This window comes from Apodemus sylvaticus, chromosome 11, assembly GCF_947179515.1.
Source record: "Apodemus sylvaticus chromosome 11, mApoSyl1.1, whole genome shotgun sequence".
Lineage (NCBI taxonomy): Eukaryota > Metazoa > Chordata > Mammalia > Rodentia > Muridae > Apodemus > Apodemus sylvaticus.
The window spans coordinates 58,385,296-58,529,474 of record NC_067482.1 but is presented as its reverse complement, the minus strand read 5'-3'; the positions used below and the strand labels follow the sequence as shown (position 1 = coordinate 58,529,474).

At 42.6% G+C, this 144,179-nt stretch overlaps 1 protein-coding gene across 1 annotated transcript; it reads right to left on the bottom strand.

Moving 5' to 3' along the window:
• Positions 1-82,602: 82,602 nt before the first annotated feature.
• On the bottom strand, positions 82,603-123,189 carry Dhx15 (DEAH-box helicase 15). Its single transcript, XM_052198158.1, has 14 exons — positions 122,956-123,189; positions 116,754-117,189; positions 112,692-112,885; positions 103,311-103,470; positions 102,005-102,223; positions 99,006-99,173; positions 94,036-94,122; positions 93,039-93,188; positions 92,356-92,464; positions 91,432-91,623; positions 88,602-88,724; positions 85,392-85,582; positions 84,194-84,363; positions 82,603-83,166 (listed from the first exon to the last, which is right to left on the bottom strand). The coding sequence occupies exons 1-14, from the start codon at positions 123,024-123,026 to the stop codon at positions 83,049-83,051; spliced, it is 2,388 nt and encodes a 795-aa protein (XP_052054118.1). The 5' UTR covers positions 123,027-123,189; the 3' UTR covers positions 82,603-83,048.
• Between the last annotated feature and the right edge of the window lie 20,990 nt (positions 123,190-144,179).

The window sequence follows — 144,179 nt, the reverse complement described above, 5'->3', positions numbered from 1 at the left end:
ATAGGACCAAAATGGCTCCTAATAGCCATAATGTATAGTTCTGTGGTCATTACCAGCCAGTTAATAACCGGTAGTGACCTTAAAACCCTGCATTACGGGTAAGTATGGCCTATCGTGCACTGCAGATGTGGGGGCTTCCAAACAGCCCATGCAATCCTGCTGTAAGGGCTCAAACCACACCACGTCTGGCTCACATGCATGGATTTTTCTTCCTCTACTGTTATCACACCAGGCATCTTATAATGTTCAGAAAAATATGTACCTTCGGGTAATACAGCTATCCTGAAAAGATAAAGACCCAGACAATGTGTTTGAAAACATATACAAGAAGACAGACTGCACTCAGGCAAGCAGACCCTGAGGGACATCTTGTCCATTTTAAGCCTCAGGTTGCTCAGAAAGCTGAAAGAACCTTAGGTAATATGTTCTACACCTTTGGGAAATGATACATCAATATTCCCATTTTACAGGTCAAACCAGTAAAGTACACATACACCAAACTGCCTGCTAGGAAGGAAGCGAGGTGGTGTTACCAAGAATTAACTGTTTTGTGGATACAACTCGAAGTCTCGAGTGAAGACATTTTTTTTTTTTTTGCAAACGATGAGTATTTAAGAAAATAAATATGGTCAGCCTGACAGAAGCAGGATGGGAAGGAGAGCTCTGACATGATGTCTTCTGGACACAGCTGTGGGAACCTTCACAAAGTCCTGACACAGAGAGATGATCTTAAGGCCCCAGTCCTAACAAATGAGCTCATGGGGGAAGGAGAATGATTTCTCTTTGAGGATGAGGTCTCTGGTAGGTTTCCATGCTGCGTGCATGTATAGGCAGCAGAAACTAGACTTGGTGGGTTGTCAAGAAAAGAAAAAAGACATGAAACTGGCAGGCATTATTTTAGAGGGGCATGTGGGGATCAGAAGGGGAAGGGGGTACATACAATCATATTTTATTTTATTTTATGCATCCGAAATTCTCAAAAATAAAGAAAAAGTTAGCAAGATGTGAAATGATAAAGCAGGATTTGATGGTTTGGCTAAGATGCACCCCATAGTCTCAGACATATAAATACTGGATCTCCAGTTGGTGGCACTGTTTGGGAAGGGTGAGGGGGTGTGGCCTTGTTGGAGGAGGTGTGTCACTAGAAGCTGGCATGATTCATGGTATTTTCGAGTGCACTCTCTCTGCTTTCTGCTTATGTTTCAAGTCATAAGCTCTCAGTGTGCTGCTTTAGCAACCATGCCTGCTGCTTCCCCATGATGGTGACTAATTCTTATCACTCTAGAACCATAAATCCATCCTATTGTTAGTTGCCTTGGTCAAATATCATCATAGCAATAGAAAATTAAGTAATATAGGGGACCACAAGAAAAGGGAATAAAGTACATGACACATATGTATTAAAATATCACGATGAAGCTGATTACTCAATTAATAAGCCCTAATAAAATTGGGACAAATATTTTTTTAAAAAAAAAATTCAAATGGCACCCCAGGAAGATGCTCAATTTTCACGTGTCCATTTAAAGCATAGTAATTTTCAACTATTTTTCAAATGTGCCAAAAAATGATGCATACATTTTCTTCTTTGAAATTCTGCTGAACAAATAGGAATACTATTTGTTACATGAAATAATCTTTGCAAGCAGGTCTGAATATTTTTTTTAAAGCCTACAGTCTAGAAGCAGTGTTTGATGGGAAATTTTATTGGACATTTCAAATCTTGAGAAAATAATTACCAGGATTTGGAGTAAGACCACTAGTTGTTTCTCGACAAAGCAATAGAGGGAGAACACAGAAAACTGGGCATTTCCAAGAAGATAAACAAAATCCTTGATTGCGAGGTTATTTGGCAAGTAAATCACAAAAGTAGACCAAGGTTGGTATAAATCTCCCTCTATTTATGCCTATGAATCCATTACCCAGAACATTCCTGCCCTGATATTCTTTGAGCCCGATCAAAGCCACATCCCTAAAGCTGGCAGCAGGTTTGAATAAACTTGGGTTTTGCCACTGGAGGTTTTGTTTGATTATTTGGTTGTGTGGGTAGATCAGGTAGTTTTGACATTTTTTTTAAAGAAAGGGTCTATATTAGTTACTTATCTGTTGCTGTGACAAAACACCATGACCGAGACAACTTACAAGAGAAAGACTTTTCTTCAGCTTATGACTTCAGAGGGTGAGAGTCCACAATGGCAGAGCAGAGGCACCTGGCAGGCCTGGTGGATGGAGCAGGGTTGAGAGCTTAGGTCTCAAGCCATAAACACAGAACAGAAAGAGGGCAAGCACTGGAAATGGCACAAGGATTTGAAGCCTGAAAGCCAGCCCTCAGGAGCTTACTTCCTCCAACATGGCCACGCCTCCCAGGCCTCCCCGAGGATCAAGTCCATGAGCTTATGGGGGACATTTCTCACTCAACCACCAAACAGCCTCACTTATCAGAGGTTGGTTTGAAACCCCTTTATATAGCCAAAGATATATATGAATTCATCATCCACCTGCCTCTACCTCCTGATACTAGGATTATAGGTGCACATGCCTGGGCAGTTGACAGTTTTCATAATACCAGACTTCTCATTGTCTGTTTGCCTATCTGAGGAGTGATGTCATTTATCTGGGTTTGGTAGGGTCTTTAGCTAAAGGCACTAGAAGAGCATTTTTTCAAACTGCTGTTTGGGTGGTGGTCCACCTGACACTATCAGCTCTTCCTCCACAGCTCTGGTGTGCTCTGTCTGACAGAGTGCTACTCCATAGTGTGATTTTTGTCTCCAGGGGACACTGAGAAATGACTAGACACATTTGGAGTACCTAACATTAGTCACAACTAACAGAATGAAACAGGGGTAGCTACTCGTATCCAAGAGGAATGCATGGAACAGCCCCCTGTGGCAAAGAATCATCAGACCCTAAACACCAGACTTCTCATTGTCTGTCACCTGTGCCATGCTGACAAAATTACCCATAATGACCCTGTTCCCCTTTACTTCTTGCCTCCACTGTCTTTCACCTCTTCATTTTTACCACACCCCATTTCCCTGCCCCATGGTGTTCTGCTTTCTAGACTTTCTCTTTTCCTTGAAATATCACATTTAAAGTATGTCAAAGGTCCAGAGTTGCTTAATCCATGTGATTGTCAACACTCCTACAAGAACAATTGCCTGCCCTTTACTCTCAGAAAACAAAAACAAAGGTCATAGATAGAAGTATCTTGTTAAAGCCACCAACTTCCAAAGCGGTTCAGATGAAACTGGGTTTGTGGACCAAGTGTTTGTTGACAGTAAAGGATGTCCATGGATGTTTGGTCTCCCTGCAAGGAGGTAGCAAACATGTCCTGAAACACATTCAGAGATGCCCACAAGCAGCTAATCTATGCTATTCGTCTACTCCCATCTTTCCTAGACACATCTTGTAAGTTACATCCATTCAGAAAGCAAAGAAAATATGTATTCCTCATCCTTAGGTATACAAATGCCTTATTCCAACAGACTGGGGCCACGGCATAGTCAGCCCCCAGATTTATGAAGACATGGACCCAATGCCACCATCCACTGCCCTCCATAAGTGATGAGAGACCCAAGACAAGGACAGAGACAGGTGTCACACTGATGCTGTCACCTAAGAAAATGCTTGCACAATTTCACTGAAGTCTGCATCTCATTAACTTGAAACTGTGAATTCTAGCCTCATGCTCAGTATCTAGCCTGAGATATAGAGGACAAGGTAGTAAATACCACAAGGTACCCAAGGAACTCAATGTTAGTAGGTTATGCAAATACACTTATCACTGCCATGACAATAATACACACCTTCCTATATCACACATGCTCTTATGTGTGTGTATGTGTGAGCACCCCTATACACACACTCATGCACACACATGCATGCAAACATACATGCATAATTTCCAATGATTCCAAAATTCTATGTCCCAATCCTAAAGGTAGAAAGATAAATTGACTTCACATTCTAATCTCTGCATGGCCTAATGAGAGAGAGAAAAAGACCTATCAAGGTGTATCACTTCCAATAAGGCCAACAATGATGGAAGATGAGATCTTGTGCACACACAAGAGGGAAAAAAATAGAAATAACCTGGGCCCAGGGAGAAGGTCAGGGTATGAACACTGATGCTGAGATGGGGAAAATAAAGAATTTGCCTACAGAAGAGAAAACCAGTCCAGAGACAGGAAGGACAAAGTCACAGAGAAAGAACATTCAGACATGCTTGGGGACGGAAGAGTCGATGTTCATGTAACCTGAGAAGAGATGTCTTATAGTAGAGGGATATGTAGAACCCTAAAGAGGACAAAGACGATGACAGAACTGAGACATATCCCCGATGGCCCATGAAGGAGTCCATTGCAGACTCACAGAATCAGCACTTGGGAGGCTTTCCAGATGCCACCTCCCAACCTCCTACATCTCCACGTGTCTATAACAGAAACTGAACGTGCATAAAGCAACCCTTCCCCTTCGTATGTGAAACTTCACCTGAATGATGTCTATCTCACATTTCAGAATGTGGTAAGTCACAGCTCGGCATTCTCATAAAAACTTCTCACAAGCCACCACTCAGTGTATAGCCTACAGTTCCTCACATGATATTATGGGCTACAAAGAGGCAAGGGGGTCTTATAAAACTGAGCAGTGACAGACATAGGGAGATATCTAGTAGTTACAGTGTTTGCCACGCAAGTGTGAGGAGCAGAATTCAAATGCACAGAACTCACACAACTCTCAAATGAGCATGGCGGCACAACTGTAATTCCAGCCTCAGGAAATGAAGACAAGGGATGCCTGGGACAAGCTGAAAGGTGATATGAGCCATGCCAGTGAGCTCTAAAGCAAATGCTCAATTAAGGCAATCAAGGATGATTCCCAACATCAACCTCATGTTTCCACATGTATGCACACACATGTACATGTGTACCCATACACACATATGGAAAAAATGGGGGAAGTGGGAAATTACAAAATCAGGTATCCACAGGGTTTGGGTATCAAGGTGAAAGGAAGCCTGGAGTGGAGACTCCCATAGTTAGAGAAGCAGCGAGAGGCCAAACATCTGTTCAAGGCAGGAGTCTAATCTGAGGAATAAATCCTGAAACTAAAGGAGGAAAAAGGGCCAAGACCTAGGGCCTTTAAGATGCAGAATCAACTGCATCAACTTAGAACTATTACAGTATAGATGGGGGTCAAGTTTTATATCAAGAGACCACTGTCTGTAACCATGGCAATGAACATGGATGAAAAATAGACTTGGGTGATAGGAAGTTCCCCTCTAAACTTGGCAAATTTGAAGACATTCCAATGGATATGTCCAGTAAGTGACTGGAAGAAAAGAATCAAGTTTAGTAGACACAACTACAATGAAATGACAAGGGCATATGCAGTGAGAGAGCTTTCTTAGAGAGACTGTGACAAAGAATATCGAAGAACAAGATGGAAGAATATCCAGAGATATTGCCAAAGGCATTGGAAAAGGCAATGTTGTCCAGCCATGGAAGGTGCTTCTCAGCCACATCATTCATTAACATCATCTTTCTCCTCATCTCTGTAGTATTCAGTACCTGCTTTTTCACTAGAGTGCATTATACGACTGTGTCTCCAGGTGTGTCTCTAGGATGTGCCCCCTAGCACTTAATATGGAGCAATAAATATGAAGTACATGAAGAAACAAAACAAAACCAATGAAGGAAAGGCTTTCAAAATAGAGGAGCTGTTTTAAAGAATCAGCAAAGAAGGAAAGATTGAAAATGGGTCATTAAATTTGAAAATTAGGTCACCAGTGATCTTAGCCAGAGTCATTGCAATATGTTGGTAGAAAAGTTAAATCACTATGGCTTTGAAGAAAGTGAAGGTAGGACTGTGGATCAAGGGACTAGAAGATTAATTTTGGGGAAGATAGATGGAAGCAATCTGAGATCAAATTGTAGATTTCAGCAAATCATCCAGAAAATGAGAGTTAAGCCAGAAGTGAAGGACATGCCTTGGGTGAAAGAGACACATAGCCCAGAGGAAGACTGAGAAGACGACCTGATGATGTTTGGGAGAAAAGCTCTGCTGGGCTACAGCAAACGTTTAGGTATTCAGAAGGGAAATGCAGCCGTCCTCAAAGGATGTAACCCCAGTCCTCTCTGTGGAAGATGAGGGTGATGGAACCTCCTTTTGAGCGGCTCTAATGAGATCCCAAAGGAGGGTAATCAAAGAGGCTGAGCCGGAAATTATGGCATTCCATGGTACCAGCTAGCACCATCACACTTGAAAGAGACACAGAGCCTCAGAGAGAATAGCAAGAAACCAGAACTCAGCAGTGAAAATTGTTCTGACTTAGAAAACCCAGGTTTGGTTTGTTGGTTGGTTGGTTGGTTGGTTGGTTGGTTCATTTCTTCTCTGCTGCTCAGAACAATGACGCTTAGCCCCACCTACATAGGTCGGATACCACGGTCTTGAGATGGTACCATTCTTCTGCAAGGTTATCTATAATCATGAGTTGTGATGTGTCTCTAATGGTGAGGAGAATGGCTCAGTGGTAGAGTACTTGCCTAGCATGTAAGAGGACCAGCATTCCATCCCAATGAGACTGCTACACACAGAGAGACAGACAGACAGACAGACAGACAGACAGACAGACAACGAGAGCGTGTTGTGTTCTTGTCTCACTAATCAGACAAGATGGCTATTTTGACAGCTCCTGCACCCTATATGTTGCTTTTTCAGAGACTCCCTGTGGTATAGTATCTCTACCATCTTTCATAACACGGTTCCCTGAGCACACAGGCAGCCTCCACACGGCCCATGCCATCTCCTCTTTCCCGTGGTTTCTGGACCTGGGATTCACAATTTTGACCTATAAAATAAGAAAATTTTACAGCAACCCTAAACTCGTTCCCTGTCTATTTAAATTACTTCCCCGTGAAGAGAAGTCCCGCCAACTCGATGCCTTGGAGATGCCACTGGAGAGGGAGAAATTTGCTTTTGTTAGCAGACTCCATAATTACATGGCGATATGTCCACCTGGGTAATAACTAATGGGATTTTTTAAAACTTTTCTATATAAATATTTCAGTTTCTTCGCTTGCTAGATTGACTTTTCCCTCGGTGTTAATTGCCTCCATGGTCTTCACCTGTGACAACATTTCTAACCAGTGTCTCTGCACATTTTTATTTCTTTCTCAGGAGCCTGCTCCTGGATGACTTCATTTAAAAATGTTAATACTGTGAATAAATATTAACTTACTTTGCTCAAGGTGGGGGGAGGGGATGATTGACTCTCTGGGGGGTGGTTGGCCAGCCCTGCAGCATTTACTTCATGGACTGGGTCACCAGGTTTCAGTTTGGCCTACATGTTTCATAAACCAGACTACGTCTCCTTTAACATTATCCTTTAGCATTATCTGCTGAGTGGTCCGGGGAACCCCCACCTCTCATGTCCCTCTATAGAGGCTTCAGGTTGGCAAACGGGGTCACTTGGCAGGCTTTCACATAGCAATGCACCCATTCACTGATCCCCTGTATACTTGGGATACTAAACACGCCATAGGAACTCCCATTTGCACCTTGTTCCAGTTGTCTGTTTCTTTGTTTCAGTAGTTTTGAGTCAGGCTCTCAGTCTGGTGCCCTGGCTAGCCTGCAACTCATGGCAATCCTTCTGCCTCATCCTCCGAAGTGTTGGAATTACAGGTTTACTACATCTGCCACCAATCCAACTGGCTTTTTTGTTTTGATTTTGTTTTTTGTTTTGTTTTGTTTTCTTCTGTTTTGTTTTGTTTTCATTCCCTATTCTTAGAGTAAGCGCTCAGACCTCATAATCTATCTCTCCCCTCTGTAAATCACAGACCACAGGCAATGGGGTAACCTGGGATACAACCTGAGATAACTCTGGGATATAGCCAGAGTTATACCTTTTGCATCCTTGCTGATGGTACTGAGAGACCCACGATCTGTCTTCTTACAAATGTAAGGATTCTCGTATCTTTGCCCTCTTCTCTTTCACCATTCCACTGGCTGCATGTCACACAAGTGATCCACCAGTGAGCCACCTCCTGCCCCTCCACCCCTCCCCCTTTTGTCAACTGAGCCCTACTCTTCACCGCTCCTGAGCATATACTCTGGCCCCCATTTTCACTGCAGAAACTCAAGAAGCTTGAAGTGTCCTCAGCCTGGCAGGGGCCCAGGGCCAGATGGTACACTCCTGCTTCTCATAAAACCTTGACTCACAAATGCCTCCAAGCCCACTGGCCTCCAAAATAGCTGCTTCCCCCTCCTCCCGCCCCCATCGCCCTCCAAAGCCATGGATGGCAGGACAACTTATTGATTGGCTCTTTTGCCATCGCTGTCAACACCTTGTGACCTCTGAATGGCACACAGATCTTCACTTGTGTCCCCCATGATCCCTGGAAGGCGACTGATGAAAAGGACCTCCTCTCCCCGAAGGAAAGAAGGAACTCAGGCTGAGAGACATTAACAACAGGCGACAGAGGAGTTCAGCTGTGAACCTGCCACCTCTCAGATGGGACTTTTCCCAGCCTGGCGGTGACGAGCCTCCTCAGGAAAGCTGGAACTGTTAATTGCCAAGCTGCCATCATGGGGCTTGGCTGGCGGATTGGCTGGATCCGATGCAGCTTTCCTCCTGAGCTGATGGGCATGGGGCATTCTCTGGGTGACTGGAGAGCAGAGGGACTTCATGATGACACCAGGCTTTCTCAGCTCTCCATCTCTGGCTTAGATGCAAGAGCCAAGACCTTCTAGTGGATTCCACATGAGTATCTAGGCTGTATCAGCTGCACAAATGCCATTTGCGCGACCCACAAGATAGCATGGCAGGACTTGGAAGCGCACACTTTCTCAGGTCATGCCACGGGGCTAAGGAACAGAATCCGTGGCCCTTCTCTACCTGTCCTGTGACCTCTAGGGAAAAGGGTTCTGCCAACATCAAATATTGCTGCAATGCAAATTTCCTTTTCACTGCATTGAGATTACATTTACAGTTCAACAGTTTTGTTATTCCTGGCTTTTAATTTTCATCCATTCCTGACAAAACAATGAAAACATATTACCAGTTACCAGGTAAAATCTTTGTGGTAACCCCTAGCTCTCCTGCCTCATGGGCAAATGGCTACTCTCCATGAAAGCTGCCTGTACATTTTAGTTCGCAAATATTCACACACTAGGGAATTTCCCCCAACTCTGGAGCTCCCTCCACAGCTTGGGATCTTTTCTTGCCAAACACTTGAGTTATTTCTGGAAAATAACTTTTATTTCCCAAGGGAAAAAAAATGGCAGGTGACACAGAAACGTCCCTTCTTGTTTACTCTCTGTCCATCATAAGGTTGGCTTTTCTGAGTGAACCCTTTGCCCTCCTTCTTCACTCCATAGGGTTTCTTCTGCCTCTTTCTGGAAACTTCTCACGTAGTTCCATCCCCCAGAACTCAGGGCTTAGAGTTGAAAGCTAAGTCAACCAGGGAAGCTTCTAGAATTTGTGCTCATATACCACCCAGGGCCCAGCAGAGAGACTGGTGGTGGGAAACTGGCATCACAAATGAACACTTGCACTCCTTTTTATTTCCTCCATCCTTTCCTACCTGCTGTGACCACTGGGATCCTGGCTTCCCCAAGAGACCCTCCCCTGCCTTCTCACAGCACAGAAACTTACAATGAGCACACAGAACCCAAAAGCACATCTGAACCAGAAAGATTTCCATTGCCCCTTCTACCCAAAGGCTTCAGGAGATTGGGGTAAGGACAATTCTTCCTTACTACCTTCTTACCTCTGAATCCCAGAACTACATGAAAAACCTGCACACCATGGGCACTCTGTAGACAGGCATGGGATGAACCAAGTGTCTCATTAATGTTCCCCACAACTCAACACAGATGCTCTTGTAGCCCTCCATTTGACTAACAGAGACTTGAGGACCCCAGGAGGATTCAACCTTGCCTCAGAATATACAACAAGATGGCAAAAGCTAAACCTGAGCCTGAAGCCCAAAGACCCCCAAACTCTGTTCTTTCCATTGTGTTAAAACCTGCTGATGGACCTCAGCCAATATTGGATGATTTAATAAAAATAATACCCCTGTTCTCAGCTCTGATCTGAGCTCTTTGTGTCAGCAGGGTGGGATGGGAAACTGAGTTGCATCCATACTGCCACAACCTGTGACCCCCATCAAGCATTCCCCTCAGTTAAAATAACCTCTCTGGATCCTGAGATGCCCTCATATCTGGATCAACATGGTTCTGAGACACAGTGGAGTAGGTGAGGCATTTGTCTTAGATTCCAAACTTAAAGTCACCAGAATTTCAATAAGCAAAAAAGTGATCCAATTCATGTCAGTTTAAAAACTGACTGGGGAGCTGGGGAGACAGCTTGCCCAGTGAAGTGCTTGCTGTGTGGACATGAAGACTGAGGTTTGTATCCCCAGGACCCATATCAAAAGCTGGGTACGACAGCACCCATCTGTAATACAAGCACCAAGGAGACAGAGACAGGTGAAATCCTGAAGCTCTCGTGGCAGCTGGGACAGCCAAGTTGGTGAGCTCCAGGTGTAGTAACAGAGCCTGTCTCAAAAACTAAGAGGAAGAGAAACTGAGGAAGATGTCCTGTGTTGACCTCTCACCTCCACCTGCACATGCACACATGTGCATATACACACCTGCACATATATGTGCACATATATACCATACACACACACACACACCTGACATCAGTGGTTAGAGACAATCCTCAGTGATATATTAAGGATATCATTAAGGAGTCAGAGAGAGGGAGCTAGAGAGATGGCTCAGTGGTTAAGGGCACTTGGTGACCCACCTTCATTTTCCAGCACCAACCAATTTAACAACTCACAACCATCTGAAAATCCAGTCCCAGGGTATCACATGTCCTCTTCTGACCTCTATGGGCACCAGAGATGCACATGGTACACAAACATACGTGCAGATAAAATACTCATATACACAAAATAAATCTTTTTTTTTAAGTGGGGAAGACGGAGAGGGGAAGAGAAAGACAAAAGTTTGATAATAAGCAAAATGTCTACATTTTGCAGGAAAGGCAGAGTGGACAAACTGATCTTTGCCCAGCCTTGGGCTCCAAGGCGACTGAATGAGGCTCTGCTCTGAGTTCTGGAGCTCTCAGCGGGAAGCAGAGGTGGCAGACAGCTTGGCATCCACCAGACACCTCAGCCCAGACCCATGGCAGGTTAGGAACATCTGTCTGGCCTGCTCCGTGAAGAGCCCAGAGGAGCATCCACAGACATGAGCGTTTTGTTTGTTGAGCGTGATGATGCCTGTCCTAATTAGAAGTGGAGCTGTAAGGCTGAAATCCACAAACGGCGGAGGACTGCTTCCTGAAAGGGTTTCAAGGGCATCTGGACCACCCTATGTTCTAGGAGAAATGTTAGCCCTGGAGACCCAGAGGCCACAGCTCTAGGGAGATGGGCAACAGGATTAAAAGCCCCCGGGGGCTACTTTAGCAAAGATAGGTGCTGGTATGAAAAGGGACTAATAGCTGTAGCCTTGATGGATGGACACGAATCGGCATTAAGCTGAGGGGACCGGAGTATCCTGGGGTTGACGTGGGCTGGTATCCAAGCTTCCAAAGTGAAATAGTGACTGAGGAAGAAAAGCACATGGGTTTGAAGAGCAGTCACGGAGTCTAGATCTGATTTTATAAGGAAGAGGAAGCCCCAGGCAGGTTATTGCTGAAGAAGGCCTTACCCAGAGACCACATAGTAGTAATAACTGTTCAGTCTACTGACGGGAACACACAGGATAGAATAGGGCAGTGGAAAGCATCACAGCGGTTCGTTGTGCCAGGAGCTACCATATGATGTGGGGAAGGAGTGACTGACTCCAGACACAGTCCAGGGGTGAAGCAGCAGGGCTTCTCCAGAGGTTCAATGTGGAGAGACAGAGAGAGGTAGGCTGCCTTGTAATGGGGCAGAGTTGGAGAGGTGATAAATGACTTAAAGCACAGGAGATGTGAAATTCAGGTTGGAGTGAGGGGTTGTCATCACAGTCTCTGGCCAAGGTATGATACTGGAGAACAGGATACGCATCTACTGCAATGCCCTGACCCCAGCTGAAAACAATCACCCCGAACGGCTGTGTCCGTCAGCCCCTCCTGTTTGCGTCTTACAGCAATGAAGTTTATTCCCAATGATACTGCCATGATTATTTATTTTGCCATCCTTGTGTTTTAGAATTACCATAGCTGTGAAATTTATATTCAACAGCATTATTACAATTTTCAGCTACTAATGAAATTATTGTTTCTGTTTGTGATGTGTTTGGGAGCTATAATGATAAACATTTCCTTTCAAAAATACCACTGCAATGTTTATGTCCTCAAAACCTGCCATAAATGACAAATAGCCAAGGGCCCCTAAGCAGTTAAACTCTCTTCTTGGGAAGACTGAGCTTCTCGCTTTTACCATAGTGGGAATTAGATCCTGGAGTGGATAGGATTTGCAGTACCAAAGGCTGACATTTATAATCTAGGACTGTGTGGTCTCCAGATATTTTTGATACTATAGCTCATCAACAACAACAACAACAAAATTTAAGTTTGGTACATACTCCTAAAATATATTGCTGTTCAATTTATTATATTACATAATGTAATTTAGCTGTGAATATTTTCCACTGAGCTAATTAATATACAATGCATATGATGATCCACATACCAGAAAGAACTTCAGGAAACAGAGTCTCACAGACCTGCTGCCTCCATCCCTCTCCCCACTGTGGCGAACTCACCTAGAGAATCTCCCTGTGATATGGAGAGCCCTGGCCTAGAACATTGTCTTCCCACATTCTCCATCTTTCTCATCCTTTAAGAGTAGAACTGATATGATATTGGATTCCCAAGCCCCAGGGCTAAACACAGAACCCTGAAAGAAGGCTTGGTGGGGAGACGGAAGCACCATTTTCATCTGTTTTAAATTTGAGGGTTTTGAGTGAGAAATTCTGCTGAGCACTGGGCTTTGTAGTTAATAAGATCAGGTCTAAAAATCCACGGCTCTCTGGAGCAGTGAGGTCTCCTGATGCATGCTGGGAAGAAGTTGCCTGCTTGCTCCCTTCCGCACTTTGCTATACCCCCTTGCTATACTTTGCCCCCAGGCTTTTCTTTCAGGTCCAAGGCAGTCCCCGTGTCTCCTTACAATGTATAACTGGTACTGGGCAGACTCTTATACCCAGGGGCAATACAGCCACCATCTGGGTTCCAAGAGCAACTGCTTTTACCTTAAAACGTTTTTTTTTTCTTAGAAAAATTTTTAAAATTCCATGCCACCTCTAACTAGCATACATGAGAATCCTGAAGTGGCATGGAATGACTTTGTCATAACTATTCTCAGCCCTGGACATCAAAGGTTCAAGACTCAGCTAATAAAGTGAGCAGTAGACGGTTACACACAGCAAGTCCTAAGGCCCTAGTTTTCCTTGCTGTTACTTCCTGTGTATGCCTCTGCAAGGCCCTTACCTCTCAGTGCAGCTTCTCCAGAAGGAATGTCCCCAAAAGAGAAGCTACCCAAGGCCCTCACTCCAAACTACCTTTTCTTTATCTTCTCTATCTCGGATAATATGCCTGCTCCTTTGGTTCATGGAAATCCTTCAACCTATGAAGGCCAAAGAGAGGTCTCCCTCCTTCCCCAGAGTTCCTGTAACAAGGAACTATAACAACGTTCCTGTAACAATGTCATCTATGTCAGTCACTTGCCATTGGATCCTGAGGCCTATAACATATTATTTCAGTCTAATGGTGGGAACATTTGCAGATATCCCTCCATCACTCTGAGGTTGACCAGAAGTATCTACACAACAGAAACCCTTATGCATTTTCCTGCACAAGTGGGTATCAGGGGACATTTGTTGAATTTGAAGACCCTTCCAAGGTGCTTCTCAATTTCTTCCTTTAGTTCCTATCAAGGAGAATAGCAATCCCAGCCTAGGAGTGAGGAAGAAGGGAGGAAAATATATCACGGGTGATGCTCAGTACCTAAAACCTCATGCCTTAAACCAAGCCATAACCTGTGACCCTGGATACATTCATGCACACCCCACCACAACATACTTATTTGGTAATTCTCACATTTTTGTGTTTTTATTTGGTTGTCAACATTTAAAAGCCAGCAGACCCACAACACAACAAGCACCTAGGTAAAACTTGGATATCCACTTAGGCTGAAGAAGCCAAACCTGCGGGCCAATGATGGGCTAAGAAACGTTGCTTTCTCTCCAGATGTGGAGGCTCTTTTTGGTTTACAAGGCCCTCATATTGCCTAGAAATCTAGAGCAGCATGAAGCTAAGATCTGAGATCGTGTCAACTTCACGTTCCTTTGAACAGCCTGTCACTTACTGGCCAGAGATATTGGCGACTGTAGCAAAGGACAAACATGCTCTAGTCACCACACAGCCAGGCGCTGGTAGTCCTGGGAGGGTTCTACCTGCACTATTGGCTTAGCAACAGTTCCTGACCCACTTCCCCTATCCTGACACTCCTCTCCCTGTTTGATTTATTCCCACTATAATTATCTAATTTCTTCTGTGTCCTTTCACTTCCTGTTCCGATTAGTATTCCCCTGCCCTGTTCCTGCCATGGGATCCTGTTGGCAGGACATCTGAACCAGACCTTACCTCATTCTCAAAGTCTAGCCTACTGCAGCCTTGCTTCTGAAGCAAGTCAATGAGGAGCAGGGGCAGGACCACAGGCGGGGGCTACGGGCCAGGCCAAGGGCAGGGCCAACAGCAGCAAAATTCATTCCTAAGGCTGGCTAGGCCTGGCAGAATGGGGCAAGCACAGTCTCAGGCCCTGAAGGCACAGGAGGTAGAAGGGCCAATGCCCAGAAAGTGCAGCTTGCTGGCACAGGCCAAGGCCAGCCTCACATCTGTCATCCCCTCTGACCAGGCTATTTGCCAAGAGAGGAAACGGAAATATAGAGGAAGAGGTAGAAAAGGGGACGTGGGGGTGGGGGTGGGGAGAATAGGAAGAGCAGCAGCAAAGGGGAAGGTTGGGAGGGAAACGGAAGGAGAGGAGAGCGGAGGAGAACCCCTGAGATGCATCAGGCTCCTCACAGAATGCGTCCCTACCCAGAAGCACACAGCACCACCCGATTTAAGCAACGCGAGGAATGTGAAGTACGATTTGTCCTTAAAATTCAACAGCACAAGAATGAAAAGAAAAGGCTCCGCCGAGTTGTGACATTTAAGTGGTCATGCATTTTTCAACATATCGGCTATGCAAAGATGTTTATATTCGTCTCCTCAGCAGTCATGTTTCATTTAAATAGGGTGAAAAACACCTTCAAAAAGTTTAATTAAATAAAATAGGAACATGGAAATCAAAGTTAACTGCAAAAGACTTTAAAGGTATTCTTCTTAAAGAGAGAAGTATAAATTCCCTAAATAATAAGGGAAGCAAATAACAAAAGAAAAAGCCAAGGAGTAAACTAAATAAATATTCTTGTTATCTCTACTCCTTGCCGTCTCAAATCTGAGTGTATTTTTATCTTGTATTATATTTCTAAAAATCTAGAAGGAAAAATGTCAGGAGATGACAACACGCAGAGGTTCATGGTTGCTGAGTTCATCTAAAACCTTTAGCAAGAAAGAAGAAAAAAAAGCATCTTCATTTAAAGAAGCAGTTTCTAAAAATAAAGAACAACAAAAAAAAAAAAAAAAAAAAAAAAACAAGAAAAAAAAAAACAACAAAATAACCCTGAAGGGCCACATGGATAGATTTAATTCATCGTCTTGCAAGCATACACAATGAAGTTCGCAGAGGTCTAATAGCGGCCCCAGCTAGATTCTGGCCCATCCATCTTGGCCCTCTGTTCATACACGCCAGCTTTAACACACACCATAATGACAGCAACAATAATGACCTTAACTTGGGTAATCCATTTGTTGACAGCAGGTGATAATTCGGCCATCCCGATAGTAATCTGTTTTTTTGGCAAACGGGAGAGAAGGCTATTTGCCACGTACATTTATTTTTATGGGGATGACATGTTTTATAAAGCTGGATGCGGGACAGTACAGGTGTGGAATTAATTGTCCAAGTTGCAAAATATGTTCGTGATGGTATGTTAAATCTATGGCACACAGTGGCCCTGACACGATTAAACACGCGCTTCCATTAAGTAACCGCAAGCCTGGCTTTCCAGTTACAGCGCTGCTTTTCTGCTGAGTAGATAGCTCGAGGGCTTCCTTTTGCTGCTAGTTTATGATCTGAGCTCTTTAATTTCCCCAGTTCAACTCTTAGGGCCACAAAGACAAGCCGCCTGACTTTTAAATAATATATTCCCCCTTTTAAATTTCTGCCTCCTACCATTTCCTAGGAGTACCATTTCCTGTCACGATAATTACAATAATTTGTATGTAGTTCCTGGGATCACATTCCTAATTGAGTCCTAAATTGGTTAGCCTCATGAAGTTATTAATATGCTTTTTTAACCTGCACAAAATATCTATTTTATTTTTTTTCTGGCTGGGCAAACAATCTTCACTGTTTCAGATATTCCTTACCTCTGTTCCTTTTGTTTTAATATCACTATTTTAGTTCAAAAAAAAAAAAGAAACATTTTTAAACAGAAGCATTAGAACTGAAGGGGAATATTTGGTCAGAGAGACCTTTGAGAGCCAAGACTCAGTGGCCTGAGACCTTTGTCACACATCAACACCAAAACAGAACTCCCGATCAGTTCAGCACCAGGGAAGGAACATGCGAAGCAATAAGTGATGCCACAAAGCTGGCATGTGACCAAGGAACCAGGCCAGAGTCCAGGATGGCCTAGACCTTTGTAGGTAGCCCAGGCTACTCTGGTGTTCTCCATCCTCTTGTCTGAGCCCTTGGACTTACAGATGTGGAGTCACTCTGCCCACTCAGTGAAAGTATTTTTTTAAAGGGATTATCACAGCCAGACTTCTGGTTTAGAAACACTGATTTTAGGCAGTTCAAATTAATAGTCTATAGAACTTGTCTAAGCTAAAAATACATAAATGCAAACACATAGACTAAAGTTAGAGCAAAGAGGGAAAAAATGGGATTGGGGAATTTTCACCTGCGGGGAAGCGCCTATTCAACTAGAAGATGAAACTAATTCAATAAAACAGAACAGCTGGACATGATGGTACACACCTATAATCTCAGTGCTCAGAACTCTGAGCACGAGGCTTTTGAGTTCAAGACCACCCTGAGCTACATAGCGATGCCTTGTCTAGATGAATAAATAACAGAGAATAATACAAAGTTGCTATGGTCTGAAACCACTTATCCTTTAAACACATATGAAATTGTAATCGCTATTATAAAATATTAAGAGGCAGGGAAAGAGGACTTTGCCTTAGGGAATGGATTCAGCCATCTATAAAGGAAGTGAATCAATGGTAAATGGGACCTCTCATGAGTGAACTAGTCTGGTTAGCTCTTTTGCCACATGATGCCCCAGCACCACTGTGGGACTCTACAGCAAAAAGGTTGTCCCAAAACATGGTATCTTGACTGTGAGTCAGATCCATGGCTAGCTTCATGCCTTACCAGGAAACACTGGCCTGAGCACGTATGTAATGAACAACTAAATCTCTCATCTGCCTGGAAGAAAGAATAAGGATGGGTCTTTGGATAACCTCACCCCAGACCTGGCAGTGCAGCCATACTTCAGACTGCAAGGCCTGAAGTCAGCTCAGGGAATCTTCCACTGAGACCTTCACCCAGTGTTAGGCCACTGGAAAGTCAGGTCTACCGCAAGCACACACCCATGTTCGATCACTACATCACTCAGAATCCAGACTCTGTGGTCAGTGGCGTCCAGAGGTGTGACCATTGAATAAGATCTCAAGACAGATCGTCTTGCTCTATTGAAGGCACATAATCCCTGACTGCTTTTTCATTTGAGCATTTTCTAAATCATGTGTCTGTGAGGCTGTGTTGAGAAAAAATCAATACACTGACAATTCCTCTTTGTCTCTTCTGACGACAAACCAGGCTGTCAGGGCCGTATCCTGCTACTTCACACGGGCTCCTTTCAAAGGATCAGGGATGGGGTTTGCTATAATTATACAATGGTAATGATTTCACGTGCGGAGGGTGAAATGTGGTGTTGGCTCAGCCATGGGTTTAAAGCATTTCAGTCGTCCGGAGCACACAATTCTTAGCACGTTGGAAGTTCTCGGGTCTGAGTAGGGCAGGAGAGATGTGTGAAAACAATCTGAAGAATCTCCCTGTAAGCCATTCCCATGTTTATGGGCAAATGCATACATTCTGAGGGCACAGAGAACATTTCTGGGAAACAGGTGTTCATTCGACGCCACTGAAATGGGCTTCTAATTCCCAACAGCACCTGGCTCTGAAACCTGGCATGCATCAAAGCCAGGACCAGAAAGCAGACAGAACACTCTCTCCACGTCCTCGCTGACAGTTACTGCTACTGGTTCTCGGGTTTAGTGTTTTTATATAGTTTTTATATAATTATTTTATAGTAAATATATATATATACATATATAATAGCTTATAGTATCTTGTTTTTATATCACACAGAGATGTGGTGATATCAGTGTGCTTTTGATTGGCATTTCCTTGCTATTTTAGTGACTGAGCATCCTCTCGTACCTGCCATGAACTTCCGTGCCTCTTCTGGTGAGAAATGTATTCGGGTCTCTGGCCTACATTTTTAAGGTAGTTTTTTTGTTTTTTGTTTTTTTTTTTAAGGTAGTATACAGAGTAGTTGATCTCATCACAGCATCTTCATGTGTGTTTCCTCATACTTTATTCTCCTTTGTTTCCTCCCCATCTGCCCTCACTGGTGTCTCCTCCCCTCTGGCCCGTTCCCCTTCCCCATCCTCCTCCCCCAGCCTGTTCCCCTCCCCTCCCTCCGTTAGCCCCACCCTGCCTTTTCCTTTCTTTTCACATAAGTCCCACAATGCTTTCTGTTTCCACTCCTGAAAGATCTCTTCCTTCAGAGCTGGAGAGGTGGCTCAGTGGTTAAGAGTGCATCCTTCTCTTGCAGAGGACCCAAGTTTGAGTCCCAGCTCCCACACAGAGCAGCTCCCAGTGACCTGTAACTCCCGCTAGCCACAGGGGGATGGGACTCCTTCAGCCTCTGTGAGCTGGCGCTCATATGCTCATTCCCATGTACAAATGCACATAAGTAAAAGTAATAAAACAAATCCTTTTTAAAAATCTCTGCTCCTCTCATGATCCCACTTCTAGCTTCATGTTGTACAAATTTACACACATACACACACACACACACACACGCACGCACGCACATACGCACGCACGCACACACGCACATAGTGTTTAAGCCCCACATGGCAGAGAAAACATGTGGTATTTGTTTTTATTCCGAGTCTGCTTTAACCCATTTGGATTTACACTATCGAGTGCAGAAACTCTTCACATATTTTAATCCATCAAGAAAAGGAAAGAGATACAGACTCTGTGTACTAACATGGAAGATGCCAGAGAAAGGTCTGGTTTTCACAGCAGAGAGTGTGGGAAACCAAATCTTCTAGAGAACTGTCATATCCTTGCCTCTTCTTAGAAATCTGCCTGCAAACTGCACATACACGTACACACACACACACACACACACACACCTTTCCAGTGATGTCCTTGTGCCCTGCTTGCCTCCTTCAATCACCTGACTGCTGCCCCTTCTCCCCTGTATTCCTCCAGACATCCCTTAGAGAGGCTGTGCGGTTCTCCCCAGGCCAGGCCAGCTAGAGAACACCAGCAGAGAGTGACCAAAACTGTTCTCTGTCCTCCGTGTCCTGGCACATAACAGCCAGGCTTTAGAGAAGCGGAAGACGGTTCTTCAGCAGACAGTAGTGCACGTCCGATAACACCTACCCAGCTCCACTGACATGCTGCCCAACCGGAGGGCCCCAGGCTCCTTTAACTAATGAGGATGAGGCCTGTGAGCCCAAAGGCTGACCACAAAGCACTAACTGCCCTCTTTAAAACTGGGACAAGTGAAGCAGAGATGGGCAGTGAAGTGCTCCAAAGAGATGGCTCTGATCCTGAGACAGAAAGGGTATGGGATCAGAACACGCCGGCAGCTCTTTGCCGACTCAAGCCCGGGTGAGTCAGAACAGAACCGGGCTCTCAGAACCTCATAGCCTTATGTCGCAGCCTCACTTCACTCTGGACCGTGGACTTCAAGGTACACCACAGTCCTCCCGGGGTATCTGCTACGCTATCCATTCCTACAAACCGAAGAGCCAAGCAAAACAAAGAATAAACACCAGGTTCCCAGGTTCTACTGTGTCCCTGGTCTGTTCCTCCCTCTCTACATATATTCTTAACCTATTTACCTTAACCTCTCTAACTCATTTAGGTTCCCTTCAACATTAGGGGAAAAAAAAAAAAAAACATTGGCTTGAAACAGTCCCAAGAGACATTCTTTTCTATGGGACAATGGCAGCCTATGACTCACATCTCCCAGAAATGTCATTCTGGCTTATTCCTTCCAAGTGGGCAGCTCTTCTGCTCCCTAACCAACAGAACAGCTGTCTGCTTTTTTTTAAGCATCCAAAGCATTCCAGTGTTTAAAACTCTACCGAGTGCCTAGAACCTGTCTCCATCCTCATCAGCCATGGAAACCCAACTCATGGGGAAAACCGCGGACACCCACCCACCCTTAGCTTCTGCCACACTAAATTCCCTAGTCTCTCCCTCGAATAAAGATTGTTTCCTTACATATGCAGATGGAACATTCTCAGAACTTTACAAAGACCCAGCTGCCTGAGCTGAAGGCTCAGCACACCTCGGGTGTGGACGGTTCGTCTGCTGTCCAACGCCTGAGGGGCTGACTTCGAATTCCTACGCTCTTCTTACCAAGCATGCCCATTAGCCTGGCATGCCGCTGGCAAGCAGAAGCAGCTGCACAAATGCTTTTTGGTTTAAATTAGTGTCTTAGCTTCTTCTCCTGTTGTTGTGATAAAAGACCCTAATGAAAGCAATTCAAGGGAGGAGGGGTTTAATCTGGCTTACCATCCCACATAAGTAAGCTGGTGGCTGCAGGCCCTCAAGGGAACTGGTCACCATGCATCTGCACTCAAAAAGCAGAACACTGTAAATGCTGGCTTCCACGTACTCCGCTTGTTTCCTCCATGTGGACAATCCAGGGTGGCCGCCAGGGAATGGTACCGCCCACAGTGGGCACACCTTCCCACTTCAATAAATGCAATCAAGATAATCCCCACAGGCATACCCAGAGATTATTCCCATGTCAGTTTAGACTCGATGGAGTTGACAATTAACACCATGCACCATAGTTAGCAATTCCCTTCTTTAATCCCCACCAGAGCCACCTCTCACCTGTCTCACACGATAGCCTCCAACTGACCTCATTCTTACCCTTTCTCTGTTACGGAGCCAGACTTCCGAAAGCATCAATCAGGCCTAGTCCTTCCTCTGCTGACAACATTCTCAGTGGTTTCCAACGTCACTGAAATTAGTTCTAGATTCCTCATGTGACCTGGGGTCCAGCATGACCTGGGCTATGTGACCCCTGACCTATACCCTCTCTATTCCCCAACCACAGTTTGCTGAGTGGAGATTGCTTCCCCTGGAGCCTGCCCTGATGGTGAGCTCAACCAAGACCTCCCCAGGACACTCCAGCCTGGACACTTCACATCTCATGCAGTATTACCCATTTTTGCCACAGGTTACTCTCTGTCCAGTCATGTCACCCATTTTTATAACAGTCACAGACATTTTCAGATAGTATCGTGTGTTGATGCCACTCTATCTGGTGTTCTTGGGCTGATTATTTTGTTCTTGCTCTTTGTGCCCAAGTCCTCAATCATGGCTGCTCTGCCACAGGCACTCCCAAAGCATTATTCCATTATTCAGAAGGACAGCCTCCTAGCTTGTGCTCAAAAGAATGGGTGTTTTTGAGACACTTTTGTTCATAAGACATTCCCCCATTTCTAAGCCCAGAGTACTAATTTCCACCTTGATATTACTTTCTCCCCCAATAATAGAAATAATAGCCACCATTTGGCTTTGAAATACCACTCTATATTAAATACCTTGACAATCTGCATTTATTATAGGTCAACCAAAAAAGAACTGGATATTACCTGTCTTCTATAATTGGATTGTATTTTCTGAAGAATCATGTTATTCTAGAGTTTTGCCTTCTAATTTTCTTTGGTATTATATGTTTTTATTCCTTGCAAATAAATGGGCAAATTGTTCCATTTTTGCATGCAGAAATCAGGAGGGAAATATTAAAATCTTAATCAGACTACAAACCTCCTAGAAATGACCTGACTCGTGTATATTTGAGCATAAGGCTTCTGAATAAAGCAATAAACAAGTGCATTCTTAGAAAATACTGTACTGAAACTGGACTCTCCATCATCATGATCTCTGGGAATAAATCCAGCATGGGTTAGCCCAACCAAATAGACTATGGTTTCTCAAAATGGCCTCTTGTATATCTAATTAACATCATTTAATATACCATCTCTCTGTCTTTCATTCTTAATGCTTTATTAATATATGTAAATTATGCATAATAATGGGTTATTATGACATTTTTAATACACGTATATAATGTATTCTATCACATCCCTTCCTTATCCTCTCTGGTCCCCATCCCTACCCCCATCCCCATTAACTTTCTTCTTTCTCCCAACTGATCTGTCTTTTGTTTCCACTCATGGTGTGTGTGTGTATGTGTGTGTGTGTGTGTGTGTGTGTGTGTGTGTGTGTGTGTGTTGTGTGTGTGTGTGTTGTTATTGTGTATCCCATTTAGGTTTCATTAGTGTTGTTTGTAGTAGTTTGTTTGAGAGAGTTTGTTTACAGGAGAACATTGCCTTACTGATGGCTATACCACTGAAGAAAATGTCCCATCATCCCCACCAATCATTATCTGCAAATAACTGGAAGGGTGGTACCCCAAAAGCTCTTTCCGTCTCTTTGACAGGGTGCTGACGGGCCTAATCTTCTGCAGAGCTTGTGCAGGTTCTCCCAGCTTCTCTTACTTCAGGGGTACCACAGCCACGCCGTGTCCTCTGTAAACATTCCACACCACTCCTCCTCCTCCAGGTCTTACATTCTTTGTGTCCCTTCTTCCACACTGTTCTCTGAGCCTTGGGGTTGATACCGCTATCCCACTTATGTCTGAGCATTCAAGTCGATTGTTCTCTCTACTTTGACCAGTCTGTCTCTCAGTATAAAGCTGACATCACCACTTGCTCCCTACAGGCCAAACATGTTCCTAGACTCATCGAGCCTATAACCTCATTTAACTCCTAAAATGGGAGAGTAGATGTTGAAGTTCCATTTCACAGATCAGAAGACAGGGTTAGTGATGTGCAAAACCAACTGTGAAGCTTAAGACCTTCACTGTCACAACTCATCACGCTCCCTCTGGAACATTCCCATGGGAGGATTCCACGGTAGGGAAGACTACAGCAAACGTTAAAGCAAGGCAGAGTTCTAGCAGAGCCTGCCTAGGAAGACAGAAATGTTTCCAGGAGTCCTCCTGGTAAAAGTGAAGGAATGACACTCAGTAGAAAAAATGATGGCAGCATTATTAACAGTCTTGTTGAATTTATCACTACAAGTAACCTTTCTCTTGCGCCTTGATTTTATAAACACTGCATATTAAATCTGGGCCAGGTGCCTACAGTCATCTTGGAAGAGAGTATTTCATCATCAGAATATCTGGACCTTTGAAGAAAAGAGTTTGTCCCAAGTTCTACCTGTGTTTTCACGGCCCTACAGTAATGCAGGGACCGGTCCCTTCCTGCCTCATGAATGGCCACCCACAGACACTACTCCTGCTATGAAAGGATTTTCTCAGAAACTGAAAACTGTCTAAGAAAACAGTGGTTTCTTCTCTGAACTCCTCGGCATTTGCTCAAAACCTGGAAGCATCGGACTTTTGATGAAAGTCACAGACGGAGTAGATTCTGGGGTTGGGGGGTAGGGTGGTGGAGGGGGAGGGGGAGCTGACAGGCTGTCAGGACTTGAGCCTGCCCTCCTAATCAAATACCTTCATGTTTTTCACTGTTTTACCACTCCAAGCACACACCATAAACTTTGATTTCATGTTTGCATAAAAATGAATACTGTTTCTATATTTCTGTTGTACCTTATTGACCAGAATTTAATTAACCCTCAAATAAGAATGTTAAAGTTTCCTTAAATATGCAGGCCTTTTCCTATCGTCAACAGTAGTTACCCTAAAGCCCTCCACTATGTATCTTTAAACGACTGAGTATGCTCTTAAACATTGACTGATATATAACTCAGGCAGTATCCTAATGATGTCTTCAAGGTCCTTCACTTCTACCCATGTATGCAAATCAGTGGCTAAATTATTTTTATACATTCTTGCCTACAATATGACCACTACACTCTCTGCTATGGGATCATCAAACATGGACTGTGTGATATGGTTCACAGTATGGGTCCACTGACTGGGCCACAATGCCCAAAGGTTTGACCAGACATTATTCTGAATGTTTTGGTGGTGGTGTTTAAATGGGATGATCAACATTTAAATGAATGGATTTGAGAAAAGCAGATTACCCTCTCTGGGGTAGGTAAAGCTCGTCCAGTCTGCTGAAGGCTGAGTGACATTTCCTAGTCAGGTAAGCCTTGGCTTTTCCCTGCATCTCAAGCCTGACAGCTTACCCTGCATATTTTGAACTTTCCAGGTCTCTAGAGCAGCATGAGCCAATTAATTGCAGACAGATCCAGTAGATGAGAGATTTATAGATAGATGAAGATAGATGATAGATAGATAGATAGATAGATAGATAGATAGATAGATAGATAGATAGATGATACTCTTGTCTGTTTCTTTAGAAAATCCTGAATAATACAGACTGATTCAGACAATTTTAACATCGTTATCACTGGCAAGGTGTCCCATTTCTTTAGTTAACAGCACGTATGCTAATGACACAGCAGGTCAGGTAAGTCCCTCTCTGTCAATCTTCTATAATCCTGTACTGGTCAGAATCCTGTTGCGAATGACGAAGACCAGAATCTTGTCACTTCCATGTCAATGGTCAGCCTAAAAGCATAGAATCTGCGTTCATCGCTCTGCTTTACCTTATAAATCTTCAGTGGGCATGCCTCTTGCAAACCATGTCCTCACAGTAGCTAATTTTACTTCTTTTTCTATAAGCAGAAAAAGTTTGCAGTTTTTGTTCAAGGTAGTCACTATGTATCAAGGGACCTACTCTTTCATGACTTAGAAGACATGAAGGCAAATATCCTACCTTCAAAGAGCTTTAAGTCTAGAATAGTAGATAAAAATGATGATAACCCTTGACATTAGCCATCCTAGCAAAGGACCAGAGATCTCAGCCTCATCCCTAGAACACATTGTTCTATGTGTGTCCACATTCACGTTTGTGGATGTGTTTGCAGCACAGGCACACCCTGGCATGGATGTGGAGGTCAGAGGACAGCCTTCTAGGTTATTTAAGGCAGGGTCTCTTGTTAGCAGCTAGGTACACCTGGGTAGCTGTCCAAAAGCTTCTAGAGATTGTCCTGCCTCTGCCTCTGCCTCCCTTCACCCTACAGGAAGATAGAGATTACAGACATGTGCTACCAAGTCCAATTTTATGTAGATGCCCACTGAGCCATCTCCTCAACCAACAGTGGAGTGAAACTGAAAAATAGCTGATAGAATATTATACTAACAGTGTTACTTTGGTTAAGTTCAGAACGTGGTTGGGATGGAAGAAAGAGTCCTTGCAGGTATAAATATATGCATGGGGCAAAATTACAGTCTCCCTCATCCAACACGGCCAGCCCTTATAAGAATAGGAATCATGGGCAGAGATGCATAGAACAGGAGTCTATGAGACACAGGGAAGAGGTGGCCATCTTCAAGGAAAGGATCCAAACTGCCAGTATCACAGACCTCAAGCCTACAGACTACAATCTGGTAACTATCAGTGGATCAAGACACCCAGTTTCTGGTTGTTTTGCTATACTGGCCTTAGAAAACTAATGCAGACAGCAAGTGTGAGACACATGTTGGGCATCAGGTGAAGATGTAGGTAAGTGGGAGAGCCACCGTCAAGACAATATTATCTAGATCTAATGGCTGGTCATAAGTAAAAGAACACATGGTGTGAGTCAGATCGGGTTACAGACATAGTAAGGTAAGAGGTGGCCACTCGCTTTACCACACATGCATGGAACCTCCTTATGGAAACTTCCTTATGGTATGTTTTTAAAGACTCTCTGAAAGATGAACTCTCCTATCAAGAGCTAATGTGTCTTCCTCTTCTCTCTGAATGTGGGCTCCCTGTGGTTTGCTCTGACCAATAGGATGATTGATCTAGAAGTGATCTCTTGTGAGCTCCAATCCAGGCCCCCTGAGACCTCACTCTTCTTGTTCTTCCTAGGAATCCTGTGATCACTAGTATTGGGCCAGTTAGAGCTAACTTCGGAATGATGGGGACCTGAGCTCACAACTCAAGTAGCCTATTCCCCTGTCAGGGGCCGTCATCTGCCACCATAGGCAAAATTACCCAGCTGCTGGCTGGCTGCAGACACAAGCGATCTAACAATAGACTCCAGCAGAAGAACTTCCCAGCTGACCTCAAAACTTGTCCTTGATGCATATTGTATACTTACTGATGGATGCTGTTTTAGACCAAAGTCTTGGGGTGACTTCTAGTATACTGCAAAAAAAGTAACAGCAATTATATATATATATATATATATATATATATATATATATATATATATACACATATACATATACATATACATATACATATACATATACATATACATATACATATGTGTGTGTGTGTGGAGAGAGATAGACTAGTAACAGTAGCATATATATATATATATATATATATATATATGTATGTATATATATTGACTATTGTTGCCTTCTACCCAGATAAGCAAATCAAAAGCAAAGCAATCTGGATGGAAATTCTCTTTTCAACATTCTGTGTTACAAATGTCTATGAGATTGTTGAGTATCTTGCTGGTTACATAATCCTGAAACACACAGGAGAGAGGGCTTATCTGAAATACAAATCTGAAACACAGTGAGATGGCTGATTTCCATGCGTGGGGAGATTCCTCTAAAAAAAAAAAAAAAGAAATAAGGACAGAATGAAGAGGAAACAGATTCATTGTGAGACCTCAGAATCAACATTGAAGGTTAGACAAAGCAAGAAAGTCAAGAAGGGGGGGAGAGGGGACAAGATGATAGATAATAGAAGGACCACAGAAGAAAAGGGCAGCACTTAGCAGAATCAAATCAATGATCCATCGATAGATAGATAGATAGATAGATAGATAGATAGATAGATAGATAGATAAAGGATAGACAGTGGATAGACAGATAGATGATAGATAGATAGATAGATAGATAGATAGATAGATAGATAGATAGATGATAGGCAGATAGATGATAGATAAATAGATAGATAGATAAATAGATAGATAGATGAGAGAGAGAGAGAGAGAGAGAGAACGGTACAGAGGTAGAGGACATTAAATTTTCAATGTCATTCTTTGGAATAACTGGTCTTTATCCAGCCCCATGGCTTGTACGAAGAAGCAAACAGGACAGTCGGACTGATGGAAGACTGTTTTATTTTGTGGCTAGATGTAGGAGGGTAAGAGATTGTAGTCTTTGCATCTTGGGTCAGATAGTAGTTTAAGCCATGGAGGCTGAGTTTCGTCACTCATTACCAGAGAATGGGAACAGCGGGTGCTTGAAGGTTAGAAAGAAGCGAGGCTGCCGTCCATCTGTCCGGTGTGGAGACGGAGGGTCGGGAAGCACAGGCATTCCAAAGGACCAGGATAGGGTGGTGAGACTGGGCTGCCCAAAGAGTTGCAACCAAGAAAGTAAGTTAGTTACCAGATAGTCCTCCACATGCGGATGCTCAAGACCACCACAGAGGCGGAAGCTGAGGTAATGGAGGAAACAAGACAAGTAAGTAGTTGAGCTCTCAGGAGCAGGGGAAGCATCCAGGAGATGAGAAAACTAGCTGGGAAGAGAGTAAGCCATGGCATGTCTATGGGGGTAGCCATATAACTTTTTGTCCTGGAACCCATGCACATAGATCTTTTAGGCTAGCCATTCTCAACCAGTGGGGTACGATCCCTTTGGGGTCATATATCAGATATCCTGCATATCAGATCTTTGTTACTACTCATACCAGTAGCAAAATTGCAGTTATCAAGTAGCAACAAAATAATGTTATTTATGGTTGGAGGGGGGGTGGGTGTCACCACAACATGAGGAACTGTGCTAAAGAAATGCAGCATTGAGAAAGTTGAGAAGCTGCACTAGGCCTAAAGGGTGTGGACAAATGAGCAGCCCCTGCCCTTCCTCCCCCCTCCCCCCGTCCTTTCTTAAGAAAGAATCAGATTGTAGCAACGGAGAGATGTGGAGAAGAGGAGTTCTCTTTGAAAAGACAAGATCCAACAGAGCTGTAACTGTCAACTGATGACTGGAGAGCAAGCGAGACCATGTCTGTGCCCCGGGGACACATTTCATTTTGTTTAAAAATTTTACTTTCACAGAACTATTAATGGTTTGCCATGGTTGGGTCCAGTCTACACCAGAAACATGATACATTCCTGTATTCTACAAGGGTGATCTTAGAATTAGCTGGGATGGCATAAGAACTTGACTGGAAGCCCAGGCTTCTTGTTCCCAGTGTAAGAAGCTCGGTGACTAGAAAGACATTTTCTGTATGTCTCAGCGGAACTAAGCTGGGAAGTATGTCGGAGCTACAGAAAAGGAGAGAATCAAGGACCTGCCTGATAACCACGGTCAAAACCCCACGCCACTGGCTTGAATGCCAGGCCAGACATTTTAGTCCAATAGCTGAGTTTGCAGAATCTATCTATGGTAGAGAAAGATCTTTTCTGGAACGAATGTGACTCTTGGACTGATATGACAACTAAAAAAGGTTTGTATTTGAGTTTTCAATAGATAGAGAATATTCTGGAAAAAGAGAGTTCATTTTAAAACAGCCACCATTTGGTACCCTGGCACATAGCTGCAGGAGTAAGCTGATTGTTCAGGGAGAGGTATCAATCACAAAGTCTTGAAGTTATGCATGCTCTTTATCCAAGACTTTCTATTACTGTGCATTGTCCTAAAGAAGGAATTGCGATGTGCATTATCCAGTATTAATTTGTGACACCAAATACCTAATGTCACAGGAAGATTAAGCAAATGGTACTATAATTGTGCAATATAATATCTAACAGGCACATATGACACAGAAAGATATGGAAAATGGGCTAAAAACTCAAGTTATAAAAACATTTACAGGTAATGCCTAGAGAAAAAAAATGGGGATGGTGAAAAAAGTTGTCTTCTATCAGCCACACACTCAAATACATTATCCACACACATCTACACATCACAGAAATAAAGACAGACTGGAAAGATATGCGTTGAAATGTGGTCTGTAACTCTCTTTAAGTGTTCGATTAAGGGTAGTTTTGACTTTCTTGTATTCTGATTTTTTTCTCTAAGAAAAATACAAACAAGAAGGTTATCACAAGATACATATGTATAAAAACAAAAAAAAATGTCTTCAATCATTTCTCCAGATATAGGTTCCAACATTGGTACTCTGGGAAACAAAGTTTAAATATATGTTTAAGTTAGCCAGTAAAAATATCGAGGCATATTCTCTATAAATTAGAATGGAGAGAGAGTGAGAAACTCCACTCTTCAGAAAATGTCCTTATGTGAAGGTACTTTACAGAATCTTCCTCGCCCTCTAGCTCCTGGTCTTCTTAATTCATAATTGTGTGACTATGAGATGATCATGTCTCTAGGTTGGTAGAGCAAGTTCCAGGTTACTTCTCTCATAAATGACCAGTAGAATATGAGTGCCTATCCCATTTTGCTGTATTTAATGTTGCAAATGATATGTGATGTCAAAGCAGAGACACACCAAAATACACATGCATGCACACACACGCACACACAGCAATATAAAAATAATTAAGACATTTATACATCAGTTGACAAAAATCTGTAGCTATTTTTACTCTAAGTATAGAGGATATAAAAAAGCTAGTAACAAGTCACATTCAAACACTGCTTAATATTTATACACTGTTGGGTTTTTTATTGCATTTTTGAGATAAGGTCTTGATGAAGAGCCCTAGCTGGCCTGGAACTTGCTATTAGATCAGGTCCTTCAAACTTGTAGTGATCCTCCTGCCTCAGCTTCCCAACTCCTGGGATTTCAAGTTTGATCCATCACACCTTGGTTCGATACTTTCTTAAATATGATCTATTCCTACATACAAGATAAAAAAAAATTCCCAAAATTCTCTAGGAAAGGAATATTTGAATATTTTCAACCAATCTCACATTACAGAGCAATCTCTAATTACTTTATTTAAGCAACTAACTGATGCTTGGGGAAGACTCTTTAGCCTGTGGTGACCTCAATAAAAGCTACAGGAGGGGCTCCTTAGAGAGGTCGTAACTGGTGATACAGACAATGAAGAAATTTAATAAGGCTGACTCCCAGGCCCCACGTGACTCCCAGGCCCCAGGCCCCACAATGCAAGTGCTAAATGTCACTGTAAACACGCACTCTAGCATGACTCCCTGGGTTCTTAACACTTCTTCAGTTCCCGGGTCAGGATCGGGGCTACCAGACCTCCTTTTCGTAGGCATATTCTTCTTCTATCATGAGAATGACCAAGACCATTACATTTCACAAACATGCCCCCAAACAATCTTCACACTGGATTATACTGGTATAGCAAAAGGATAAACAAGACCAAGTTTTTCTGAAAAATAAATATTTATTTGTAATACATGTAAACAATGCTCTTTAAGACCGGTTAAATCAGGGGGGAAATAATTTTTAAATTATCTTTAATGCAACTATTACTATCAGGGTCAGAAAAATCAATTAGCAATGGAGTCTTACTTCTTAAACCTATAAGGCTTTGACAAGTATTGTGGAGATGACTCGATTCCTAGTTGTGATGTTTTGGACTCTTTTCTTCAAAGCCCTGTAACCCTTTTAGGTTGACATCATGCAAAGCAAGGCGTCAAGGATTTCATTAGCACGGCTGCACAGGCCTCAGAGTGTGTCCCCGACTTCTGATACTATTTCACTCTCTAGCTTGGGTGACTAATTTTAATCTCATAAAAAGTTTAGCAATCCACTGAAGTGCAACAAAACCTCAAAATAAAACTTTACATTTGACTTCCTAATTAAACTGTTCTTTTAACGTTGTCAACCAAGCAGGTTTCGATGATGCGAAGGTCTTAAGTTTCACCCAAGTTTGAAGGCTTATTTGCTTGCTGGCTGGTGTGAGAAAGGACAATGTGAAAAGAACTCCCCAGTCTGGCTCACGAGATCCCAACTGTGCCATCTCCTTCCCTTTGCTAAGTAAGAGTTCAATAGGGGTCTACGGATAAAGAACTCAATCAGCCCAAAGAAGGCTCAAGTTCACACTGAAGAGTGCCTCCCTGAACATTTCCATTTAAAAGTTTATAATGACCAGATGAGAGATAATTAGATCATGGGTACTTATATAGATAGGTAGATATATGACAGACAGATGACAGCCGGGTGTATAGATATACATGAATAAATGATAAACAAAAGAAGACAACATATGTATGTATTATATATGGACAGATATGTCTATATGCTTTATATATAGACATATGTAATGCAGATGGCATTTATCTATCTATGCATCTATCTTGTATATAAATGATATAGGCAAATGAGTGTGTGTGTGTGTGTGTGTGTGTGTGTGTGTGTACATCCTACTAAATTATATATCCTGGTAAACAAACATAACGCAAGTATAAGGAAAGTGTAAGATTTATTTTATCAAGTAGAAAATTTTACCAAGTAACTACCTACGCTGAGACGCGCCCCTCTTGTGCTTTCCTTCTGACTGGAACGCTCCCTCTTGTCCCGTTTGCACCCCTCTTCTCTCTGCCTATATTTTCTATCCTTCCAAGTCCATGGCCTATAGCATGATCTTCTGAAACTCTGCAGTGCCTCCAGCAAGCAGGGAGGTGCGTCCTCCATATTGCATTAGTGATGGTCCTTTCTTTGAGCCGCAGTCACTTTCAAATCACTCTGACCACAGCTGAGGGTCCCCATGCTGTACACATTCTTCCTTTACCTTCAACGCTCCTCTGACCATTCACCCAGCTCATGGTAGCTGGAGGTAGCCTTCGTGAGAGCTCAAACATCAACTTGAAAAAGAAGCATGCTTAGCTACAAATCCTGGCTCTCCCACTTTCCAGCTGTGTGATCGTGGTTAGGCCACTCCACTTCTCTGTTCCTCGGCTACTTCATCTATAATATGCCATACTGGTGAGAGTGCCCACCCCATAGGACCGCTTTGAAGAGTCAATAACGGAAATCACTCTAATGGGTTCCCACTGTTACAGTAAATACCCAATATATGGACCTTGCTGTGAAAGGCCAGCACAATGAGAATCTACTGTGTCCTAAACTCTCCCCTCGTAGGTATCCCATCAAAAACAGAATGGGTCATCATGCCCTAAAGAGTCTTCAACACAGGTCTTCGGGGTCCATAGTCTCTCTGAACCCTCACCAACTGTGCTGAGGTTGAGCGTTGTCTCCTCCGCTCTGCCCTGCATACCACAAGCTTGGGGAGTGAGCCGTGTTCACCTCACAAGCCCTCCAACTTCTAGAGACTTTCTTCCGACTCCCTCCTGCAGCTCCCTCGGCTTCGCACGAAGCGTCTTCCCCAGCATCTGCTCACTCCGTCATTAGATACATTCTTGTGTGTGTATAATGCACCACTGATTTGTTTCAGACTAAATCGTGGGATCTAAAAATAAAGAGATGTTGAACATATTTCTTTGCATATTAACTTTAAAGAAATGGATTAATCTTTTAGAAATAATCAAAAATGAATGATCCACTCGGTGTGTAGCAGTTGCCAAAGAGCGTGGAGATGGAACCCTGCGCCCCCAATTCTCACTTATACCCTCACACTTTCTGAGTGTATTAAGCATAGACTTTATACTTTTTCATTTTAGAAATTAAGAAGTACGAGTGAGCCTATGGTAACCCAACCATGCTCTTCCCTGGGGACAAGTTAATAGAAACAGAATTCATTTGTTCCCCAAGTCAGATTCCTATTTTCAAAAATGACATCGCAGAATTGCCTTCATCTTCCCAAGCAATGGAACACAGAGATATAAAGTAGCATACATAAAGGAGAAAAAAGCTTGTTTTCTGATATCTCAGCCATGTCTCCAGCACATGATGCTGCCTGCTGCAGGCTGGGCTGGTGAGGGATCAGGAACATGGAAAGCCATGGTTTTCACTCCAAAGAAGCTTCCTTGGTAGAACGCGCCATGACAGGGACACATAAGGAGTTACAATCAAGAGAGAAAAAGGTAAGGGAGAAAGTGGAGGGGCTGAGAAACGTAAATCAGAACATGACTGGCCTGTGTGATAGGCCACATAAGAGGGTCGTCCTTCAGTCTGTGATCACCCGTCTTCACTATGCTCACCTCCTCCCTCCCCTGCCACAACCTGAAAATGCCCCAGTCACCAGCCAGCCCTTGGACAGTCAGCTGTCCTCAAAGCTTGGTGACACAATTCATTGTTTTCCTATTATGCGGGACCCTTTCTGAATAAAAGTAAAAGGAAGTATATATTTCTGGGTGTACCATGCAATAACGAGGCATAAAGCAGCTTATGAAATGCTGTCCTCCCCTGCCAGTTCCATCTCAGCAGAGGGAGCACTACAGCCAACTGGGTGGGAACAATTACCAAATTGTCAATGGAATTCAATAAACGTTGTTTTAAAAAAACTAATTATTTGTTACAATAACCAGCTACTCGTGCCACTTTGTATTTGGAGGTTTGTAAACTACTTCCATTTGAAACGTAATTGATACCATTTTTATCATTTGTTCAAGTTTATGTGGTTGTTCTCCTCCTAAGAGATGATAACATCTATTTTCAGCAAATTATACATTATAATTCCTCATTCAAAAGCTGTAACGGAAAACAAAATGCTAATTTATGCTGTAAACGAAACTACGGAATCATAATCACTCATTGTTAACATTAGGGACAAACCGCTACTGGAAATAATAAATTGGAATAAAATGTGGCTAAGGTTGCTGTTGGGTCTCCTTCCTTTTCCTTCCTGACTCTCTAAGGCTCTTTCTTGGGTGTCTTGTCGTCTTCTGGTATAAACCAGACATTCCCTTTATCTTTAGCTATTACCTGCAGCTCGATTTCAGATGTACAGGAAGATGAGCTCACAAAGCAATCAGAAGTATGCTCTACAGAGGGAAGCATATTAGAGCCACACACCTGCTTCTCCACGTTTCATTAAGTCTCCGTTCCTACATCTCCCTACACATCAGCCATCTTCCCCCTGCCTCACCCCAGGTTCCCTCTGTACTAGGGTCCCTCTAAAGTCCCTCCTGGCCAAGGGGAGCCTTCCCTCAATGCAAGCTCCCCTTCTGTTTAAGTAAATACACCAAAGAAATAAATAATTACACAGTCCCACTTACATCCCATAAATCACATTGATTCTTATTAACAAAAAATTGGAGAATGAGGGATAGATCTGGCACCATATTCCAGAAAGGCACTGGGCTTTGTTTAAATAAGCATCTTTGGGAGAAAAGATTGTAACATGGGGTAATGGCATTTTCCTCGTTTCTTCATTTTTAAAACGTATCATAGTGCAAACGAAATGGAAAGATTTAAATACAAGTATTATATCAAAAATGTGAATTCTTTGAAGGGACCAAAAAGTCACACCGTCTCGGAGAGTGAGTCACGTCTCTGCTGCCCTTTGATTTAATGCCATCTGCTGCACACAGTTACCTCTTTGCTGGCAAGGTGTGATCATTGATTTCCTATGGTCTCTTGGAAGGAAGTTCTGCTTCCTTGATGAGGACTACAAAGGGGAGGTGACCCCATTCTCATTCCAATGCAAACCCTGCACTTTTATGTTTCCGCTAGGGCCACAGAACAGTGAGGCCAGCAAGAAACATCCTCTCCGTATTGCTACTGACATCAAATGTCGTTTCTCCCCTTCCCACAACTACAGTGTGGAAGAACATGATATAAGGGCCCAACCACCACGAAAAGGCATGGAAAGTTCATGATGGACAGGAATGTTAAGTGCCTAACTCCTTACAGAAGACTACTGGAAAAATATGGGGTGATGAGAAAAGCAAGTTTCAGTCTGAATTGAAAACAAAAACAAACTGATAGGAATTCATATATAAAAGGGACGTGAATGCATGTCTAAATGTGTGTGCACAAAGTGTGTGTGTGTGTGTGTGTGAGAGAGAGAGAGAGAGAGAGAGAGAGAGAGAGAGAGAGAGAGAGAGAGAGAGAGAGAGAGTTTTTAATGTATCTGAGTAATTGTAAAATTATTCTATTTGATTCAGGAATTTGACCAATCTAAAGATTGTCTGTTTTTCTGACCAGATCAACTATCCAAGTCAAATAAAATAATAAACTCAAGTATCTAGCAAGGTCCCTCACCAAGGGGGAAAAAGCATCAGGTGGTTACGGTTGACTCTACCAAAACAGACAACTTCACCCCAAAGAATTCTATGTATAATAGAAACAAAAAGAGGGCTGTGGGGTGGGGCATGGACCAGTCAGAAATGTCAATGATGAGCTGTTGAAGCAGCACCCTCAGCATTTATATAAAAATCTCCAGCTGGGAGGCAGCACCAGGAGGAAGGATCCCTGGGGCTTGCTGGCTAGGCTGAATTGGCGAGCTCTGGTTCAGTGGGTGACCGGACTCCAAAGAATAAGGCGAGAGCAGTTGAGGAAAACACTTGGCATCGACCTCTGGCCTCCCCCATGCATGTGTGCATACCTGCACATACATTTGGGTAAACGCACATGAACATACATGTATGTGTGCATACCACACACAAGAAAGTGAAAAGAGAGAGAGAGGTGTGAAGATTTGGGCAAGCAAAAGGAGGTGTTCGTAAAGGCAAATTAATAGCATCATCAGAGACCTGCAAGGAAGAGATGGATGTGTGGCCTCACAGCGCCTTTGTGCTCCAGAAGAGGAATGGGTAAAGCGGAGACAGTAAGAGGCTGCCAAACCAGTCCCTACTACTTGCTCCTAACTAGCGCTTAATTCTGTCTTATTTGCATTCTCTGTATAATGGGAATAACAAGACAAGTCTCTACCCCATGTTGTTATGGAGACTAAAAGAGCCATACGTGTGTAAAGTGTTTGAAAAAAAAACATTAAAAAAATAGTAGCCACCATCAAAATTCTTCGATCCTACATTTATAGAAATTTATAAAAGGTGCAGGATATTTTCAAACCAAAGCTACCAGAAAGAAGCTCATCTTACAGGAAGACCACAACAATCTCAATGTATGTAAGTCTTTCTTTCGTTACTGTGTATTGTGTCATGTATGTGTAAACAGACATCCATCATACATGGATGGGTATGCACATGTGTGCATGTAGAGGCTAAAAGACAGCCTTGGGCATCACACTCACAAGCACCTTCATCATCACGGTCAGCACCGTTCCAGAGTTCACTAAGCTGAACTGAGTCGCAGGCATCTTCCTGTCTCAGCATCCCCAGGATGTCGCTGTGCCTGCGCTGTGCCTGCGATGTTTATGTGGGTGCTAGAGATGAAAGTAGACTCCTCCCAGTTGCAAGTCCTGTGTGCATCTCTATGGATCTAAACACTGTCATCACTTTAAGAACTGTGGAATAGCCAGAAAGAAAACATACGTATATATTCAATTCTACCTGGTGTTTCCTGCTTGTCTATTTCTATTCCTGGAACTAGTGCCAAGCTGCTCCTACTCCTCCTACCCAAACCAAAAGGCAGACGGACGTGTTCAGCAACTTACCTACCTATCTCCTGCAATGAGCCTGTACTAAAACCTCCACCTTGCTAGAGAAAAGAGTGCAAATAACCACAAGTAGTGAGTAGCAAAAACTATAGAGCTGAATCCAATGGGAAACCTGCCTGCTCTGCAAAGGTGCATCTGGGTTGTCCTTCCAAGGAGGCCATTTTATATTGAAAGCCTAGAGCTTGATGGTGCAGGAGGCAAAAGAAAGTTAAAACACATAGTCACACCAGATAGTGCTGCAGCTTTCACAAACTTGGGGTTAGGCTACCGGGGAACCAAAGAACTGGCCCATCAGGTGAGGAAAGTCAGATGTCAGGCTTCTGGGACACCCACGCAATCAGCTAATTGGCTTCATTTTTCCCTTTCAACTGATTGATTCTGTATCATACGGACCTGGCCTGCTTCGATCTGGGCTTACATAGTGACAACTAATAAGGTGACCCAGGTCCTAAATGCAAGCAGGGAATGGCCACTGGCGGCAGAGGAGGGAGCCTCAATGCTTAAACAACTCCAGGGGAGAAGCCCAGGCTGAAAGGCAAAACATAAAAAGAGAAACCTGAGTGTTGGAAGCTTGCTCCTACTGCCATCCCTAGGCGTGAAACTGTAAATTAAAGAACGGGCTGCCGTCTGCTGCACTGAGCCAAAGCAGACACATCTCACAGATACACTTTAATTGGGGGTTTCATTCTAGCTGAAGCAGGTTCCTCCTCAGCAGATGCTCCCCCCACACACACTCCACTGCTGCCCACACACACACTTGTGGTTCGTTTTGCACATTGGAAAGCCCATGCAAAATACCTGCAGCATGGTCTCAGAAACAGGATGGAATCTCCCAGTTTTTAAATGGTAACAGATGTAGTTTCGGCTCTAATACACATTAGACTCTTTCTCTCTCTCTCTCTCTCTCTCTCAAAAAAAAAAAATCAACAAGCCACCCCCCCCCAGCTTCAATAAATGTCACAGAATAACTAAAATCCTTCCCTTCCACAATGATCTGGAGATGGAGTATTTTTAATGACTGTTTATTTGCTTGTTTTTGTTTGCCTGGTTTTTTAGAAGTGAATAAATGACTTGCTACTTTCCAGATTTTCCATCTTGTCCTATTTTTCAATCCCTTGTTTATAATGAACGGTGTCATAATCGTGCTTCTTGTGAAAACGAAAGAAATCAAACCTCCTCGTGATTCCAGGAAAGGAGGTTCTTAGTAGACATGTCTGCCTGCTATTGATGTTGTAAAAAGGTTCCTTTTACATGGTATTAGATGTTGAAAGCACATCATATTGATCTAGAAATAAAATGCTTGATTTTTTTTTTAGTACAGTCAACCCTTACCTTCATAAGCACTTTATAACACTAAGGAGAGGGTTTTATTTTTAATTGAGGTAAACAAATTATACTTGAAGAACGTTGCTATTTTTAGGGAATGAAGGGTTTGTAAGCTTTTTGGCAGCAATTCAGGTAAAAATCATGAATAAGTCTCACTCTTTCAAATTTGGCCCAGGCCTCTCTCCCGATGTCAGCGCTGCCTGAATCCTGGGATAAGATTTTAAACTATTGCCTTTTGTTTCCTCCTTGTTCTCCGTAGGAACGGTTGCAAGCAGTTTTCAGAGCCCTTTGCCCGCACTCAGATGCTGAAAGGGCAAACTGGAGCTCAGCAAGGCCTAATGCATATGCTGGGTAATTCTCCTTCCTTGAAAATGGTGCTGGGTGCTGAGCCGGAAGCCGCAAGTCCGGGTAAGGCACAGCTCGCCAGCTCTTCCCACCGGACAGGCAGAGCTTGGGTAGTGACCGCCCCTTCCTCCAACAATGCCCGTCTTTCGTTTGTTTCTGCACTTTATCTTAAAGTTCATACCGTATCACTGGTGGAAGAAATCAATACTTCAAATCATCTGCTTTCCCCGCCACCATCCAATTTCTCAGCACTCAGGTTAGCTCGCTCCTCAGTACCAGTCTGTGAGCTAATCACCCTCCACAGAGCAGTACCAGCTGCTTTTTCAGAAATTCTCTCCATTTTCTAAGCAACGCGAGTGCCCTTTTCTAGAAGAAAGATGTTGTCTTTGGGGGAGATGCTGTTTACTAATCAAGTTAAACTAACTTTACCCAAAGAGAAGCCAATAGTTTGCCTCTTTCGAAAAGGACCCCTCTTCAAGGTTCTCATCTTTTCCGGGTCTCCCAACCTAACCCCTACAAACCTGCCGGGCACCCTACCCCCATCCTGACGCCCACCAACTCTGGCTTCCAAGGAGTTTGCACGTGACTGCCTATCTTGCGAAACAAGGTCCCAGGTCTTCGGCTTTTCCAAGCTCTTGGACTCCTTTCCTATCTCTCTAAAGATGCTGCGAAGCCTCCCGAGGCTCTAGAGCGGCGTTGCTGAGTGCCTGGCGACACCCACCGGGTCTCCCTTCTCTCTTCTTCCAGACGAATAGCAAGCGATCTAGTTTCTGCTCCCTGCGGTGTTGGTCAAAGCCTCTTGCCCGGAAACTTGGCCTAAAGCATTCAGGTCCAGGACTGAGAGGCGCGGCGCTGCCGAGGAATCCCCTACAGCCCCCGGGGCTGGTGGCGAGTGTGTGCTTCAAGCCTCAGGTCCGCGCCTCAAAGGCGAGCTGGGTTTGGCTTCTGACTCATCGACAGCCACACGCGCGTCATACAGACACACACACACACACACACACACACACACACACACAGAGAGAGAGAGAGAGAGAGAGAGAGAGAGAGAGAGGCGCGCTCACGCAGGCTCCTGGAGACTGGAGTTTGCCAAGCCGGAGGGTCCGAGGCGTAGGGAGAGCACCCGGAGCCTGCCATGCAGGGTGGGGTAGTTGGTAGAAAAGCCTCGGGGCTCTCACAACCTGCAGCCAGGGCGCCCCCTTGACCCCAGCCGTGTCTCTCCTGGGTCCCCAACCCCACCGCCAGCCCGACCACCTCGGCAGCTCCTCCAAGTTTCGGATCGCAGCCGGGCCTGCTCTCTCCCGCCGCTCTGCGCCCCCCGACCTGCCGGCTGATCTGGGGGCGGCCCGGCGCCCCATCGCAGCGGCGGCCGGCCGGCTGGCGGGATCTTGTGGCCCCGTTCCCGGGCGGTTGAAGCAGCGGGAGCCTTTTGGATCTCCCGAGAGGTTTACGTATTATTCACTCCGGTGGCCGCGGCGGGATCCGGAGAGCCCACGCCGGGGAGGCGAGGTCTTCACCTGGCCACTACTACTTTGGCTATTTGTGTCTGGGAGACGTGGGGGGGGGGGGGGGTGACGAGGGAATAACGGAGTACATTTTTTCCGGTTGTTTAGCTTTAGGGCTTTGGTTTGTTTGTTTATTTATTTATTTGTTTGTTTATTTTTAATTTTTTCCCCTATACGCGAGCTCACAGGAGCGCGCTGAGATCTGGGCCCCGGAGGGAGCGCGCCAGCGCGGGCAAGCGCGGCGGGCAGCCCCGAGAGTGGCCAGAGGCTGGCGGGCGGGCTCCGAGAAAGGGACGCCGCAGCAGCCTGGAGAGCCGAGCAGGACCGAGCAGCTCCCTTCGGCACCCTCAGCATCGCGGGCCCGCGCCCTCGGGTGCGCGCTCCACGGGGCCCAAGAACTCCCGGCGCCCTGGCCGGCCCACCGAGTTGGTGCCGCTTTCACCAATGCTTTTCCACCTAGCTTCTGGCCCCAACTTTCCCAAGCCGTACACACACGAGCGCGCGCACAGACTCACTCTCTCTCTCTCTCTCTCTCTCTCTCTCTCTCTCTCTCTCTCTCTCTCTCTCTCCTCTCTATCTCTATCTCCCTCTCTTCCTCCCATCCCTTCCCTAGACCCCAGCTCCACTTCCCCATTTAGTTTGAACATGACAGATGCCTGTAGACTTTCACCAAACAAGCGGTGGGGGCAGCAGACTACAACAGTTATTTAATTAAAAGGATTTTTTTCCCTCTAATTCTCGCTCTGGCTCCTGGAATAGCTTTGGCACCCCCTTTCCAGAACCTGAGCACATGTCTGTCTCTCTCCAGGTAATCAGTGGCCGGAGGACACCGGTCTCTTTCCACGCCCCCACGTCCCTCATCTACCTCCAGCTTCCCCCTGGCCTCCCAAGCCACGCCGATCCGCACACCTACAGGCCGGCAGCGGGGAACGTGCAGGACACGATGCAGCCGGACTGCATTGCACAGTCATCAAAGTTAAGTGTGTGTTTGTGGGGTGCTCGTGCGCGCCCAGGGAGGTGCGGGGTCGGGAGGAGTGGACCCTCCACTCTGCTCATCACCACCACCCCCATTCCCGCGGGTCAGGGGACTCATCTACTTGAGATTGCAGCCATTTTAGGGAAAGAGGTGGCTCTGGGCCCCAAGGGAGTGGAGGGAGGGACAACGCGTCGCGGGGGGTCTCACAGCTAGGCAGCCCCGGGGCTCAACGGGAGGGCGGGCGAACGCCCGGCGCACAGGGGCGCGGCGCCCGCGGCGACTTGGTGAAGGTTGCGCTCGAGTTCCCTGCTTTTGCCTGGAGTTGTCCGGGGTAACGCGCCAGCTCCTGCCTCTTTCTCGGGTTCCCTCTGGGCTGGGAGGTTTGGGGGCGAGATAGGTGTCCATGGCAAAATGGGCACTGGAGGGACGCGACAGTCCCTGGAGCTGGCGGTATGTATGGGGGTATAGAGAAGGGGGAACACCTCTGTCGCCGGTTGGCGCTGACCCAGACAGTGCGACCCACTTGGCCCCCCATCTTCCCCACCCCCTCCCGAGAGTCTGTCTACCCGCCTGGTGCCAAGTGAGCGAGCAGCGGGGGGCACGGGGAGACGCCGCCCGGCACTGAGCCACCCCTTACCTGGTTGGAAGGGGTTTCCCAGGAAGAGCCGTAGTTGTAAAAGAAGGAGGAGAGGAAGGTGTCTTCCGACAGCCCGCAGCCCGCCATGCTCTGGATGCAAATAAAACGAGGAAAGAAAAAAAAAAACAGGACACACACACACACACACACAAAGCAACCAAAAATGTTTCCAAATCAAACGAAACCAATAAGGCAGCTGAAATTCTCTCGCAAATAAAGAAAAGGAGGGGGGAAGGGAATGGCCGAGGGGACGGGAACTCTCGGCGATGCTCCCTCTCCGGCTGAGCAGGGATGCTCGGGCTGCCGCCGCCGCCGCTGCTACCGCCGCCGCCGCCGCCGCCGCTGCTGCCGCCTTCTCAAGACGGTACCTAGAGAGGTTCGTCCTGACTCCGGCAGCCGCCGCCGCCGCCGCCGCCGCCGCCGCCTGTGCCGGCTGCGTGGATGCGCGCGTGTGTGTGCGTGTGCGTGTGTGCGGTGTGTGCGCGCAGAGCGAGAGACCGCAGGGGAGGCGAGAGGGCGAGAGAACGAGCGAGCCGGGATGCAGGGCGCAGAGGCAGAGCAGGCGGGCGGGCGTGTGCGCGCGCAAGGCTGGGTGCGTGCGTGCGTGTGTGAGTGTATGAGTGTGTGAGCGCGCGCCCTCGTGTGCGCGCGCGCCTGGGTGTGCGTCTGTTTGGGGAGCTCACCGGAGAGCCGGGGCCATCACGTGGGCTCCCCGACTCCGCCGGCTGCCGGGGACAGCCTGTACTACAGCCCTGGCCACTAAATCAGCCCGCGCCACCAGACCTTTGCAGCCCCTGCGGCCGGCCGGACCTCCTGGTCCTCCCCTTCTGGCCGTGCGCCCCCGAGACGGCAGGGGGCGCAGGTGCTGTCGCGGGCAGGTGGGTGGATGAGGAGAGGACCAGGCCAGGGGAGAGAGTAAGCCTGGGAGATACACAACACCCGGCTACAACCTGAGCCTTCCTCTAGCCTTCCTCCCACTCTGCTGAAAGATCTTTTTCATCTTAATTCCTAAAATTGTCTTCCCATGCAGGGACTCTTCTCCCAGCCACGGGAAAATTGTGTTCACACAGTTGCTACGTCTCGATTTTCTTCCTGTCCGGAGCCACTAGTCCGCCCCAACCCCCGGCTGTGAGCACAGACAGTCACACACACACACACACACACACACACACATTCACATACGCACGCGCGCGCGCGCGCGCGCACAGACACACACACACACACCGGTGGCTGCCTTCTCAACCATTCCAAATGCAAATCCACTTATTTCGCCGCCGTTTGCTGTAGTAGGGGAAGTCAGTGCTACATCAAACTAGGCTAGGCTGAGAGGGCTGGAAAGTGGATTTAGGGGACAATACTGCCCCAGCAGGAAGAAAGGCTCTGGTCTGGTGTTCTGTTGATTTAACCGTTCAAAACAGAAAATGATTTTGTGCCTTCAGGCCGCTCGAGTCACAATTCTTTAAAGAGATATAGCCTCTCAAGTACATTATATGTAATAAAAATGTAAATGGATGTAATTTCCTCCCCTCCCCTCGCCAAGGTATTTCAAGACCAAATCTTTGTGTCCCAATAATTGAGTAACTATAACTTTTTTCCCACTGCAAGATATTCTTCCCTTACTTCTCTTGACTCTTTGTATGCATATTTATAGAAAGTAAAATTACAAAAAAAAAAAAGGCATATCTGTATATGTTCTTCTGAGTCTTGATTCCTCTCAGGGAAACTTGCAAACCGCCTCTTAGCAGTTCATATTGTTTTCTTTCTAAATCTCCTCTTTCTCAGATCAATTTTGTTTTTCCAAGAGTTTGCACTTCCTCTTCTAAATTCCCCACGTGAGGCCCAACTCCTCTGTGGAATAAACATTTCCACAGCAACCCAGTGATGTCACAAACCTTCCGCTCATGGTTGCAGAAGAGAAATAAAGCAAGAAGAAAGGATCTCTCTAGAAAGACAGCTCCCTTTTTATTTGCAAACAGAATGGCGCTCGAGTTTCTGGGTTTGTATACTACATGTCTGGCTAAATGCCTGTTTTCTTTTCTCTCTTTACTCTCTCTCTCTCTCTCTCTCTCAAGATTGACTTATTACAAGATTGACTTTCTGAGATATGTCTAATGACTTTAAAATAAAAATAGGTCAACATCCTATCTTCTGTGTCCATGAAAAATGACATTTCAAATCCCTTGTCCCTCGACGTACTGACCATTTAAATTTTTAATAGGAAGAAAAAGGATTGGTGTTTTTCAAAAACAACAAACAAAACAGATGTTGGAAGAACATTATGAGATGAAATGTAATGTAGTAACTTCAGAACCAAATAATGCTAATTGACTGAGCTTCAAAAATGCAACTAGATTCTTTAAGGCATTGGGTCTAAGGAATTCTGTTCAGTTCTCCATGACTGACCTCATCCATGAGGACTAGAGGGCCCTCTCTACTTCCTGGGTATCCTGGGTGAGATGAAGATGGGACTTCATCCTGCTCCGGTCTCAATCTCAATGGTGAGGTTGGATCCTCCCTACACACATTAAATACAAAGGGACTAGAGGGTCGGGCACAAAGCCTTGAATCAATTTGGGGCCTCACTTCCTGTTCTCCCTCCATGGTGCTCCCTCAGGGTCTGTTATCAGTTTGCCTACTTGCTGAACAGATGGGTATATTCATCACAAAAACTCTGGAAGGATTTATCTCCATTATACAGATGGAGGAAATGGCTCAGTGGTCAAGTGCCCTGGGTCAAGCAGCTCGGACAAGAAAGGAGTGAGATGCAAGATTTGTTAACGCGTCTGCCTCAGGTACAGCTGTGAGCATCACTGCACCGGCTACTTCACACGTGCACACTCATAAATGGAAATCCCATCCTTCCCTTTGTCCCCAGTTAGTAACAAGTAGACATTTGTCCCGGGCTGGGGCAAGGGTTGCTTGGTTTGAGCCTTATGATGCAGAATCTTACTCTGTATTCCCAGACCTGGAACTCACTATGCAGTGAATACACAACTTAGAGTAATCCTCCTGCCTCAGGCTCCAATGCTGGAATTAAACATATGAGCCACCATACCTGGATTTAATTTTGTTTGATAGATGAATAAACTAAGGCTCGGTGGGAAATTCTTGCCTCCCCTTCCTACCTACACCTGGATCTTGACAAAAGACTTCAGCTCAATACTTCTCGTTCTTTGAAAGCTGGGCCCTCCCATTACTAAACACACAGGAAAATACATATATGCAACCACCAAACATGCCTAGGGCCTACAGAGGCATCCAGAGAGAAGCAGAGAGACCCAAGTGACAAGAACTTCCTTGGCACACTTGGGGACATCCTCACACGTGAAGGCTGGTCTCTAGCCATCAACATTTGGTTGCCCTCAAATCTCCTTTCTCAGTCCCACATGGTCCTCTCCTGGGGCAGCCCTGCCACCCTAAAGAATTCCTCCCTCCTCAGTAGGTTTCGCAACTGGCACAAGCACAGAAATGTAGAGGTTCAGTTGCTAGTTCTCAGCAACATGAAAACAAACCACCCCTACACACACACACACACACACACACAACCCCCCAGGGCCAAAACAGATGGAGCTGGGCCCCTTGGGAAGCCCTGGGAGCAAGCAGCAAGCTCATTGAGAAACGATAGCTCCAGTCACCTTGCCAGCTCCTCACTGTGCAAGAGACAGACGTCTGAAGATGAAAGCCCACAGCGGCAAGCCTCTGGTTTCCAGATCCACAGTGGCGGGTTCTCTCAAGACAAACCACAGTCGTCTTCAGCGCGCTTTCCTCTATCATAATTCCAAGTCACAACTTGTCATGCTGAAAAATGCATGTTGTTGACATGCTGTGGTCCCGCTAATGAACCATCCATCCCCTTTCATTCGCAAACACTTCCCCCAAAGACGTAGGTTAGCAATAATCTTACTTTGGAAATTGGTTAGTAGTCCAGGTGATGGCAGGGTGGGTTCCTTGTTTATAAATGAGTTGCATTAACACTTGTGTACCACTAGGGTTTCATTTAGTGACTGGCTGCTCAGCTCTGCAGATGCAAGAGGCCAAATTCTTAGAGATGTGGATATTTTTTAAAAAGATAGTTTGGGCTAAAACTGCAGAAGGGAAGCAGATGTAGTGAGCAGAAGAACTGGGTCTCTTCTCAGTTTCTCTCTCTTGCTGAAATCAAAGTCTGCTGGCTTGTCTTCACTTCCCCTTTCCTTCCCCTCCTCTTCTTCCTCTTCCTCTTCTTCTTCCTCCTCCTTTTCTTCTTCCTCCTCCTCCTACTTCAGCAATCCGAATACAGCTATTAGTGGCATAGCTGGGTCTGAACCAAAGAGTTCTAGCTTGCCATGGTAACTTTTAGCAAAGTGAAAGCCAGTATTTTTTAATATTTTCAATATTTTATTTGTTTGTTTGTTTGTATATATGTAAATACATTGTAGCTGTGTTTTTTTTTTCAAACACACCAGAAGAGGGTGTCAGATCTCTTTGCAGATGGTTGTGAGCCACCATGTGGTTGCTGGGATTTGAACTCAGGACCTTCAGAAGAGCAGTCAGTGCTCTTAATCGCTGAACCAACACTCCAGCCCTGAAAGCCAATATTTTATCCCTATCTCCAAGAAGTTTACAGTGTCAGCAAAAGCCTGGATTACTGTTTGTCTGTTCATTTGTTTGTTTGTTTGTTTGTTTGTTTGTTTGTTTGTTTGTTTTGAAAGGAAATCTAAAGAAACTAGTAGAGAAAACTGGGAAAAGCTGTACTGTGTACCTCCAAGCCAGGAGGACTCAGTCCCATTTGGACCCTCTAGGGGCAGTGTGGAACATGTCTCATTAGTATCCTACACCAAGGTTGAGGTGGCTGGGGTTCTGATGTCCAATTCCCTGGTGGAAAGCTACTGGCAGGTGTTGCCACCTCCCTGGTACACCCTGCCTATGGCCAAGACAGGTGTGGTAGGACCCAGCAGCAGAGAGAATGTCTTCAGTCCATCCGCTGAAGGTGCTAGCTATGGGGGCACTGTACCGGGTATGCTAAGGAAGGGCTGTGAAAATGGGTAGCAACAACACCTGGCCCAAGCATGAGGTTTTGTTATCTTATACAAGCCTGATGAAGGAGGAATGGCCGCATCTCCAGGCTCCCCAGAAGAATACAGTGGAGCAGAGTAGAGTAGAGCTACTGTTCCTACTCAGCCAGCAGAGGGTCCCTGCTCTCCCTTCCAGATCCACTTCCCTCCAGTCTCCATCCTGGGCCCTAATCCCCCTCTCATGGGTGTACTAGGAACCCAATCAGACCCCACAGACCTCTGCAGTGGGTTATGCAGAGACCATTGGGAAAGGGAGCAGAGGGAGGCTGGAGTTCCTCTAGACTGTATTATAGTCGGGAGAGCAGATAATGCCAAGTTTAGAGCAGTTGGATCCAGCTCAACCTGAGGCTGGACACTCCCCTAGACTTTCCAGGTGCATTAGCCAAATTTTTTCTAATTATAAACCAACTTAAGCTCAATTTCTAGAATTAAGCAACTCATCCCGTATTGCACATTGCACATCTTGTCTGGGAGATATTTATGGACAGTTTGTGTATTAGTTAGGATCCTTGGCTGCAAGTAGCAAAATATCAACGCCTACGCTAGAACAACAAATAGGTAAGTAAATAAATAAATAAACAGTTTCAAGGGACCTTTAGTGGCTCACCTAACTGAAGAAGCTAAGGACTGTGCTATTTTTCAGGGTGTTTTGTTTTGTTTTTGCCTTTGACAGGCAAATATTAACAATGCCTGGTCCCACCTCCTCTTTTCTATCAGTGGCCCCCGGTAGAACCTTTCTCCTCCCTCCCTCCCTCCCTCCCTCTCCTGCTCTCTCTTTCTCTTCTCTTTTAGGCACAAATGCTGAGGCTTCAAGTACCTCAGTCTCAGACTGGCCAGGCTGAGGCACACGTGTTTCTCTAGAACTGAGCTCACCAAATCAAATGCCTGAGCCTGGGTGAAATGTGGGACTCCCGGGAGGAAAACTAGGGGAAGCGTTCCTCTCAACTCATAGGGAAGGTGAGCAGACACTAAACAGGCAAAAATGTCAGTAACTGGGGCTTCAGAGAGAGCTCAGCTCACGTGAGTCGGCAAGATGGCTCAGCAAATACACGCGTTTGTAATCAAGCCCGATGACGGGACTTCAATCCTGAGAACCCAAATTAAAGCGCAGGCATGGTGACCTGCACGTGCAGTCTCAGCACTAGAAAGGTAAAGATAATAAGGATCCCTGGGGCCTGGGGCTTACGAGTCAGCCAGCCTAGACAGATTGGGGAATTCTGGGCCAATAAGAGACCTTGTCTCAAAAAAAAAAAAAAAAAAAAAAAACAACAACAAAAAAAAAAAAAAACGAGGTAGACATATTGTGAAGAATGACACTGGAGGTTGCACACACACACACACACACACACACACACACACCACATGCCTGCATGCATGCGGATCTATATACAATACTCCCTTACTCACAAATGGCAGCCTTCCACGGGACATCCATTATTCACCTAAACAGTGGTTGAGATTACCACAGATGCATGACCCCTCTCCTGTCTTTAAGAAGCTCTGACTATGTTTAGAGAAAAGCACCATTGCACGTGCCATCAAAGGAATTGTGTACTAATAAGGAGTGAAGCTACAACTTGGGAACAAAAGACAGGTTCTTAGCCAGCCGGCAACAGAACTCGCATTGAATACATCAGGCAGAAAATCTTGGGGAAGCCATGCAATTTCTGAAAGGTCCAGAGAAATGGGTTTGAATGGTGGAAATTGGGAACAAAGCAGTGAGAGATAAAAATTGTGTGGCACTAGGGTTTGGGCACCAGCAGCCCTGCCGTCCTCTGCCCTGGAAGGGAGGCAGGCCTTGCCAATTTGTCTGCCAGAAGGTTAGATCTGTCTGAACTTAGCCAAGAACTTCTGCCTATGTCTAGAGAGATAGTGGGTTTTCTTGAGAGTACCTTGACTTTATAGTTGGTTTTGACCCTCAACTAAACACATCCTGGGGTCACCTGGGAAAGGAGTCTCAATTGAGGGACTGCCCAGATATGACTTGCCTGTTCCTGTGCCTGTGCCTGTGCCTGTCCCTGTGCCTGTGCCTGTGCCTGTCCCTGTGCCTGTGCCTGTCCCTGTGCCTGTCCCTGTGTCTGTGCCTGTGCCTGTCCCTGTGCCTGTGCCTGTCCCTGTGCCTGTCCCTGTGTCTGTGCCTGTGCCTGTCCCTGTGCCTGTCCCTGTGCCTGTGCCTGTGCCTGTCCCTGTGCCTGTGCCTGTCCCTGTGCCTGTCCCTGTGTCTGTGCCTGTGCCTGTCCCTGTGCCTGTGCCTGTCCTTGTCCCTGTGCCTGTCCCTGTCCCTGTGTCTGTGCCTGTGCCTGTCCCTGTGTCTGTGCCTGTGCCTGTCCCTGTGCCTGTGCCTGTCCTTGTCCCTGTGCCTGTCCCTGTCCCTGTGTCTGTGCCTGTGCCTGTCCCTGTGCCTGTCCCTGTGCCTGTGCCTGTCCCTGTGCCTGTCCCTGTCCCTGTGCCTGTGCCTGTGCCTGTCCCTGTCCCTGTGCCTGTCCCTGTCCCTGTCCCTGTCCCTGTCCCTGTGCCTGTGCCTGTTGTCTGTGTCTTCGGGGAGTGGTTTTGATATAGGAAGGCTCCAATCCCTGGGCAGCTAGTCTTGGGCTATGTAATAAAGCTAATTAAGCGTGAGCCAGCCAGCTAACAACCAGCACCTTTTGTGGCTCCTGCTGTGTCTTAGTGGTGAGTGGATTCCCCAGATGGAGGTGATGCTGGGTGAACTGATGGGCTGTCCTGCCTTCAGGTTCTTGCCTTTACTTCCCTCAGTAATGGGCTGTGATTTAGAAGTGTGGGATGAAACAAACCCTTTCCTCCCCTAAGCTGCTTTTTGGTCATGGTATTTATCATAGCAACAGAATGAAACCAGAAGCCTTGGTCCTACGGTGTAACCCGCGAAGACACCTAAGAAGTAGACTTTTAGCTTTCTGGTCTTGTTCTGCCTTGGAGTTAATTTCAAGAGTTCTGGAGTAGGGGGGAGTAAGTGAAGCTTGCAGTGTCTATTGTAGAGCAGGTTGCTGGCCTCCACTACCGAGAAGATGCTGGCTGGGCCTAACACCGCGTCCTCAGTCACACTGACAGCCTGACTTCAGCCTCCTTTGCTATGTGAGAGGACCTAGATGACAGATGACAGAAGTGTTCATAGAAGCCACTGTGGGCCAAACCCTGTGGTCCTGGAAGTCATATATGAAGAGAAAGGACATCAACAGTGTGGACCGGATTGGAGGGGAGGCTTGACTCTGCCCCCTCAATATCTATATCCAGATCCCTTCCTACTTAGCCACCTAGAGCAGCACTGCCCCTGCCACCGCCACCACCTTTGCCTTACAGTAGAAATCTAGCAGGCCTCTTCCACACGTGTTTGCTCTCTACCGCACATGTTTCAACGAGTAAAGGGACCTATCTTTCCCAGGCATGTGTGGAGTCCCAGCCTCCCCTTGATGACTTTCATTGATCTTTGGGTCAAAATCTTTATCTGAAAAGTGACACCAATTCCTTCAGTTTAGCTGCCTGTCCCCTCCCTCATACCTGGCATGGTTTCCCACAACCCTACATTTCCTTTAAGGAACTGAAAGGCCTCCAGGATGGGACTCTGCACCTTGCCTCTAGGATTTCAAGAACCTTTTCCCACGTCCCCCAAGCCCCATGTAGTCTGAGGACAGCCAGCACACCAAAATCCTCAGGGATGATGGTCTCTAGGGCGTGACTCCACGTTTGCGTTTGCTCTGTCCAAACCACCCTTCCTTCCCTATCCTGACAGCCTAGCAAAGCCCTTTGCAAGCTCTAGTTCTGAATCTGGGGACAAGCTCTTCACAGGGACAGTTCTTTATCTGTGTCTCACTTCTCCCCACAAATACCGTTCCCTGCAAGCAGAGCAGCACACCCTGGCTTTCTGCAGTTAGCTCAGGACCTGCTCAATACAAGTTGACTGGAAAAGGCTGTAGAAACCTTTAAAAGAACAAGAAGGAAAAAAGCAATCCCCTACACAGAGTGCCGCAATAAAGAAAACGTGTTCTACTACCACCTTGGGACCTCAATTAATGTGCTTTTCTCCTCGTGAGTCCTTGCTTCAAACAAACAGAATCTGACAGGCTGAATTAAATCATTTATCTTTCTAGTTCTCCGCCTTGGCTCTAACGCTAGCGTAAAAGCCCTGATATTTCATAAGAAAGTGGCAAAAACAAGAGCTGGGGCCTGGACCCTCGACTTTGATCTGGTTGTGTGGTCCATAAGTGCAGATAATATGGGAGAAAGGGTTTGCCCCAATACAACTGTTACCCAGGCAGAATTAACTACCAAGTTACCATAGATTTTGTGTGTGTGTGTATGTGTGTGTGTGTGTGTGTATGCAAGTATGAGCAGGAAGAGACAGGTCAACATCCAGTGTCGGTCCTCCTTCTTTAAAGACAGTGTTGCTCAGTATCTGGAACATCCCAAGGAGGCTAGGCCTGCCAGCAAGCCCTGGAGCCTCCTGTCTCCGCCCCAACATTAGAATTACAAGTGTGGCTGGAGAGATGGCTCAGTGGTTAAGAGCACTGACTGCTCCCCCGAAGGTCCTGAGTTCAAATCCCAGCACCCACATGGTAGCTCACAACACACCCTCTTCTGGTGTGTCTGAAGACAGCTACAGTGTACTTACATATAATAAATAAATAAATCTTTTTTAAAAAAAAAAAGAATTACAAGTGTGGGCCATGGTGCCCAGCATCTCATTACATGGACCTGGGAATCAACTCAGGTGCTTATTCTAGCAAGGCAACCACTTTACCAACTGAACTACCTTCCCAGCCCTCATAAAAGACCTTTGGTCTCCCATAAATGCCCAATGTGTGTGTGTGGGGGGGGGGGACAGACAGGCAAAGAAACAGACAGACAGACAGACAAAGACTGTATATCTGTGTATGTGTGTGAATCTGAGTTTGTGTGTGAATCTGAGTGTATGTATGTATGTGTCTGTGCACCTGTATGTATGTATAAATGTGTGTATATATGTGTTTATGCATCTGTATGTATATATACATGTGTGTATGTATGTGTCTGTGCATCTGTATGTATGTATACATGTTTGTATGTATGTGTCTGTGCATCTGTATGTTTGCATACATGTGTGTATGTATGTGTCTGTGCATCTGTATGTTTGCATACATGTGTGTATGTATGTGTCTGTGCATCTGTATGTTTGTATATATGTGTGTGTATATATGTGTCTGTGCATCTGTATGTATGTATACATGTGTGTATATATGTGTCTGTGCATCTGTATGTATGTATACATGTTTGTATGTATGTGTCTGTGCATCTGTATGTATGTATACATGTTTGTATGTATGTGTCTGCATCTGTATCAATGTATACATGTGTTTATGTATGTGTCTGTTTGTGTGCATCTCTGTGTGTATGTGTACATCTCTGTGCATATTTGGGTTTTTTATATGTGTATATACAAAGCATGCTATCCAGTTCTACCTTTCATTGCTGTTGCTGTTGCTGTTGTTGTGGTTGTTGTTGTTGATTACAACTCCAAGAGCTCTAGCAACAAAGAAAATCGGAAACACAGCAAACCTCTGCTGGGCATTCTATGTACTTTTTTCTCGTACATCTTAACACCTTTCCTTTCAATGTGTGGCGACTATGGGTTTCCAAGCCAAGCCCACCAACCAGACAAGCCCATTTACACTCAGCCCTGTATAGTTTAATACCTAGATAAAGCTTTCTCCAATTTTGCTCTCTGAGTCAAACAAGGTTTGTTTGCATTCCATCATTGTGTGTGAATAACCACAGCAGGGGATTTATCTTGCTCTTTATCACTGGGCCCTTAAATCAGGCCCCCTGAACTGCCCTGAAACAGATCACAGAGGCTTCAGGTTTGGAAGCCTGCAGTATTTACTTTTCCCCTAAATAACCAAAATATCCTATTGACTACACATTATTTGGAAAGGGGTGGTAGGGATAGAGTAGATAATCCCATGCAGGTCTACGGATTCAAACTTTTTTTCCATCAAATCTTTGTCTGGAAGCTGCAGATCAGTCCAGAGTGAGTGGTCCAAATGTTGCAACTCACCTTTGCTGAGATCTGGAGATTGAGACATCAGAGTGATGATGTCAGGGTCCCTCAGGGAAAAGGCAGGGAGTGGGGAAATCCTAAAATGAGATGGGGACTTGATGCTGAGGAAGGAGCTTCAAGAGAGGCACATGGCAGGCAGCAGAGCCCGGGGCTGCTTAAGCAAGGCAGGGCACACGATCCACCAGGGATCTCCGGGAGACAGATGCTGGCCTGGTTGGGCTAGGATGGGGCTTATGTACTTGGATTTTCTGGAAAGCTCCTGGCATTGCTTGGCCTGCCTCTGCCTGAAGCTCACGATTCCAGTAAGTTATAGACTTGGAGCCCTGAATCACACGGAGAGGCTGGGAGTCAATGTCTTAGAAACCAAGGTATTGGATGCACCTGATCTGGAGCTTTATTGCGTGATGATGATAGGACCTGTGACCCAGCTCTACCCAGAGGATTAAATTGTGTTGTGTCTGGGAGGGCCTTTGGGAGTATCTGTCTCATCACAAGAGCACTTGGTGAGTGTGACTTCCTGTAATCTCACTGCGACACCTCTTATACGGAGGGGCACATTCATCATGACAGAAGGGGGACCAGACCTTCCTCCCAAGTCCCTGGAAATGGATGCTTACTCAGTTTATTATTTTATTGTTCCCAGTATTTAGATTATGCTGGGTTTTGATTTCACAAAGCAATCCACATTTATGTAGAAGAAAGACAGCACAACAGAGGGGTAAAAAGACAGGAGAGAAGAGAAGGGAAGGGAGGAATGGGGAGAGGAGGGGAGGGGAGAGGAGAGAGAGAAGGAGGGAAGAGGGGAAGAAAGGGGAGGAGAGGAGGGGAGAGAAAAAAGAGAGGAATGGAGAGGAGAAAGGAGATAGAAGGGAAAGAGAGGGGAGGGGAGGGAGAAGGGAGGGGAGGGAAGGGGAGAGGAAAAAAGAAAGGAATGGAGAGGAGATGGAAGGGAAAGAGAGGGAGAGGAGGGGAAAGAGAGGAGAGGAGGGGAAGGGAGGGGAGGGGAGGAAGAGAAGAGAAGAGGAGAGAGCTAGCAAGGTGGTGCCCATTTGAGAAGCCAAAGCAACAGCATCAGAAAGTCTGAGGCAAGTCTGTTCTCAGGTAAGGCCTTGTTTCAAAAGAAAATAAAGAGAAAAAAAGAACAGAAAAGAAAAAGCAAGCAGAAAACAATTCCTTTTTGGTTTCTATTTTGTTGCATTTATATGTATTTTATGTGAAAGTGTACGTGTGGGCAAATTCATGCTACAGCACATATGTGGAGGTCAGAGGACAACTTGCAGAAGTGGGTCCTTTCCTTCCCACACGCCGGCTCTGGTTGGTGGCAATCCCACTAACCACTGAGCCACCTGGCTGAACTGATAAAGCATTTCTGCATGTAGAATAAGCACCACTTTGGCATATATATTCCAATCTATACAGACACTTCTAAAGTACACAGTGTTTTGTCATCTTTCATTGTCTCTGCATAGCTCACAATAGTAGTAGCAGTAGGGATCACCACAACAGTAGATGGTCTTACAAGGTGCCCGTTGTCCCTTAATGGTCAGTGGAATGTCTCTTCGAAGCAAATGCATCCTTACAAATGAAAAAGGTGATACAGAAACCAACACTTGGTGATCTCAGGCTGGAGAGCACACAGCTCTAACTCTCTCCCTTTAACTCCGTGTTCTACATCCTTTCTTTTCTGTTTTTATTTTTGTCACATTTATATTTATTCTGTATGAGCGTGTATGTGTAGGCACGTGCATGCCACAGCTCACATTCCACCTGCTGCAGTGTGAACACCCATCCATACTCTCCCGTGCACGTGCCCATTTTGAGTGGCACACAGTATTCTCACCTGATATTTCATGGTGAGAAAACTATGGCTTCACCATGCAAGTCCCTGGTACAGAGTAAGTGGGGAAGACCACAACCTGCCTAGAAGCCTAGGTGCTGTCACTCAGTCATGCTTGCCTACGGGCTGGGGAGATGGCTCCGCGGTTAAGAGCACTGGTTGCTCTTCCGGAGGTCCTGAGTTCAATTCCCAGCAACCACATGGTAGCTCACAACCATCTGTAATGGGATCCAATGCGCTCTTCTGGTGTGTCTGAAGACAGAGAGAGTGTGCTCATATATGTAAATAAATAAATCGAAAGAAGGAAAGAGAGAAAGAACGAGAGAGAGAAAGAGAGAGAGAGAGAGAGAGAGAGAGAGAACTTGGCCACAAAGAGACACCAATTAGCTGTTATACACAGGACACTTGTAGGTCTCAGTGGAGACTGGAAGACCAATACAATTCTCCTGTTGTAGACCTTGGGGTTTAATGGGTTGATAGACACGTAAGTAACAACATCAACAAACAAGGTATTTGAGATGTGAATAGAGAGACATCATCATCCTTGACCTTGGTCCTTGACGGCTCAGAAAACTAGAGGGTGGGGTAAGTTCTGAGTGCTATTAGAATGTCAGGGAGGAGGAGACACCGAGTAACCTTGAGTCACATTTATTTAAACCTCCACATAAAACAAGAACTCCGTACAGCAGCTCTAGCGAATGGTGACCAGCTGCCTAACACAGCCTTATAAAGATGGGGCAGAGAGCAAGGAGCCAGGATCTGGAGTAAGAGGCTGGTGGGGTGATCCTGACATGACACTGGCAACCTCCTCTGCAGGGCAGGCAGGGACACCTGCCTGTAGGACACGAAATAGGCACACGAGGCAGCCAGCCCAGAGGGGACCCTGGATGCTTTTCTTCTCTTCCCATGGTCTCTGAGTGCTAGGTTTTAGACCTGTTCCCCCAGTGGTCTGGCCTAGAGGCAGCAGCATAAGAAGCGACAGGGTGTTTAGGACAGACAGACCTAATGAACCGTGTTTAGGTGACTGCAGTATGCTCTCTGCAGGGGCTGGCAGAGCTCTCAGGAGACTTTGATTAAATGAATGAGTGCATCTGAGCCTCAGTGTAACCTAGAGGTGGAGCCCATTTCTAGCCTCTATGCACAGGACCACAACCTGCAAACACTCAAGTAGAACAGGCTGACTTTTGACTCTATGACATCTTCTCACGTTGTCATTGACTCCCACTCCTGTTCCCACCGTTGAGGTGAAAGGATAGAAAATGCAGCCTAACTCTCTAAAGACCCCAAGAACTCAGAAGTTTAAAATGCTATCTCGCTCCAAAGAAGCTCTAATTCCAGCCTTTTTTTTAATTGAGTATCTTCTTCATTTATATTGCCAATGGTAAAACCTTTCCCAATTTCCCCCTCCCAAAAGCCCCCCTCCACAACGATTCCCTACCACTCCTCCTTCCCCCACCTCCGTGTTATGCCCCTCTACCCAACACAGTTCCACCTCCCTCCCAGCTTCCCCCCCATCTGTTTCCCTTTGTTGTGGCCTCTATTGAGCCTTTACCTGACCAAAGACCACTCCTCCCACTGATGCCCAAAAAGGCCTTCCTCTGCCACATTTTTGGCTGGAACCATGTGTACCCCTTGGTTGATGATTCAGTCCCTGGGATTCTTGGGGTGTCTGGGTGTCCAAAGTCATTGTTTTTCCCATGGGGCTATATACCTCTTCAGCTCCTCCGGACAACCCTCCAGATCCTCCGTTGGGGACCCCAAGCTCAGTCCAAGCTTGGTTGCTAGTTTCTGCAACCTTCCTAGGAGCCCAAACACTTCATATCCCAGAGCCTGCTCTTTGTGCTCTTTGTTAGAAACTAGGTGAAAGGTTGCATTCCAGAGCCCGCCCTTTGTTAAGAGCTAGGCAAAAAGGCCTTGAATAGGTGATCCTGGCCCCTTAAAGTAACTGGAAATGAGCTAATTATCTGCTTATCTTGCTTCTATAAACTGCTTATGCCATTACCCCCACCCAGGAGTTCATGTAGTTATAGACCTCCGAGAAAATAGGAAACTAATTGGTCCACAGCGGGCTTTGATAATTTAAACTGATTGGCCTAAAAACTATGGAGTGGTACAAATCAATTGGCTCACACTACGTGGGCTCTTGATGCTAAGGAATGATTGGTTTGTGATTCGCGGGCTTTGTTGTAAACTTAGAAAAGCTGTCCCAATTCTGCACTCAGGGTCCCACAGTCCTCTACCCCTGCGTGGCGTATGACTGTGGACCCCAGAGCTTCTGGAATAAAAATCCTCTTGCTTATTGCATCAAGACCGTTTCTCGCGAGTGATATGGATGTCGCCTTCCGAGAAGTGGGGTGCTGGGGCGCCCTCGTTTATCGGGTCTTACAGAAGACGTCACCTCAAAGCTCAGCAAGCACAGCAGAAGCCAGCAAAGACCCTCCAGAAACCGTAAGCTTTACATACCTCTTTTCTTCATAAAATTTCCAGCCTTGGGTATTTTATTACAGAAACAGAACACTGGCTACTACACTTTTCCATTTGTGTTGTCATTTGGAGGGCCTAATCTTGGGGACACTAAGACATCAGTCTTAATCAATAATAAAATAAAAAGATTCCAGAGACCTCACAAAACACATGTATATAAGCAATGGCATCATATCCTGTTTAATATCTGTGATTTGCTAAACTTCACCTACTGTAGCAGCTTGGAAAGTTCAAGCTAAGTTTCTTCAGTTTGACATTTAATCAATTTACTCTGGTAACGTGGGGGACCTAGTACCTAGTACCTTTGACCTTATCAATTCTCTGGTGGTACCACAGTTGAGGAAGAGGCCTTAGGGGGAACTTTCTAACTCTTCCATCTTTGTTTGTAGCAATAAATAATACTGACAATGGCTCAGAGCCCCCTGGCAGGCAAGGGGGTGGGGTGGGGTGGGGTGGGGCTAAGCACTTTTTTTCCATCCTCCACCATTCTTACAAATGGGAAGTCCTCTGGGAGGTCCCACTGCACACACACAGCCAGCTCTGAGCGGGGTCCTTTCTGTGATGCACGCCTCTGCTAGCCTCACATTGGCACGTCAGCCTCTGTGCTCCATGCTCCCAGGTGAACTCTCACCTTGTCTTCAGATGCGTTTACATCACTTCCTCAGTGAAACAGCTTGGTGATGGATCCAGAACCAGGCTCGGCACGGGGAGTCCCTCTCCTGGACTCTGGGGCTGGGAACACAGCTCCAGACACCACACCTCTCTTCACCTGAGTGACTTGGGACATTGTTTAGCTCCTGCCCGTCTGGGTTGCCTTAATAGTGTGGTCTTTGTGGTAACGGCCACACCACAGAATGGCTGCCACAGTGAAATACTCACACACCCAAAGGGACAAGGCAAGTGTCTCGCAGACAGCGCTTGAGATGTGTGCGTGAGGAGCAGACTTTTTCCTCAGACGGCACAGCAGAGGAGGGAACGCACAAGCGTGTGTGAACACTGATGGAGTACCAGCAGTGGTACTCGTTCAAGAAGCAAGACCCTGAGGTCACTGGTCCAAGGCTAGCAGCTTGTTCAGAGGCCGAGGCAGGCCCTGCATCCCCTAAGCATGCTCCCTTGGCCCTGCATCTGATCTGGGGATCGTGAGTGCCTGCTTGCCAGGCAGAAGGCTTGCTTCTAGCCTGATCTCCATTTTGATGTCTACAGGAGGTGTGGAGCCTTTGGGGGAGGGGGTTCACAAAAGGTCTTCCTGTTATTGGGGCATTTTAAATAGATTGTGGGAGTCTCATGTGATGTCCATTTTGTCAGATTGGTGAGATTCGAAATCACTATGGTGAAGCTGGGGAGATGGCTCAGCAGTTAAGAGCACTGACTGCTCTTCCAAAGGTCCTAAGTTCAAATCCCAGCAACCACATGGTGGCTCACAACCATCTGCAACAAGATCTGACCTCCCTCCCCTGGAGTGAATGAAGATAGCTACAGTGTGCCTACATGTAATAAATAAAATAAATCTCTTTTTTTAAAAAAAAAGATCACTATGGTAACATACCTCTGGGTGTGTCTATGAGGGTGTTTCTAGGAAAGTTTAATTGAGCTGATGTCTCAGTAACTTCTATTGCTATGAAGAAACGCCAAGACCAAAATAATTTTCAAAAGACGTTTATTGCGACTCATGGCTCCAGAAGGTTGGAATCTGTGAGCATTGTGGATGGGAACATGGTCGCAGTCAGGAAGGCTTGGTGCTGGTGCAGTACCTGAGAGTGTGCGTCTGATTCACAAGCATCGGAAAGCTAACTGAATAGTGTGGGCTGTGAAACCACAAAGCTCACCCCAGTGTCACACTGACCCCAACAAGGCCACTTCCTAATCCTTTCCAAACAGTCCTACCCAGTGGGGACCACATGTTCAAATACAGGAGCCCAAAGAGGCCACTCGCATTTAAACTTCTACAGCTGGAAAGACCCGCTCTGAACTCTGAATGTAGGTATGGGTCCACCAGGCAGGGGTCCAGACTGAAGAAGAGCCCAATGCACAGCATCCCGTTCTCTCTGCTTCCTGACTGTGGGCACAGTGTGACCAGCTGTTCTCACCTTCCCTACACAGCCCCTCCAACTGTAAGCTAACATGAGTGCTTCTTTCCTACCCTGCTTTTTGGTCAGGTATTTGGCCATAACTAGAAAAGTAACTCATGCCTTTGGCCTCTTCATTTCCTTCTCTTCCATTAGGTGAGCAGTACTCCATGCCATGACATGCTACCATCATCCCAAAGCAAAGCCAAGAGCCAGGAAATACCTTATCCTCTTCATAAGTTGGTCATCTCCGGTATTAGCAACACCGATGGATGTCTCCATGGTGAAAGATGACTGCTGTCAAGTCTGAACTTTGAGTCTGAGACCCACATTGTGAGAAACCAAAGAGAGAACCAATTCCTGCAGGTTGGAGGAAGGAGGGGGCCACCCTAAAATGGATGCTCGCCCCCTCCCAAACTCTCTCTCTCTCTCTCTCTCTCTCTCTCACACACACACACACACACACACACACACACACCCTGCTTCCCATGCATGCAGACTCCCCTCTTTCCAGTTTGGCTGCTCTGAGCAGCTGCTAACAGCTGGGAACAGGCAGCAGTCAAGGGGCTGCAGGAAAGATCGGAGAGGAGCCTTGGTAGCCCAGCTCTCCTGGGGCAGTGCCACCTCCTGACTAGCTTCGCCTCCTGGGAAATAAAAGCTGGGATCTCCCATGTACGAAGGTCCCTGTGTTCAGAACGTGCTCCACCGCTTCCTGAGGGGCCTCCCCTCCAAAGCTGGGCCCATGCTTTCCTGCGAATGTTCTACCAGGATCTCCTTGGGTATTCAGAGGAGACTCAATCCCGCCAGATGGTCTCCAGTCTCCTCCCTCTACCCTGTAGGACCAAACCAACCTGACATCTTTTTTTTTTCCTCTTGAATTTAAGAGCCCTGCAGATGCAAGGATCCTTTTAGCTTTTAACATATTTAATAATTTATTATTTATCTGATATTTTTGTAAATGGATTCCTCAGATCATGCCTCTGCCTCTGCAGCTTCCAATTTGCACCTATCTGACATCGTTTATCTTCCAGCCCCTTGATGCCCTGGAGGGCGGGTTTCCTCTTTAACACTTCCTTAGAGTCCTAATGAACTTCCGTGCTTCAGTTACTCGGGGAGATGATGCGCATGCGCGCGCTCACACACACACACACACACACACACACACACACACACACACACACACAACACCCTTTTGCATTTTTCCTGCTCACAGGCATACAAATCATACGTGCCACTAATACAGTGTTGATTTCTCCCCGGGTTGCTTTTTTTTTTTTCAAGGATGTTTGCCCTTCAGCCTGCTATTAACCAGTTTCTTCCTACTTTGAAAAACTCACTCTTTTAAATTTCATCATCCAGTATTTCCCCGGGGATTTTTACCATTTATTAAGTAGTCAAAACCAATTTTGGAGCAATCATATATACCAAATAGTCTCATGAATCTTTTGTATTCTCCACAGCTCCTGCACACAGGTGGGCACCCTGCAGGGACATCAGAGATACTCACAGGCTAATCCATGTGGCCAACAGGTAGCTTCCTGAGAGGCGGACTGGAGTGCCGCTTAAGTATCAGGCGGTGCCGGTTTAAGCAAAGGCATCTTCTCGGGTTAGCTGTGTGACCTTAAGCAACAGGCTCAATCACTCTGTGCCTCAACTCATGCTATAAAATGAGAATCTCTTTCTCCCGTCGACGTTGTCGTCGGGTGAGGATTAAGTATCTGAAGCGTTTTTTACCTGGCTGAGGAAGTTCTCCATAAACAGTAACTTTTGTTCTGGAGATGTGGTTCAGTTAGAGAGCACTTTAGCTGACAAGTGTAAGGCTCTGGGTTCAATCCCCAGCGTGGTAAATAAACGAAGGAGTAGCTTGTATTCTTTGAATAGTCTTTGGAAAGAACTTAGATATTTGAGACATCCTTGACATCTTAGCCCAGGCTGTCCACGCAGGCATTCAGGCGCATGGAGATCACCCATCCATCCACTCTACCGCTATCAATCAAGTCACTTCTGTGTGACCTCAAGGTCACCATCTGTAAAATGGGGGTGGAGCTTATAATTCTGGTTCTCAAACTTCTCACCTTCTTTGAAATAACGTTTTAGTCTTAGACAACTGTCTACACACCAGTAGGGAACAGCAAGCAAGCCACTATTCTCTCCAAGGACGCCTCAGCTCAGGTGGCAGCGGCAGAGATGCCCACTAGGGGGCGCGTGCGCTCTCTCTTCAGGCCCCGCTGGGGAGGGAAGGCGAGCTGGGAACCTTTGTGTGTTCTTAGCACAGGCAGACCCTCCACAGCCAGCTCAAAGCTGAATTTTTGTTCATATTAAACCTAACAAATCTGAGGTTAAGGGAATTAGTTAATTCACCCAGGATCTCAGAGCTAAGAGGAACAGTGGTGACGGGACGCGGGCCTCTCTTGCAGTCTTTAGGACCAGGGAAGGGCACCCCTGGAGTTTGCCTGCAATAAGGAAAGAGAATGTGGGAACCCCCCCAAGGAGGCACGGGTGTGGGGCTGTTACTCGGTTTGCCCCTAAGTAGATGGACACCAGGCGGTTGGCGCTCTGCGAGGTTTGGGGTTAGAAGTTAATGAGGCATGGCAGTAGCCAACCTCTCTGAAACAAAATGCACAGTCCTAAGAAAAGCCTCTACGAAAGAAGCGTGTGTGTGTGTGTGTGTGTGTGTGTGTGTGTGTGTGTGTGCGCGCGTGCATGCGCGCGTTTGCCTTTGCAGAAGCTGCCCAGCGGCAGCCGGACCCACTAGATACCCTGATTGTTAAGGACACCTGAGATGTGTAAACGATCAGTTTGACTTACGCTTTGGCAGAGTAAGGAACACACTGAAAATAAGGAAGTGGAGCACCATACATTTGAATGACGGTCTGACATCACTGTGTCAGAGAAGGGGTTTCACTAAGTAGCCCTGGCTGGCCTGGAACTCACAAAGTAGCCCAAGGTGGCCTCGAACTTGTAGTAATCCTCCTGCCTTTACCACCTAAGTGCCAAGGTTACAGGTGTATGCTACCACACCAGGCTAGAATGGGTGTTTTACGCTGCTATATTTGAGGTGATTTATCAAACAGCAAAGATAACTCAAACACCATTTAACTGAACTGATACTACGTGGAAGACACCAAAGTAGGTACCGTGTGTTCTCTCTTCTTCCAGTTCCAGTGAAGTAGGGTCTCCCATATCCTAGGTGGCTTCAAACTTACTGTGTAGCTGAGGACTCGAAATACTGAGTGCGACACCATGCCTGGTTTTCAAACCCTGATGTCTCCATAATCTTTAGTTGCACATTCATTGAGAATGACGACTCAGATTAACAGCAGTCACATCGAGAGATATAATCAGTGGGGCACAGAGACATGCCTCAGCACGTCAGAAGACTTGCTACCTTACAGAGAGGACCCACATGGCCAATCACCCCTTCAAACTCCAGCTCTAAGGGATGCAATGCCCTCTTCTGGTCTCCATGAGCACTCCATGTATGCATGCATGCATACATACATACATACATACAACACTCATATGCATAAAATAAAAATAAATCTTAAATTCAAAGCCACAGGTGGAAACCTGCTGGATTTGTCACCAAGACCTTTACTGATAAGGAGAAGTAGGGACCTACAAGTTTTCTAAAGATCAAACAGGTGGTGGAAGACTGGCTTGAGCGGTGTAAAATAATAATAATAATAATAAAAATAAGAGCTACAGACAAAGGAAAATGTCCCTGAAAACATGCTGTCCCTTGGGCTCCAGTTTTGCCACAGCTACGAGACTGGAAGGGAAATGCTTTCGTATTAAGACCTTTACGGTAGTGAGCAAGGCTCGAGTGCCAGTTGCCCCCCACCTCTGCCTTTAGTCTCTCCTAACAGCACCCATGGATAGGGCATCTACTGTGTGTTTGGCGGTGTCAGGTATTTCTTACATCCATGAGGGTCTGAGTTTACAGACCTGGCACACCCATGTGCTCTCTTTCCACCACCGCGGGCGCTTTTCCAGGGGAGCGATGGCGCCAAGCCCATCAACAAACAGTAACCGTGTCAGGCTCCACCTGTGTACCTGGGAACTCCCGGTCCTCCGTGCTCCCCCTCTCTGCTTGCCTACCTACCTCTTCCCTTTCTTAAGGCCTTCTGTGATGTTTTCCACCTGTTGCCCCCTCTTGAATCGACAAACTCTTGCAAACAAAGGATCCAAGCGTACAAGGCAGAGCAGGCGAGGGGAGGGGTGGATGCACCAAGGAGTGGGCGAGCGGGCGGGTGGGCGGGGCCGGTCTATACGTGCGTGGTTGGTGTTCAGTGACTTTTCCCAGAGACACAGAAAAAGCAACTCACATATCCACTTCCAGAGAGGACACTGACAGACCAAAGGAAGGACTCTCCTGTTCAAGTCCAGTGGGTTTACTGGGGCTACTTACAAGCGCACTGGTGACTCAAAGGCAGCTACATCACCACAAAGCCCTCTGGACAACTACACTGCCAGGAAGTCCAACGTCCCACCTCAGTCGGCTGTTCGCCTCTTACAAAATCTCGAAATGGAGAAGGCTCAGAAGTCTGAGTCTTCCCACTCCCTCTGAAAAGGAATGCTCTCTCGAGGGGCTCATGTGTGGGGTCGTAACTTCTGCTATTCAGGATGTCAACAGTAATGTCCAGCCTGGAGTTAACAATGAGTACATGGGTAAATGGATGGGTAGGTGCAAGTGTGTGTGTGTGTGTGGGGGGGGGGGGGATGGGTAAATTGAAGGGTGGGTCAACTGGTTTTCACTCAGTCCTCTGAAGGAAACATCAAATCTAGACACCCAGCACAAGCCTCCATACGTTGGACCACCTATCTGGGTCCTGTGGTCTAGCCAGATTCAAATATAAAATGAGCCGGGCAGTGGTGGCGCACGCCTTTAATCATAGCACTTGGGAGGCAGAGGCAGGCAGATTTCTGAGTTTGAGGCCAGCCTGGTCTATAGAGTGAGTTCCAGGACAGCCAGGGCTACACAGAGAAACCCTGTCTCAAAAAACCCAAAATAATAATAATAATAATAATAATAATTAATAATAATAAACAACTAACCGCTTAAGACTCTGCCCTGCCATGCAATCTGGGAAGAGAAGAGCCTAGCAACACGTGTAGCAGAGGTGAGAATCCCCAGGGAAACAGATTCGCCAACTCCTCTCAGGAGAAAGTGCTCTCTCAGTGACGCTGGAGTGTTTCAAGAAAGCCATGCAAAAGAACCAAGGACTCTTCCCGATGCGCAGTGTCTATTTTAAGAGGCTTTTGGTCCATCTGTGGCTGTCGACTTTTGAGAAATGTGAGACGATCTGAACAGACCCAGAATGCAGCCAAGGTAACTACACAGCAGCACAGGAAATCGGGCCACTTAGCCACTGTCCCACCACGGAGGTGCCTTCTCTGTCGAGAAGCTGTAGAGAGCTGAGACCTTGGGATAGGAACCTGGAATTTTCTAAACCACAATTCTCAATCCAGTTGTGAGATGAGAAATACGCTTTCAATGAGTCAGGCCCAACCAGTGGGTGGGTACCTCGCGCCACACAGAGAACTCGGCCGTCTTTGAATCGTGGGTTCTGTTTTCTAGGTCTAGTCTACTTGTGCGTGGCTGTACTGTGGGCAGCCGGGGGTAAGATGTACTTCTGTTGCTCTTCTCTGTCACAAGGCTTGGAAGCCACCGGGACGGCCACACCCCTTCTCGGCCAGCGTCTACTGACTTGAGTGCTTCCTGATGAACTTAGGGGAGAGGAAATGCTAGCCAAATGGGATCAAACTGCAGAGCAGTTGCGCCCGGTGAGGTGGGAAGTAGGGGAAGTCTCTCTTTTCCTGGGATATTTACGAAGTCTGAGCATCAGTTGGGTTGTGGACGTCGGGAGTCGATCCGAAAGCTCACACTCCGCTGAGGAAACGGTCACAGCGGCACACAACCCTGTCTCAGCGACACAGCTGTCCTTTGCTACTTGGTGGTGGCTTCTTCCTTCACCCTTCTCCATCTTGTCGCTTGCTTTCACCCTTTCAACCCTCTAATACTTAGAGAGAAAAAACGGAGAGGAAAGGAAAGAGAACCTTGAATAAAATCAGAGACCGGACTACTTCCGGTCTGATTAGGGGTGTCAAAGGTTCTTGGGGCGAGTTTGTTCTTTGCAGTCAGAAGATCTAATTTGTTGTTGTTGCTGCTGTTGTTTCTTTGCATTTGACTACTTAACAAACTGTGACCAACAGGCAACAACCCACCCCATCTCTGGGGGCCCTAAAATTTATACATCCTTTGATGTATAAATCCCCAGAATAAAGTCCCCCGAATTCCAACTGTCACACAATTGCAGAAACTATCTGCAGCTGGCAAATTAACAGCGCCTCTCCCACCAGAGCATGAGGCAAATCGTCGTCAGCTGCTGTGGACAATCTGAAGCAGCCTCGTGTCCCACACCTGGGATTAAAATGAAAACTTAAAGTTTTTTTTTTTTTTTTTTTTTTTAAAGAAACCAAAACTCCATACAGCCAGTTTGGGTAGTGTTGCTTTCATTATCTTGTTTATTTTACTGTCTCTGAGAAAATAGGCAAGGAAACAGAGTTTACTCTAGATGCAGAAAAACTAAGCTCAACAGGCTTATGTAAGGAAACCAGCTTAGTCACCTCAGGATACCGGTGAAGAAAAAAAGAAATGGAAAAGAACCCGATGGGGAGCAAACCCTGGAGCTTCTGCCAGAACAGCCGTGCACTGGGGCTGCGTGTGGTGTGCCCAGCACTGGGGCAGGCAGCAGGGTAGGAAACTTCAGGGCAGACCCTTTAGGGAGGCCAAGTACAGTGGATCACACAAAGTTGTGGAAAATGTTGGTTTTTATCATAAAGTACTTCTAAAATGTACCGCCGTGATTCTTCCTGCCTACAAACACAATGTTTGGAAGTTTCGATGTCTGTGAATTCTACCGCTTACCGCTGGTTCTATGAGTATCTATTACCCAAGTTCAAGGCCACCTCGTTCCCAGAGACAGCCCAGTCTCAGAACTGGCTTCACACACTGGATGAATGAGTTACTGTTCTTTCACTGTTTAAGCAACGGGGTCAAAGGTAGCCCAGGCTTTAAGCTTAAGGTCCCAACTCCTACCTCAGCAGTGCCTGGGTGCCTCCACCTCGCTGTAGGCGGTGCTGGGAATCAATCGAGGGCTCCTCACTGGTAAACTAGGCTAACATTCTAGCCAGCACCCCATCTAGTGACTCGGCCATCCACCGGCTCCCAGTGGGGAAATGGGTGGAAAGAATCCTGCTGTGATGTGGAAATTTTTGAGACAGTCTCACTATGCAGCCGTGACCCAGAACTTGCTGTCTAGACAGACCAGGTTGGCCTCAGACACTGCACCGATGCTGTGCTTAGTTATTATTGTACTTAGTTAAGCACTGGTCTCAACACTTCGGTGCTCATACGGAGTGCACCTTATAGTTAGAACTGAATCCCTTCCACAGTCTCTGCAGGGTAAGAATAATTCTCCAGGCACTAGATACAGACGGACAGGAACAACATTGGGCCTGCCTTCAGGGAACCAGGCTTTAGAACCGCATCTCCTGCGGGTGATCCCAGTCCACTCCCACCTGTTGCCTTCTGTAATGCTAGGAGAGCCAGGAGCCCATGTCTCACACACAGGGACTGAGGTAAGGAGGGTCTTTCCGCTTCCATAAGCTTCTTATTACCTGCTGGAGCAGATATACTACCTCCCACCTTGTCATTTCCGGTCTTCTAGTAAGGGTGTGTCCGTGGCTTACAACAGGAGCAAGGCAGCTGATTCTCTTTAAACATAATGCAGTAGGTTTTTATTTTTTTGAACCAGGCAGCTTATTGCTACCCACGGGCCATTTGATGATGCCACAGCTGGTGACATGATGGAAGCTCCACTTGACTATGCCCCCAGATGGCCACCTGGTGAGTTAACGTCTGCTGAGGAAAGCTGTCAAGGCTGGTATACTCCATCCTACAACAGACACCTGAACCCTATCAGATGGACACAAACTCCAATTCTGAAAACACACAGATAGGAAACAAGATAGAAGAGGCCCGTCTACAGGAAGCATTAATTCTACTTCTTTGCTTTACAGTCGCACTACATATTATGAAACCTATTTAAAAACAAGTGTGAAAAGAAGTTTGTGTTCCTATAAAAGCCGAGTGGAACATCCTGGCATGCCTGGAGAGACGGAGGTTGCTTAAACGAACATGCTGTAGGCTTTGCCATGGGCCAGAAAAACAGCGCGTCGGAGGTTAAAGTAAGAGTCTTGGATCAGTTCTGCAAGTAAGTCTAACTTCCTCTTGGAGGCCACAGTTGGTGAATTACTTAAGAGTGACTTCTACAGGACAGACAGAGCATGACAACCAGCACACTTAGATGACAGAGAGAAAGTTAGGCCAGCAAAGAGCCTGGGGTGCATGTACTCAGGAAGAACAGGCAGACAGAGGCAGCCACTGAGGCAGCACATCCCTCCAGTCTACTTGAATGAGGACTTGCTGGCTTCAAGCAGCACCTGCCCTGCCCTGCCCTGCCCTGCCCTGCCCTGCCCTGCCCTCTTCAGATATGCATTTTAAGTTACGGTATGGATGGAAAGGAACATTATCAAAGATCTATCATTTCATTAGCCAACTAGGCCACTTTCATTCTTGTTGGAGAGAGCTTCTACAATATTCAAAAGACTCCCTGAGCTTGCTATAGCAAAAGCAAATGTTTGCTGAGTGGTCCTGTGGGTGAGACGATGTTGAGTTCGCTACTGCCTGTAGGGGCTGTGGTCTGAATGTAATCCCCCATCAAATCCCCATGTGAAAACTCTAACCGTTAGTGGTCCAATCAGAATCAAAAGGCGGAGAGTTCTGGATCACTTAAAAGAGGATTAGGACCTTTAAAAGACTAGAGAACTCACTTACCCCTTCCATCACTGAAAGACACAGCGACTTCACAAGATGGCACCTGCAAACAAGGGAACAGTCCCACCAGACAGAGTCTAGCAGTGCCTTGATCTTAGGGTTCTTACCTTTGGAACTGTGGGAAATACACTGCTGTTTGGCCAAGTACTTCTTTTCCTACTGGCTCCGAGCTGTTCCAGGTGCCATTAACTTCAGGTAACCTTGACTATCCAAGAATAGCCTAAGGCAGGGACTGCACTATTGGATTTAAAAGGTCATAAGGTCACCAGTTACCTGTCAGAGCCAGAATTCCTATTCCAACCACATCCAAAAGCCGGTCAAATCCCTTACAGTCTGGGAAGCCTGGGTTCAGAACCAGAGCCAGCTACATCACCACTGAGGAGATCGGCGTGGGCTTGCACGGGCCAGGCAGGGGCCGAACCTTACTGCACCCACTTAGCTCCAGTTCCTCTGTTAACCTCAGGTGGTGAATTAGGATCCAGCTTACTGAGCAGTACGGCTTAGCAAAGCCCAGGCTGGCCTACTGGGAACCACTGTCCCTCTTTGCTCCTGGCCCTGCATAGCAGCTTAAATCCCTGCAACTGTGGTGTTGTAAGGTTGCTGGCCCATCCTAGGGCATTCATTTCTTTGTCATATATTGTGTCAAGTGAACTCCAAGATCTTGCTGAGAATCCTCGGTGTTTGAAGAAGTCCACAATTGAAGCAGTATCATTTTTTTAGTGAAAGATTTTAGGGAAAAACTATACGAACTATACTGTAAGAAGGCGGATGAAGAGGGAATATCACTCAGGAAGCCCTTAAGCGGGAAGATCCTCGTGAGCAAGCTCCTTCCTTCCTTCCTTTCCTCTTCCAGCTATGACTTGATGGGTACTCGCTCTGTGCTAGTTAAAAGTGAGTTGTGCTATGCCCCTGATCTCACATGGAAAGAAAAACAAAAGCTTTTTCAGGCTGGAGAGATGGTTCAGCAAGTAAAGGCACTTTGCTGTCAAGCCTGATGAGTTCAATCCCTGTAACCCGCTCTCATGGGCTGTCCTCTGGCTGCCACCCGCGCGCACACACACACACCCACAAACACCATAAATATTATATTTAAAAGTTTCACAGAAAAGGACAATACAACAGGAGATACGGGAGTGTCCTGTAGTGGCGGACAATGTGAAGCAGACCTCTGAGCACAGGCATCCCAGGCTCAAGGAAGTGAGTGAGGCTGGGAAGGAAGCCACCTGGGTAGGTGAGGGAGGCATCTCAGGGAAACCACAAGGGGCTGTCACAGTGACCAACCGCTTCTAGCATGTCATACATTTGTGTCGTCTATTACTGCAAGGACAAATCGCAAGCGCACTTGCGAAGGATGTAAGAACACCTTACCACCAGAAGTCCTGAGAGACGGTCATCGGAGCTGACGCCCTCGGCGAGCTTCAGCCGGAGCGTCCATCCCCTCTGGTTTCTAGGCTATAGGCATTCCTCCCTTCCTCACAAAACTCTGACTTCTGCAAATGCATCACACCCACTGCGACCCTTCTGCTCCCTCTACCTTGTGACTACTTTGGGTCCAGATAAGCATCCAGGATAATTCACTATATTTTATGATCCTTCATCACAGCTGCAAAGTCCCCCCCACCCCTTTTTTTTTTAACTTTGGTAACAGTCTCAAGAATTCAGGGATCAGGTTGTTGACAACTTTGGATAGACCATTATTCAGTCTGTCACATGAGTACACCGCCTGACAACTTTGGATAGACCATTATTCAGTCTGTCACATGAGTACACCGCCTACCTCTGACCTACCTAGGACCTCGGTCTTCACACTCTGCTGGTCTGGGTGGGGAAACCAGAGAAGGGTTCATTTAGTAGATGAAGAGTGGGTTGAACATTAAAGGTAGTCAGGAAAGCAGAGGAGAGCAGGCAGCCACACAGATGAGACTCTCAGGTGGGGAAGCCACAGGTATACCCAGAGATGAGAGGACACACAGGCGCCATGAGCAATCCAACACTCACACCTGGGTGAGGCGCTAGTGAGCATGTTTTGCGTTTATGACCTACCTGCTGCTTTAAAATGAATCCCAGCATGGCAGAGCTGCAAACAGAATTTTAATGTAAGGATGTGCGGTCTCAAAATGGCTTTCAAGTATGCCTGGGCCAACTAAAGAGCAGAGACAAGAGCTGCCAACAAGAGTTGGCAGGATGGTTCCCGGCGGTGCAGGGGACGGAAGTGCAGGACTTCACTATATAATTAGTACCCGTCCTTCTGTGCAGGTCTGAGATGGCTCATTGAAAAGTTCAACTCTTGGCTTTTACTACAAATGCAGAGAGCCCTCTGTGCGCATGCGCACGTGTGCAAACTCACACACACATCTCTAGCAGAGAGATGTAAAAGGGAACAGTTAAGCTGTCGACTTGGGAAACGAGAGAAAACAAAGACCAACTGCCAACAGCAATGTAGTGTGTTCTGGGGAAGACACTCTGGTCGCATGTGCGGCCACGTGACCACAGCACTAACATGGAAAACAGGAGGCAGCTTCAGGTAAGGATGTGTGTGTGCCCAGGAGGTGGTCTTGGAGCTGTGGCCAGCACGGGGTGGTGAGGAGCAACAGAGATGCGCCATACTGAGTAACACTTAAAGAGGGGAAAAGGAAGGTCTGAACTCAAAATACAGCCCTGCACATCAAAGTATCCACTTGGAATGACACACGCACACACAAACATGTTTCTGTAGAGGCGCAGGACAGCTATCTGGGAATGGACATTAAAAACTACATGTCTCGCTCAGGTCAGCTCCCACCTTAGCCCACTACTGAGACTCAGTCACAATGGACACTGCCATGATCGTTTCTTATGTATTGTCAGAACTTTATTTCAGAGGATGATATCACTTACCAAAGCATATGTATGATTAACACAAGCTTCAGTACCTGGGTCTTAAAAACCAAAAGGAGCTGGGGAGATGGCTCAGCAGCAGGTACACTTCCCACCAAGCCCGATTCCTCCTGGGCACCCATGTGGTGGAGAGAACTAACTCCTCCAAGTTGTCCCCTGACTTTCCCATGTGCTCCCCCAATCCCCCCCTCACCCCCCCACACACACACAAATAAGAAAATGTAGGCTGAGTCGTCAATATAACAAGGCTTAAATATCCCTGTGTTCACAGCTGGGAGAAGACAGGATCCACTTCAGAGGTAACAGACCTCCAAGGGCCCCGGTGAGTTAGACATTGCTTCGCCCAGCTAGAGGCTATTGCTGGGGTAACAGAAGAGGAATCTAACCTTCCACAACCCACACGTACTCAGCTCACACTTCCCACATTAAGACAGACATCAGAGAGCTAGCTGCCCACCAAACATGCTGGGACAAACCTGGAAGGGCCATACATACATGGCTACTGGAGAAGTTTGAGGGTAGTGTCACCTCAGATGGATGAGGAAGCCAACACCCTGTGAAGTCTGACAACAGCTACTGTCACTGAGGTGCCAACATTGACCAAACACAGTCTCAGTTATTTCAGATGCATGTTTCTAAATCAGAACAAGTGCCTTACACATTAATGCTATTATTATGACCCCATTTATGATTAATTTTAAGGTATCCCTTAGGTCATACAACTGGGCAACAACCAATCAGTATATTCATCCTTACAGTAAAAGGTATGGTGTCACCATTGTGTGCATATGCACAAGAAAGAACCCTGGGTTGTGCAGACTCTCAGGGGAGCTGACGTCACCTGGGCATGTGGAGCCATGACTGCACAGCACCATTCCAAGACTGTAAGCCCGATTCCAACGGGCAGTCCTTCCCATATAGCAACTGTGTAGCAGCCACAGCAGGGAAAAGCAGACTGGAAGCAGCTGGCCTGGGCTGAGTAGGCTCTTGGGCAGCTCCTTTGAGTTCAAACTCTCCACAAGGAGGCCCCAGTCTTTCCTTTTGGCTAATGAGAAGTCTCTGATGCCACTTGAAAGCTGAAATTTAAAGAGGGAGATTTCTTGGAAAGGTGGCTAGGGTATGTGGGTTAGAGAAATTAAGATCCTAGTGTGGACAGGAGAACCTAGGTAAGCCGTCTCAAACCTCTTCATTGCTGGCTCTGCATCCCTCAGACACAGCAGGCCCAGGATGTAGGTAAGCCTGCCTGGCACATTCAAAGCCTCATGTTTGACTCCCAGGCACTGTGCTAAAAACAAAGAGAGAACAAAGAGTAAGAAGGCAAACTGAGAGGCACTCTCTCCTGCTCTATGATGTGAGTGTCCCACTCAAAAAAGCCACAGACACTAACCAAGCATCTGATCAGGCTAAGAGGTGGACTGTTAAATACTTTCTCGCTTAATACAGACACAAGGGCGCTACAAAGCCATTCAACAAAGTACCAATCTAAAGATGTCAAGTGATCTCCACAGCAGATCCAGAATTCGAATCCAAGACCCAACTTCACACCACGGTTCTCAACTATGTATTCTTTTCAATATCTCAAGCTTTGGTCACAAACTTCTGAGGTGAGAACTGGTGCGGACCACACTGAAGTAGCAAATCTTTCATTTCCCACTCATACATTGATATGCATCACAGTAAATATGGCTAAATAATGAGTGGAGAATTCATAATACATAATAAAGATCACTCAACAATAGTTTGGAATGCTACTCTCAGAAGTGGTGACATCACAATACCTGACCATATATATATGTCTATGGAAAAGACTTAGAAGTAGACCCAACAAAGCTATGTATGACCATCTAATTCCTGACAAAGGCAACAAAATACCAGCAGAGAAATGCTAGCCTGGTCAGCAAACTGGCCAAATTGGACATCTGTGGAAGAATGAAATTAGAAAGTTATTATTCACCTTGTACAAAAGTGCCAGTCTCAGCACTTCAGAAGCGGAGAAGGGTGGGTCTCCGAGTTTGAGGTCTATATACTATCTCTGAGACTTGGCTATAAACTAAGTTCCAGAATAAACAGGGCTATGTATCCATCCTGTCTCAAAAACCCCAAACCTAAACAAAACAAAATCCTAACCATGGAAGCTTCTGCCCCTACCATACACCTCTGACTTGTATCTCCCAAGAACCATCTGCACAATGCAGCCCTCAGGCCATCTAAGTTACAACTATCACGCCCTGGTAGGGTGGTTCTCACCAGCTCAGTCCCTTCGACCCACACGAACCACTCGTCCCTCTAGGATGGGCTGTAACATCTGTTCTCAGATGCCTTGCTCTGCAGCAAGGCCGCAGTGGAGGGAGCTCGAACTGCACAGGGATTATTCTTTTCCACTTCCCTCTAGAATCATCCGCACAGCATTCTTAGTTGTATTGGCCAAGACAAGTCTTCAAACCAGAAATACCCGCAGAGCAAAGCCATTTACACATCGTTTGTCACACAATAATCCCCACAGGATAAATTCAAAACTGAATTAGGTGTCATCTACTATGGATTCAACCAGAAAACCCCAAATAACAGTTCTGAGCAACTCTGCCCACGACCCTGAACACCTTAGCCAAAGGCTGAAGACTCTCTCTTCAGGGAGGGCTGGCCCACCTCTCTGTTCTCTGGAGGCTTCTCTATGGGCCTGTTTTTGTTTCGCTTACATGCACACATCTAACCAAAGCCAAGCACATCAATCCGCAAAAAGCCTAGTGTCTACCTCTACCACCGCTCTCCTGGGGAGCCCAGTCGGGATGAGGTGGGAATGTGTTTTCTATTCTAGAAGGGAGAAAACACTTCAGGTGTTAAGGCCCGCCAGACAGACACAGCCTAGAACACCACACTTTCCCCGCCCCCCCAACCCAGGGCTTCAACCACTTCTTCAGTGGAGAATATGAAAACAGGAAGCAGATATTTTTTCAGTTTTCTGCTCTGAAAGCCTGAACACAGGTATCCGTTACCAGAGGAATGAACATAGAGGTGGTTATCACTCCCACTTAATTATGCCCACAGAACTCAAGTGAGATGTGCCAAAGGACTGAAAACCACTTGGCCCAAGTATGTTACTTATGTCAGGGAAAGCTTACTAAACTTTCACTCACGAAAACACATCAATATTCATCTGTCCTAATCTGTACAAATAATTCATTAGTTAGCAGAGGGCTATGACCTCAATCCTTCCTCTTGATTTAAAGATGAGGCAGGAACAGTCAGTAAGTCACCAGTTTAGAAGACAACCCGAAAAAGGCTGCTGGCACCAGAACACCCGGAGCTGCAGCATCTTTAAAAGCATAGTGGAGCTGCCTGGTGAATTTCCAACAGTAAGGGTGTGACCGGGTATGTTCTGACATCTGCCAACAAGTAGAGATAGGAGGAAGGGAAGAAGTCATAGAAGTGTGGTACAAAGAGCACAAGGCTAACTGACTGAAGTCGGTCAGCACTGTGGGGGTGGAGCACAGGGCATAGCATAGTGCAGACATTACATTGATGGGCTTTGTGGACCTCACTCGTCTAGTGCTGTCAAGTCTTAGAACAGAGTACTATTACACCATGGGGCTGGTAATATACTTTCTCAGAGTTCTCTAGTTTTGGCTGGTTCATAATGAATATCAAGTGTTAATGCTTACCCATACTACACTGTGTTCAAACAGCAGGAGCACAGCCAAACTGCAAACTTGTCTTCCATAGATCAAACTTTCTCTTAAAATAATCACTATGGTTATGCTATTATCTACCCGAAAGTTAAAGAACCTAGTTATAAAGAACCAAGATGTCATAGTCTTATCAGAATCTAATCACATAATTAAAAAATGACCAATGGCTTATACTATCCTCCACAGTTAAATCATTAAAATGAAGAATATTGTTTTAAAATGACCACATTTTACATCTTTTACCTGCTGGCCTTTAACTTACAGAAATACACATGCCTCTGCTGGGATTAAACACTTGCACTATCACACTCAGCTCGAAAATAATTATGGGCTGGAGAGCTAGCTGAGCAGGAGTAAGGAACATTTGTTGGTCTTGTAGAGACCTACATTCAATTCCCATCACTCACAGGGTGGTTCACAACCACTGTATCTGCAGTGAGGGATTCAATGTCCTCTGAAAGCAACAAACATACAAGTGAAACACAAAATAATCTAATAAAAAAAACTTCCTTTAGGTAAACAAAAAAGCAGCAGGAATGGTACACAGAGAACACACCCTCCCTTGGAATGAGGAGGTAAACAACAACCTGAATGACCTTGAACACAACTTAAAAGTTTTTTAAGATGAAAATGAGGGTTCAAGTCAACTTAGCTCCTTTCAATTCTAGGACATTTCTCCTTTCAGATTCCAGGACAGTGATTCCCACCTAGGTGGCCCTCCCATTCCACCAAAACAAAAAACAAAAAAACAAAAACACAGTATCACCTTTTTTCAGAGATGAGGACACTATCATTTTTAAAGTCAGAGCCAGAGTTTTGTGCTACAAGACTGCAGAGGCTGAAACCTCTTTCAAATAGCAGAAAGGTGAACTCAAAAAGATAAAACTCAACCTCAGTAAAACCAAAATAAATTTTTAACCTAGTAGAAAATCTAAGTTGACAAAGCATACAAAAATTAGTTCAAATGGCTGCAGCCTTTCTGAGTACCTTGGAAAATGCTTAGTGGTTTGCTTATTGTTTGTGTCATAAGTAGTAGTAAGGTTAGGAAAAAATGTGATGAGCTCAGAAGCTGACCCTTCAGTCACTAATGAAAGTCCTCAAGAGATTAAAAACCCACACCTTCATATCATGAATTGCCTGACTGCTTTAACAATATGAGGAGTCACATCAGAATAAACTACCAACTGTACCTTCATGTCTCCCACCTTTCAGTTACTGGACTTCACTACAATTCTAAGTTTAAATTTCTCAGGATTGGATAGTGAGACATTTTCCAAATAACTTTACATGTAAAGTGGAGCTTGTGAAAAAAAATCACTTAAGAAACCAAATCTTAAATAATAAAAATACTCTTAACTATAGCACCCACACATCTGACTGTGGATTCAAGAGCTTATCTCAACAGAACCATGCAATTAAACTGCCCTCACTCAAAAGGTGTCGGAAGGCAACTACCTATTTACTACCCACTGATAAGTTATGACAACACCATTTCATAACCCATCAATCATCCTATTTCGTTCAACCCCTACCACCATGCCAGACTTTCCTCAATGCTAAGGACTCATCACAAATGCTTTAGTGTTACCAACTGTAAAAAAATAAATCAGGGTGGTAATGCTGTAGCCAGAAACCAGATGAACCCTGGACGAAAAAGGCTTCGGAGTGCCGAACTGACATTTCACTTTTAATTTCTTCTAGTAAACAGTATAATTTAAAACAGCAACACAAAGAGAAACCTAACAGACCTAAGAGCGTCTCTAAGAAGTCTAACGGCTATGGAACGCTTTCAGAGCAGCACTACCAGTTGTTAAGAAATAACTCAATTTGAGCACAAGGCTGGAACTACTCAGAATTACTAAGCAAATAAAATCTGGCCACAAAAACAAAAAACCCAAAAGACATGTTATATCTAATAGAAGTGCAGCACACTAAGAACCTCACGTGTACCGCTTGAGTGTCCCCTTTTGCCTTTTCTGAAACTGGGGATGGGGTAGGAGTGAGGAATAATACAAGGTGCTCCTATCCTCTGCCCCTGCAGGGTACCAAGCCCAACACCCTCTGGAGATTGACAAGGACAGTTTGAAAAAGCAGCCTCTTTCCTGCAAACCTAACTGTATACCCTAAATTCCCTTTGTAGACACACACACTTGGGCCATTTACTTGCAGACAGACTAACTGCAACTGAATCTATGACAAGCATTATCATAAATACTACACAAGTCAATAATGAAATGTGGCTTCTCCATGGATGGAAAACTTGTGGTTCTTTCTCCCTCTCAGTGAAACCCTCCAATCACAAGGTGATGCCCACATCTACATGTTTTTTCAGAAGGCTTCAACTAAGAATCCATGGAGTTGGGGGTCCGTGGGTGTGACAAGCCCACCATCTGTCAGAAGAGCACAGAAAAAAGAACAGGGCTAGAGGCTAAACCCACATCAGTCTGTTCAGGATGTGTACTCACTCCACCGTGGTGCTTGGTCCAGTCTCTAGCTTAGTAGGGGGGAAAGGAGTGTGGAGCTCAGAGAAGACAGAGTCAGCCATAAAAACAAGTCAAAGCAGTCACATTTTTAATAGATCTGCTAGGGGGAGGGGCAGAGGGCATGGGGGCAGGGAAGCAAATGCAGATACACAAAAATGCCACAATGAGGGTCACCAGCCGGCTCAGAGGATACAAACTCTTGCAACACAATTAAGAACCTGAGTCTGAACTCTAGGACCCACATAGTAGAACTGCCCCCCACAGATCGTCCCCTAACTTCCACAGACATGCCATAGGAAGTGATATCTTTTTAAAGCAAAAATAAAACCGATTTTTGTGTATGTTAATAGAAAACATTAACTAAAAAGTAAAAATAAAAGCTGAAAAATTACAACATGCAGGGCTTGGTGATACACTGGGGACATACTTAAAAACACGGTTCTCATATAATACCAGAAGAAAACTGCTCTGAATTTCAAATGTCCAAGTCCAGAGATGGAAAAAGTGGTAAAGATGCATTTCCGGGATGGCTCCGAGTCTCAAAAGGGAGTTTGTTGTGAGCAAGCTGAAAATAAAGCTTACGATGCAAGGTTTCTGTTAGCCAACAAACCTTGAGAGTAGGCATGCTCAGATGTGCCCAGCAAGACTCTACTGCCACCATCAAGAGTGACTGTACTGAAACCTACTAGAATAAGCTTTACACAGCCACCTTGGGGCTGGATGGATAGCTTATCGGTTAGATCACTGACTGTCCTTCCAAAGGACTTGGGTCCAGTTCCCAGCAGAGACGTGGCAGCTCATTCTGAAAGAACCAGGCTCACACACAGTACACATGCCTTCTCATACACCTACTTCTCCCAATCTTTAGTGTTGTATTTGCTCTTTCATGCTTACTTCTTGGGATTAGTACACTGGAATGGGAAACTAGAATAGAGAGATGGGCATGGTGGGAGACTGGTAATCCTGTGGCAAAATAGAGTGCTGTTGAGTTAGACTAGCTCAGACTACAGAGCCAAGTTCACTAAAGTGCCACTGCTAGCTCCACCTGGTCCATCAGGAACTAAGGCAGAGCCTGGGCATCTTTCAAAACTCCTATGAGTACCACAATCCTAGAAGCATGCAGGGCCAAACACTGGCATGGCTAAACACTGATGACCCAACCAGTGACCTTTAGTGCCATGTCTTCCAAACTCAGGAGAATGATCATCGGCCCTGGAGCCGTGCAAGGCGCAGTTCTGATCTGAATGCAGAGTCCACAGCAACCATCACTACTGATTGCTTCCTTTCCTCCCACCATGCTATTTATTTTCTCTACAGCCTTCGGCTTGCCTGCTGGATAAAACCTGTTACTCACATAAAACCAGTACTCTACCAAAACACATCTATCTGCCATCACATGATGACAACGGTGGGAAACGTGGGTTTCAGATCCCTGTCTTCTAACAACTAACTTTACAGTAAGAAAATAGAATTCCTGTACAAACGCTCTGAGAAATGCAGGTGCACCTGTCTAAAGTTTATTAGTGAGTTCCTTCAAAGTCAGCTCCTTTCAGGTACAGAAAGATAAGAGAAAAAAATATAAACTTATTTCTTCAAGTTCAAAGTTTAACTAAAAATGATTAAATACAGGAACTAAGTTATATAGCAAGATCAGAAGTTTTAAAAAATTCTGAAAATAACTGACTACACAAAAATAAACGTTTCCCTTTTTGAGAAATGTGGTTATTAACACTGGTCAAGTCGGCTGGATGAAATATCAGGTTCTTTGTTAAGACACCGAACAGTGATATACCAGATACCTAAAAGTATTTCCTAGTTCCTCGTCTTGCCAAGTTGTACAATCTAAATTGACATGCAGCTAATATTAAGCAGTTCACTGACGGTCTCAGCCATCCCTTTGTTCTGCTCCTCTATTCAGATTTGAGTAAACCAAAGTGTCTTCTTTAAAATGTCCAAAGATTTCTGCAGGCATAAGCCCACTCTCACATTCCACTTTCTATCTTCATAGAGATCAGCTGATCAACTTGTGCATGTTAAGAAAAATTTGAGTTTCCTCCTGGATATTAAAATGACTATTGGGCTAAAAATATCTGATGAGGGTCAGACACACACACACAGACACAGGTAGTCTACTGCTGACTCCTTTGGCTACCTGCAAGAACACATGATATACAACTTTTTAACTTTTTTTGAGGGAGAGGGAGAAAGAGAGAAAGTGTCTGAATGCACTGGCCAAGAGCCAGTGTCAGGCATCTGCTCTGGCTCTCTCCACCTTGCTGTTTTGAGACAAGATCTCTCACTGGACTGGCAGCCCACAGATTGCCTAGCCTGTCTGATCAGTGAGCTGTGCTCATCCATTTCTTGGTCCATCTTCCTCCTCTATTCCTTGCTTCTATCTCAAACCTAAATTAGCTAGCTAGCAAAAAAAAAAAAAAAAAAAAAAAAAAAAAAAAAAAATTTAAGTGCAGTTCTAATTCACAACCTTCCCCACAGTAGTCTGTCTTGTGATAGGCACTTGCTAAAATGTACTTTTTTTTTGTTTTTGCCTACTGGAATGTTATGAGAAGTGGGTAATTATGAATCTGGCAAGCCAGTAGCAAAATAGTGTAGCAATTTGAAACTGGAAGCTTTCAAAGTTACACATGACTTATTGCATAATCCAACAACCTCGATTAAGCATCACTCAAGAGAAATAAAAAGTGTCCACATAAAAGACCCATAAATCCATGACATTGTCATAGAAATCCAAATATATTTAACTGGCAAATATAAGAGCAATGTGTAATGAGCAATGAATGCAAACACTGATACATACATTTAAATAGGCCTAATTCCACTTCTGATCCTGTTACAAGACAAAACTAGAAACAGAAAAATGCAATGGTTGATGAGAACAAAGGGAACAGAGACACAGAAATTTTGAGCAGCAATGAAAAAATGCTGGGTAATATATTTATTACCTAACATTACTAACTATATACCTAAGACAAATTCTTACATGTAAATTACAAGCCGGGCATGGTAATCCCAGCACTCAGGAGGCAGAGGCAGGCGGATTTCTGAGTTTGAAGCCAGCCTGGTCTACAAAGTGAGTTGCAGGAACCAGAGAAACCCTGTCTTGAAAAACAAACAAACAAACAAACAAACAAAGTAAATTACACTTCAATAAAGCAGGAACTTCAAAAACTATGTTAGCTAGACTAACCATCCAGGAATGTAAAAACCATTAGAACCCCACAAGGGAGACCATGTGATATCCCCAAGGTTCACACTGCATACCGACTTACTGCTCTGCTTCCTGGCTTCACTCCTGTGCCTTTAAGACTTGTCTAATCTTAACTGATCCTGCCTCAGGTATCTGGTTCTTACTATGTTCCTTGCACCTAAGATCTACAGTTGGTTTTTGTTCCCTCTCTTTTACCCTCTCCCTCAAAAAAAAAAAAAAAAAAAAGGTTAAAAAGTTGTATATCATGTGTTCTTGCATTTCTAACTTCTTAATCAGGTTCAATCTACTCTAGTCTAGGTGTAGTATGTAAATCTGGAGTATGTCCTAGATACAATCCACAATATTCCACCCCCCAATACCTACAATCTGTTAATTATAGTGAGTCTACAACAATTTCATGAGGAAAAAAACACATAGTAACTTAAAAGTGTAGGACACTTGCCAAACACCCAGATTTAAGCTCATCTTATCTATGTAACAATGAGAAGACTACTAAGGACACTTTTGATATTGAGTTCAAATGGCTTGAGACAATTCAAAGTAAAACTCAACTTTCCATAGCCTGAAATGATGCTTGTCTCACTAGTGGCAAAGCCAAATTCTTACCCTTGCGTAATGGCTGCCTGTGAAGCATTGTATTCATAGGTCTGAAATGAACTTTTCTTGAGAACCAGTAAAAAATTCTGAAGTGACAGATTCCCTCTCCAAGTCTAATAGGTATTATATACAAAACATAATCAGTATGTAAACAAGTATCTACCAAGCTAGTCAACTGTAACTTTCACATGGATTAAATTTGATTTTCCACTTGTGAAATGCATTATCAGGCGGACACACTTCCCAACAAAGCCAACAATCTGAGATCAATCCTCAAGACGCAACGGTAGGGGAACAGTGACAGGAGTTACAGCAACGAACAGCAGTGAGCTCAGGAGCCAGAATCAAAGGGAACTTTAGGGTTGTTAAGTACACAGGAGTACTTTTCTTCTTTTTTCTTTTTCTTTTTTTCAAGACAGGATTTCTCTGTGTAGCCCTGGCTGTTCTGGAACTCAGAAATCTGCCTGCCTCTGCCTCCCAGCTGGGATTACAGGCGTGCGCCCTGAAACCCACCTGCCTCTGCCTCCCAAGTGCTGGGATTAAAGGCGCGCGCCACCACAGCCTGGCCGGAGCACTTTTCATAGCCTCCAAGTAGGTTCTGCTAGAAATGTTGGATTAAAAGTCTCTTAATATTATGGTTTTCTCTTAATAATATGATTTTCTCTTAAGACAGAGTTAAACAAGACAGAAACAATTGCAGAAACTTTCTTTCACTTACTGTCAAGACCAATGAGCCAGTACTGTTTTCTCCTCATCTCTTAGATGAGGTTTCTAGATACCCTGCATCACTAGGCACCATATAATACGAGGTGCACTAAAAGTATTCAGGTAGCCTGAAACTGACACATCAACGGATCACAACTATACATTTTATCTTTCATTTAAAAAAAAAAAAAAAGAGGCAGAGATAGGAGAATCAGTGATTTCTTAGGCCAATCTAATCTAGAGTCAACAGCAGGTCACCCAGGACTTCATATTGAAACCCTGTCTTAAAACAAAGTAAAATAACAAGAGAAAGGCACATTCAAATGTAGTAACAGTATTTAGTCTATAAGTGAAAAAAAATATTGCAATACTTTTGACTGGCCACATCAATCATCTCATTTTGGTTCCAGAAGGGTTTTAGTTTGTCTACTGCCTGTCAAATAGGAAGCTTATTTTAACACATTATACAAATTACAAGATAAAAGCGTCCAACATTCATTTAGTAAAACTAAAGGTGATCCAGAATACTGTTCCCTCCTATCCAATACAAATAAAGATGTGCTAGGGAGCTAGAGTGCTTTTAAACTGTTTATCTGAGTACAATAAAACATGACACAACGCATTTAACAAGGTAATAAACTATCGGCCTTATGAAATGAGCTTTAGGAATGAGGACAAAGCCATTCTTCCGTTATTCTGTCTCTGGGGATCCAATTTCAAAAAATATTACACACTTTATCCCATTAGATTACATACTGATTAACCTAAGAAAGTGCTACATTATGCTCTTTAAAACCTGGGTTTAATGGCTACTGTACCTAAGGAGTACTCCTTTTAAAAAATGCTAAATATGTAGTAACCGTATAATTACAATGAAAAAAGAAAAATCCCAACACTTGGGAAAAGCAGCCACTCTCTATAGAGACTCTTAGAATAAAAGATACAGAAGGACTTGGGCCAAAATTAGTATAAATAGACTTTATTGAAGTCAGTGCCTCTGTACGGAGACAGAAGATTGTGTCTACAGAAGCACAAGTTGTAACATTTCACAACTTCTAAAAGGAATGTCAACAATTACAACGATCATGCATACCATGGTCGATAATCACATTTTAGAAGCATTTTCAACCATTTCTAAAGAAATGCTTATAACATTGTTATATATAGAACTACTTTCAATAAACTGCAAAACATTGATCGACTTTTCCAGTATGAGCTACAGTGTCAACACAAAGGGAGGCATAAATGTTTAATTTATGAAATCAGAATGGAATATTTACTGTAAAGAAAAATTAAAAAGCTTTCAAATAAAGGCCATTATTGAACCAACATGAAGAGCACAACTTGAACTTGACTTCATTCATCTTTTAAAGCTGTCCTCTGAATAACTTCAGTTCTAAGCATTGAATTCAGTACTGTGAATATTCCTTGGATTGAAGTTTGGCAATAATGCGGTCCAACTGTCTCTTTGCTTCACACTGTGGGAAATTGCTCATGTCATAATATTGAGGGGCAATTTTCACCAACCTGTCCAGAATGGGGGGGGAGGGGGAAGAAGTTATGAAATAAAGATTTAAGAACTAGAGTTGCTAATAATTACACTGCTGCTGAATGAAGGCAAATGTTCAAACACAAATCAATGATAAAAGATTTAAAACCACATCTTTACAAACATCAGTTTAAGAAATATCAGCTTAGCAAAAATATAAATAAATCTTCTGTTGAATTTATCAACTATGAAAAAAAGTATCAGGATTAATTTTTCTAATACTTTATTTACATTAATATAAAAACACAAAACTATTTAGTGTTTTATTCGCCTGCACTTCAACCTGTACTTTAAAGGTCATGGTTTTTATAAGTAACTTCATCTCATTATCCATATTAAGAACTACAAATATAAAACTATATAACGTTTTCCCTTGGTAAAACATAATAAAATGATAACATTCTAAACAATTGAAGTGTCAAAAGCCATAAATCAGTGTTGGACAGAAGCAGCAAAACACTGGGTGGCACAACCCAACATAAATGCTTTCCAGTCCACTCTTGGTTGGCATTCCCATAACACATAAAAATGGTGGTGGTAGGGAAATCACAAGGGTACCATTTTGCTAAAAAATTGAACAGCCTGTCATAATCTCAGTTTTTAGAAGCTAATATGCTAAGGAATAATTTGATGTAATTTTTACCTTTATATATGTCATAAAACCCCTCAGCATTTAATAAAGACAAATGAAATACTTAAACCAAGTAAAATATTAAAAAGACAAACATCTGCCAACAGAGACTACAACAAAATGGCACCAAGAAACTCCTGATGGTCCTCAACTCCCTGCCCACACTAACATTCCCACTGTCCTCTCACCATAACACTGACTTAAAAACAAATGACAAAAGCAAATCATACTATGATGTTAATCCTAGGTCTATATACAAGAGTATACACACCTAGATGAGAAGTTCAAGCTATACAATGAGTAAGGATACATCTAGGCATATTCTATCCACAGCAAAATACTAAAATCAAATTGAACACAGTGTGCTTACTTACCATTCTGGCTTGATATCTGTACATGTCCGGATATAATTCTTTGTTGTCAGCACAAACTCATTATAAAGCACCCATTCAGGCTTGTGATCAAGCACAGTAGAGGGGTGCAACTGGACCACCTGGTTATCTTTCACAGTTAAGTAATGCCCTGTACGTTCTAAATGTGCCACCTGAAACAGAAATAATTAGTGCTTCCAGTAAAATACTTATAAAACAGTATGAGGCTATTTACATGAAAACTTAAAAATACTCTTGTTTGTTTTGCTGTGTGTGTGTGTGTGTGTACATACATGCTCATGTGTTTTGCTTGCCTATTTGTGTACCATGTGTGGCTGCCTGAGGGGGGGGGGGGCATAAAAAATGCTGGATCCCTTAGAATTGGAGTTACAGTCGGTTTTTAGATGTTATGTGGGCGCTGAGAATTGAACCCAGGTCCTCTGGATGAATATAGTCAGTGCTCTTAACCACTGAGCAAATCCCCAGTCCTCATTTTCTATCTCAGGCATGTCTCTTTGGCACCACACACTAACTACAAAGTAGACAAAGAAAAATTCAGAATGGCTTAAATTAAAGGACACTAGGATTTTACAGTGCCTCAAGTTAGTCATAAATATCAATAAGCACTGTGTAGAAACACTAAAGAAATGTAGTTATTTAAGTGTGGAGACAAGGAGGCTGGAGATGGCTCAGTAGTTAAGATAGTTAGCTGTTCCTCCAGTGGACAGTGGATGCAGTGTACATGCACACACACTCAGTCAAAATAATTGCATGTAAATTAATAAATGTAGAGATGTTTAAAGAGGAAAATAAACTGCAGACTTATGGATTCATGCATCTAACAGCTTCACTAGTGGTCTTATGATAATACACTTTAAACTATGAACCAGATTTTGAGGAACTTTAATAGATTTAGCAAAATCAAAAGGCAAACACTTATATTTGTACCTGAAATGGCCAAAGTACTCATTTGTTACAACAAAGACTCCAGTTACAAAAACCAGGGACTTCTAAAATTATACCCAAATAAACAAAAATTCTAACTTAGCTAATTAAGGCACCAACTTGCTACTCATTAGACATGATTCTGCATAGGTAAGTCATTCAAAGAAACTAGACCAAAGAGTAAGAGCCAATTTTATATACTGTTCAACTCAAACCAAACCAAAAGCAAATACTACCTAGTCATTTAACTACTTACCTGCATAAAATACCCAGTAACCAAAGCTTTCCTTATATTAATATAATAGTCCCTGCTTGTGAAATCAGTACTTCGACGAGGCAAATTAAATCTGTCCATAATTCTTGATAGCTGCTGGCGTACATTGTCCGCAGACATCAGGGACCGGTAGTTAATGAAGTTGTCATAACACCACTGAACAGATTCATGATCTAAAAAGTAGGGGGGGAGGAAAAAGAGAGAACCATGAATCATCCACACAGTAGAACATTTTGAAAGGCAACTTTTTATTTAAAAAAATAAAAATTAGGCTACAGGGCTGGAAAGATGGCTAAGTGGTTAAGAGTGTGCTTTGTCAGAGACCCAAAGGTTGGTTCCTCACACCCATACTGTGTGGCTCACACTGGGACACCTGCAGCTCCAGGTCCAGGGATCTGAAGCCTCTGCTCTCCTCAGACACTTGCATTCACCCACAGACAGGAACAAAGATCCACAGACAACACAAAATCTTTTGGTTTTTTTGTTTTGTTTTTCGGAGACAGGGTTTCTCTGTATAGCCCTGGCTGTCCTGGAACTCACTCTGTAGACCAGGCTGGCCTAGAACTCAGAAATCCGCCTGCCTCTGCCTCCGAAGTGCTGGAATTAAAGGCGTGCGCCACCACCACCCGGGACAACACAAATTCTTTAGTAAGACATTAAAACTAAACAACCAAGAGAACATTTATATACATCTTGTCTAAATAATTGCCAGCTTTTCTTAAAAGAAAACAAGCAATAAACCTGATTCAAATGAATTCATAGAAACAGTACTAAGGTTTCTGGCTAATCAATAGTAAAACATGATTTTGAATCAATGATTCTTAGCAAATTGAATTATTTACCTATTAACAGCCACCTGGCTGTTTCCAACAAAGGACTTATTAGACACTGGTAGATTCAGAGAACTTGGTAAAATGCCAGATTTTGCTCATTTTCAAAGAAATCACAGCCTTAGCTGATGAAAATAAAATACAACATTAATGAAGTGAACTTCAAACAAGTAGCATGATGCTCTCTAACGCTGCCTAAACTAGTCCTCTACATGGAGATGCTAAATTCTGACTGCAACGACATCTGCCCCAACAATTTACAAGCAAGATTTTATTGTTATCTGTGTCTTCCAAGGACTATAAGTAAGCATGCCAAGTATTAATAATTTTTACTACATATATTATCAAAAAGGTATTTCTCTAATGATTTCTTGAAAAACTTAAAACCAGTATTATGCAATTCAGAGCTTAAAAGGTACCAAATATATCAAAGGAAAAGAATCCTTTTGGAGTAGCCTATTTTTAATGACAGACACACAAGAAAATTGCATCATCTGCTTTACTGATAAAATTGAAAGGGTGGCAAAATTGAAAAAGTGTTAAAAAAAAAAAAAAAAGCATTAAAAACTAGAGCCAGGGCTGGAGAGATGGTTCAGTGGTTAAGAGCACTGATTGATCTTCCAGAGGTCCTAAGTTCAATTCCCAGAAACCACATGATGTCTCATAATGGGATCCGATGCCCTCTTCTGATGTGTCTGACGACAGCTACAGTGTACTCATACATAAAAGAATTCTTTAAAAAAATTAAGAATAAGCAGGACTAAGAAATACATCTTCCAACTAAAGAATATGACCAAACGCTGGGGAATGAAAATTTCTAAACTAAGATATTGATTTGCATACCCTAAGCAAGTGTACAGCTTTTTAAAGTTTCCCAATTTTTAAAACTCAAGCAGAGACTAACAAGAGCGTGGCCTGGTTAAACCATCTGCTGTCCTAGCTACGCAGAGAGAGTATCACCCAAGTTTAATGTCTGCTTGGATAAACCAACTAACTAACCAAATGACCAATCAAATGACAATGTTAGTTAAGATAATCACCTATCACCTGATGGCTCTACCATATTTCTAAATTGATTTAAAAAAAAAAACCTAAATGGGATAGAGAAAAATCTAAACAAATGCTTGTTAGTCACCCCTTAAACGCCAAGAGTTACTCTACATATTCAAAGGCAAGTCACTTGGTGTTAAAAAAAAAAGTTTAATTGTAAATATTGTACAGATATTAAGATATTTTATTCACATGACATCTTAGCTTCCCTGTATTCCCAAGGGGGGAAAAAATCTCAGATTCAATAGAATATGAAACATTCAAATAATGGCATGGTGAGCTGAAAATTTAGTTTTTAAAAACTGTATTTTATGCTGTATTTTTAATTCTGTGTGGGGAACAGGTAAGCTACCAGTGGAGGCCTAAGTCTTCAGATCCTCTAAAGTTAACAGTTGTTCTAATCATCCAATGTGGGTGCTGGGAACTGAACTCAGGTCCTCAGGAAGAACAGAAAGAGACTGTAATCACTGAGTCATCTGTCCAACCCAAAAAGTGTGTAGTTTAAAAGGTAGCAGTTACTAAATAAGACTGCTCTACTTTCAAAGTGTCTGTTCTATCACATACATTTGCTGCCTCTGGTATAATACAAGGACACAGAGAGTAACAGGTATAAATCCCACCAAGGCTTACCACCCTTTTTTGGGTAACTAGAAGCATTTAATTAAAATCCATGCCTCTAGGGAATTAATATTACTTTCTAATTCATTTTCTACCTCTAGCTTCTGTGGCTAATACAACAGAGTAAGACATCTTTGGATATCCATTGTTTAATATTTTCACCAAACTCACCTACCAAAATACATATATTTAAATTTCATAATTGCTTTGATATAAAATTGGAGAAATTTAATAAGTGGGCAACTAATGTCTTTCAATTTTATAGGTGAGAAGCGAGTGAACTTTTACAGGCCACTTGTAGTATGACCAAGAACAGGAACTCAAACCAATTGCTTGTTCAAGTTGTTAGTTTTATTATAAGAATGTTAGTAAGATTACATAAGTAATATAAAATTATTGAAAAATTATGACATTTAGAAATAAAACATAAAGCATATCACAATTTTTCTATGTTGTCATTAAATGTATACAGGTCTCATTTGTATCACTGTATTTTTCAAGTTTTCTATAATTGTTCCTCTTTCCCTTGATAAACCTAAAAAATTTTGAAAGAGATTGGCAATTCTATTTTAAATGCTAGTCAGCAGTTTTTCTAATGAACCTGGTCACAGAGTATAAATGAAACTGAGATGAAAAAACATCTATGTTCCACGTGACATTCAGACAAGAGTCCCTTCAATCTAATTTTACTTACTTTGTTTAAACGCGTGGTAGACATTCAGCAGTGTCAGATGATCTCCATCTATGTGGGCAAATCTCATCTTGGCCTCATCTGCAGCTTTCTTGGCCTCCGTGGGGCGAACAAAACACTGTGGGACTAAACAAGGTTGGTATGGGCCCAACACAAACGCCCATATCGATGAGTCACGCATTCACAGATAGAGGAACAAGGCCTAGCTAGGTCAGTTCACAGAGCATAGGGCAGGGCAGGATGGCCTCCAACTGCATCTTGGACTGTTTACTACCTTGAATTGGTACATCACCTAACCACATCTGTAAGACAAGAGGGTTTCAAAGCTACAGAGTACCTGATTATTTTAACTAGATCTAAAAGTAGGCATCAAAACAGCTATTCTGAAGGCCATCAAATTACTAGAAAACTCAACTTATTTCAAAAACCAGTGCTGATAGCTCTACCAATAACCAGAAGTATGGTATCAATAGCCTTTTAGTTAACTAATTGTTCAAAAGGCCATCCATTCAACCCACTGAATGGCTATAGTTAGGAAGCTGTACTTGCCCACTAGTAACTAAAACAACCAGTCTACTGCCACATTTCTATCAAAATTATTTCCCTAAATCTGTGGCTATTACCAACTGGTGGGTATCACTATTAGCACCGGTAAGCAAAAGCATATGTAAACATTTAAAAAAAAATACTCAAGAAATCTTGGGTTTGATGATAGCAGTAGTGGTGGAAGGTTAAAATGGCCTTAGAATTAAGAAAATTCCAGAAGGTTGGGATATTCAGTCTAATGTTGCAGCATTTTAATAATAAAAAAATCAGTTAATAAAGCCCCAAGTTTAAAAATTTTGAATCAAACTCTCAATATAAAAGTAAATCCAATATTAAAGAATTGACAATTAGTCTGAAACAGTCAATATTTCAAGGATCATCAAAATATTGAACTATAGTAGTTGTTTAGAGCCTCAAGATTAATTCACAATCTTACAAAGTATGTGCTACATCTTTTTGAATACAACCTTCCTAATTAATTCACTTTAGCAATTCCAGTTATAAAAAGCTGTATCAAAATAAATATTTAACAAGTTTGGGACTTTTCAATATATTTTGAAGCTCTTATAACCTTACCAATAAAAATCACAATCAATTCAGATAGAAAATAAAGGGAATAATCAACAATGAGATCAAACATAGCATCAAATTACTCTTTTGCATAGTTTCCCCCTGTAAAGATGCCAAGGTAGCCAAATAAGACATCAAAGCAATCACAGTAAGCATTGTAAGTCTTGCTTAATGTAACTGAAGCAAGGTAACTCATAAAAGTAGAGAAACATCTCACAGCTCTAAGCACTAACAGGAGAGCCCATAGGCCTCCAGTTTTCAACTCAGAACCTCAAACTAATGAGAGAGAAAAAAAAGAAGGAAAAAAAAAAGGGGGTGGAGGACCTTCACAAGCTCTGCTTTTTGTCCTGATTTCTCCTTCACTGCAATTTCAATTATAACATTGTCCTTGTTTAAAAAAACTCTATGTGTATGTTTATTCTCAATAGTGTAGACAACCACCAGTAAATCCTGTGCTCTTCCAAATTCCTACTACGCATAAAACATCTAGCTTGATGAGTTCAATCTCACAATGACCTACTGTAAAGGATTAATACTCTAAACACAACAGAAGTACTGTTTACTATGTCTGATAATAAAAACCTACAGGAAAAGAAATCCTAGCAAATAACACAAGCACATGATTTAATAATTCTTGCCCCTTTCTCTAAAAACTAAAGTCGTTGGGAGAAAGACAACTGGGAGAATATAAGAAACATATAAGCAAGGCAGACAACAACCTACCACCACCTCTGCAAATGAGACAATTTATGTAAAACACTGATACTGCCCTGCCCATCTGCTCTGAGTCTGATCAGTCATAACTCTGCAAGAAAACATTTAGCTACTTAAGTAAAAGTCACACCATTAGAATATACCATACATCTGAACTATGCCAGAATTTTATTTTAGAAAACTTATTCTTTAATTCCATAGATTTTGGAATTTATGGCAATAAGTAATCAAAATCAATAAACCACTCTGCAATTAAAAGTCAGATGTCTCTAGTACTGAAACTAGTAGCATACAGTACTATGGTTACTTTTAGCTTAAAAAAAGAATCATTGGTTATAGTATTTCTTCACCTTTCCGGAAATCTAATTTCCAAGTTAAAGTTTATTGCCACTAAGAAAGAGCACTAATTTCTCAATGTAACATCTAATGTTTAAAAATTGTCAAGTTTATAAAAAGATTTCTTTAAGCAGGTGTTTTTCTGCCATTGTAAACAAATATCAAAATCAGATTTTGACTTCAAGCCCCAAATTATACATTACTACTTCTTCTATGTGACACTAAATCAGAAACTCTTGTCACTGAATACACATACATGTAGGAAAGGCTCGATTTTATTTAAATGTAACACAGGCTCAGTGAATATCAAGTACTAGCAAAGTTTCTGTACTTTTAATAAACTGTTAAAATAGGACTAATGGATCTTAAAAAAAATGCAGTTACAATGGCATTTATTCTTATTGCAATTTCTGTCTATACTCAATAGAGCCAATGTTTTACTATATTTTGCGCACAAAAACTTTACTTTTCTAAGAATTTTTATAAAGCTAATTTTTACAAGATATTTAGGAAACGAAGTTCCTTAAATCTATGTGTAAAATCTATTATTAACATACTGGGTAGTTGTAGTAATGATGATAATAATGATAACAACAACAGTAACCAACACAAGGGAGTCCACCCAACCTCTGGAGAGCTGGGTCTTTGGTCCCTCTCCCTCTATTACCTGACAACATAGCAGTAATAGATAGGACCTCATTAGAACAGTTGTAGTCACAACTTGCAATAACCATTTTAGCGAGCTGTGGATCTAAAGGAAACTCTGCCATCATGGATCCCAATTCAGTCAGATCTCCATCATCATTTAAAGCAGCCAAATAATTCAAAAGTTCTAGGGCTCTCATCAGAGTTTCAGGAGCTAAGAGAAAAAGGCAATCTATTAGATGAGTTGTCTTAAGTAAGCAAAAATATGACAGTGCAAACTATTATAAGCCATCTCATTTTTCATTCATTATTGGATCCAGTTCAGAACTCAAACTGTCATCAAATTCAGTAATACAGATAGAGCAAACAATACCACATTAAATGACTTTCAAGCCAGGCATTATGGGAGATAGATGTAACTCCTACATAGAGAAGCCAGGATCTTTAGTAAGACTAAAGCCAGCAGACAATTATTTTTCCAGGAAAAGTTAGAAGTGTAAAATTAGAAGTAAAAAACAGAAGTATAGCCGGGCAGTGGTGGTGCATGCCTGTAATCCCAGCACTCTGGGAGGCAGAGACAGGCAGATTTCTGAGTTCGAGGCCAGTCTGGTCTACAGAGTGAGTTCCAGGTCAGCCAGGGCTATACAGAGAAACCCTGTCTCGAAAAAAACAAAACAAAAAACAGAGGTATAAAAATATAATTTTTATATTTGCCTACCCCGGCAATAATTCAATTAATGTAAATTCCCAGAATAACATCTAGAGGGGACTTACTCACTCTCATTAACTGCCACCGTCTTTAAAGTCTTAACACTGCCACATAAAACCAATCTTAATGCATAATGGAAGCAAAGGTAAATGTACTTAAAGCATATATAATCCATAGGATTTAAAGAAAAACATCTTCAGTTAACAGAGCTGATAAAAGGTGCTGTTTAAGTCATACCTGGTGGGTCCATAAAATCAAAATGTACCAAGTCATCAATACCAAGCTTCTTCAATTGTAATACAACTGATCCTAAATTAGAACGCAGAATCTCAGGATAGGTATTATCCTAATAAAAGTAAAAGCACATGTTATGGTAATAATACCCTTTATCCTTGCCCCCGTAACCTCTTGCTCTGGCATTATGTAACTTGTATGTAACTATCTCACAGGAGTAAGAATATTTGAGATTATTCTAAATGAAAAAAAAATCGTACTCTTCTCAACCACTTCTGTAATATTTAAGGTTTGGAGCTAGCACCTCAACTCGAAATCTTAAATATAAATGAGATGTATCAATACACCATACCATAACTCATTTGGGGCAAAGCTAAGGCACTTAAGGCTCTCTAAAATAGCCTTCTTAATGCTGCCCTAATGCTTCCTAATGTTATCGTGACCCCCCCACATCCATTAAAATTATTTCACTGCTACTCATAAGTGTAATTTTGCTACTGTTATGAATTGTAATGTAAATATTCATGTTTTCTGATGGCCGTGACTGGAATCCCCAAAGGGATTGCAATCCACAGGTTGAGAACCACTGTTCAAAATGGTTAGCTGAAATAAAGGAAGTTCTTTTGCTTCAACTAGAACATTATATTTACTCTTCTAAATATACAAGTTATAGCATTACTCCTTACCTGCATTTCTGTTTTATAAGCTTTCTCTGTGTAAAGTCTGAAGCATTTCCCAGGTCTGGTACGTCCAGCTCGACCAGCCCTTTGCTGAGCTGACGCTTTGCTAATTGCTGTCACCAAAAGAGACTCAACTCTGATTCTAGGATTATATACCTATTAGAATGGAAACAGTTTATGATTCTTTCTTCAGCAAAACATGAAATTAAAATCAAAGCAACACTCACAGGTCACAATTTATGTCAAATAAGAGGTAGTTTGTTGCCCCTGACAATCAGCTTCTGCACTGTTCACCTAACAGTCTACCTTTCTTTTGGCATTCTGTCTACATTCCATGCACAGACATGGTAGGCGAGCATGCAGATGGCTTACATCTGTCGCTCTTAACTTAAACTTGGCTATGTTGTTTAGTAAAGAATTTTGTCTGTCCCTTACCCCAAGGAAAGGCAGACAGCAACTTACTATCTGTTCTTATGAACAGGCAGTAAATAAGTTAGTCATATGCATTCATTTTAATGAGAAAGTTAATACACTTAAAGATTACAATGTCATAACTTATCTAAAACACGTTTGAACATTTTAGCAACTATTCACTTACAAGTAACTGGTGTTCCTTTCCCTAGAGAATTAAAGTATTCCATAAGTATGCCAGGTATACAAAATAGAAACTAATTCTGGACAAGTGGCTGACCTACATAAGTATGATGCAGGATTTTCTATTACTACCACTTTTCTACCTACATAAGACCATATGCCTAAGCCACCATCATCATACACAAAAGGAACACAAAACTTTTATACTAGAGCATTTGGAAAGTGTGGTCTAGATTACTGAACATAGCATTAATTTCTGAGAGTGAAGGCGAACACAGGGATCATGTTATACATTTGAAAATGAAACCCCAAATAGAGAAGTAATCTGAAAACCTGTTTTAGCCATAGATGAGCAAGCATTTAGTACCCTCCCCTCACAGTACATAAAGGAAGCTCTACCCATAGCTACCTTTTGTTTTGCAAATCCAGGGTCAATCACAAACACCACACCATCTATTGTCAAAGAGGTTTCCGCAATATTAGTTGACACAACCACCTGTTCAGAAATTAAGCAAAATTACCATGACTTAACCTACTGTCACTAACAAAAGATGTTTTAAACTAATAAATAAGACAAACTAAAATCATTTAGTGCAATATTAATCATTTCAACTTAATTCAAATAGCAATTCTTTATCAATACATAATTATCAAGCACACACTCAGTAATTATACAAATAGAAATGCGGCATCAAAAGGCAAGTAATAAATCACACTATTAGGCACAGTTTCTAAAATCAGACTCAATATTCCCTTCAAAGTTCACATAGCATGTATTCCAGTATTCCCAGGCAGTATTTACAAGGAAAATTTTACATATATAACACACAAAGACATCAATAGTTTATATAAAAATGGCTGAATGAGCAAAAATAAATTAAATAAAAACAAAAACTAACAAAAACCAAAGTGCAATCCAGTAAGAATTGGCGGATCCTCACAATGGAATATAAAAGGTTTAGTAAAAAGAGTGCATAATTTAGCAAAAACAAAACAAAACAAAAACAAACAAACAAACAAACAAAAAAACTAACAGGGATGTACTTGATACATTCACATACTATTATGATAGTCTATTCTCGAATTTGCATGTTTTTCCTATATTTTAGAATGTCTTGAGAAATTAGTTTGAGAGGGCTCATTCAGCTTAGAGAGTGCTTGACTAGCAAGTCAAAAAAAAAAAATGTTTGGTCAAAGAAAAGGGGGGGGGGTTGACAAAATTGGTTTTACATAGGAAATGGCATAAAATACTTTCTCTACTAAAGCAAAAGGAAATGGATGTTTCTTGATAGTAATGCTGACATTTGGAGACATGCATTCACCAAGTTCACACAGATGTATCCTAGCCTTTGTAATTTGGAAGGTAAGGTTAGACACTGAAAGTGTAAATGACAAAAAAAAAAAAATGCTTTGAGATTAAAAATGGGGTTATCTTCTACTTGAAGATGAAAATACCTTTTTAGCCTAGGACCTGAATATTAAACATTTCTCAGAACAGAGGGTCAGCTTAGCCAAGGGCTTATACATAAGAACAACTCTAGAAACACACAAGAATCGAAACAACTTGCATTCATTCCCGTTCTTTTACTTAAGAAAAAAAGAACAAACTTTTAATTCAAAACCTTAAATTCAGAGTAATATCCACTGCTTTAAATAACAGATTTCATATCTAAGTGGAAAATTACCCAAAATACTAGCAGAAAATCTTAGCATGTAGCAACAAATATTTCACATTTAACATAAAAAATGTCTTTTACATTGATCAACTAAGAAAAACACTGACAATTAGCAGAAGCTATTTTTACTTTCTATAGATCACATATTTATACAATCAGTAATTAGAAGGGAAACAAGGCTTAACATCAGTGGTAAGAAGAGTACAACCTACTGCACTATTCTTGTAAAAAGTCAGAGTTTTGTTTAACAAAGTTAACCAAGTATCAGAGCTAGATAGCAAACCAGAACACTACAAAGGTATTAATATCCTTTAAGTGTCAATTTGCTTTAAAAATTCCCCATATTAGACTAGTTAACACAGGTTTGTGGAGAACAAGATTAGAGATCTAATATTTAAAATGCCATATGAATACCTAGAATGATGTACTTTTAACTTCTTCAGTTCTGAATATATTTAAGACAGCAAAGCAAGACAATTATTTCCTGTTATGTTAAAAGTACATTTCACAAGGTTCTTCTAATATACAATGTGATAAAATTTTGTGATGTTACTGTACTGGCTGGTTTTGTGTCAACTTGACACAAGTTGCAGTTATCATAGAGAAAGGAGCTTCAGTTGGGAAAGTGCCTCCATGAGATCCAGCTGTAGTGCATTTTCTCAGTGATCAATGCAGGGAGGGACCCTTGTGGGTGGTGCTATCCCTGGGTTCTATAAGAGAGCAGGCTGAGCAAGCCAGGGGAAGCAAGCATCAAGTAACATCCCTCCATGGCCTCTGCATCAGCTCCTGCTTCCTGACCTGCTTGAGTTCCAGTCCTGACTTCCTTTGTGATGGACGTGCAAGTGTAAGCTGTATAAACCCTTTCCTCCCCAACTTGTTTCTTGGTCGTGATATTTGTGCAGGAATAGAAACCCTGACAAAGACAGTTACCAATTTTAAGGAATTACAAATGAGCATCTATGTTAGAACATAAGCACTGTTCGTCACTTTATGATCAATTTTCAAGTAGCATACACCCTCAGGATATGATGAATAAAGAGATGAAGATTCACATCATGTGCAAAAAGAGGAACCAGGTAGTGAAAATGTCATCATGCTTCTTAGAATAGTAAGTAACTTAAAACTTGGGAATTGGGCTGGAGAGATGGCTCAGTGGGTTAAGAGCACTCTCTTCCAAAGTATCTAGCAAAAGACACTTAAAAGGTATGACTTGGAGTTATATTTTTAACTGAAGCAAGAAACCCTGCTCCATAGTCTTTTGTGTGTGTGTGTGTGTGTGTGTGTGTGTGTGTGACTACTCTTCCAAAGGTCCTGAGTTCAAATCCCAACCACCACATGGTGGTTCACAACCATCCGTAATGAGATCTGATACCCTCTTCTGGTGTGTCTGAGGACAGCTACAGTATACTTATACATAATAAATTAATAAATCTTTTTTAAAAATGTGATTTTTTCCTGAAATTTAGTATTTGACAATTATGATGCCCACAAGCCACACACACACACACACACACACACACACACACACACACACACACACACACACACAGACTATGGAGCAGGGTTTCTTGCTTCAATTAAAAATATAACTCCAAGTCATACCTTTTTAAGTATCTGTTGCTAGGCATATTTCAAATCCCACAATTGTTAACTGAGCCTTTCTAGTCTAGTCTAGTCTAGTGTGATAGTCACTGAAGTATCTACCATGGGAAGGACAGGATTTATAAACCATAAAAGGTGGTTTCAGAAACAAAAAGGGCTAATTTTCACAAAAGTTGTTAGAATACACTTATTCAAATCTGAAAATAGCAGCTATAGCTAGGTAACAAACACACACACACAACACCCACACACAGGAATGAATGGATGAGCATATGCAAGAGATGGTTTATAGAGCTGCACTGCAGCCTCGTCAAGAGGTAAAGCAAGTAGTAAATCATCTAGATGTAACAGTTCACCATTCAATTAGGAACTAGTCAGCAAAGTGATCCTGAAGTAGTCAAGGAATTTGCTTGGGAAAAGCAGGAATGTCACATGCCTGTTCTAGACTATACCTTTGTAATAGTGTTCAAAATTAGCAAAGTGTAAAAACTCAGGACTAGGAAACTATCTTAAGGTAAAGTGCTGTAGTAGAAAATAAGCCCTCAGGTGGCATCAGTATGAAAAATTTCAAGGTATCCATATCTAAATAAAACCTATTTAGTTCACTAAATGCTCTTCAAATAGAATTTAGGGAGCTTGGCTTGCCCTGCATGGATACTGTTTGTCCACAATAATTACCTAAATTAAGTTAATTTTCACCTTTTTAGCTACCAGAACATGGAGTATTCCCGTCCAATTCAAAGACACTCATTAGCTCGTGTGGTTAACTATCTTTAAATAATGAGATCAATAACCCTTCTTTCAAAACCATGGAACCATCTCTACAAGGCCATGTCCCATTTTACTGAGCAATTCATATTTTGAGGCTTAATAGTAACTAATTAGCTATAGCTTAGGCAACAGAAAAACAAACCTATTTTCGCTTGGAATGTTGCCTCATGCTCGCTATTCCAACACTAAGGAAACTCAAGTAGAATGGACTGTCCAGACCAGACTAGACTATACATTTTTCTTGTTTTTGTTTTTACATCCTGCGGTAGCTTTGAGCTTGGTGTAATAATTAAAAATAAATCATCACTGTGAAACGATAGATATACAAAATACAAATACTTTCACCACAAACTTAGTTCTTCAGGTTCTTCCTGAACAGCATACTACCACAGAAATGATTTAAGATGTCCTAGAGAATGCACTAATGGCAACTTCAACCTAATGAAGCACTAATTAGACCAGAAACTAGTAAGAACCGGCTCAAGTTGAAATCATGCACTGGTATTTTTCAACAGTGCAGTCTTATTTTCAAGTTTATTAAGACCTCAATTTTAACATCTTACCTTATTTTGAAAGTGGTACTGAGCACAGTGCCTCAGTTGGAGTACCCTTGCTCCCTCACCCAAGAAAACTACATAACCCTCTACCAAAGAATGTTAATATGGCTCCTGTCTTCAAGGAATTCATGTATTTATTCAGTGTGATGAATGCTTCAGATTCTGTATAGAGTCACCATTTAACACTTGTCGACTTAAAATTCTATTCTCTCAGTCAAAATTCTAAGGGGACAAAATACAAACTTTAAAAAAAGTCACTTAGTTTTGGAGTGTTATATATCTAACAAAAGAAAGACAATATTTGGGCAACTTCTCCTCCTTTTCCCTTATCATCCTAAGCACTCTACCATCTACTAAGAATGGTTGTCTCTATGGGAGAAAGTAGTTCTTTTTCTTAAAGGGTCCAAAAGTATAGTTTAGTACATTTTTTCATTCCCTTCTGAAATGCAGAGTATTCTGTTGTGGCCAATCAGTCAGTCATCCATAGCTTTGAGTGATGGAAATGGTTGTGAGTTTTTGTTGTCTTCTTTTTGGAGACAGGGTCTCACTATGTAGACCAAGCAAGGGTGCCTCGAATTTGTGTTAACTCCATTTTTTAGGCAGGTTCCATTCATAACCTAGGTTAGTTTTAAATTCTTTATCATCCTGCCTCTTCTGCCAGAGAGTGCTATTATCACAGGCATGTACCATGATAATCTAGCTTCTAATTTATGAGTGACAGTATCTCATAGGTTTTCTACTATCAATAATATGGCTATAGAGAGTAATGTTACCTTTCTTCCAATTGCTCCATTCTGTTTTTTTGGAGGTGGTGGCTCAAAAATGCGTTGCTGTTGCTGGGGTGGAAGAGTAGAATACAATGGAATGATTTTAATATCACCAACTTCAGGGCCCAAATCATCAACTTCACGCTTTATTCTCTTACAGGCCTCATCAATTTCCTACAAAATAAAAATGTTAAACAAGAATGAAAACAAAATTCATCCTCGTAGTATGCATTCCATTCGACATACCTATAATCTGCCTTCATTTCATGGATAACCGATTTCAAATTTGGTAACCAAAAGTAAAGAAATTTAAGTTAGATTTTGAAACAAGCAAAGAAATTTTGATTTCTATATTGAGCCAAATATGTAAATACCATATTTGCATTCCATATCCCTTTTCTTGAAGACTCAGACATCCTAATTAATTCTCAACAAATTGTATTAAAATTGAAATTTCTCATCCAGGAATACTTAACTGCACTCATAACCTTTTCATTTTCACAATCTAAAAGAAACTGATGTGTTAGATATTTAAAATACAGCAATTAGGCTTTAATGTCACATATCACTGATGCAATTATATGGAAGAAATTGCATCATTGTGCCTAATAAGAACAAGCACCTTTATAGTATCAACATAGATATTTCATAACTATGCTGACACAAATGCCTCAGAGTCACTTCAGAATGTTCTCCACCATGGCAAACTAATCCAATGCATTTGTATTCAAATACAAATCTAAAGAAAGATGCAATAAATGCATTTGGGAAATGAGCAGCTGCTCTGGACGTGGCAAATGGCGTTAAAAAGGCTGATGGTGGACAATAAATGTTTTGCTGAAGCAATTAAACTTGAGGCTGGAAGAGATGTCTTACTGTTAAGAGCACTATTGTTCTTCCAGAGGACCAGGGTTCGAATCCCAGCACCCACATGGAAGTTCACAACTGTATGCAACTCCAAGATCAAACATGCTCACATAGACATACATGTGACAAAACACCAATGCACACAAAATAATGGTAAACAAAATAAAAAAAAATTTTTGAGGCTGGCCAGCAGTTAAAAGTACTGGCTACTCTCAGCACCAATGTGGTAGCTCACAACCACCTGTTCTGTTCTGGTGCTGAGAACACAAGGTACATGTCTGATTCACAAACATAATACATACATACAAGCATGCATGCATACACAAATTTAAAAGAAATCTTTAAAAATATAAAATCCTTATTTTGTTGGAATGTAAACAAAGAATATAGAAAATAAAAATATTAAAAAAAAGAATCCAAATTTTGTTTTGAGATCTCAAGTTTCTAGAAAATGAAAAATTAATGACAATTATTTGAAAAAAAATTAAAGTTTTTTTAAGAAAAAGATTGCTTTTAAATGCTCTGTATAGAATAGAATGCCCCCTGCTGGCATGTAAATATGGAATTAAAATCCCTATTAGAGTGAAAAAGCTTTGAAATAAAGAAAACCAGACTCCTAATATTTCAGATTTGTTTATACCAGTCACATTAACAGGTAAGTGATAAGCCTAGCATCTACATTCCATGTACTAAAAAAAAAAAAAAAAAAAAAAAAAAAAAAAAAAAAAAAAAAAAGGACTTTTAATATAAGAAATCTATGCAAAACAAACCAGCTGAATGTCTTCAATCTCAAAATATATCAAGGGTTCACAACTATAATTTTACTTCATTTCACAACATGCTAGCACACAGCTAAAAACAGGAGGCTCACTGCCTTCCTTTCCCCCAATGAATGAGATGAATTACACTAAGCTGACTCAGAAAAAAAGCCCATTTGGTTCTCTCCATGAGATCAGCTGAAACTTCTAATACCATTCAAGTATGCCTTCTCAGAGTAGATTAAGTCAAGAGGAAGTGAGAAATTGTAGAGACCAAACACAAAAGGACAAAATGAATACCAAGCATTGGCTTCAACAGTTAAGAGCATGAATGTTGTTCACATGCCATTTGAAAAGCAATTAGTTAAGTCTTTCAGAAGTTTTATGGAAAATTTTCCACTTTAACTGCATAAAAGGCTGACTAGTAGCAAAAGAGGGAAGACTATCCAGGAAACTGTATTTTCAACACACCTCAGCTCACAAAAGAACTAAGGGAGCGTCTCTACAGGGAAAGAATTTACAAATACCTTTCCCCAAGACCTTTGGCAAGATCTAAATGTCTTTCCTGGTTATGCCTATGCAGCTAATATGGAAAGGCTGATAAATATCCAACAATGCACAGGAATCTGAGAACACAAAAATTTCAAACTCACAATATAAATAGTATTTAAGAAAATCATGTCCAAAGACACAAATAAGGACAATTCAAAACAAAACCACAAAACCCAGGATTTAAAAAACTATCTCAAATTCATAGCTCTTAACTGAATAGCATCTCTCAAAACATCACCTAGGTAGCAGTTCTATAGGAGAAGGACACAATAAAAAGAAAAGGTTTAGTACAGTGAGGCTGCCTTCGGTTTGCAGGAAACTGGAGCAATTTTCTACAACACAGTTTAGGTGCAGTTATATATCACAGAGAGGATCTCTCGGAGTATAAAACACTCCTCTGGAAAAGCGACCCTACGTATTAAGTGACACAAGGGGCTTGCAGACACTGTACTTCCCTTCACACTTCACTTCACTTCAAAAAACATTAAACAGAAACCAGAACTTGTTTTAGCAAATTCTCTTTCTTCAGACCAGAAATCTAGTGACCATACTTACAACATTCTAGATCAGGACTCAGACCTTCTACTGTAAAAGGTGCCCATATATTTAAAGAAATTTACAACAAACTTCCATTTCAATTGTATACGTTTGCACCCCTCTAAATATGAGCATCTAAAAAGAGGCAGTTAAATATTGCATATGTTCAAACAATTTAACTGAAAACTTTTAGAACTGAGATGAGAAAAATATGGCCAGCCTTGGTCATGCAAGTTTAGAGTTGCTAGCTAAGGGACATTTCTACACAAAAACTACGCAAATGATACATACCTCTTGACCAGTCAAGAAAAGAAGAAGGTCTCCTTCCTCCTCTTCACACATATGTATTTGGATCACAGTCCGAATAGCTGCTTCAAGATAATCTCTCTCTGGTTCTGGAGTATAAAAAATCTCAACAGGATGTGTTCGGCCAGGAATAGTTAAGAGAGGACAGTTATCAAAGTAAATCTGGAATTTCCCAGCATCTAGGGTAGCACTCATAACTATAACCTGTAAGAGGAAAACAGAAAATTACTTTTGAAGCTTAATCTCTAAAGATCCCTAGATAATCAAGGGGAAAAAAAAGTAGATACTGTTCTATAAGTCTATCTTATCAGCTATAGAGACAGCTTAGAAGGCTGGGTGTGGTGGTTTATGTCACCCTTAATCCTAGAACAGAATTGTATGGGAGAGGCAGACACATCAGACTTCAAGGCCAACCTGGTCTATACAAAGAGTTCAAGACAGCCAGAGCTACAAAGTGAGACCTTGTTTTACCACCAAAAAAGACAGTCTTTAAAAAAACATTAAAGATAAAGTACAGGCTGGTTTAGTAGCACATACATTAAACTCTAACACTGAGATAGTAGGTGGATCACTGTGTGAGTTCAAGGTCAACCAGGGTTAGAAAGTGAAATCCTGTTTTAAAAAAACAAAAATAAAAAAGGAATAAAATGTAGTTGAGTTATTTACATTTTAAATACTAGAATATGTGATAAGTAAACAATGCATAGGGCCTATGTAAGGGATACACTCATTCTACACCAAGTAAAGAGTTGTTAATATGCAATGATACAATTACAGTCTAATTAATGTAATTAATACATTGCATTATTAATAAAATCCAATAGACCAAATAGTAATTTGCCTTAAATTAAGTACAGCTATTTTGAAAATCTGAAAAATGCTAGGTCTTTAGGCCAGCAAGACACAGGGATCTACCCATATCTACCTCCCTGGCCATGGGATTACAAGAAGGTGCTACTACCCTCATACAAGACTGAAAGCAAGCTGGGTGTGGTGGCACAGGCCATTAATCCCATCACTCAGGAGGCAGAGGCAGGGGAATCTCAAGTTCGAGGTCAGCTTGGTCAACAAAGCAAGTCCTGGAGAGTCAGGGCTAGCAGATAGAGAAACCCTGTCTCAAAAAGCAAACAAAAAAGCAAACTTGTTTCTTTGGGGCTGATGGTCCTATGTACTTCTACAATGTTATACATGGGAATTTAGTACCTCTGGCATCTAAAAGCACCCACTGTTATGTGCACATTCCTACACATGCGGACGCAAACACTTAAAAATTAAAAAGTTACTTCTTCACCTTTAAATCTGATCTCTGCCTTACAACTTCCTTTAGAACACCCATGAGAATATCTGTAGCCAATGTTCTTTCATGGGCCTCATCAAGAATTATCACCCCATAACGCTCCAGGAGGGGGTCATTCATAGCTTCACGAAGCAGCATCCCATCAGTCATATACCTATAATCACAAGACAGCATTGGTCAAACTCATCTATAATATTTTAAAACAAACTATCCTAAGTAAAAATTGTAAAAATTAAGCTTCCAAATAAAGAGACACTAATAAGTTGTATTATCACAAAAACTACCAAATACAACAATATACTGAGAAACATAATAAAACTCCCAATTGTAGCATAGAATGATCACATGGTTTCACACAAATGCTAAAACTAAATTTATCACTTAAATGCTTTAAAAAAAATTCCTTAAAAAAACATTTAAAACAAGCTAATAAACAAGCCATTTTAAGTTGTTTCGTGCCATGACACTACTAAAATATCACTACATGCAAAATGCAAATTGGGAGGGGTAAAAATGAAACCCGATTTTTTTAAAGGCAATAATGTAACAATAGCTGAGAGCACACAAATCTACAATCTCCCATCAACACCATGAATGAAATGACCTAAAGGACAAAATGAATTCATTCATAAAGGCTCTGGGAATAAGCAGCATCAGCACCATGAGAATGCTGATCCTCAGATGTAAAATCAAAAGTAAATGACATCAAACTCAAGGACTCAAAAAAGAAACCAGGCTTAGAATGGCTTCAGAGAAGGCAGTTAATTTGGAATCCAACCACTGCAGAAGATACCATGTTATGGTCAGTATCAGATAAAGGGTGATTTGTAGAACATTGCACAGGTCACTATTCATTCTATTCTGGCCAGTGCTGTCACTAATACAGAACAACTATCCTAAGTTTGGCACCTGGACAAAAACACAGTATGCCTTAAAATGCTAATGTTCATGGCATAACAAAAATCTGAAGCCATTACTTATTACTTGATTTTGGTTCTTTGTCCTGTAATCTAACCATACCTAATCTTTCATAAGCCAACTTGACTTAATTTTATACCATCTATTGAAGCAGTTAAGTTCAGCACACAACACAGTGAACCCATCTCATTTACTCTAAGAGTAATTATAAATTTATTAAAACATTTGGCAAACAAGTACACCTTCACTATATGCATGAGTCAATTTTGAGGCAAGGACTTCTATAGATAGCTCTGGCTGGCTTGGACTCGAGTGCTGGCAAGAGTCACTCTTGAATGCTGCTGGCAAGAGTCATCATACCTGGTCCCCATTTATACAGCTTGTATTTTTACAGAGTTCTTTTCAAAATAAACCATCACTATTTCTGGAATCAAGAATTTATTTTAAGAACAAGATTTTATTTTAAGAACATAAAGGAAAAATCACTGTCAATAAAACAATGACTAAATGTCCTAACAATCCAGCCCGGTACCTGATAAGCCACACTATGGCTTCTAGATGCCTTGAAATATTTCCTATTTTGGTGGGCATTGTGCAAATATAATTTTCAGATGAGTTACTGATATGAGCTTAAGCAATCCAGTGACAAAGAATATGCCTTAGGTGCACAAAACCCTTGTTTTAACTTTTAGGGACATGAAAGAAGTGATTCTTATTTCAACAATATTGCTCAAATATCTATTATACCTCAAAACTGTTTCTATGCATTTCTGGACTATCAATTGCTAGTCTTTCAATAAGAAACCCTATATTTCTGAAAGAACTTTAATTAGCATATTAATTCTGTCTTTTATTTAAAAAAATTCATGTATTTAAAATGATGATGATATACAAAACTAGCAGATATTCACAGGAAATGACAAACACAAAAGTCCTATCAATTACAATACTTCAACTGATTCTATGATGTACCTGAATTTATAAGAAAGTTTCAAAGCTGGCATATTACAAGTAACTTGAACAGGCTTCCAATCATCATCATTTAATAAATTAAAGCTACATAAAATAAACATAAAGCTAGAATTGTTGAATAGCCCTAAACTAGCTTAAGTATTTTTCAACAAATTTATACAAAGAACATAGACCAATAAACTGTATATAAGTTATTCCTAACTAATGGGAGATTATGCCACAGGCTGAAGTCCTAGGTAAGAACCCACCTGAGCATTACTCCTGCTTCCCCACTGCAGATAGATTATCATCAGCTGCCTCACATTTCTGACCACCATGCATTATTTCTCATGATGTACCCCACCCTTTCTTCAAATAAGCTTTTTCCCTTATATTATTTGTCTAGTATATGGTCACAGCAAAGAGAAAAAACAAATACACATACTAATATACTTACATAAACAAGTTTATAGAATGAAATTCTATAATTATGAAGAATCAACATTTCTGTCTGAAAGACATTATGATCTGTTGAATATGGTGTCCTTGCAGGACTAGTTTCAGTACACCAAGTGTCTGTGTGGATTCTGAAGTCTTTTATATAAATTAACCTAGTATTTTCATGAACATTTCTTATATATATATTTAGTTCCTAGATGTACAAAAACATAATGGAATGCTACTCTTACATCAAACTGTACAGTTTAAGGAAGGAAAAACCAGGTGTCCAAGTTAATATAATTACCTATTATTTTTCGGATTATTTTCAATTTTCATTTTCACAAATGCAAACCCAACAGTGTCAACTCTATTTTTACATTCTTTATCACACAGTAGTTGTCTACTGAAAAATTTCTGGATGACAACAATGCACACAACAAAGCAAAAGTAGCTTTCAGAAAACATATCCATAATAAAGACAGTCAGTCCACAAACCTTGGGTAGTAATTCTACTTTACCATAGCTTATCTATGTATTAAAAATGTGGGACTTCTACTGGGCTAACTTAAAACACTTATAGCATTCTATAAACCCTGGCTATCTTATAACTATATCCAACAAAGTTTGGATAGTTAATAATCTCAATGTCTGCATATATACATCCAGAGCCAATCAAACGATTTCCATTATAAACTGGTCAGTTGAAATGATCTTTTTAAGTCTTCAGAAGAATTTTTCATCTCAATAATATATCAAGTAGCATTACTACTTTTCAAGGTAGCTCAGTATATCAAAAATATTTCTTAGTAATTTTCACAGGATCAAATTCAATCTGACAAGAATAAATACAACAGGGGGGTAGAGACACTGGCTCAGCATACCAATACATTTCTTGGTAATTTTCACAGGATCAAGTTGAATCTGACAAGAATAAATACAACAGGGGGGTAGAGAGATGGTTCAGCAGTTAAAAACTGACTGCTCTTCCAGCGTTCAATTCCCAGCAACCACATGGTGGCTCACAACCATCTGTAATGGGATCCAATGCCCTCTTTTGGTGTGTATGAAGACAGTGACAGTGCATTCATATAAATTAAAACTAAAAAAACAAAAAAATACAACAGTAAAGCAAATTACCAGTTACAGTGAGAAATACTAGATGTGGTGCTCAATGAAATATACAATATTTAAGTAACTTAATGTTCTAATAAAACAAAGCAAAAACCAGGAAACATCCAAACTCCTTTGTGATACACACACACACACACACACACACACACACACACACACACACACACATATTCATGGCTGAAATGCTTAGCCCAAACACCCAAACAGTTTTGTTATGCCAAATTTAAGACACCTAATCAAGAAAAAGCCTAAAAATTTAACAACTGCAAACAAACAAAAACCAAATTATTTTTAAACACTTTCACACCTCCAACTCTAAATTTTGAAGGCAATACTCTTTACTCCCAGAACAGCATGACAGAAAGCTGAGATCATAATTTCTATCCAAAAACTGGCACAGTGCAAACAAAGCAAGCCTTCAAAGTAAGCCTTCTACAAGTAATTTTTTTGCAAGTGCATAAATATTAGAAATAAGTAGATAATCAAGTTAGCTTACATTGATAAAAAGTCCATAGAATTCTATCTGCAGGCGGCAAAAAGCATTTTCCTTGTAAACCTAAGGACCTGAGTTCAGTATAATGATTAGGAAAACCAACTTCTGACCTCCACATTGCCCACATACAGATTAAAAAAAAAAAAGATTTCTACTTGAAAAAGTAACAATGTTTCAGTCAGCTGCTTAAATACTCAACTAACCAATTATTCTTTACTCTCCAGTCTAAGAACACAAAAATCAAACTAAACCATTTAGTTTATACATTATACTTCAGTAAGAATGGAAGTCTACTTCTATAAATTACTTTTAATTGTACAATTGTGGCTTAAAGTAGTAGCAGACCTGTAAAAACCTCTTATCTCAACTCCTAAGTGTATTTGAAGACAAACATCAAATTTAATTCATGCTAACCTTCCTCAACTATAATTCAATTATTGTGTTACACAGAACTTTACATTGCTTTCTTTTTTTTTTTATTCGATATATTTTTTATTTACATTTCAAATGATTTCCCCTTTTCTGGCTCCCCACTCCCCAAAAATCCCATAAGCCCTCTTCCCTCCCCCTGTTCCCCCATCTACCCCTTCCCACTTCCCTGTTCTGATATTGCCCTATACTGCTACACTGAGTCTTTCCAGAACCAGGGGCCACTCCTCCGTTCTTCTTGGACCTCATTTGATGTGTGGATTATGTTTTTGGGCATTCCAATTTTCTAGGCTAATACCCACTTATTAGTGAGTGCATACCATGACTGATCTTTTGAGACTGGGTTACCTCACTTAATATGATGTTCTCCAGCTCCATCCATGTGTCTAAGAATTTCATGAAATCATTGTTTCTAATGGCTGAATAGTATTCCATTGTGTATGTATACCACATTTTTTTGTATCCATTCCTCCGTTGAGGGATACCTGGGTTCTTTCCAGCTTCTGGCTATTATAAATAGGGCTGCTATGAACATAGTGGAGCACATATCCTTATTACATGCTGGGGTATCCTCTGGGTATATGCCCACTTACATTGCTTTCTTAAGCTCCTTTTCAATTAGTTTAGCTGGTAGACACCAGTTATTTTCCTATTGTTGTGAGAAGAGAAGAAAGACCAGGCAACCTTATAAGTTGTTTTGGAAGTTTGCTTTCAGTTTCAGAGGGTGAGTCCATGACCGACCATCATAACAGGGAGGATTGGCAGCAGGCAAGGTACTGAAGCAATAGCTCAAATCTTACGATATTATCAGTGGAAGCTAGGGAGGCACAAGACAATGATCTACCCACCCTACTGACACATCTCCTCAAACACTCTTTGGAGGAGTCCTTCCCAAATATTCCAACTGGGAACCAAGCACTCAAATATTTGATCCCATCAAAGCCATTTTCATTCAAACTCAAGCTGGTTAGTAAGATTCTACAATGTACCAAGCTGGAAATGCACTACCACTACACCAGCAAGTGTTAGCCATGTTGACTACACACTGTCAATCTGAGTGTCAGTATCATGACTGTACACAGATCAACATACTCAGAATTTGAGACAGTTATCAGCCCTTTTCTCTGAAAACTTGCAACTAATTATCACACTAATAACAGGGCTGAGACCCAACTTAAGATCCTAGGATAAAGGGATCATCCTGGTTCTCACTGTGCCCTGTTGGCTATTGCTCAAGACTCTACAGTTAGCACTTCAGTATTAAATTTGCCAGGCAATACATTATAATCCTCTGAGTACCAAGCTTAAATGTTCCCTACCACCAAGATCCTTACTGAGTAGTGTTTGTATTTTGCTAGGTAGGATCTTTTTGGCTTTTCTCACCTTCTTGTCTATATATAACACCTACCTTTGATATTAAAACAATTCTACAGAACTTTTTACCTAGATTATATTAACAATCCTCTTTGTTAAAAAAAGACTCAGTAGAGTATCAGAACAATAGTTAACAGAACAAACTCATATCCCTCCCAAATTATACTCTTGTTTTATATGCTAACTCCAGACAGTCTCTCTTAAAATTTCAACTACAGTTAATCAGATAACCCATACAGATTAAGAATGAAAAGGAAATTACATAATCACTAGGTCCCCATGCTTGGCTTCATTAACAGACCCTTAAAGGGTGTCAGAGAAAGGCCCTTTACTCAATCTGCCCCTTTTCTTAATTTTGCTGAACATTCATCAAGATTCTTATAGTCACAAGTTTCACATTCCTGTTGCCCATTTGACTTCCTCAGACTAAGTGGCAAAGGGAAGGACCCACCAAGTCCCACATAATAGGCAAGCACAGGAGACACACTCAAATTCTGTCCCAAACCTGTAGCTCCACTAAGCAAGACAGATTTAAAATGCTACCTTTGATCCTATACTGTGCCCATAATTTATTTAATAAATCAATCTGGCATAAAAATGTTTATATTGTTCAATGCTTGAAAGTTGTATTAAAAACAAAGTAACTGTGGTACTTTCTCAAGCAAAAAACTTCATTGCTCCACATGGTCAGGAAGCTCAGGCAGAACTCAGTTCTAGGCAATCCTAACCTCTAGAGCAAAAGTCAGGGCAGAGCTATAGAGACCTTGTCTCAAAACAGCATGTAAGTTGTTTTGATACATACTCATACATGTGCCACGGTTGGCCATGCTCAAATCAACACACAAATTATATATTTAAAGGTTTAAAAGCTAACCTTTCCCTTAAGGGAACAAAGAAAATGGGGGAGGGAAAGGATGTTATCTCATAAGCCTGGAATTTGTTTACCCTATACCAGAATCTTTCTATTTGCTTCAAGTGGATTTTAGACTGAAAATGCTGACAAGACTGAAATACAGCTCACTGGTAAATCACCTGCCTCAAAAGCATAAGGTCCTGGGTTAGACCCTACAACACCACAAAGAAACCAATTTCTCTATCAAATGTGAATCCTTAAGTTATTCTTCCATATAAACATGTTCTGCTTCAGATATCTGAAACCTTATATTTATATTTGCTCTTGAGAAACATAAACCAGATTAATTTCTTACAACTATATTATCCAATACATAAAGCACTATTTAATGATTTCTTGGTAAATAGCTGGGTTCCCCCAATATCAAGCTACTTCTATTGTGCAGCTGGAAAGTCTTATCACCCCAACTACCAGTAATATTTCTACAAAATATTTTTCTATAGATATGACTATCAAACTGCTCCCTTTCTAAAGTCATCTGCTGTTCCTTGGAAAATAAAATGAGAGATGTTCTATGATTTGTTACAATTCATACTAAGTTCTTCAATCCATAGCAATGTCTTTCAAACATCACGATGAATCATGATGTTCTGACATGACTATCACAAGGGCATTTATCCCTAACCCACTAGAAACAGACTGGACTGTTTAACTTCTGGGATCCTATGTCTGATTTTTTTTCATAATTTCCATGTTGACTAATTTGTACATGATCAAATCCTCAGCAAACAGCACAATATCTAACATATAGTTTAATGGATCACAAACATTGAAAATATATTATGGATACTATATAGGACCAATTTTAAAGATACAGAAATATAGCCTCAAACTGTCTAAATTCTGAGATACTCAAGAAAGATCTTTAAAATTCAGTCTTCTCTACTATCCTTCTGTATTAAAACTTCCATGACTATTTGAAACTTTAGTTTCTAGATAGAATAGCTAATGCAGGGTAAAGACCGGTCTATGCATGCCTTCTTCCTACTCAATACACAACTGACCTTATAGCTTTACCAATTTTTACTATCTGGGCTTTCAGTGAGCTAATGCAAATATATCCAGGTACTTTTACAACACTTCTTTTTGTTGTTGTTGTTATTTTTGTTTTTTGTTTTTTTTTTTTTCCGAGACAGGGTTTCTCTGTATAGCCCTGGCTGTCCTGGAACTCACTCTGTAGACCAGGCTGTCCTTGAACTCAGAAATTCACCTGCCAAGTGCTGGGATTAAAGGCGTGTGCCACCACCGCCCTTTACAACACTTCTTAAAGAAGTGGTCCTATAATTAAAACTACTACCAGTACTCTTCTACCTAAAAGTTGCATTACAGTTTTTTCTCTCCTTGAAGAAAAAAAAAAAAAAACACCCATTTCCAATTCTGTTAACAATGCCAGATCAGTTTTAATGGATTGTGAAGAGATTGTAGAATACCAATAAGCTGACCTTATCTAGAATAATTTTTAAAGCTCATTTACAATTTCTGAGAATTGCTTAATAAGAAAATACTTATCTGTCTAAAAGACAGTGCCAAAAATACTTTCATTTTGAACTAGTGTACCTGTTTATTACTCTCTATAAAGAGAATGAGTCTTCCATAAGATTCATCTTTTCAAAGTCTATCCTTCCTCTACTTTCTATCACACACACTATTAATATGGCTTGTAGCGTTCTCAAAAATCCAAATTGTTTTATCCCCTTAACTGTACCTTATTGAGAAAAATTTGGTACATAATCAAATGTTGAAAAGATACCCCCTTTAGAGATTAGGAGAAATCTGTCCTTTATTTTCAAGTCCTTGATATCTGCATCTTATAGATATTTTTAAGAGCTGATTTTGTGCAAATATAGTCAATTATAAGTAATTTCAAATCATAGGTTCTATATTCAATTAAAATTAATGAAATTATGAAGTTCAAATGAAACTCACCTAAGAACTATTTTTAAAAAGTGAAATATTAGCTAAAAAGTGACAGATGAATGCTCAAATATGGATAAATCAGAAGATGGTGGATACAGAATCTCATACTATGCTACTATACCATTTTTCCTAAACCAATCAATCTCATTTATCTTATTACAGGGTATATCCATACCACAGGTTCAAGTCACTGATCAGGCATTCCAAGTTCTGTTTTTACAATACAATTGAAAACTGCACTGTGACCAAGTTATTCCTAAAACTGACTAAATGTCCTATAAATGTGGATAGATAAAAGCAACAGGAGAAAGTAAGATTTGTTGGACAACAGACAGCACTACTTAAGCAAAATGTTAACTGTAAGACAGAGAATGCAATTATGCAAATAAGTTACAAGGCTCAAAATGGTCCAGAGCATAGCAAGTATATAAAGAAGCTGGATCTAGAGATGGCAGAAATACTTTATTACAGACAAGATTCTTCCATGAGCTTACATATAGCAAGAACTACACAAATTCCCTTACTCATAAATTACATTCTACCCATATATCATGTCCTAAAAGTAACTTATACTGATTTTTATCCTTTATCACATTTTATGCTATTACTAACATTTCACAGATGATATAGCACCACATAACTGAAGCATAATTTCTATTGAGCTAAATATATTATCACCAAGAAAAAACACTGATAAAACGCCTACTTCGTTGTATTTTAAAAACTGGTAATTCCATTACTAGAACTCCTTAACTAATCAAAATACTACAATTAGAGTAGTATTCATTTTCAAGATAAGAGTACTTACTTAAGAATGGTCTTTGCACTACTGCAGTCTTCAAATCGAATGGAGTATCCAACTTCCTGGCCCAACATCACATCCATCTCATCGGCCACTCTCTGAGCCACACTCATTGCAGCTACTCTCCTGGGCTGTGTACAGGCAACTCCTCTTTTGGGTCCTGGCAAGGAGCGCATATACTCCACACACCACTGTGGTATCTATGAAATAATTTCACGTTTAAATTATTTGTATTCTGACTGCATACAAACTATACGTATCTAATACTTTTTCTTATCGTAATTATTTAAAGCAAAATTAAATTATGCAAAAATGTTATGACTCAGGTTACAATAACATGAGCCCTCCCTCTAAGCCAGAAGGGGTCCTACACAACACAGACGGAACAGAATTGCACTCCTGGGAAGACCCTGGAAGACAAGGGCCACTCAGACTGTGCTCCATATGCTCAGCAGGACAGCAGTACCATTAGTATTTTCTAAGCAACAGATAAAACATCCAATTTAAATTCTACCCTTTAAAGAATTTTAAGTCTTAAAAGTAGAATAATGTATACTTTTGAAAATCACATTTTTAATGATTAAAATGTAGGCACAAGTATATAAATTGCAAGCCATCAAAAGGTCACTAATAGTTAACTCTTCCCTCAGGAGCAATATTATGAATGGTGACAATACCTTAGATACCATCCTTAAAAGTTAAGTTCTCAAAATCGCCACCTTCAAGTTCAAAAGGACTGAAAACAACGGCCAAGGGAAAAGGGGAAAAAAAAGTGTGGGGGCTGGAAGGATGGCTCAGTGGCTAAGAGCACCAACTGCTCTTCTGAAGGTACTGAGTTCAAATCCCAGCAACCACATGGTGGCTCACAACTATCCGTAGCAAGATCTGATACTCTCTTTTGGGGTGTCTGAAGACAGCTACAGTGTACTTATATATAATAAATAAATAATAAATCTTTTAAAAAAAAAAAGAAGAAAATGTGAAGCTCAAGATGATCATTATGGTGGCCTATTACACTATGTAGATGTGAAGGGCTTCTATCATGGTTTGGTTCTTTAGACATTTAATTGGAAAAAAAAAAAAAAAAGTTCATGAGCTTCAGTAAGAATCCTCCACTACAGTACCTAGATCTGTCTCATCAAAGCTTCTGAAATCCTAAACAGATTCTAATGCTAAAGAATCTAGAGGGCTTGGATCTCAGTATTTATGAGGACATCTGATAAGAAATGTTGGCTGATAAAGATTACTTTTGCAAGCCAATGCATTAAAAAAAAAAAAAAATTCAAAGGGGAAACTATTATACTTTTTCCTCCAAATAAAGTATATATCTTTCAAAGGCCTAAATGAAGAAAACTACTAACACTACCTTCCTGATTCTGAAAACCACAAACCCATAGTGCTTTTCTAGGAAAGCTTTAATTAAGGATCTACATTCATTTCACAAACCCGCCTCCCAAAAACCCCCAAAAAAACAAAAAACAAAAGTAGAAAGTGGTGCTCAAACAATGTGAAATTCAAAGCACTGACTAACAGATTAAAAGGAATGGTTAGTCCTTAATTCTTAAAACTGTTCAGATTAAAAACAAAAACATAAAAATCCATTCCAATGAAATGAAAGACCATTTTGGTTAATTTGGCAGATCTCAAACTTTTAAAAGTTCTTTGTACTCTTAAAATAACTAATGAGAAAGTAGATTTACAAATTTATTTCTAATGAAAATCCATCTTGTATAAACTTGCATTTTCCCCCCACAACAAAATTTTTCAGACAAAACATTTCTAGTAGGGCACATATTTTATATATTCCCAATTCTAGTGTCTATCCTGATAGACAGCACTTGGTTCCCTTTATATGTTTGCCCATCTGCACAATGCAAACTACTATCAATGCAGCTATTAAAGAAAAAAGAAACCTTAAAATGGAATGAAGCATGAAAAATACAATGGTTGACCTTCCAAAAATACTAACTAAACAAAGATTGTTAATAGCCTCTGAAATTTAAAATTCTATTGACATTGATAAAGTTAAAGCTACATTCTCATGAATCTTTTTAAAAGAGTTCAATACATTAAATTTAAAAGTTAAGGGTTTGATACAGGGTCTCTCTGTAGACCAAGCTGCCCTCAAACCCTATCCTGCTCTATATGCTGAAATTAAAGGTGTCACCACAGCTAAAAATCTGAGTTCTTATTAGCATCAAGCTGTCCTTCAATTAAGTCTTTTAATATTTTTGGCTGCTACAATATCAAAATGTCTATGAAATACTCTTGATCTATAGCACATAATTTAAAAAAAAAAAATCCTAACCCAGACATGGTAGTCGACACCTTGGGTTCAGGCAGGATGGTAACAAACTAGAAGCAAGCCTAGACAGACTACAGAGCAAGATCCTTCCTTTAAAAAAGAGGGGTAGAGGGGGTCTAAACATACAGCTCAATGGTAGAGTACTTGCTTAGCAACATGTGCAACTATAAATGTCTACCCTGGGCCAGAGAGATGGCTCAGCGGTTAAGAGCACTGACTGTTCTTCTGAAGGTCCTGAGTTCAATTCCCAGCAACCACATGGCGGCTCACAACTATCCGTGATGGGATCTGATGTCCTCTTCTGGTGTGTCTGAAGACAGCTACAGTGTACTTATTTATAATAATAAATCTTTGGGCTGGAGTAAGCAGGGTAGACTGTGGCCAAGCAGAGCTAACTGGAGCGAGCAGGGCTGATGAGGGAGCAGAGGTCCTAAATTCCCAGCAACCACATGAAGGCTCATGACCATCTGTACAGCTACAGCATACTCAAACACATAAAACAAATCTTTAAAAAGGAAAAAAAAATTTTTACCATACAATCATAAAAACAAAAATAAGCCAATGATTTTTACCTTTGCATATTAAAACGGGCAATTATTAAGTTCACTTTTTCTTAAATTTTAGAAATTTTCTACCAAGTCTAGCAACTTTTATAGTCTAAACAAAGCTCTTAACTAATGGCTTTATTAAACCTTACTTTCTACTTTCAACCATCAGATTAACAGCATTCAAGTTCAGGAATCCAAGCAGTTTATAGATGCTCAAAGAGTAAGCTGGTCTGCTCCATTAGGAAAGAAGGCTATTTGGCTACATGCAGTACAACTACAACAAATCTAGCCATTTCAAAACCTACAGACATCCTTGTCCCTGGAGTCATTAACAAAGCTTGCTATGTCAGCTGAATGAGTTAAAGGCACTGGCCATAAGCCTAACAACTTGAGTTCAATTCTCAGTACTCATAGGATGAACAGTAACTCTCCTAAATCATTCTGATCACCACACGTGCTATGGCATGGTTACATCCACACAAAAATATACACACATAAATAGAAGCAATAATACACAAAATATAAAACAGGCTGCATGTCTATCAATAAGATCAAGAAATGACTTGTTCGTGTTTAAAAACTGTGAGCACCCGATGAGACACCTTTAACTGTGTTTAGTACTATACGTTAGAAGCAGATGGATGCAGGTCACAACCATACTTTGTACCTTGTAGCATTTCTAATCACTTTCTTGTAAGACAGGATTTCATTATATAGATAAGATTGACCTTGATTTTACAGACTTGCCTACCTGATTCCTAAATACTGGAATTAAAAGGTATGCATTATCATGACTGGCAATTTTAGCTATTTTTTACACTATTCACATAATTCAAAATATTTAAATACTTGGAGTAAAAACAACTACTCCCATTGTTCAGATCTCTCTACTCAAGCACTAGAAAGCAAACTTTATATTTCTAAGTCTGTATTGTCTTACCCCCTTAACACAGGGGTAAAATGTGTTGGAAATTATTCCTACCATACTTACAAGAACACACCAGCTTGGGGACTTGGAAAACCCTAAAACACTATTTGAATCACACCCTTCAAGTCACTAAAAAGTGCTCATCGAAGTACTATTCTTCAAGGTGCTAAGACAAGACAATTGGAAATGGGTTGACAATAGAAAAGGACTACAAAGACACAATTGGTACCTTTATTTAAGTTTAAACATGCACATAGTTATAATTACCATGGTATTTAACAACTCACCTGTGTTGTTTTACCAGACCCAGTCTCACCAACCAGTACAAATGACTGATGTCTAACAAGAATATCTGTAAATCTATCCTTGTATTCCCAAACAGGGAGCTGAAGTCGTTTCTTTAGAATATCGTAGTATCGAGGAGTATGGGGCAGGTTGGTAAATGGATTAATGCACTGTGGAAGTGATGTGTGTCCTGCGTGTCCAGTGTGTGTTGAATGGGCAGAATGTGTAGAATGTGTAGAATGAGCCGAGTGGGTTGAGTGAGCTGAGTGAGAAGCTTTTAAAGGCGGCAATCCAGCACTGATAAGCATAGCATTGGTGGAAGCTCTCAATTCCTTTTCCTTTTCTTTCTCTCTCTCCCGTTCTCTGTCTCCTCTATCACGTTCTCGGTCACGATCTTTAGATCGGTCCTCTCTATCCCGATCTCGTTCCCGGTCTTTCCTAGAAATACAAAAAAATTTAGGAATCAGTATCAATTAGTTATTAAAAATTATGACAATATTCTTCACATACCAACACAAACATCCTTTACTACAAAGTCTCTAGTTTTATCCTTCTAAAATCTTAAGCATGACAAAAACACTAAGAACTGAACCACAAGCCATCAAAATGGCTCAGCTCCCAAGTCTGACAGTCTTAATAGCCAGGACACAGCCTCAACACAAAATGCAATGTAATTAAAAAACAAAACAACATAGTGGCGCACACCTTTAAGAACCCAGCACTTGGGAGACAGAGGAAGTAGATTTCTGTGAGTTCCTTGTAAATCTATGTACTTGGATCAATCGAAATGAAATGTAGTCAAATTAAAAATAACATTCACAAAATATAGAACTGTCTTTAAGACTAAGTAATTCACTTTTCTTAACTTATTTTAAGCAATCATTTCTGGTATCTACTACAGATCTTCCTAATGGAGAGATTTTAAGATACTTAAACAAAATGGCTTTGAGTTGTATCTGAAGGTGGTCTGAGTGGTTAGTGATGGAAGAAACCTGTTTACTCACTCATTCTAATTTTGCTTCAGATAAGTTCATAAACCATAAGTTGCCATAAGGTTTTGGGACCCAGACTACAGTGAGGCAATATGGAGATTTGGCTTTGAGTTGTATCTGAAGGTGGTCTGAGTGGTTAGTGATGGAAGAAACCTGTTTACTCACTCATTCTAACTTTGCTTCAGATAAGTTCATAAACCATTAAGTTGCCATAAGGTTTTAGGATCCAGACTAAAGTGAGGCAATATGGAGATTTGACAGAAACAAACCCCTAACCCTGTCATTGCTCTTTCCCGACAACACATAAAGTCCATTTCCTGTGACCCAAGTACCAGTGCAGCAGAGCAAGGAAGAGCACTCACTTACCACAGTCTGATGGGGGAGCAACAGTAAAGACCTTAAACAGAACACAGCTACAATGCTAACTAAACACAGCATTGTGTGAGAGTGGTTCAGCCACAGCAGTGGTACTGTTTACTTTATCCAATCTTATTCTTAAAATATGAGATTTGATCCTATATAATCTTACAGTGAAGAAAAGCCTCACTAGCCTGTGGCTTCTCTTCTTCCATTCTAATGTCTACCCACAACAGAGTTATAAAGCCAGGTGCTGGTGGCAGCCTTTAATCCCAGAACTTGGGAGGCAGAGGCAGTAAACCTTTGTGCCAGCCTGGTCTACAGAGTTCCAGGACAGCCAGGGCAACACAGAGAAACCCTGCCTAAAAAGACCAAAAACCAACCTCCCCCCAACCCCCACCACCAAAAAAACCCCCAAAAAACCCCACACACCCAAAACCTCACACACACACACACACACACACACACACACACACACACACACACACACACACACACACACACGGTGGAGGGTGGGGGGAAGGGAGGGGAGGGAGGGAGAGAGGGAGAGAGGGAGAGAGGGAGAGAGGGAGGGAGGGAGAGAGAGAGAGAGAGAGAGAGAGAAAGAGAGAGAAAGAAAGAGAGAAAGAGAGAGAACGAGAACACAGGGACTATGATTGGGATGTGTTATATGAGAATAAAACAGTTTTAAACTCTTTTCACCTAATAAAAGGAAAGAAAAATAGGGGAAAAGAAAAATACAAAATGGTCTCAAAATTTCACAAGCTAAGCCAGTATCTGAAATAGATTTCAACCATTGCCTTTGTTTCTAATTTTGTTTCTTGTCTAGGCACTCCTTAACTGGGTTCTACATCACCTCAAAATAAGGATAAAGGAAGGATACAAACTCAAATGGCTCAAGGACTAGATACCCTGCAGGCCTAGTGGTCCAGTGAAAGCTAGAGAACCTGAGTTCAAATCTGCAGCCCAGGCAAGCCAGGAACGGCCTTAGTGCCTGCAATCCCAGTTTTGGCGAGAGCAGAGGGAATCTTGAGTGTCCTGGAACAGTCAGCTTCAAATTCAGTGAAACCCCATCTCAAACAAATGGACACACACAGAAATTTTTAAAAGGGGCTCATGTCTGCAGTTATAACCGTATTAGGAAAAGTCAAAAAGAAATTTAATAAGCACCATCCATACTACCGATTAAGACATAACCTTTCCAAAGCAGCAAAACTTTGGGAAAGAGTATAAGGCATGTAATATAAGTTCATGTAATGTTATGTGACAAAAACCTATACTCACACACGTATAACAAACCTATACAAGACACATTTCACCTACAGTTTGATTACTACAGCAGAGAAAGAAATACAATGGGAAACACAAGGATTTGCTAAGCAGTGAAGTGAAAATTTAAATAAAAAAAAAAAAAGGAGGGGCATGACAACCAGTTGCAAAACTACAACAAAGTAGAAAAAAATATCATCTATCAAGAAAACATTGAGGGCCGGGAAGTGATACGGTATGCCTTTAATCCCAGCACTTGGAAGGCAGAGACAGGCGGATTTCTGAGTTCAAGGCCAGCCTGCTCTACAGAGTGAGCTCCAGGACAGCCAGGGCTGTATTCCCCCCCCCCCCCATCTCAAAGGGGGGAAAAAAGGAAAAAAGAAACCAGTTAGGAATATATGCAGAAAACTGATGCAAGGCCTAGGAATGCTGCTGGGGTTCACACCGGCTACTCTAAATGATGACACAAAATGGTCTGTTAAATGGGGGATTCATAGCCTCTACTTTGTATAGATATGTAGACATGTCCATATACACATTTTCTTGTTTAAATGGGAACTTATAAAAGTTTTGTTCATAAATTTTCCAGTTGTAACAGTGCTTTTAATTTTAAAGGAAATAAAAACAATCCGAGTGTGGTGAGTACACGACACCCAGGAGGCAGAGGCAGGCTGAACTCTTATAAGCTGGAGGCCAGCCTCCACATAGTGTGTTTCTAATAGCCAGGGCTATGTAGAGAGATGCTGTCTCTTTTTAAAAGGAAAAGTGTTCTAAATAACACTTTAGTCAACACTGACAATCATCAAGAACAGTGTTTCCTTGCTTACATGCAAGCTGTAGCTTTTGAAATGAAACTAAAAACATTTAATAAGCTAACACATGTAATGTTGCCTGGAATATCTGAAATGCACAAGCATTGTTTACTATTGATGTTTCAGTTTAAATTGTACTTGGAATACTAACAGGTACTCATATACTACTAAGGATAGAAACTAGTCGTCTACTTCAGGTATTTTAGAAACACTACTTTTTTTCAGACAGTCTCACTTTCAGAACTTCTAAGCATGTGCATTAACATGCATATATAAGGATACTCATACTTTCATCTACAGAAAACCCTAGGAAAGCACTTAACATCAATGAATAAGATAAGAAATAGACCTTACAACTAGAGTATTACACAACCATGGGACCAAATCCCAAGAGCTTGCTGATATTACATTTTGTATTTAGGAATAAGTATGGTCTCCAAAGATGGAAATAACGATTTGGAGTAACTTTTTTTCTTTATACCTTTATGCATACCCATTACATCTTATCATCTTATTATTTAATCTCAGCTATCACAAGATTGTAGTGAAACACATTTCTACCTACCACACATAAGCAATGGTCATATATCTACCACAAAAGTGAGCTGGAATGAAGACAGCAGGGTCTGGTGACAGCTGGGGTGACAAAATGAACAAGTCTATACTGTCAAATACACTAAACAAGAGCAAAGAGGGACGAAGGGAAGCAAAGACTCCCTGGCAGTCAAAAGTGCCTTCAAACCAAGTGAGGAAGGGAAAAAAGATACGAAGTACAAATACTGTATAAACTAACTCGTTGCTAAAGAAAACCAGTTCAGCTGGGCAGAAGTGGCACACTCCTTTAATCCCAGAACTTGGGAGGCAGAGACAGGTGGATTTCTGAGTTCGAGGCCAGCCTGGTCTACAGAGAAACCCTGTCTCAAAAACCAAAACCAAAACCAAAAAAAAAAAAAAAGAAAGAAAGAAAGAAAGAAAGAAAGAAAGAAAGAAAGAAAGAAAGAAAGAAAGAAAGAAAGCCAGTTCTATAAGAAAAGGTACTCAAAAAACTTAGGAAACTGCAAAAACTGCTCCGCAGAATCTCTAGATATTAAGGAGTGACTGTACAACTGAACTCTCCTGCACTTACAATTATGAAATATTCAAAGGAAACATGAGGCTGCCATGATATACCCAAAATTCATTTTACCAATGTCCTATTTTGCAAGAGAAATCACCATAATCACTGTAATGAGGAGCCACTAATCGAAATAAAAGCATGGAGTAGTGAACACACACCCCCCCATGAACTATCTCACAGTGTTCATTCCAATGTGACTTCTAAAGTAGGAAATTAGTTGCATCTTAGCCAAATGTTTTATCAATCCAATATAAATGGCATGACAGGTGGTAATGCCTAACAGTACTAAGTTTTGTGTTGAGAAATTAGTTGCATCTTAGCCAAATGTTTATCAATCCAATATAAATGGCATTATGACAGGTGGTAATGCCTAACAACAGTACAAGTTTTGTGTTGAGAAAAGGAGAATTCTAGATGCCACCATAAACTACGGAAAAGCTCACTGTAACTTTGCTCTCCCTTGGAAAATATTCATGAGCTGTGTTTCTACCTAAGAACTGACTGACCTCAAATACTAACATTTGGAATTCTTGCTTAAGGGAACAGCTGTCTAGGGATGTTGTATTATTACAATGCTTAGTATTACAAGCTTTTAAAAAATCCACACAATCAAAACATAACAAATCTGCTTGCCGTATTCAATATTTCAATCTAAAGAGAGCATCAGAACACATCCTATCCTGACTGATACTCACAAATGGTAGTTAGAAATCAATCCCAAAGGGCTTTCTGTTAACAAAAACTCAAGAGACCACACATCTGACTTGACAGCGAGTCGGTGTCACAGAACATAAGAAAATGATAAAATCATACAACAGTTTTGGACATTCGGACTTCTGTGGATTTATTTTTTAATTATCCAGACAGATCTCTATTCTGCCGAAGCATAAACATACAATTAATTAAAATGGGAGGGTAGGAATATAAACAAAAGTACATTTTAAGTATGAACTGTGAAAGGAAAGACTAGAAAATGATAACACAACTGCTTACATACGAAATGCCTTGTCTTTGCGAAAGTCTAAGAAAAGGAACCAAAATGCCAGACCAAGAATCGGTGTAAGCGTTTCTCAATCTGCACGTGGGTGTTGTTTGTTCAAACACGCTTAAGATCACTTTCTGAAAAGTGTGTCCAAAGTAGGGAGGAGACAGAAATAACTTACAGAGCGGAGGGGGTAATACGTATTTTCACAGGCCTATCCCGGTGATGCTTACCAAGGCCGGTTTTTTTAAGCAAAGCAGGAAATAAAGGAGATGGCGGGAGGGCAGGCAGAGGGCGGAAGTTGGCAACGGCCTCTTCTCAAGAGCCTCAATGGAAGGAGGCCCTCAGTCTCCCGCCAAACAGTGCGCCCCGAGGTCGGCTCGCCTCTATCCCCAAATAGACAGCTGCCGCCGCCGCCCGGGACCGCCCCCGGGGCAGTGCCCTTGGCCACCCGGTTCCGGGTGCGGGCCTCACGCGAGTACCGAGGCCTCGCGGCCCGCTCTTCACGCCCGCCGCCCGCGGCCTCGTGGCCACCACAGGCCTCTCGCTCTGGCCGCACACACTCCGCCCGCGCCCCAGCCGGACGGCAGCAGACAAAGACTCGGCTGCCGGGTCTGCTCCCCGCCACAAGCCAACAAAGCCCGAGCCGCGACTGCGCGCCCCGGCCTGTCTTACCCATCGGTCCCCGCACGCTTCTTGCCGGAGGGGTAATCCTCCCCCAGGTCCAACCGATGCCTCTTGGACATCCTCGCACTCCCAGAGCGGACACGTAGGAAGAAGGAAGAAGAGAGACTCCAGCAGCCGGATCCACACCGAAGAGGCCCGCTGCTCAACTCGCGGGGACCCCCACCCCTCCCGCCACCACAACCCGCTCCGTGCGGCCCGAACCAGGAGCTAAAATGGCGGCCGCGACGAGGGCAGGGCCTGCGCGCGCGCCTCCGCGGCGGGCGTGCCGGCGTAGTGCGCGCGCACGCCGCCCGGAGGCGGGAACTCCAGTCCCGCCCGCTGTGCGATTGGCTGGATGGCTCTGCGCCCCGCGGGCTCCTCCCTTCTCCCCCGTACCTGTGAGCGGATCTGAGCGGCTGCTGGAGACACAGACGCATCTCGAGCTGTCAATTGCCGCCTGGAGTTCGTTCGGAAAGTTGAGAAAACCTAGTCCTAATTAGGAAATCTGTCCAGCTGTGTATATACTTTTGCTTTTAGGGTCTGAAGCTCAGGAAGGTTAAGAAAACACATGGTAAGTGGCAGAGCAGGACACAATTATTTTATAACTCCAGAACAAGAATTTGCAGTTGTTGAGCCAGATGCCCAGTAGCGGTGAGAAAATGTTAACTTATTATCGTGATTCGTTTTGTCAACTTACCCCAAAACAGATAACATCTATTCATTCAGCCCATAGGTGTTTTGGATAGGGTTCAGAAAATTGCAGGTAATCGTACTGGACAGTACTTTGCCTCCTATCCTCTGCCCTAATCTTTCTCCGTTTGTGTGTATATGAGTACTTATTAGGTGACGTTAGCCCACTCTGTCTTTGTTTTGGTTTGTTTTGCTGTGGTGTGGTGTGGTTTGGTTTGGTTTGGTTTGGTCTGGTTTGGTTTTTCGAGACTGGGTTTCTCTCTGTAGCTCTTGCTGTCCTGAAACATGCTCTGTAGAAGAGGCTAGCCTGGAATTCAGAGATTAGGCGCTGTCTCTGCCTCCCAGTGCTGGGATTGAAGGCATGTCCCAGCACGTCTAGTTGCTGTGCTTCTTAGCAGAGTGAACCCTGAAAGACATTTTATAGACGTGATCACCTAGACTGAAGGAAATCAACAAATAGTGCATCCATTAAGACTCCACTGTAGCCCTTGGTCCCTTGCCGCCTTGCTGTCCCCTCGCCCCTTCTACCCTCCTCCCCATTCCCTTCCCCCCTCCCTCTCCACGTACTCATGACCAGCATCTACTACTCTACTTCTCTACTCTCTTTCTCTGCCTCTGCTACCCTTTTAACTCCCTTCCCCATGCCCTTAATAAACTCTATTCTATACTATTATAGAAAAAGACTCCACTCTAGTGACAAGTTGCTGCGGCAAGGTGACACTTGAGGTTGTGGATCTTTCTCCCTTCAGCCTATGTGCTCTCTCGGTTACATTCATTTGCAGAAGTGTAGAAGAAAGAGGTCTAAGGATCAGCCCAAAGACAGGGTGTCACCTCACATCAAGACTCTCCTTGGCTACCCCTTGGCTCTAGTCCCTAGAAAATTCTCAGGACAATCTCTAAGATTAAAATACAACAGAAACATGGCAAATGACAGCTTCTATTTTTGTAACAAATTCATCAATACAAATACGACTGTCTTTTTGTTACTTTCACAATATACAATACAACTTTCTAAATGTACATTGACAATCTTTTAGGCCAGGTGTGATGTGATAGTGAGTGCCTTTGATCCTAGCACTCGTGAGTATAGAGCCAAGCAGCAGATTTCTGTGAGTTCAAAGTCAGTTTGTTTTCCATAGTGAGTTCCAGGACAGCCAGATCTATATAGTGACTCTCTCTCTCTCTCTCTCTCTCTCTCTCTCTCACTCACTCTCTTTCTCACACACACACACACACACACACCGGCCACTGAAAAGTCCCATGAGCATCTTACAGGCAGCTACATTACTGAAGAGTCCCACCCCTGTCAGTTGTAGTCCTCTTTATAGTTCCTGATAGGAGGGGCCTCTTGAGGTCTTGTGCAGACTCTTGAGACTTGAAAACTCCACGATCATCCTCTTCCCTCCAAAATGCGCATTAATGGGTCAGTCCTATGAGGAGCTCATACGAGTTACCGTCATAGCTTCTCTGATATAGGATAATGGTGGTGTGATAGTTTGTATATGCTTGGCCCAGGGAGTGGATTAGAAGGTGTGGCCCTGTTGGAGTAGGTGTGTAACTGTGGATGTAGGCTTTAAGACCCTCATCCCAGCTGCCTGGGAGTGAGTATTCTGTTAGCAGCCTTCAGATGAAGATGCAGAACTCTCAGCTCCTCCTGCACCACACCTGCCTGGACGCTGCCATGTTCCCACCTTGATGATAATGGACTGAACCTCTGAACCTGTAAGTCAGCACCAATGGCTTACAAATGGCAAATTAAATGTTTTCCTTATAAGAATTGCCTTGAGAGAGGCCATTGGTCCTGTGAAGGCTGGATGCCCCAGTGTAGGGGAATGCCAGGTCAAGAAAGTGGGAGGGGGGTTGGTAAACAAGGGGAGGGGGGGTGGGATAGGTGATTTTCAGAGGAAAGGGGATAACATTTGAAATGTAAATAAAGCAAATACAAAAAAAAAAGAGTTGCCTTGGTTATGGGTGTCTCTAGCTAAGACACATGGTCATGTCTAACCTAGAGGAAAGTAGAGGAGTCCTACTACTCTATACTGTTATTACTTAATTGCATTAGTCAGGGTCCTATATATGGGAATGAAAATATAAATGTGTGTATATATATATATATATACACACACACACACACATACACATATATGGAAATTTGTTAAAGTGAATTATAGATCATGCTCTGGCTAGTCACTGTCTTCTAAGGTCAAGATTCTGGGACTTATTCTATCCATGAGGCTGGATATCTCAGCTGGTCTTTGGTCTATGTCAGGGGAGCATCCCCCCCCAAAATAGGTTCTAATAGCAGGGAAGGAATACCCCGGCAGCAGGACAGATGAGCTTGCCAGTGAGCGTGAGGACAAGGGGAAAAGAGCAAAGGCTTCATTGTTCTTTTTATAGGAGCTGCCACCAAAATGGTAGGAGAACACCTTTAATTCCAACCCTCAGGAAACAGAGACAGGTGGGGGAGGGGGGGGCGGTTCCAGGCCCTCCTGGTTTACTTAGGGAGTTCCAGGATGGCCAGAACTCCATCATGAGACCTGTCTCAGAAAAAGAAAGAATAAGAAAATTCTCACAGGTACTCCCAGCTGCTTGGGTTTGAATTGATTTCAGATATAGTCAAGTTGACATCAAGATTACCCATCATCCAATCTTTAATTTATTCATTCAATGGATATTTTGAAACCTATATCAGGCATTGAGTTAAATGCTAGACAAACCGGAAAAACAAAAAACAAAACAAAAACCAGCCACAATAACAAAACAGGGCAGCCATGTTCTCTGCCTTCATGAAACTTACTGGCAGGAGAGAAACAGCATTTAAAGCTGCTCTGGCGAGACTGTGACAAGTCCTAAGACTGCCATCTACAGAGGACTGGGGTGGTGAGGACACATGATCAGGGTCTTGGTCTACAAGTGGCTGAAAAAAGAGGCTCTGAGGAAAGAGACATTAGATAAAGATCTGCAGGGGTCACAGAAAGTCTCCAGGTGCTGGTGCACCGCCTGGGAGGCAGAGGCAGGTGTATCTCTAAGTTGGAGGAAGGAAAGGAGGAAAGTATTTCTAGCAGAAATCCTAAAACTTCAGAGATTCGTGTGTAGGCCCCGAAGAGAACAATCGATACTGGATAAGGAAGCTTGATCCTCTGGATGCTAAGACGGGCTGCTTATGTGCGGCCTGGAGAGCCCTGCTGAAGAGAGAAAAGAGCTAAAACAGCAGCAAAGGACTAAAGTCCCACTTTTTTTTTTAAGTTCCTAGTCTTCTCCCCACCCCCCATCCCTTTCCATTTCTCCCTCTTGCTCTGGCTTGCTCCCGCCTATAGATTCTTTATTTTCTCAGTATGGATGGTTGTGAGCCACCTGTGGTTGCTGGGATTTGAACTCATGACCACCGGAGGAGCAGTCTGTGCTCTTAACTGCTGAGCCATCTATCTCACCCGGCCACTTTTATCTTTCCTCCTTTATGCTGCCTCCACTGAATCATTCAATCACAGCGATGGAGAAGCAACCCATACAGATTACATCTCTGGACCCCCATGCAATTTGGTCATCAGCTATGTAATGTTACCTCAGACCCCAAAAGTTAACATCAACATCCCTAATAAAACTGAAGATTCAGAGCTGGACAGATAATAGCTCAATGGTTAAAAGCACTCACTGTTCTTGCCTAGGAACTGAGTTCAGTTCCTAGCACCCACATGGCAGCTCACAACCATCTGCGACTCCAGTTCCCGAGGATCAAACACTCTTCTGACCTCCACAGTCACCAGGCATGTATGTGGTGCACACAAATACAAGCAGGCAAAGCACTCACATACGTAAAATAAATCTAATAACATCAGACCTGAAGATGTCCTCTCCCTAGGTGCCATCCATAAACTCAGTTGTCCTCAGACTGCCTTGACCTCTGTTCACCTAGGGACAAGTTCCAGATTAACAATTTGCTAGAATGACTTGCAGAACTCAGGAAAGCAATATGTTTATTGTACGTGATACACAATCTGGCCCTTACCCATAGGATCAGGACATATGACCCTGCGGTACACCATTGTCCTCATAAACCAGGAAGCTCTGTTGAGTTTCAGTACAGGAAACTTTTTTCCTGCAATATTGGAGCTTAAAACCGAGGGCTTTGCTCATGCAAAGTGAGTTCTGTGCTACCACTGGCTATAGCACCTACGCCTTGTTTGTTTTGGGGTTTTCACAATGATTAACCTCCTCTGCTGGGATTAAAGGCAGATGGCACCACACCCGGCTGTTTTCATTATTCCTTTATTGCTGATCCTATGTATGCCCTTTTATAAACTTCCTGACCATTCAGCTTTGATTTGGAGTGTAAGGTTCATGGAACCCAGCCTCAAATACTTGAGCCCAGGAATGATCCAAGAAAGCGTATACTGTAATTGGGTAAAAAGTTAGTAATCTATTACTGCCATCAATGTATCAGTGGTATCAAGTAAAACAAATCTGTCACAGGAATTGGCAAGTCTCTGAAACTTTCACCTGCAGATTCCTATTCCTGATTTCTGATTCCCAGATCTTTGTATACTACTCTTAGGGAAATAGTTTCCTTAGAAGTTATTCATTCAAAAGACACATGATGCTCTGAAGAGTAGCATGCCATCTTTGTAAGGTATTCCCCTTTAAATGGTGCCTCTAAAGAGTCTCTTGGTACTGTAATATGTGACATGAACAGCAGTCCTCAAGTTCATGTGTTTGTCCCTAATATAGTAATACAATAAATAAATGATGGGGGCTGGTTCATGTAACAGGATGCTATATGATGCCTTGATGATAATGGACTGAACCTCTGAACATGTAAGCCAGCCCCAATTAAATGTTGTCCTTATAAGAGTTGCCTTGGTCATGGTATCTGCTCATAGCAGTAAAACCCTAACTAACTAAGACACCACATTCTTACTTCTCTGTTTCTATTTGGATACCTCATTGCTCCAAGAACTTTCACACTTGGTATGGCTTTGATCCAGAATCCACACCATGATTCTTCCATTGGAGTTTGCCATAAAACCTACACATCATTTTTTTCTTACTCAACACCCTTATACTATAGGATCTACTGGGTCATGTGGTCTGAGGGACCACCTTAAATCTTTGGGCCTCCTCAGATGCCATATCTATGTGAGCTGGAATACTATTCTAAGAATATACTGTCTCTGGGGCCTGAAGAAGCTGTCTCAATGACCACAGCATTCCTGTGATAAGACCTGCAAGGTAGGTAACTTCTCCACTTTACAGTCTGCCTCAAGTCCCTGGAGTCTAACAAATTAATTGTGTGGCCAGGTGCTCTTATGGTTTATCCGTCAATGGTACATGTAAACCACTAAACTTTCCAACCTCCTAGGCACACATTCTTCCAGGAAATTTACTTATATGATATGCTTAGACACAGCTAATATGCTGTAAATGTAGAGATATGCTTCTCTTTCAATCTCTACATTTTTACACTTTGTAGATATCTTCCTCTTGGGGAAATTCCAGGAAGAGCTTACCATTTCAGCATCCCAGTACTAGCCTGACATCATTGGTCCACATTTATCCCTAGAGTGGGATTAATAGGCACTGTGCAGTCTTGCCTTTTGATACTTGTTCTTGTGAACCAGAATGTCTACAGGTGGCCGTTATTGACTTCCTTCCCTCTTGATTTCCAGGATATGCTTGGCAAAGTACAGTGTCTGCCCTCTGCATACTTGCAATTCTACTTAGTAGTTTTATAAAGCTCAGTACATATGTGTACGCTTTTATCAATTATATACATAAACATTGTATAATTGTTAACAAAAGAAAGCTAATTAGTATTTGAGTAGATGGATCAACTCATCGTTTTTTAGTTTTTTAGTTTTAAAAAGTTGGGTTTTTTAAAATATTTATTTATGGTATGTGATGGGCACATGCATCTTGGAACGTATGTAGAAGCCAGAGAACAACTTTCGAGAGTCAGTTTTCTCCTTTCATTATTGATGTTCCTGGGGTTGAACATGGGTCTTCAGACTTGGTAGTCAACATCTTTAGAGTCTTAACCAACTTGGTACTAACTTGGAGTCACAGTCTGTCTCCCTAGATGTCAGATTCTGCTACCCACCCAAGCCAACAAAACAGTGCAATCAATAGTAAAAAGCAGAAAGATGAGATTTATTCAAAATGTCACATTGGAAAGAAGGACAAAGAGATCCTATAGCCCACCCTTACCCACCATTCTATATTTGGGGTCCTGAATTGAAGTTAAAATTCAAATAAAAGAGCTGGGTGGTGGTTGCACACACCTTTAATCCTAGCACTTGGGAGGCAGAGGCAGGCAGATCTCTGAGTTCAAGGCCAGCCTGGTCTACAAAGTGAATTCCAGGATAGCCAGGGCTACACAGAGAAACCCTGTCTGGGAAAAAAAAAAAAAGAAAGAAAAAAAATTAAATAGAAGGACAGAGATACACACACAACTAAGTAATTTCGTCATGGTATGGCCCCACCCATCACCCACTCATCATTGTATGACATTTTTCTGGAGACCTCTGCTTAAGCCTTTAAATCATCCAGCATAGGATTTCCTGGGATAGTTCAATTTCTTTAGAATGGGAGAGGCAAGGGTATCTTCAGAATACCTTCATTTCTGCCAAACTTGTTACAAGCTTCTCAAATTTTGTAGTGCTAGGGATTGAACCCAGGACCCTGCATACTAGAAAAGTGCTGGACCACATCCCTACAACCCTGGCTCTCACATTGTTTTGAGGGTTTTTTGTTTGTTTGTTTGGTTGGTTGGATTTTTGTTATTGTTGCTGATAGTTTGTTTTGTTTTGTGTGTATGTGTGCTGAGGAGTTAAGAACATTGGAGATCTACTGCCCTAGAGAGAAAATAATACTTTTTTTGTTTTGTTTAATCAGTTGTTTAGGGGTTTTTGAGACAAGATCAGACTCGGGCTGGCACTGAACTTCTGGTCCTCCTGCAGCAGCTTCTTGTGTACTGGGATTTCAGACATGCCCCACCATGTGCAGTGTATTAGAGAGTTTAATTTGCCAACTTACTGTGAGTAGATCTTGTTACCTGCTCTCTAATCACCACCCTTTCATCTCAGCCTCAACATCCCTCACAGCTCTTGTAGAACAGGTTTGGTAGTGATGCACTCCCTCGGCTTTTATTTGTCTGAGAATATCCTATCTGTTCTGCATTTCAGGGGCGGCTTCCTTGGGCTCAGTACCCTTGGCTGGCCGTTTCTGTCAGCCCTCTGCTGAAAAACCCAAAGCCAGTCTTATGGCTGTGTGTCACTAGACTGGTCACTCGTGGAACTTTCAAAATTCTGTCTTCCATTTTTAGTTTCCTTGGTTTTGGATGTTTCGTTTCTTGAGACAGCATTTCTCTGTGTAGCTCTGGCCTATGTCAGCACTCGCCCATAACCCAGGGTGATGGTTCGTATATGATTGGCCCAGGAAGTGACCCTATTAGGAAGTGTGGCCTTGTTGGAGTAGGTGTGTCACTGTGGGTGTGGGCTTAAGACCCTCACCCTAGTTGCCTGGAAGTCTGTCTTCTACTAGCAGCCTTCAGATGAAGATGCAGAACTCTCAGCAACTCCCGCACCTTATCTGCCTGGATGTTGCCATGTTTCTGCCTTGATGACAATGGACTGAAACTCTGAGCCTGTAAGCCAGCCCCAATTAAATGTTGACTTTCATAAAACTTGCATTGGCCATGGTGTCTGTTCACAGCAGTAAAACCCTAACTAAGACAGAAGTTGGTACCAGGGACTGAGGTATTGCTGTGATAGGCATGACCATGCTTTTGTTTGGAAGAATGTGGATTTGGGGACTTTGGATTTGGAAAGCCATGAAATGCTTTAAGTGGGGCTTAATGGGCCAGCCTAGTAGGAATATGGAAGACAGCGGTGGGTCATTTGAACTGTGTAGCCTGATGGCCCAAGAGGTTTCAGTGGAGAAGAACTTTAAAATGTGGCTGAGAGACTGTTTTTGTGATGTTTTTGGTGAAGAACTTGGCTGCTTTTTGCCATTGTCTGAAGAGACTGCCTAGGACTAAGGTAAAGAGATTTATATTAATTGCATCTGCAAAGGAAGTCTCAAAAAAGCCCAACAAAGACTTTGTTCTCTGGTTAAGTCTGATGAAGAGATTTTGAACAAACAAAGCAAGCTGAGAAAGGAAAAGTACAACATATATAGTTTGAGTATTAAAGGGACTCCAGGAAGTGAAATGGAACTGAATTCAAGGATATTAAATTGAATTAAGGGAGTGGTGACCTGGGGCAAGATTCCACCCAACTAAATTTAGGTCCAGGCTTGGTAGTACAAGCCTTTAATCCCTGGAGGCAAAGATAGGCAGATCTCTGAGTTCAAGGCCAGCCTAGAACAGAGCAAATTCTAGGTGAAGAAAAAGTTAAATCCAGGCTTGGTGGACCACACCTTTAATCCCAGTGATTAGGAGACAGGCATGCAGATCTCTTGAGTTCAAAGTCAGTCTATGTAGCAAGACTCAGAACAGCCAACTTAGGCAGTGAAGGAGCTGGGAAAAAGGAAGCTAGTGATAACATAATAGAACAAGGGGGGGGGCAGTGTTCCAGCTCCTGCAAGCAGCATAACTCAGCAGCTTCGGCCATGTGTCTCTGGCTTTATATTCAAGAGGATAAGGAGACTGCTGGGGCAATTGATGCTGGTTAGCTGGAGCTAAGAAATTAGTGGTGATTAAGAAAAGACCAGCATCACTGTGGTAAAATCCTCTGTACTGAGAGAACAAAGAAGCTGTGTTCCAGAGAGAGTCAAGGTTGTACCTCATGCTGCAGCTGTACTTGGTATTGTGTAAGAATCATCCAGGTGGTACTGGTTTTGAAGGCATCATGAAGAACCGCTGAGATTTGGCACTGTTCAAGGCCATAGAAGGCCATTGGTGAAAGTGCACCCTCAGTTGTAATTGACAGCCCAGGACTGAAGGGGTCATACAAAGGAGTTGAGGCTTGGTACAATGAAGAGAGACTATGAGAGGCTTTGGTGAAGCATAGTTGCAGTGGAAGACCCTGGCATATTGGAGATGCCAGTACCATGGGATGACCACCAAGAACAGCAGTGGCAGCGGAGTGGATCAACCTGAACTTAGAGTGCTACAGAGGGCAGAGGAGCAGAAGTGACACCAGCTCTTTGGAGATATACAGAAGATCATGTGTGGATCTCAGACATTGGAACAAGAAGCTGTGAAGCTGAAGTTGACTTGGGGACCCCAAGATGTTAAAGATGCCAGAGTCACAGGATGCCTGCCGAGGAAAGCTGCTAACAGGGTGTGGAACAGGCCCAGGTGACAGAACCTTGTTGCAGTCAACAAAGATGAAAAAGGAGTTGGAGATCTGAAGACTGCTTTGCCGTCAGACATGGAGATGCAGAGTTTGGACTTTGTCCAGCTGGTTTCCTGTTTTGATTGGGGGATTACAATTAAGTGATTGGATGAATCTTAAAAGAGACCTGGAATTTTAGACTTTTAAAACTGTTGAGATTGCTATAGACAACAGGGACTTTTGAAGTTGGACTAAATGTATTTTGCATTATGCTATGTTTAAGTATGGCCCCCATAGACTCATGTTTGAAGAAGCCTATGGGGGCCAGGGAGTGGAATGTGATGGTTCATATAAGATTGGCCCAGGAAGTGACCCTATGAGGAGGTGTGGCCTTGTTGGAGTAGGTGTGTCACTGTGAGTATGGGCTTAAGACCCTCACCCTAGTTGCCTGGAAGTCAGTCTACTAGCAGCCTTCAGAGGAAGATGTAGAACTCTCAGCTCTTCCTGTACCATCTCTGCCTGGATGCTGCCATGTTTCTGCCTTGATGACAATGGACTGAACCTCTGAGCCTGTAAGCCAGCCCCAATTAAATGTTGTCTTTTATAAAACTTGCATTGGTCATGGTGTCTGTTCACAGCAGTAAAACCCCAACCAACTGTCCTCAACCTCAGAGATCTGCCTGCCTGTGCCTCCCGAGTGCTGGGAGTAAAGATGTATACCATGACTACCTGATTCATTTTTCCTTCTTAACTGGAAAATTTAAAGTAGGTTGACTTGCATCCATTTCACAGATTTTTTTTTCCCCTTGGCTGGGTGTGGTGCTGACGTTACTGATTGCGCTTTCCTTGCAGCTCCGGGGTCCCTGCTCAGTTGTTTTAGATTCTGATCCCCTCATGTGCTTGTTTGCCTCACACGCTGTTTTCTTCACCTTGAACTGCAGCTTTACTTTCTTTCTTGTCTTTCTGTTGCTACAGGACTGAGCCCAGAGAAAAGTGCAAACACTTGTTCACACACAAACCCACAGTTCTCATCTGAAAAGGAATAAGAGATAGTTTATTCTGGAGCCATTGTGAGAGCCCAGGTACAGGTTCCTCCCAAATTCCATGTTCCAATATGGAAGTGACTTCATGAAGTTTGATAGCTTTATATAACAAAACCAGTCATAAACCAAGGCAATTTAAAATACATTTGTGGGTACATGAGAGAGGCAGCAGGACCGGGAAAGCTTTCTATAGGCCCAAGATGCTATCTGACGACATTCTTAGCTTTTGGTTTGGTGGAAGCTAGTGGTTTGATTTAATGGATTAAAAAGCTTTTTGGTTTAGTTTGTTTTTGAGTAGGATCTCTCTGTATAGCCATGACTATGCTGGAACTCACTATGTAAACCAGAGATCAGCTTGCCACTGCCTCCCAAGTGCTGGGATTAAAGGTATGCACCTGTGAGGCAGTGGACCAGTAAGTGGCCTGGTATAGTTGAGCTAAGGCTTGAAGCCCCGGGGACTCTGAAGGGACAGTAGGAGCCTTGCCTGCTCCTGGCATCAGGCCCCTGTCAGATAGACACAATCCCCCACTGAGAGAATTATGACCATCAGTCACATGGGGCAGCACCGAGCCCCTCCTCCTGTAGATAAGGCATCTTAGGCCAAGCCAATAGGAAGCGCCTGCTGTCAGATCCAATCCATCCCAAAACTGTATATAACATCCTATCCAGAAGGCATAAAGGTGTGAGAATTACCCTATTGTCCGAGAGCATCTGTCACAAGAGCAGCACCACTGCCTGGGAAGAGAACGCGCTCCCCAACCTTTCCCTACCAGAAGCTCCCTCGCACTTCACTTGCCATCGGGCTTGGTGAAGCCAAGGCAACATCTCAGAGCAGGAGCACCAGAATGGGGCAGAGGCACTTCCCCTCCCTGCCAGTGCCTTTCCCTCTTTGCTGGAACTTTCCCCCCTTGCCTCCAGTCCACAGACCAACATGCACCACCACCCCTGACAGTTTATTTTTATGTGTTGGTGTTTTGCCTGCATGTGTGACTGCACACCACATGCATGCCTGGTGCCTCTGGAGGCCAGAAGAGGGTAGATTCCCTGAGATTGGACTTACAGATGGTTGTGAGTTGCTGATGGACACTGGGAACTGATCCTGATCCTCTGTAAGAACAGTGTGTCCTTTCAACACCTGAAACATCTCTCCAGATCATCCAGGCCCCATTCTTAATGCATACAATGCAGAAAAAATCAGTACATTTATACACCTATTTCCAGACCATTTTTCAACTTGTAAACTGAAACTCTATACCCATTAATTAGTGTGTTAATTTTAATAGACTCTACCTCCACCTTAGCTCTTGGAAACCATCACTCTACTTCTGACTCTAGAATTGACCCTATCTCAATGTTACTACCTATTAGTCACAAGATGCGAGTTTAGACACAGATGCGGGCAAGGATTTGCTGTTCTTAGGGCTAGAAGTAGACCAAGGGGCGATAACTAGCTCTTAGACCTGCAACATCCCAACCCCTCCACCCAACTGCAGTTCTAACCAGGCAGGCTCTGCAGACGCAGCTTCCTTCAGAAGTTCTCATTCATATACACTCCACCCAGACCCATACCCAAGTCAGCATTTTATTTTGCAGCTTACTGAACTTCCCTCGAACACAGTTATTTTGCATTCCTTGTCAGGTGATCCATAGGGGTCCATTTCTCTGAATCAGTTTCTAGAAAATCACAGTTCCTTTAATAGTGTCTTTCTTTAAAGAGTTCCTCAAAGTCATATAGTGTCCCCCATCCACCTGAAGGAATAGTCAGCCATTGTGGTCTTGCTATGGAACTTGCAATTAAAAAGCCAAATTAAAAATGGAAAGCATGCAATTCTCAAATTCATTTGGAATAACAAAAAACTCAGGATAGCGAAAACTAATCTCAACAATAAAAGAATGGCTGTGGGAATCACCATCCCTGACCTCAAGTTATACTATAAAGCAGTAGTGATTAAAAACTGCATGGTATTAGTACAGTGACAGGCAGGTAGATCAATGGAATAGAACTGAAGACCCAGAAATGAACCCACACACCTATGGCTGCTTGATATTTGAAAAGGAGCTAAAACCATCCGGGGGGAAAAAGACAGCATTTTCAACAAATGGTGCTGGTTCAACTGGTGGTCAGCATGCGGAAGAAAGCAAATTGATCCATTCTTATCTCCTTGTACAAAGCTCAAGTCCAAGTGGATCAAAGACCACCACATAAAACTACATACACTGAATCTAATAGAAGAGAAAATGGGGAAAAGTTCCTCAACTAGAACACCAATGACCAATGGCTTATGCTCTAAGATTAAGAATCAACAAATGGAACCTCATAAAACTGCAAAACTTCTGTCAGGCAAAGGACACTGTCAATAGGACAAAATGGCAGCTAACAAATTTGGAAAAGATCTTTACCAATCTCACATCTGATAGAGGACTAAAATCCAATATATACAAATAACTCAAGAAATTAGACTCCAGATAACCAAATAACCCTATTAAAAATGGGGTACAGAGCTAAACAAAGAATTCTCAACTGAGGAATATCAAATGGCTGAGAAGCACCTAAAGAAATGTTCAACATCCTTAGTCATCAGGGAAATACAAATCAAAACAACCCTGAGATTTTACCTCACACCAGTCAGAATGGCTAAAATCAAAAACTCAGGTGACATCAGATGCTGACAAAGATGTGGGAAAAGAGGAACACTCCTCCATTGCTGGTGGGATTGCAAGCTGATTCAACCTTCTGGAAATCAGTCTGGTTGTTCCTCAGAAAATTAGACATAGTACTATTTGAGGACCCAGTTATACCACTCCTGGGCATATACTCAGAAGATGCTCCAACATGTAATAAGGACACATGCTCCACTAGCTCATAGAAGCTTTACTTATAATAGCCAGAAGCTGGAAAGAACCCAGATGTCCCTCAACAGAGGAAAATATACAGAAAATGTGGTACATTTACACACTGGAATACTACTCAGCTATTAAAAAGAATGACTTCATGAAATTCTTAGGCAAATGGATGGAACTTGAAAATATCAGTCTGAGTGAGGTAACTCAGTCACAAAAAAAACACATGGTATATACTCAACACATGGTATATACTCACTGACAAGTGGATATTAACACAAAAGTTCAGATTACTCACAGAAGGAAATATGGAGACAAAGTGTAGAGAGAGACTGAAGGAAAGGCCATCCAGAGACTGCCCCACCTGGGGAGCCATCCCATATACAGCCACCAAACCTGCATGTAATTGTGGATGCTGAGAAGGACTTGCTGATGGAAACCTGATATGGCTGTCTCCTGAGAGGCTCTGCCAGACCCTGACAATTACAGAGGCAGATGCTCACAGCCAACCATTGGACTGAGCATGGGGGTCCCCAATGGAGGAGTTGGAGAAGGGACTGAAGGAACTGAGGGGGTTGCAGCCCCATGGTGGGAGCAACAGTGCCAACAGGCCAGACCCCCGGAGCTCCCAGGGACTGGAACCACCATCCAAAGAGTACACATGGAGGGACCCAGGGCGCTGGCACATATGTGGCAGAGGATGGCCTTGTTGGAAGGACATCAGTGGGAGGAGAGGCCCTTCAGCCTGAGGGAGTTTGATGCCTCAATGTAGGGGAATGCCAGGGCAGGAAGATGGGAGTGAATTGGTGGGGGAGCACTCTCACAGAGGCAGGGCGAGGGAGGATGGGATAGGAGTTTCCAAAGGGGAGACCTGGACAGAGGAAAACATTTGAAATGTAAATAAAGAAGATATCCAATAAAAAAATTGGATGCTGAAAGAGGGGGGGCAACAAAAACGGGGGAGAATGTATTCAATGTAGCCACATTAGAAAGAGGGTCAAAGAAACCCAGTTTGGGTCTCTGGGATGCTGAAATGGGAGAACACGGAAGAACTCTCATTTAAGGTGTGGTTGCACCCACCATTAGTCCTTCATTCTCCTCCTGTAGGTGGTCTGATGAGTTTGAACTATGGAATCTCATTTAAAGAGACAAGTTTTCCTCTCTGACTGTTGCCTTTCCCTTGTACAAGCATGAGATTTCTGGAGAAATTGCTTTTTTTTTTTTTTTGCAGTCCATTATTTGAATAGCCTGGTAGACTGAGAGGCACAGGGGTCTCTGGAAAATACCTCCAGTTCTGCTAGGTCCATTGTTGTTGTGCTCTTAATTAACTTTAGAAAGAAAACCTTTAGTCTTTCTATGTAGCCCTGGCTGTCCTGGAGCTGGCTTTGTAGAACAGGCTGGCCTTAGATTCACAGAGCTCCTCCCGCCTCTGCCTCCCGAGTGCTGGGATTAAAAGTGTGCACCACCACACCCTTCCACTTCTTCTCTGTGGATACACCTGCTCTACACATCTTGTCACCTCCCAGGTAGATGGAGATTTCCTTTCCTTTTCTGACCCTGCAGAGTGATATCATGGGTTAATGACTTTACTTTGGTTTTCCCTAAAGCCATTTTCTGAAATCATCTACTTAAAGGCTTCTTGGACTTTTTTTTATAGGAATTTTTCATGTAATGCTGAGTATGTAGGTGTATGAAGTAAGCATATACAGCAAGCATTTACTGATAATAAATAATCAAGGAATATTTTTTAAAATAATTCCTGGCTATACATGTAATTTTATCATATATGAAAGCAAATTTACATACTAATGAAGTAGATTTGCTTATTTATTTTTACATAGAAAATTAAATTGCCAGGCATACTGTTACATGTCTTTAATCGCAACACTTGGTAGACAGAGGCAGGCAGATCTCTATGAGTTTGAGGCCAACCTTGTCTATGTAACACGTTTTAGAACAGCCAGAGGTAAACAGTGAGACCCTATCTTGCAAATGGGAGAAAGAATTAGCATACCTGCTAGGGAAGATACAACAGTGGTGGGAATGGAGGGATAACAACAACTTTCTGATTGGATTTGAAGCCTGCTCCACAGTGTGGGATTAATACTTGTCAGAGCCCATTGCTTTAGGAGGTCATAGGACCTAGAGGGGAAATCCACTGTGAATTTATTAAATGGACATGTTGTCAAACTGTCTTTTAAGTATTTACATCTGTACCTGTGGATCTGTGCTCTTAACCTTAGAGAAACTTCTCTTTGCAGTGGATAGCAGTTAACATAGAGTCATAACTGATGAAATTTCTGAGAATATGTGAATATGAGTGTTTGACCCTAAAAGGGACATTCATATCAACCTTCAAGAAGACTCAAGGAATATTTCCAAGAGGATGCGGAAGGAATATGCGCCCGGGCATAGAGCAGTGTACTGTGGAATCAGCCTTCTGGGCATGGGATCCTATTGTACTTAGGAGTTATGGTTTCCTGTACAAGACCTATACAAGATCAAACCAATGAACTTTCTAGCATGGATGAGCACGGAGCTCACAAGGCCATGCTTCTAGTTAAAGAACTATTGGCAATTCACAGATACCGGGCATTAGGAAAGTAATTTTTTCTTTGGGAGGGTGGCCACTGGTACACTGCCCCAGTGGATGGCCCAATACTTATTTACATCCCCCAAAAGTTCATGTGTTTGAACCACTTCCTCCAGTAAGACTGCCATATAAAGGCTCCAAAATCTCCGGAAACAACATTACCAGGAAGGGACAAGTGTTTAGACATATGAGTCTGTTAGAGACATTCCACATTCAAACCACAGCACACATCCATGTAATTAATATACAAATTTGATATGTATACAGACACTCTCTAATGTTAAAATTATATCCATAATAGGTATCTTAGTTAAAGCTACTATTACTGTGATGAAACACCAACACCGTGACCAAATCAACTTGGGGAGCAAGAAGAAAAGAGTTTGCCTTACACTTGCATATCACTGTTCATCATCACAGGAAGTTGGGACATGAACTCAAACAGGGCAGGACCCTGGAAGCAGGAACTGATACAGAGGCCATAGAGGGGTGCTGTTTTCTGGCTTGCTCCCCAGAGCTTGTTCACCTGCTTTCTTGTAGAATCTAGAACCACAATCCCAGGGATGACCCCACCCCATCAGTCAGTGGGCTGGGTCCTCTCACACCAGTAAGTGGGCTAGGTCCTCTCACATCAGTCAGTGCAGATAGCAAAATTCAGGCTAAGGGAATGTTCTTGGGAAACAACGCCTGTTCTTCAGTAGAGAAGAGGGAGGATTCTGTGAATTAAAACAACCTAAACACTTACCACCATCAACTTCACTGTCGGCTTTAGCTATCAGGAATCTAGCCAAATAAGCCATGAGATAACTGGGGAATTAGAACAGTGGTCAGACATAACCTCTTATCAGGAATCACTTAATTTTAAATATATGATAAACGGGCTGGAGAGATGGTCCAACAGTGAAGAGCACCTGTTGCTCTTGTAGAGGACCAGGGTTCATCCAATTTCAGAGGATGGAACCCCCTGGGCACTGCATGCATGTAGTGCACATGCATACCACCCAGGCAAAACATTCATACCCATAAATTAAAACACATGAATTAAAAATAAAATGCTACTGAATGTTTCATGGATTTCAATGAACAGCAATGCTCCTCTTAAGAAAACAGTAGCATCCGAGTTACAGTCTGAAGGGTTCTCCCTTTTACAAGGTGGAGTAAGTCAGACAGAGTCATTGAAGAATCCACACACAAACATCCTAAGCCTGAATATTAACAACAACAAAAAGTTATGGGGAAGATAAATAATGAGAGGCCTGTCGTCAACTAAAAAGATGCAGTGATAAAAATCACAGTAACACAATCAACATGGTATCAGCATCAGGGCAGGCAAATCAGTGGAACCGAACAGTGAATCCAAAAATAGATCTCGGCATATATCATAATTTAATATGTGACAAAGGCTGTATTTCAATTCTGTGGGAAAGAATGGTTTATTTAATAAACAGTGCCGGTGTAACAGGCTATTCATCTAGAACAAAATGAACTTGGGTCTCAATTTCACAAGTCTAAAAACAGATTCTAAATGGATTAAAAATGTAAGTGTAAGCAATAAGCCTTAGCAAAGCATTCAGGTAACTACACTCAAATGTGGGTGACAGAGAATACGTCAAAAACTAACACTAGGAACTTGGAAAATGTGTGGTAGCAAAATTCAAAACCTTTAAATGGCAAAAGATGCCAAGATAAGTCATGTCAAAACCTGTTCAGTAAAGCATGTGAAACACAGATAACACATGATGGGGTAGATATTTCTCACACTCAGCAAATTCAGAGAAATCAGCAAAGAAAAGATAAAACATTCCATTTTTGTAAGGAGCAAAAGGCAACAGGGAGTTCACAGAATATGTCCAAGTAACTAATAAACACGTTAAAGGTTTTTAAACTCACTAGGATTTTGGGTATTGCAAATTAGGATAATAATGAGTATCTAGCCAGATGTGATGTCCTATGCCTATAAACCCACACGCAGAAGGTAGAGGCAGGAGAAACAAGGCTAGCCTTAGCTACAGAGTGAATTTGAGGTCAGCTGGGCTTTGTAAGACCTTGCCCAAAAACACCAAATAAAGATATTCCCACTAATTATGAGACAGTATGTTACACCTATGAGATTAAAAACATTCAAGAAACTATTACTATTGCAGTGCTTGTGAAACTGTGAACTGTTACTGTCTTTGAAGAGAAAATAGTCTTTAAAACATCTATTAAAGAATCCACACAACCTTTGACCCAGTGATTCAACCCCTGGGCATGTAGAAATAATTAACAATAAGCCAATATGGAAAACTTTATGCAAAATTAAAAGCAAAGCAAATGAATAACCATGAGGGAACAGTTTAATAAATTTCTCTCTGAATTTGCAAACATGGCTGCATATTGTCTCTGCTTCATAAAATAAAATAATAGGCTTTGACTTCCAAGGTAGAATTGGAACTTCTTGTGAACTAAGTTTCTCACAAGTAGAGTGAGAAGGGCAAGCCACCGGAGCCTTATGGCTCCTGGAGACAGACTGATGTCCACTGGTGTGTGTGTGTGTGTGTGTGTGTGTGTGTGTGTGCGTGTGTGTGTTTATATTTGTAAGCAGACTTCTATCTGTATATGAGCTCAAGGACATTGCAAGGCATGAACTGCATGGGGTTAACAGCGGCTCTGCCACTCTGGGGTAAGATTTGGGGAGACGCTGAAAGGAGGAAGGTGACCCACAACACTCATCTAAGGTTTTCTAAGAACTTCATTCAGAATAAAAGAAATCTAGTAAGCCGGGCATTTGGGAATTATTCCTTTAATCCCAGCACTCATGAGCCCTCAGGGTCACCCTGTTCTACAGAGGGAGTTCCAGAACACTCAGGGCCACACAATGAAACCATGCCTCAAAAACAAAACAAAACAACAAAAGCCTATTGTGATATGCTATTAATGTATCTGTATCTTAATGCATTTATTATTCACCTTTCTTGTTTCTGTGACCAAAGACAGGACAAGAAGCATCTAAGGAAGGGTTTGTTTTGACTTGCACTTGGGCGTCGGGGGCATTATGACAGGGAAGTCATGGTGGGAGAAACATCTTTCAGTTGTAATGACAGGATCTCTCGAAGCTGCTAACTCCCATCTCGGTGTGACACAAAGCAGAGAGGAGAGCGGAAGTAAAGGAGACAATAAACTTCAAGTCCACCAGACCTCTCCCAGAGGGCCGCTCCCTCCAGATAGGCCCTACTTCTCAAATGGTCCCCAACTTCCACAAACAGTACCACTAGTTGGAGACCAAATATTCAAATACCTGTTCCTATGGGAGAGACTTTGCATCCAGACCACAATTAAACATGGGATGTGTGTACATGTTTGCATATGTATGTATATTTCATGTCCATATACATAGAATAGTATACACCATATTAGGACAAGATGGAATTAACTATACCCAAGGATTTGGGAATATGATTGATAAACTTAAAAATTTAAAAAATGGTAACACGTGTGATAAGACTGTTTTTGACAAAGTGGACATATGCAAGAAGGTCTACAGAGCTGAACTATATAAATGCTTGTAATCCTACTGAGCCACTCGAAAGATCAGAAGGGGCGAGTGCCATGTCGTTAGCTGGTACCCCTAAGGGAGTGGAGGCGGTGAAGGAGAGGATTGTTTCTTTTACACATAATGGTGCTGTTTTACTTGTTCAATCGGCCAGAATGCTTTGTAATTTGAAATAATAAAAAAATAAAAAATATAGTCTTTCTCCTAAGGATATGAGAGCATCCATCCTGCATTAGATTCTTCTTTATTTTTTCCCTTTTCCTAACTAGTTTCTTGGTCCCTCTAGCTTCCTCTTGGTATTGCTCTTTTTAAATCAAGAATGAGTGTTGGAGGTTTACAGTATTTTTTTGGCCTCTCCTAAGACAGTTTGGTTGCTCTCCCTTCTTAATTGTTTGTCTCTTCCTTGTGGGCACTCTCCTATGTAGATACCGTGTCCAGTCTCAGGTCTTTAAACGCAACACCTATATTTACAGTTCCTCGATCTGTAGCTCTCCTCAGGGTTCCCCTGGGCTCCAGATGCTGGATTCCTGACAACTGACAGCTGTACTAGAACATCTGTTTAGAGCAATCTCGGCATGACCCCAAATGGAACTTCTGACCAGCTGCCCTTTGCCTCTTCTCGTCTTCTCCAAACTTCACGCGACCTCAAGGGCATTCTATCTCAAGTCAGTCTGTGAGGCCACTCATGGGTTATCCATAACTCTCTTGGGAATTTCTGTTCCCACTGCTTTCAGAAATTATTCCGAACAGGTGTCTTTTGCCACTCCCACTCCCACCCTGAGCAGCAAGACCACCTTCGCTCACTGGAACCCTGGTTTCCCCATGCCTCTTCTCGACCTTCTTCCAGTCAGTTCTCAGCAGAGTCACCCTTGACTCCGTATGCATTCAGCTCCATCCCTCCCTCATTTAGGACTCTGAATTCTCCACTCCTCCATACACTCCCTCACTCTTGCCTTCATTTCCGTTATGGTCATCCCAAAGTCCACGTAGGGACATGTACACCCCCTCAATCCCTGTGACCGACATCCTCGGCCCTTCTACCTCCCACTTACTCTCACAGGCCACTGTGGCTTCCCTGTCAGGTGTACTCCCTCCCACCCTTGTGCCTCTTCACTCTGCTTCTTAGAATGTTCTGTCCCCTGGACTCCACCCACAGACCATTCTGGACCGCCTTGCTTAGTCAGGACCCGCCCTCCTACCCTGACACAACTCATGTTCCACACCTGTCACTTTTCTTTTCTGATCAACTAAAATGTCTATGC

Coding starts and splice junctions, on each gene's coding strand:
- Dhx15 (XM_052198158.1), bottom strand. CDS start 123,026: ATGTCCAAGAGGCATCGGTTGGACCTGGGGGAGGATTACCCCTCCGGC. Junction 92,465..93,038: donor CTTATAAAACAGAAATGCAG/GTAAGGAGTAAT, acceptor TACTTTTATTAG/GATAATACCTATCCTGAGAT. Junction 83,167..84,193: donor ACAGATATCAAGCCAGAATG/GTAAGTAAGCAC, acceptor CATTCTGGACAG/GTTGGTGAAAATTGCCCCTC.